General features: G+C 43.1%; 1 protein-coding gene and 1 non-coding gene across 2 annotated transcripts; both read right to left on the reverse strand.

The window, feature by feature from the left end:
* Positions 1–6,538: 6,538 nt before the first annotated feature.
* LOC126188245 (putative serine protease K12H4.7) lies at positions 6,539–97,514 on the reverse strand. The gene is made up of 9 exons (XM_049929804.1): positions 97,470–97,514; positions 90,288–90,509; positions 81,760–81,941; positions 69,798–70,033; positions 62,166–62,301; positions 41,757–42,037; positions 13,474–13,606; positions 9,714–9,883; positions 6,539–6,720 (listed from the first exon to the last, which is right to left on the reverse strand). Exons 1-9 carry the CDS (start codon positions 97,470–97,472, stop codon positions 6,614–6,616), a joined length of 1,470 nt encoding a protein of 489 aa, XP_049785761.1. The 5' UTR covers positions 97,473–97,514; the 3' UTR covers positions 6,539–6,613.
* Positions 62,623–62,697, reverse strand: Trnas-cga (transfer RNA serine (anticodon CGA)). Its single transcript has one exon. It is a non-coding gene; the product is annotated as a tRNA-Ser (tRNA).
* Positions 97,515–144,179: the final 46,665 nt, after the last annotated feature.

A 144,179-nucleotide genomic window follows, 5' to 3' on the forward strand; every position in this document is an offset into this window, starting at 1 on the left:
TCGCATCCATGTCAGGAACAAATATACGATTTCGAATTTCGTTGTGAAACGCTTTTGTGATACCTTCTGGCATATCATGTTTTATGGTGTGCTGAAAGATTACTTATTTTTATTTATTTATTTATTTATTTATTGTTCCGTGGGACCAAATTAAGGAGAAGTCTCCATGGTCATGGAACGAGTCAATACATGAAATTATAACACGATATAGAAACAGATAAAATGAAATATAAAAAAAAAACATATTCGGGTGACAAGTCGTAAGTTTAAATGAAGACAATCAACAATGTAACACTGGAATTTGCTTAATTTTTTAGCTCTTCCAGGAGCTCCTCGACAGAATAGAAGGAGAGAGCCATGAGGAAACTCTTCAGTTTAGACTTAAAAGCGTTTGGGCTACTGCTAAGATTTTTGAGTTCTTGTGATAGCTTATTGAAAATGGATGCAGCAGAATACTGCACTCCTTTCTGCACAAGAGTCAAGGAAGTGCATTCTACATGCAGATTTGATTTCTGCCTAGTATTAACTGAGTGAAAGCTGCTAACTCTTGGGAATAGGCTAATATTGCTAACAACAAACGACATTAAAGAAAATATATACTGTGAGGGCAATGTCAGAATTCCCAGATTTTTGAATAGGGGTCGACAAGAGGTTCTCGAACTTACACCACATATAGCTTGAACAGCCCGTTTTTGAGCCAAAAATACCCTTTTTGAATCAGAAGAATTACCCCAAAAAATAATACCATACGACATAAGCGTATGAAATATGCGAAGTAGACTACTTTTCGTGTTGAAGTGCCACTTATTTCAGATACTGTTCTAATGGTAAATAAAGCAGCATTTAGCTTCTGAACAAGATCCTGGACATGGGCTTTCCACAACAGCTTACTATCTATCCGAACGCCTAGGAATTTGAACTGTTCCGTCTCGCTTATAATACGCCCATTCTGTCTGATCAAAATATCGGTTCTTGTTGAATTGTGAGTTAGAAACTGTAAAAACTGAGTCTTACTGTGATTTAGCATCAAATTATTTTCCACAAGCCACGAACTTATTTCATGAACTACATTATTTGTTACTGTTTCAATATTACACACAAGATCCTTCACTATCAAGCTGGTGTCATCAGCAAACAGGAATGTTTTTGAATCACCTGTAATACTAGAAGGCATATCATTTATATAAATAAGAAACAGCAGTGGCCCCAGCACCGGCCCTTGGGGAACGCCCCACTTAACAGTGCCCCATTGGGACTGAACATCACTACCACTCTCAATATTGCGGAGAATTACCCTCTGCTTTCTGTTCTTAAATTAAGAGGCGAACCAATTGTAAGCTACTTCCCTTACTCCATAATGGCCCAACTTCTGCAGTAATATTTTGTGGTCAACACAGTCAAAAGCCTTCGTTAAATCAAAGAAAACACCTAGCGTTCGCAACCTTTTATTTAATCCGTCCAAAATCTCACAGAGAAAAGAGAATATAGCATTTTCAGTTGTTAAACCATTTCTAAAACCAAACTGAACATTTGACAGCAAATTATGTGAATTTAAATGCTCCAGTAACCTTGTATATACTACCTTCTCGATAACTTTAGCAAACACCGATGGCATAGAAATAGGTCTAAAATTGTCAACATTATCAATGTCTCCCTTTTTATAAAGTGGCTTCACTACCGAGTATTTTAATCGGTCAGGAAACCGACCACTCCTAAAGGAAAAGTTACAGATATGGCTAAGTACTGGGTTAACATACATAGAACAATACTTCAGTATTCTGCTAGATACCCCGTCATATCCATGAGAGTTCTTGGCCTTTAGTGATTTAATTATTAACTCAATCTCCCTCTTGTCAGTATCATGGAGGAGCATTTCAGGTAACAGTCTCGGAACATTTTTTTCTAAGAGCGCTATATGATTCCCTATTGGGACTAGGTTTCTATTTAGTTCATCTGCTATATTCAGAAAGTGATTATTAAATACTGTACATATATGCGACTTATCATTACTGAACAAGTGAAATAATGTTTTGTATCCTAAATGTGAATGTTCTTATCTTAGAACCCTCTACATCTACATCCATAACCTGAATTCCTGGATTCATCACTTAAAGTTGTTTCTAGAAACGTTGTAGGTACAGGGTTACACAAGTAAAGTTCCAGTTTGGAAACATAGTAGAAAAAGAAACCACAACTAAAAAAGACGTCAAATTTGAACAGATTGTTACTGACGCATGTGGAAACGTCATTGAAAAAAAAAATCCAACAGATGGCTCTGTATGCGTCAGAATATGCACATCAAGAAACGCGCAGCACTCGGTTGTTCTTCAGTTTTCGTCTGAGACGCCCTACGTGCCTGGTAAAGGTCTTTCACAGGAAGATGACTCTGAGCCAGTAGTCCTGCAGAAGTTCTGCACACTCAAGGGTATGAAAAAAATACATTGGTCCTATGACTGCTAAGGGCCCGGAGAAAATGATTACAAAATACGAAAAGACAGATTCTTCTGCAGTGCATTGTGGCAGAGGGAGGAAAGCTGTTTCTCCGACGTCTGTCGTAGACGTGACCGCAGCACTGCAGAAGGAGTCGGACGGTCGTGTCTAAACATGCACTGCATGGGGAATTACCCGTGTGTTAGACATGCCTGCGAGCACGGTGCATAAAATTCTATGAAACATCCTGCGTTGCTGTCCATACAAAATCACCATTGTTCAGGAATTGCTGCCTGTTGGCCTGCCAGCAATACAAACGTTCGTTCTGGAATTGCTTTCTGGCATGAAAGTGGACAATGAATGCCCATGGAACATTCTGTGGACAGACGACGTGAATTTGCATCTCTGCGGACAGGTCGATACACAGAATTTTAAAATGTGGGCAACGGAAACTCTGCAACCACATCAGGCGCTACTGCTTCATTCTTCAAAGGTGACTGTGTGGTGCGGGTTGATGGCATCCTTTATAGTAGGGCCGTATTTTCTCGAGGACATTCATCCTGCGGGCCTTGTTACGTGTACCGTCACTGGTAAACGCTATGAGAGTATTTTGCGCACCAACGTCATTCCAACTCTTCAACAGCGTGGATGTATCGGTGGGATCATTTTTATGCAAGATGGCCGGCCGTCCAGATCACCTGATCTTAATCCGTGTGACTTCTGGCAGTGGAGTCATCTGAAAGATGGTGTGTTCAGTGCTCCAGCTACGAACATAGCTGAACTGAAAGCACGCGTTGCGCAACGCATTCTGAACGTGTCGCCCGAGACACTACAATCTCTTGTGGAACGTGTTGTTTCTCGACTTCAGCTTGTGGCGGAAAACGGTCTACGGCTTATTAAACATATCTTGCGACAGTCGACATAAGTGTTTTCTGGGAATGGTACGCGTTAAATTGTATAAAACTACTGCTCAAGAAAACCAACGTTTCGGCCGCAGTTGCAGCGGCCTTCTTCTGGGTCTACTGGTGCGTTCTATATATTATATTTTGTTATTACTGTTCACTGCGCATGCTATCATCCTGGTTTTTTCCAGCAGTAGTTTTATACAATATTACGCGGAACCATACCTAAGAAATTTTTATGTCGACCGACTCTGGCCGCCGGCCGGTGTGGCCGAGTGGTTGTAGGCGCTACAGTCTGGAACCGCTCGACCGCTACGGTCGCAGGTTCGAATCGTGCCTCGAGCATGGATGTGTGTGATGTCCTTAGGTTAGTTAGGTTTAAGTAGTTCTAAGTTCTAGGGGACTGATGACCTCAGAAGTTAAGTCCCATAGTGCTCAGAGCCATTTGAACCATTTGACTCTGGCCGCGGAAGCCTACGCAATAATGTCTTGCACCAGGCTCACGACAATTAGTAACAGATGTAATTTTGCTTTTTTTGGTCCTTGGTAGAAGGACAACTAAAACCCGACGTCATTTTCATTTTTAGGCTGCTAAGTACAATTAAATCCCATGGCACATTGCTTTTTATGCGATTTTTGACCTCAGGGCAGAAAAAAACCGGTTTTTCCCATCCGATGTAGTACGATTTGGCCGTGGTGGATGAGCTTACCCAACTAACAGTGCCACAACTATTGATTACCGAACTGGCGCAGCAGTCATGCACATTGAATACTATGGACAGCGTAATGCGCGACTCGAACCATAGCTGCCGTATTGTGATTCATGTCATTTGTAGGAGACCCCATATACTTAACGCGCTTACAGAACCATCTATTATTTTTTCCCCCAAGACGTTTTCTCGTGCGTCAATAACATTCTCTTCAAATATGACGTCACTGAGAGTGGTGGTTCTTTTCGTACAGCGTTTTGAAACTGGAATTTTAATTATTGATACCCTGTACGTTTTTGCGCCATATTTTGTATCTGTATTCAATTGTCTGCCAGATCAGTTATTTCATCATCTTTGTGACACTGTCTCAAGCGTCAAACAAACATGTGACCATTCGAGCTGCCTTTTTTTTTAACATCTTCTGTTCTAATTGGTATGGGTCCTGTACATTTTAGCAATATTCTACGACGGGTCGCATGAATTTTTTCCATGTAGTCTCCTTCTTATGTTGATAGCACCTCCAAGGTATTCCACCAGTGATCCACAGACTGCCCACTGCTTTACTTACGGCAGAGACTATTAGATGATTGTATTTCATACCCACACAAATTGTTACACGTTGTTATTTGCACAAATTGACCGATTCCATTAATATTATAGCGATAGGATACATCGTTTCTTATTTTATGAAGTGTATAATTTTACGTTTCCGAACGTATAAGGCAAGTTGCAATCTTTGCACTACTTTGAAATATAATCAGATCTGCCTGAATATTAATGTATTTCCTTACAGACACTACTTCACTGTAGACAACTGCATCATTTGCAAAAAATCTGTGGTTACTATTAATTTTGTGTGCAATGTCATTAGTATGCGGTGTGAACAGCAAAGGTCCTAACACATTTCCCTTGGGTTTGAGCTGATAATGTGTTCTAAGATCCTACAACAAATCGATGTCAAAGTTACTGGATATCAGTTTTGTCAGTTACCTCGGCTACCCTTCGTAGAAGTGTGTGACGTGTGCTTTCGTCCCAATTACTGAGCACGGTTTTTGTTCGAGGCATACGTGATAGATTATATTTCAGACAGCCGCTGCCTCACCTGCGTGTGCAATATAGGATCTGATACGGATTTTATTGGGCTCTGGAACTTCGGTCAGTTTTCATGATTTCAGCTGTCGCTCAACACCACTGACACTAATATCTTCTTTACATTGGTATGAGGATTAAATGGGGACGTTGTGTGATTTAATAGAAAGAATGACTGATGCATTATTAATTGACCTTTTATAGGTTCATTCACTTCTACTAAATCTAAATTCAGCCAGTATATTTTCGTTTTCAAACTCATAGAATGCTGCCCTTTAGGTGGATTTCGATTTTCGGTGTTTTGTTGTTTTCTTATGGATACACTCCGCCTTAACAATTCTATTTTGGAGACTTGAATAGGTAAATGATCTGGAATCTTTTTTCAACAGAAATATGTTTTTTATGCACATAATGTGTATTTAAAGCAGGCGTTTCAATTGTCTTCTGCTTCATCATGCTACATTGGTTATTATTGAGTCTTCCACCTTCAGGGTAGTTTCCCATCCCAAAGGCAAGTTCGTTACACTGAACTCTATGTGCTCCTTCAACATTTAGACAAGGTCGTCGGCAGATTGAGGGTGATTCATTATATTGGGAGTGAATCGAACACAAGATTCATAACATTATGGTTAGTAGTCAAAGATCCAATCGTTGCACCAAAAGAGGAAGAGGAAGGTAAAGGTAGATAAATTATACAGTGACAGTACTGCAATTTATACTATGTATGTATCAATGTTCATTAACTTTTTTCGTGATGCGCTGATGTAGTTGAAAAATAGCTTAACATATTGTACTATTATTCAGAGCTGAGCACTTCTATTTGTGTTGTGGGAATTTTTAAGCTCCAATTAAATGTGTACTTTATCTGTTGAATAACTATTGTTGTGTTATATGTGTTTGCAACAATAAATTTAATTAAATATTAATGGGGCACTGTCTGGCTTTAAAATTATTAATAACTACGATTCAGTCAACACAGATGTTTACACCACAATATTGCTTCTCTCTATTGATAATATATTTACAATGCTTTCATTAATTGTTACTAATGTTCTAAAGTTTTTTGGGTTCAATGCGTGGGATGAAACACTGTACATGTAGGATGTGTGTATGAATATTTTCCTTGCAACATTTATGTTTCTTGTTGGACTGCTTGGTTTTAAGACAGTACCAGATTTGAATAAAATACAGTGCTGTTTCGATTTTTAGGTAATATTTAATATAATGTCGCTGTATAAGTCGTGTTTGGTATTCAGTGTTTAGTGTTCTATACGTACCATTTAAATTAACTTGAAAATAATCTTCATATGCAAACCACAGACGATGCGTATTCCAGTGTGTTCCAATCCCTTCAGTGCTCTGTGTGATAAAGTCCAGTACATAAGGGGGATTGGAAAGGATTTAAGATAGTTTTTATTTCTTGCTTTATTAGTAGTAATTGATTACACATTTGTTCAGCACTCTTGACCTGCTGTGTGCACCCTAGCTGATCCACTGGGCGACTAGCTCCGCGATCCTCTCTCGGGCTGCCGTCAGCTGTGGGATGTCCACAAGTGACGGGGAGTACAGGTCCGAGCAGTGAGACTGGTCTGTAAACAGGAAAAACACCAGGTCACCTCCAGGAATGAAGTAGGGACATGAAAGCTCGTGTATCATAAGATAGTGCAACATTGGGCCTCCACCGAGAATTACCAATGCATTTAGTTGTGGCCTTCTCTGTTGATGATGCTTCACCGTCTCTGCGAGTTCCAATGTATTACATGTTAAATGTGGTTTGTTTCTTTATCAAACTACATGGTTTTTCAAATCAAGAATAAACTGGAAACGTTAGTCTATCCTGTGTGAGCCTCGTCATTTTTGCAAAACTCCTGCAACCTTCATCCATTTGAACATGCTTACCGTAATCAACCTTTGGTTTCCTTCTATAGTTCTTATCCGCCACACTTCCCTCCATTACGATGTAGATTTCCTGGTTGTCTCACAGTGTGCAATGTCAGTCGATACCTCCATGTAGTTCACTTCTGCCATAAATTTCTTTTTTACCCGATTTCACTGCAGTACCTCATCATTATTTGTTGTTGTCTACTAACCTCATCTTCTGAATTCTTCTGTAGCACTACAATGCAAGAAGATATTCTCTATTCTTGTCTTGTGTCAACTTGTTTACCGTTCTCGTCTCCCTACCCTACAAGACTACACTTTCCATACAAATAATCATCAGTAACTACAAACGAAGGCAGTGTGTAAATTCTCGACGTGGCTTACAGATGGCGTTGATATCAGTGAAATTTTGTTATTATAATGTTGATACATGCTGCGCAGTAACGTAAGTCAAGTGTCAGTTTCATCTGGGGAATAACTTCGTTTACTGCCCGTGCTGTGTGTGTAAACTAATACAGTGCCATCCTAACACTCTATCTTTTGGATGTTTTATTACCTACTAAAGTTCGTACAAAGTTTTTAAATGACTATGAAGATCCAGCATCTCCATTTTTAAAATTTAATGAGCAGGTAGAGGAATTCAAACATAGCCATACTCCTCCCGAACGCTAGATGTAAACGTAGAGGATGTAGACAGCATGCAGTTGAACAATCGGCAATTGTAGGCTTGTGACATGAAGTAGTTACGCTGGGCGGGGAGGTGGGGGGATGGGGGTATAATGTTTTGTTTTCTTCCTCCATACTGCCGGTTGCGTCTAGTTAGGGTTACTTCTGATACAATGAGGAGGAAACTGCGGGCCAAATGGTCTCTTAGTCGGTGCACCTGGTATGCCTACATCAGCAGTTTTCATATGGCACACAGCTGGCTGTGTCCTGCTAACGTGGAAACAGACATTGTTCAGTAGCTCATTGTTTTGTCCAGTAGCTCGTTGTAAGGGACTTGCTCTACAGCAAATGAATGAAAGTTAGAAATCCACATATATAATGAAATTGGACTGATGTATGTGTGTGTACGTATGTTCCACATCTCCTTCTAAACCACAGGGCAGGTTTTAATCAAACTTGGTACTCATATACCGTACTGTCAGGCGACAGTCTCATTTTTGGCGAAAGTGTAGCTTAAAGTCAAATTAAAGATATCACTGTAGGTGTTCGAAATGGTCACCATTAACATCCACACACAAACGATACCGCCGAACTGAAGCACGAACTACTGACTGCAACGTGTTCAGCTGGATATTTGCACATGAATGTACGATGGATTCTCGAAGTTCATCCAATGTGCGTGCCTTTTGTCGATAAACGACGTCCTTTAGTGTTCCCCACAGGTAAAAGTCCAGAGGAGTTATGCCTGGGCAACGTGGTGGATACTCCACTGCACCTCTACGGCCTATCCAACTTCCTGGTAGATTTTCCTCGAGATACGCCCTAACACGACTTTGGTAATGGGCTGGGGCACCATCTTGTTGAAAGTAAACTCTTTCATCTCCATACAAGTCTCGGATGGCAGGTAAAATGAATGTGTGAAGCTTCTGAAGGTACACCTCACCGGTAACTGCGCCATCAAAGAAGAATGGCCCAATCGAGCCCCGGTAAGACAACCCACACCACTCCTGGCAAATTCACGGCTTTGTCTACATAGACATTCGGATTTTCGGCGTCCCAGTAGATGCAATTGTGGCGATTTACTGTACCATTGAGTTTGAACTGTGCCTCATCAGACAACACAAATCATCTCTGCAAACTCTTCATCGTTGCGCACCATGTTAGTAAACCACTCGCAGTACTCCATTCTACGACCTGGGTCGTCCTCGTTCATTGCGTGTAGCAATCGTGGGATGTAGCACTACCACTCTGCTGTCTTCAAAGTTCGCCGAACATTTGAGCGACTCACTCCAGTTTCACGGGCACACTGTCTCATAGACTTCTAAGGTGAACGACTGAAATGTAACACACGACGGGAGTTAGCTTGATTTCCTAATGTTACAGGTCGTCCAGCTCGTTGTTTGTGTACATCTTTAACACAGCCTTCGGCTTCAAATTTGTCTCGAATGCGACGAATCGTTAAACGTGTCGGTGGCTCTGTTTGATATTCATTTCGCCGTTGCCGTTGAACATCATTAATGTTTTCGTACTTAAAATACCACTTCAAAACTGACTTCCTTTCATCGAATGTAAGCCTTGCGCCAGCCATGTTTACTCGAGTAACTAGGTGCAACTAAGAACAAAACACTGACTATTTGGCGACTGTCATCTGACAAAACAAAGGCCGAGCAGTTCTAGGCGCTACAGTCTGGAGCCGCGCGACCGCTACAGTCGCAGGTTCGAATCCTACCTAGGGCATGAATGTGTGTGATGTCCTTAGGTTAGTTAGGTTTGAGTAGTTCTAAGTTCTAGGGGACTGATGACCTCATAAGTTAAGTCCCATAGTGCTCAGAGCCATTTGAACCCTTTGACAAAACAAAACAACTCAATACGACGCTTGTGTTGCGATTGCCGGAACTACAAACTATTACACTACCAAAGATGAGACAACTTCGTCAATTAGTTGGCCAGTTATGGGCTTTTAAACAGGGGATACATTTTTGTGGGCCCCTCTGTAGGTGATTACATGAATACAGTGTTGGTGCGAGATACTAACACTCAATGATGATGGCTGGAGACGATTCGTTGATGTCCTCGAGCACTCCGAGTGCATGCCACGGGTCGAGCCCGCCGTTCACGAAGGCGACGTTGGTGACGTCGGGGTTGCGACCCCCGTACAGCAAGTTGGCATTCGTCACGCCTGCCTCCACGCGCTCCGCCGTGTACCTGAAACAGAAACATCATGGAAACGCTGCGACACAGTTGCTCGAAGGGTACCTACACTGCCCCTATTCCCTTTCTAGGAGGCACAGTCTATCCCAAATCCTTGAACGGATGTCTTCTGACGTCCGCCCAGACCAAACGCAACGAACAATACCGAAAAAAAAAGACACCATGGTCAGCACATCTACCTAGTTACAGTTCCGCACTGTCGCCTGATAAACAAAGTAGGGGGCCTACGGAATATCAGACCAGCTGTGTGGCTGGATTGAAGAGTTTTTAGCCAACAGAACACAGCATGTTGTTCTCAATGGAGAGGCGTCTACAGACGTTAAAGTAACCTCTGGCGTGCCACAGGGGAGTGTTATGGGACCATTGCTTTTCACAATATATATAAATGACTTAGTAGATAGTACAAAATTGTTAAGGCTTTAGTGGACACTTGTTGACAAACTGCCTATTGGCTTCTGTCTCGGGTTCTTCGGCCGACGTTCATCTAATGATTTTTCTGACGTTTCGCCAGCACGAGTGGCTGGCATTGTCAAAGCTTCACCCTCCATTGCCGGTGGTGAACTGGAGGCGAGCTCGCGGCCGCAGACTATATGTACCTGGCGCGCCAACGTCCGAGGGCTTCTCCGCGGTCATTTCCGGTGCGGTTCTCCTCTTGCTACCTGCGACGGTCGTTCGGTGCAGTACGGGCAGCCAGGATCCGTTTACCTTAAGGCTTTCCTCTTTCTTGTTGAAACTGTTCGCGTGTTTTTGGATTTCTACAGCTTCTCTGAACAAGCGCGTGTGATAGTGCTTCTCTACAGCCAGAACTTCCGTGTCGGCGAATTTTATTACGTGGTCGGTCTCATTCAGTACGTGCTCTGCCACGGCCGATTTCTCCACCTGCCCCAACCTGCAATGTCGCTTATGCTCTTTGATCCTGGTGTTAATTGATCGTCCAGTCATACCGACATAAGCTTTTCCGCATGTGCTTGGTATACGGTATATTCCCGACATTGCAAGTGGGTCTCTTTTCTCCTTCGCCGATCTAAGACACTCTTTGATCTTCCTTGTCAGTTTAAAAATCGTCTTTACGCCCTGTTTGCGCAATATACGGCCGATTTTGTCCGTCACTCTGGGAATGTATGGCAGAAAGGCCGTACCCGACATTTCTTTTTCTGGTTCCTTACTTCGTCGAGTGTTTGGCTCTGTTACACTTCTAATGTAATTTGTGGAGTACCCATTGCTCCGCAGAACAGTTTCCAGGTGTTGCATTTCTCGTTTGAGGTGATGAGGCTCACATATTCGTCCTGCTCTCGTTACGAGCGTACTAATCATGCCTCTTTTCTGGCTCGGGTGGTGGTTTGACAGATTGTGCAGGTATCGGTCCGTGTGTGTCGGTTTCCGATACACGCTGTGTCCCAGGTTTTCGCCGTCCCTTGTGACCAGCACATCTAGAAATGGCAGTTTCTTGTCCTTTTCTACTTCCATGGTAAATGTTATGTTGGCATGGAGGCTGTTCAAGTGTCTCAGGAATTCACCGAGCTGTTCTTCACCATGGCTCCACAAAACGAAAGTATCATCAACGTACCTGTACCACACCTTAGGTTTACAAGTCGCCGAGTCCAGTGCCTGTGCTTCGATTTTGTTCCATGAAGAAGTTGGCCACCACTGGACTGAGAGGCCTACCCATGGCGACACCTTCCAGCTGTTCGTAGAAATCGCCATTCCACGTGAAATAGCTCGTGGTGAGACATGCATGGAAGAGCTTTTTGATGTCTTGCGGGAACATGGAACCGATGTGCTCCAGAGCGTCACTGAGTGGCACTTTCGTAAATAACGAAACAACATCAAAAATGACCAGGATGTCGTTTGGCGCAAGTTTCAGTTTCTTCAGCTTCTCAATGAAATGTCCTGAGTCCTTAATGTATGTGTCGGTCTTCCCCACGTGTGGCTGGAGCAGAGAGGCCAAGTGTTTCGCCAGTTTATACGTTGGTGAGCCAGGAGCGCTAACGATCGGTGTCAGTGGAACGTTGTTCTTATGGATCTTGGGTAATCCATACAGCCTAGGAGGTAGGGCTGCTGTGTTGCACAGGTTTCTCTGTATGTCCGCCGGCAGAGAAGACGCCTTGATTAATCGATTCGTATTCCGGGTGATACGCTGTGTCGGATCTGCGCTTAGTTTTCGGTACGTCGTCGGATCTAGTAGGTCTCGGATCTTTTGCTCATAGTCTTCGGTCTTCATTACGACGGTCGCATTCCCCTTACCGGCAGGCAGTACCAATATACTCTTGTCGGCGTTGAGATTCTTAATGGCTTGTACCTCTTCTTTCTTCAGGTTGCAAGCTGGTGGTTTTGCTCGGCGCAGTATCCTGGCTGTTTCAGTGCGTATTTCCTCTGCCCTTTCACAAGGAAGGGTCCGAATGGTAACAGTGCCTTTATTTACTGGGAGACTGACGGCAGCATTATGGCTAGCAGGAAGAAGACATAGACTTAAGTCGCACTGTTTATTAACGCACTGTATGCAGTTCGAGCAAAATCTTGGTCGCAACAACAAGGCTATCCACTCTGCCTCGTGACACGCACAGTGGCATCTATGGTGGAACTGTCGTTTTCCTTGAGAACAGGAAGTGGAAATGACGGATTTCCATGTGTTATCCAAACCTGTAGCAGGTATCATGGTTAATAAGGTTTCCCGCAATGTTTATTTCCATGGACTCCTTAGTAATGGAGTCTAAAAATGATGTGACCGTTTAAAAATGGTTTTCTCGTATTCCATTGAATGCCCTGCGGAGACACAGTTCTTGGCAACAGCTGACTACGTGGTTGCGCTCCTGTATGAGTTCTGCTGGTGTATTGTTCTCGGTATGCAATGACTGGTCCTTGGCTTTAGCCTGCCCTTTTAATCTGCCAACCGTTACTGCTGAACACTATATATAGACAATATGAATTTGAACTATCTGAATTTGAAGCAGTGTGTGCTCTACAGAAGCGTGTTTGAAGCAAACTCGCGTTTTCTGAGGAACGATGATGACGTGAAGGCCGAAAATAAAAATCAGTGTGACCGGTGTTACGATCAACTGAATACTCCAGAGCCATCTGACCACAACACAGGAACGGCAAACGACTATCTTTCTCTGTCAGCATGGTGATCTGGGAATTGTTACGAAGTGAGCTGAAATATGCAGTTTATCCTATCCATGAGGCTACACTTTCAAGTAATCGCCAACATACTTTCAATAAACGATTGAGTTAAGCGCTACTGATTTCACGGCTGTATCCTGAAAATCTTTTATAAAAAAAGTTGGTCACTAAAGTAGAAAAGGGGCTTAGCTTGTGGATCCGACTGTTTGTTCAAGAATGGTACAGGCAGAGGAGGAGTATACCAGAGTAAGGCAGTGATCTCCGCCTGAAATTCAGATAATTCAACGACCTAACAGAGGCGCCCTGACACGCCACATGCGTCAACCATCATATCTGTCCCTCGAGTAACGTGCTGTTTCAAAAGGAATGGAAATGCCTCGACGTTTAGGTGCTGTGATGTTACTGGGATACTGTCTACTGAGAAGGGAAACAAGCAGCCTGTAGCTCTGGTGGCGAGTACTTACTCTGAGCCGTAAAGTAAGGCACACATGTCAGTGAAGTAAGGCAGCGTCATCCTGTTGCCGAACGGCTGGTTGGCGGAGTCCGTGGTCTGGTAGTAGCCGAACTCCGTGCAGGTCTGCCACAGCCACTGACGCGCTGAAACACAGTGGAAGTCACATTCTCCATCTCCTGACACACCACTCCAGAACTGTGTGGAACACTATGCATAATCAAAGGAGTCAACGAAAACTAGACTACAATATGTGAACAACTCAAAAAGTAGTTAGGCGCACATGGTGTAGTTTTCATTGAGTGGACATTAAGGATACAAAATATTAGAAATAAAACTGCAAATCATATAATATTTTAATCAAAATATCCACGGGTATGCTACCGGTCTATAGTGTCCAACGGGCACAATATTTCGGCGATCAAACATGTCGCCATCATCAGGTGAACTGACGGACTGAGCTCCTGTGAACGTACCGGCACGGAGATCCGTACGCTATGGCTGCTCAGAGGGAACTGGGTTCGGTCGCGGCGGCGGCCGATTTAAATACCCTCCGCCCGCGGCGCGCTCCCTCCGCCGTCCGCGCCCAGCGCCACGGTCGCGCGGTGGAACAGATTGCGACGGCGTCTGAGATGACGTCGGTGTGATGGCTCTGTCCGCCGTGGTCGTCACAACTAAACGTCTGCTCGATTTACTCTTGATTAACCCGATCGCTGGTTCCCAAGCCTTGCTAAGATTATAGCCACACTCATAAACCGGGACTGTGGCTATAATCTTAGCAAGGCTTGGGAACCAGCGATCGGGTTAATCAAGAGTAAATCGAGCAGACGTTTAGTTGTGACGACCACGGCGGACAGAGCCATCACACCGACGTCATCTCAGACGCCGTCGCAATCTGTTCCACCGCGCGACCGTGGCGCTGGGCGCGGACGGCGGAGGGAGCGCGCCGCGGGCGGAGGGTATTTAAATCGGCCGCCGCCGCGACCGAACCCAGTTCCCTCAGAGCAGCCATAGCGTACGGATCTCCGTGCCGGTACGTTCACAGGAGCTCAGTCCGTCAGTTCACCTGATGATGGCGACATGTTTGATCGCCGAAATATTGTGCCCGTTGGACACTATAGACCGGCAGCATACCCGTGGATATTTTGATTATCAAATACGCCGGGAGAAACTCAAGAATCACATATAATATTTTGATTGGTCATAATTCCACAACGATGTTAACAACTAGAGTGATGAAGGATCTGCGGTATAAAATTATATGAGGTTGTCACGAAAGTAGAACAATTAGTTTACCAAACAGAGAAAAAGAAAATGACTCCTCAAACGGCAGATTTTGAGCATTATCTTGTGCTCAAAAACTCTGTTAAATGTTATAGAAGGAAAACTAACAGCCAACGCAAAACAACGTCTGAGAGCACAACTTTCTTGATGGGGTCAAGAAAACGCAAAGGAATGAGGAAAGCCATATTGGCACTAAATATAAATGTCAGAAAGAATCGAGATTTATATACATCATCTGCAACGTCTATTGACCTAGAGTCGCCATGCAAGGAAGTAGACTGAAAGATTCTGTTTCGAGAACTGAGCAAAACTGGAAGGGATTGGAAAGACTAAGGACAAATCCTCAATTTTAACAGAAACCGATGTAAAAAACAGATAGTAATGGCGTTTTTAAGAAATAAGCTATAATAAAAAGAGATGTTAGACAAGACTGCTCTCTTTCTGCATAGCTGTTACACTCTTTCATAGAAAATGTAATGGAGGCTATAGATAATACACGAAAAGAACAAAATGAACAGTAAAAAGCTTCACTGTAGAAATTTGCTAAAGGGATTATTATATTTGGAGACTCAGAAAGTAACATAATTAATAACACAGATTTTCATGAGTTGCCTAGGAAACCACAAGTTACAGATAACTGGAAATAGAAGAAAAGCACAGTTTACAGAAAAATTAAGGTAGCATTTGCTTGCTCCAGGTTAGCATTTAGTGTACAGCGTGGCTATAGAAATAACTTCAACTACATACATTTTTTCGTGAAATTATTAACTAAATTTTCCTTTTAGGTGAGTAGTAAGAGGCGATCAAAAAGTTTGCAGTCGAAGGCCGTACAGTCCAGAATAGGTATGCCAGTCAGACAAAATCGCAGTGGACATTGAGGCAGTCATGCCACCGACGCACTGATTGAAGGTACGCCTTTGGTAAAACGCCGTGTCCTGTCGTCTGAAGAAGCCCGTAACTGCCTGCTGTCAATCTTCGTCCGAGAGGACCCTTCAAGAAGTTTAGGGGGCCGAAGGTCTAATAAACGCACTGGAAGAGATGACGACTATAGGGCGGATGATCGAATGTTCCCATATGATTTGGCGTAACTACTGCATTACGACACTTTCGATATGGGAACTTGAGTTATCACGAAGCAGCAGCACCCCTTGCCACGCCATTCCACATCGGTGGTTTTCGACGAACACGTTACCCCATACACATTCTTCATTCTCCAATAGTATATCTACCGGTGTTTGTCCTTTGGCATCCAAGAAAAGAGTAACAGCGCGTTGTTGCTTTTTGGCTGCGTTTGATAATATCGCCATAGTTCACGTTTCCGCAATTACCACATGCACATTGGAAAGACACGAATGTCACATAAATCTCTTACCTACATGTCAGTGCTTCCAAACCTACATTAGAGTCGCGCTACGTTGCATGCTGGAGCAACGTCCTCAAACGGAAGCTGTTTGATCGCCCCTTATACTTCCAGGATAAATCTATTGTATCTACGAAAGATGGTTACTCCAGAATGTCAAACGTTTATGTTATGCCGTTATTCAATTTATCCCCTTGACTGCCAAAAATGCCTGTGAGGGGGGCCATTCGGTCAGTGATTTGGGCTATCTGAATGAGGTTAATTATGGACATATGTACAATTAAATTAGATGTACGTTTACCTTAAAACGCTACTAATTTTTAATTAAACTTACCAGTACTAATGACACAATAATAATTTCACATTAACAGAAACTAATCTTTGTGAAATGCTCCCATTTTCGCATAAATCACGCGCAATATCCACAATGAAACTGCCTGCGAGTGGCCTCTCGCACCGACGTACCAGGTGGTGCACTTTCGGCATTGTATCCTCTGACATTTATCTTCAGCTGCAACACTTGACCGTTTTCCCTGGCAGAATCCATTTCCATTCCATCGCCTCTTCTTCTGAATCATTTACGGGCATATCGTCGAATCTTCAATCTGAATCGGCGCCTAAAACTTTCTTTTAATTTTGGTAGCCGTTTTCTTAAATGTATCTACACTGTCTATTTCTCGTACCGATACCCTTTTTCCCGTCGTCATTAGGTTCAGAAGTTTTCTTTCTTCTCTTCTTTTTACATCAGTAACTCCTTCTTTGCCATTACTGTAGCAGTGTTTTCTGGAGATGTGTGACGAGCGATACGCACAGCTCTCGAGGTTACTGTGGAGGAGAAAGAATATCTCGCATGGAGACTTCTGGCGTAGCTGTTGAGGTTACCGCGGTTTTTGCACCATTCTGTGTGGTTGTTTCTGTTACTACTCTTACGGCTTCAGAAGGAGCAAACCGCCAATCCTCAATCGCATCTGGGTTAAGCGGGTAGATCCCCGTACAGGAAAATCCCCTTACAGCTAAACGGACTGACACTGTTGATACCCATGCTTCAGTGAAATTGCCGTTGAAATTAACTTTGCCCATTTTGCTGTTGAGATTTCCTTGCTCCCATTTTGTTGCCATTTCGAAGTATCGTGTCTTGAAGGTCTTGTAAACACATCTGTCAAAGGGCTGCAGTAGATCAGTAGTGTGTGTAAACAGAGCATTTCTAACTCATTATCCTGCCAAAACTCTAATATTGCAAGTGAAGAATGCGACAGATGTCCATCCAAGATAAGTAGTACTTTTCCGGCACACTATTCTCTTGAAAAAGTTAGAGCCATTTTCGAAGTATTTCCTTATTTACCTATTCACTTTCACTCGTGCTTGAAGTATATCCACTGGTAAAGTAGCAGTCAGCTCCGACTTGCGTCGGCGTGTCAAGCGATGGGAGACATCAATCTGCTACGTTGCAACAGGAGATAGCCGTGATGATATCACGTCTTTCAGCGCTGGTCAAAGAGAGAACCACTTTTGTTCCTTTATGTGCAGTGACCTTCGGAGGTCTGTTGATGAGTGGCAGCCCTGTTTCGTCCATATTATGTGTATGAATTGGTTTGTCATGAAGGAAGATGTTTGTAGAAGCTGATTTAGAAGTTAGAAGTACTGTTTAGCAGTTTACTTAGCGCGGCTGCTCTTACTCTCGAGAGACCCTCTCGTTTTCACAAGAAACGGGGTTTGCAGAATGAAACACAGGTCTTTCGCAGCCATGCCTTTCCAGTGAATTTGATGTTGTTCAGGACAGCTAGTTTGAAACCTGCACCATGGATATCTTTCTGTGTGAGTCCCAATCCTCTTTCTACCAAATATATTATTGTGTCGGCGAAAGAAGTTTCCAGCTCTTTAGAAGATATAGACGAACAGACAAAAAAAGACATATCACGAAGGAATTATCCGAATGGGATAGAAATCGATAGATGTGAGGTACACGTAAAGATAAATGATTACAGATCCAGAAAAAAATGGATGATTTAATCAAAAGAAAGAGCTTCACAAGTTGAGCAAGTCAGTAACGCAATAGTCCGTCTTTGTTGGTCATGGTGGCTCAACTCGATCCGTGACTTATCAGTGAAGACAATTCCATTCATGTGAATGACTTTCCAGACCGAAGACGTGTCTGGAGATGCCCTGGACAGTGGTTGGACGCCACCAACCTGACTGACGGCCCGACAACCAGGAGTGGTTATTATTATTATTATTATTATTATTATTATTATTATTAGCAAGATGCCTTTGATTATAATCCGCTGCACACGTTACGTTAACTATATTCTACGCTCCGTTTTGTTGCCCCATCATGGTAAGCCACCCTTTGCTTACATTTCAGTAAATTAATGCTCTCCTGCACAGGGGCAGAGTTTCTAATGCATGTCTCGGTGGTTACCAAATACTACTTTGGCCAGCAATGTCCCGATACTCTCCCATTTGACGGAATTTGGCAAGGTGTACCTCAGGAGAACACCCAACGACTATACCAATCAATGGCAAGCCGAATAACTGCTTGCGTATGGGCCACTAGTGGAGCAACGCGTTAATGACTTGCTCAGTTCGTGAAGTCTTTCTCTTTAAGAAATCATCGAATTTTTCTAAAATTTTAATTACGTGTTTTTCGGTACATGTACACCACATCTATCGATTTCCATCCCATTCTGATATTTCCTTCGTGGTGAGCCTTCTTTTTGTTTAAGAGTATTTGGAAGTCCAGCTCGGTCACCAGGTTACAAAACGCATATTTTTTGATAAAAGAGTACTAATTATTATAATATTATGTTTTTCCTCTTGACATCGGTTCAAATTCGTAAATGGCTCTCCAGAAGTTTTGCTGGTTTATGGTATCGAAGTCCTTTCATTGTTGCTACTTCAGCTACGTCCTTCTTCGACCCATCATCCCATTCCACTCTGGTTCCTTTCCCTTTAAAGGTCCTCTCCATCTGAAGTAGATGGCGAGATAGATAATTACAATAGTATTAGAAAATAGAAAATATTTTGTAAATGTTCTTTAACTCACAGTTAGTTTCCCTCTAGCTATTCTAAAAGCCCCGTTCCCCGTTACTCAAATAACCCAAAAGCGCATTTAAACACTTTCGTGACGAAGTTTCCCAGTACGCTATCACGAGGCAGCACCAGTCAGTCTCAACTTGCTTCACCTTTTTCAATTCTCACCAATTGCAGGAAATCCCAGCGAAAATCAAGTCAATTTTACAAACCTCACAATTATCTGATGTGAATTACTTACCTTTTACACTTTACAGCAAACTCGACTAAATTTCTGATGTCAAAAAACTAAATAGTCTTGTCCAATGGACAGACAAAATTTCCGAAAAACAGTCATTCACACAATGGCGTTTCATTGTTGTTGATGCCACGCCTGACTGTTCGTTCCACTAGTGCGAAGGAAAATTAGTCTTCACAGTACAGCGTTGGAAGCTGAAGAGTAAAGGGAGACCAAAGAGTAAAAGATGTTGAATTTAGGTGGATGAGGTAATCGGAGTGAAAAGAATGTAATTTGCAAAGAGAAAGGACGCATTGATATTTGTAGTAAAATAAGGCATGATATTGCAAAGAAAAAACTGCAGAATACACCTATATAAAACAATTTTGTGAGAAACTTTAGTTATACAGTTGGTATCAGTGCCAACAATGGCATTAAAAATGGAACTAATGGTACTCAGATAAATGATAGTCCATCATCTAACCAATGGAAACGGCCCTGGTCGTTGAAAAAATATGTCAGAAGAATTACATGATGGCAGTATCATACTACTCCCCAGTCACCAGTTCAATTTTTGCAGGTCATTAGAAGTATAGCAAATGAAAGTGAAGTTTTTTTAGCAGTGTAAAAGACATTTCGTCATGACAAGTTCGCTTGTGGTTAAGTAAATCTTACCGTACAATGCATCTGCATCTATGTTGAACAACTTCTTTCATTTCCATCTTTCTTTCACTTGTATACCAGTTCATTATTCAAGTACGAGTACTCATAAATGAAAGAAATTGTAAAATTATAGGCTGAAAGGTACTGGGCGCTAGAAAATTGTGATTAAAGGTGAATGAAAATCTTTGTTAAATATGATGCTTTTCTTTGATAGCGAATATTAAATTTTAATAGTTAAATTGCAATATCCATATAAACCAATTTCTGTGTACGGCAGCTAACATTAAATTAGAGCACTATTTTATTTTTCTGTGGACATATCAAATTTAATTACTTATTAGATCCCTGGCGGAGAGTTACTGTAAAGAAAGTAGAGGCTTTGAAAGGAAATATTGATAGAAGCGATAGGTAGAAGTAAATAAGTACTCATTTAGAACAAATACCTGTTTACACTGGTATCCAAATGTAAAGAAACAAACCGCCATTTCTCGTCCTGCCCCTAATTCACTATAAGATCATACAGACTGTCATCGGATGTCCGTATGATCGTGTTCAGCACGGAAGATGGCATACCCACCAACGGACAACCACACCAACAATGAGGTCCGGGCACCTATCAAAAGCGTTAGTGTTTGCCAGGTAGTCCCACATCCACAATAGCTGTGTACAGCGTGGTAGACGGTGCAGTATGGTAAAGAGAAGACGCCTACCAGACTCTCTGCCGTGTAGGATATTAGGAAGAATGGAAGAACAACAATCGCAAAACCGATGTGGCCCGATGGCTTAATGTGAATAGTTCTGTTGTTATCAGGTATGGCGCCAATTTGTAGAAACCGAAACTGTGTGCCGAAGACTAGGGCACGGCCGACCAAGTCTAACATCAGAAAGAGAGGACCGTTATTTGGCTATAAGGGCACGACGGCGCCACCTTAGTACTGCACGGAAACTGGCATCAGACTTCGCAGCAGTGGACGTGTTGTATCGGGCAAACGCTGTGCAGAAGGCTCCAGCAGAGTGGCCTTTATTGTCGGAGATCTGCTGTAAGTGTACCTCTAACGCGTCTTCAGAGAACGGAACGTCTAGAGTGGAGCCGTCAACAAGCCACCTGTATTGTCGTACAGTGGGCCAATGTTCTTTACATAGGTGAGTCCCCATTCGGTCTAGAGAGTGATTCTCGACGAATTCGCATGTGGAGCGAACGTAGAAAACGATTTCAGGACACAAAAATTGGGGAAAGAGACCGGTGTCGAGGAAGATCCATGATGGTTTGGGCATGGATTATGTTGAGCACCTGAACTCCTCTTTTTGAAATTGAACGAGTGCATCGGCAAGGTTTAACTGCTGTCAGGTATCGCGGCGAGATCTTTGGACCTCATGTGCGATAGTCATGAAGTGCTGTGGACCCAGACATCTATTGATGAACGATAACGCTCGATGTCACATGGCATGGGTAATTGTTTTTTTCTTGTAAACAGAGGATTCTGTACACATAGTGTGGCGCGTTCACTCTTGCGGATTCAATTCCATAGAGTATATCTGGGATGCACTAGGGAGACGGTTTGCATCACTTCAATTTCCACCAAGCAAACTCCAAGACTTGCGAGCAGCTCTGCAGAAAGGATGGGCGTTATTGCTTCAACATGAGACTGATGACATCATTCACAGCATGCCCTGACGTTTTCAGGCCTGTATTGCTCTCAGAGGTGGTCACACCCTACACTGAGGACATTGAAGTTGGAAAAAACGAAGAACATTTTTGTCTACCGTTAACCATATTACAGTTGCTTACGTTCTCTATTCTTTACATTGTTTGTAATATCTATACACTGTTTTAGTGCAAAAGAAAAGCAACCTCGCAAAATTTACGTTTGTTGCTTTAATTTTGGACCCAAGTGTAATTATGTTCGACTTTTGGGATTAGCATCATTATGCCACTTTCTTGTTCTTTCCGTGTTGTGGGAAGACATGTATTCAGAGAGCTACGGTATTACGCATTAGGGATGTTAGCGTGGAATTTTCAAAATATGGGTCTACACTAAACTTGGATGAATAATCAACTGATTCTTTTTAGTGTAATATTGTAAAGGCAATAAGCTTAAAAAGGTAAGAAGCAGATAAATAATGTGGAACTTATTGTTTTTGAACAGTATATTCGGCAGGCGTGGACACTGATGTGGCAGAGGCGATGAACAGTAGGTAGCATTGAAAGTTCACACTCACCCTCCACAGGTAGCTGACGCTTCACTGGGCATCCAAATGTTGACTGTTAGATGAACATGACCGGAAATGGCCAGAAAATATATACCTAGAACCACGGTCAACATTTTAAACGCGCATCTCCGCGTGAGCTTCAATTCAATGTGTGAGAGATAGACTACTCTGGCCATTAAATCATACAGCCTAGGTTGCAAAAGTAAAAAGGAGTCACTGACGTTACGTCTGAACCAGTCAAATGGCCAAGGGGACAGCATTGCGAGCAACCACATAGAATTTTAAGTTATGACTAGGAAAAATTCCCTGCCGGATTCAAAGACGGCGAAATCACTGAATTTTGATTATGTAAAATTAATACATGTTCCACAATAAAAGATTCATCTTTGGCTGATGAAGTCTTCTAATAAAGCATCAATTTAATTTTAAATAATTCACAATGGGGCAACTTAGTTTAAAGGTGTCGTTATTTTGTTAAGATGATTCGTCTGAACGCTACGGTCGCAAGTTCGAATCCTGCCTCGGGAATGGATGTGTGTGATGTCCTTAGGTTAGTTAGTTCTAAGTAGTTCTAAGTTCTAGGGGAATGATGACCTCAGATGTTAAGTCCCATAATGCTCAGAGCCATTTGAACCTTTTCTTTGATTCGTCTGAAGGGCTTTATAAATCTGAAATTCCAGGTGAACGCATTAAAAAAGAGCACAATGTTGTATTGGGTGATTTGCGATTAAACGAGTGTAAAATAGCTAACACCATCTCCACGTTCGAAAAAGGATACTTTGTCTTTTATATGAATAATAAACTACAAGAAAACTTTCTACAAAATGGGTTATGAATTCGTTATCTGGTAACGAAAAGCAAACGCGAAAACGATCTACTCAACACCGTTTTGAGCGGTTTAAAAACACTTGATCAACTTTTGTTTGTCAGAGCGTAGCTGTGACTGAGACGTAGGTTCACCATAGCATTCCAGAAATGAAACTCTAATCAAATCATTGAGTTGAAACCTGTGGTGCTATAGCAAAACAGGAGGAAGTTTCAACTGCCTCAAAAGTTACAACTGTCATTTTTAAGATGAAATAGAGATTGTTCTTACTGAATGCGTGAAAAATGGAAAAACAACAAGTGCTTACTATGATGAAATTTCTGTACACCAGCTCGTTCAATGACTATGTTAGATGATGGCTAGCTAGCAAATGCAAAAAGATTGTATTTCCGCTGGACAACGTACCTGCTCGAAAGTATGTTTTGACAATTGGAAAATTAGAAATTTGACTTGAAGGTTGTTGTAGCACGGATCTCATTATCTAGATTTGGTGCCCTCTAACGTGCATCTATTCTCACACATAAAGAAATTTATGGCTGGATAATGTTTTTAAATCCAATGAAAATTTTATGCTGGCTTTAGATGGGTATTTTTCAGATTTCTGGAGTCTCACTTAAAATCTACTTGCTACATTATGCGTAGATTAAGAGTAACTATTTAGGAAAATACGTGAATTTTACCTGTCACTACTCCCTTTGTCTCGCGGAAAGCTTGTATCCTGAAAGACAAACGTTTCTTCTTTCTAACTGCTGCATCAGTCATTTCCACTCATATTTTAATCACTTTTTAAGTCCGTAAGCAAACCTATGTTCTGAACTGATTTCTATAATCATCTTTTTGCTTTAATATGCTGTTAATTCCGAAGCAAATGTGGGGTTTGTTCTTAGCTAAACCTTCGATACGAGCGCAAAATGATATCTACATCGTAATGTTACCAGAATTCATAAAAAATCTTGATGAGTTATTGGAACTGTGTTTCTGTGTGACTAAATATTGCCTAAGTAAATATCTTCTGCGTACTTTGTATGTTGTGTCCGTCAATGGAGGGTTTTAGTTGCCACTTACTAAGGGAATACTTGCAGAGAAGGATCAGATTCTCTGCGATGGTGAGTTTCTACAAAACAAAAGCCAGAGATATCATTAAGAAGTACGGTGAAAGTATTACACTATCAGCATTTCAAAATACATTTGGTGGCTTATTAAGTAGTGAATAGCGGTTTGGTGAGTCTCACGTACGCAATTTCTGGTGGTCAGAGCGAGGTGTTTAATACAGCGAATTATTTCACGGAGAACGTGTCGTTGAAGTCAATACGGTGTAATAAAACTCTTCTCTGGATTTATAAGACGTGTACACGGTGAACACCCCAGGCAGCTTGTATGAAGCTGAATGTGTCTGAAGATACTGAAAATGTTCAACTCCAGTATTTGTAAGCCTACTTAAACAAAAGGAACACATTGCTGGGATCGATTTTCCACGTCCCCGTCTAGAAAATGTTCTAATGTGTGAATTCCTAAGGGACGAAACTGCTGTGCTCAGCGGTCCTTAGACTTACACACTACTTAAACTAACTTATGGTAAGAACAACACACACACACACCCATGTCTGGGGGAGGTGTCGAACCTCCGGCGGGAGGGGCCGCGCAATCCGAGACATGGTGCCACTAACTGCGAGGCCACTTAGAGGAGCGTCTGCCTAAATATAACGCAATCAATAGCTGTGCAATAACACAAATCAACATACCATGAGTCAGGAATTATTTAGCAAGTGCCAGTTTATAAAAGAGTAAAAAAAGTAGACTATACTGCATTGTACACACTTCAAGTAGAATTTCTTTAAAAAATAGGTGTAAGTGAAAATAGCGCTGTATGTCTATAAAACATATTCAGATACAGTATAAGCCCAATATACCGTAGATTCGGATATGACGCGGAATAAAGTGTGTCCCCCAAATAAAACATCATGTATGAATAATTTTTGCACTCTCAGTATATTCTGTAAACTTCAAAAAAATCTTATTACAATGTGCACGTAGACTTTCTTTAGTACAACTTCTTCTGCAACCTCCAGATTCTCTGAACAATAGCAAAAATACACTCCTGGAAATGGAAAAAAGAACACATTGACACCGGTGTGTCAGACCCACCATACTTGCTCCGGACACTGCGAGAGGGCTGTACAAGCAATGATCACACGCACGGCACAGCGGCTACACCAGGAACCGCGGTGTTGGCCGTCGAATGGCGCTAGCTGCGCAGCATTTGTGCACCGCCACCGTCAGTGTCAGCCAGTTTGTCGTGGCATACGGAGCTCCATCGCAGTCTTTAACACTGGTAGCATGCCGCGACAGCGTGGACGTGAACCGTATGTGCAGTTGACGGACTTTGAGCGAGGGCGTATAGTGGGCATGCGGGAGGCCGGGTGGACGTACCGCCGAATTGCTCAACACGTGGGGCGTGAGGTCTCCACAGTACATCGATGTTGTCGCCAGTGGTCGGCGGAAGGTGCACGTGCCCGTCGACCTGGGACCGGACCGCAGTGACGCACGGATGCACACCAAGACCGTAGGATCCTACGCAGTGCCGTAGGGGACCGCACCGCCACTTCCCAGCAAATTAGGGACACTGTTGCTCCTGGGGTATCGGCGAGGACCATTCGCAACCGTCTCCATGAAGCTGGGCTACGGTCCCGCACACCGTTAGGCCGTCTTCCGCTCACGCCCCAACATCGTGCAGCCCGCCTCCAGTGGTGTCGCGACAGGCGTGAATGGAGGGACGAATGGAGACGTGTCGTCTTCAGCGATGAGAGTCGCTTCTGCCTTGGTGCCAATGATGGTCGTATGCGTGTTTGGCGCCGTGCAGGTGAGCGCCACAATCAGGACTGCATACGACCGAGGCACACAGGGCCAACACCCGGCATCATGGTGTGGGGAGCGATCTCCTACACTGGCCGTACACCACTGGTGATCGTCGAGGGGACACTGAATAGTGCACGGTACATCCAAACCGTCATCGAACCCATCGTTCTACCATTTCTAGACCGGCAAGGGAACTTGCTGTTCCAACAGGACAATGCACGTCCGCATGTATCCCGTGCCACCCAACGTGCTCTAGAAGGTGTAAGTCAACTACCCTGGCCAGCAAGATCTCCGGATCTGTCCCCCATTGAGCATGTTTGGGACTGGATGAAGCGTCGTCTCACGCGGTCTGCACGTCCAGCACGAACGCTGGTCCAGCTGAGGCGCCAGGTGGAAATGGCATGGCAAGCCGTTCCACAGGACTACATCCAGCATCTCTACGATCGTCTCCATGGGAGAATAGCAGCCTGCATTGCTGCGAAAGGTGGATATACACTGTACTAGTGCCGACATTGTGCATGCTCTGTTGCCTGTGTCTATGTGCCTGTGGTTCTGTCAGTGTGATCATGTGATGTATCTGACCCCAGGAATGTGTCAATAAAGTTTCCCCTTCCTGGGACAATGAATTCACGGTGTTCTTATTTCAATTTCCAGGAGTGTAGATGGACGTAATCAAACACAGCATTTGGTTTACCTTATTAGTATACCAGGATTGTTGCTGGACACAATCTTCAAATTAACATTTCACGGTTAACATTGTAGGAGGACGAGGAGATTAGTATTTAACGTACTGTCGACAGCGTTGTCATTAGACACGGAGCACGAGCTTGGATTAGGGAAGGATGGAGAAGGAAAGCGGCCGTGCCCTTTCGGAGGAACCATCCCGTCATTTGCTTTAAGCGATTCAGGGCAACTACGGAAAACCTATGTCAGGATGCCCGGACGAGGGTTTCAACCGTCGTCATCCCTAACGCGGGTCCAGTGTGTTAACAACTGCGCTACCTCGCTCGCTCGGTTAACATTGCACTCAGTCAACAAAGTGACTATGCAACAGTGCTTGGCAACAATCAAAATGAGCACAACCATCACGTGGATCTTAAATTATTCATCCATTGTCTATACTTATGTGTGCTTGTTACGAGCTCACAGAAACGGAGAACGTATTCTCTGAGTGATAAAATAAAATTTTTGATCATATGAAGAATGCGCAAACTAAAGCAAGTTTCTCACGCGACTGTTGTGTATCCGAAGGAATATCAGGGGATGGGTGAAATAAGAGAATAAACGCAGAAGTTTTTTAAACATAGTTGAAAGTGATGCGGGAATGGACAGAAAACAGACTACATAACAAAAAACAGCTTGACAAAAATCTTTAACGGTGGTTTTTAATTAAGAGAAATGTAGACGTGCCACTCTCTGGGCGAGTTATTAGGGCCTAAATTGAAAAATTTCACTGTTATTTCTATGACAACAAAGATTATAAAGCTTTCGATGGATGGCTATCAGGATGGAAATGTCTGTGGATTTCGTCAAACGACTATTCAAGGAGAGGCAAGGTCCTGCGACAGTGAATCCGCTTTAAAGTTTCCTGAAATTCTACACAAAATAATGGCAGATGAAAATTAAAATGATCACGTGTATAATTGTGATGGAACGGTGGTTTATTGTCGATCGCTTCAAATCAGAACTCTCGAAAAACAAACAGGTTTGGAAGTGAATAAAGACAGACTAATCCTCCTTTTTGCCACAGATAAACTGGGCAGCCATAAGCTCAAACCTCTTTGTGTAGGTAAAAGTAAAAGCCCGAGGTGTTTCAAGCATGTAAACATGTCATCTTTACAATTAACTTACAGGCATTCAAACCAAGAATGCTTGGATGACATGTGACATTTTCATCAACTGGTTTCAAGAAGAGTTTGTCCTGTCAGCGAAAATGCACCTACGGTCACTTTAGCTGAGAGAAGAACAGTTCATCCACCTGCTGAAACACGGCAGCGTTAATTCAGCCGCTGGATCACGGCATCATACGAGCACTTAAGGCTCGTTATCACCGTGAACTGCTCACTTCAGCAGTAAATTCAGATGAGGAAATGAAAAATTTATAAATCTTTGAGAGTGTTGCGTATTCAGTAAGCCTGGTGTGGCAAAGCATCGGTCCGACCACTGTTAGGAATTGCTGGAACAAGTGTTCCACTAAAGAAAATTCAAGAGATGAACGCTGTAGTGACATACGTTTCAACAAAAGTAACATCTAGCCTGCCTGTAATGTTCTACAGTGCAATACTGATCCTGAAGACTTGAACCGTTGAGTAGTCGTCGACAACGAAGAACCGACTTCGAAAGTCATAGATGACAAGGGCGTAACTGAAGCTGTTTGAAGTGAGAGTAGTGAAGCAGTCGAAGTTGAGGCTGAAGAAGCTGAAGAAGAGAGTGTAGATGATGTTCCCAGTATACGTGAAATATTGGATAATATGAATAAGACGATTACGTGGATGCAGCGACAAATTGAATCAAACTAACTAAGTTCTTGCACCTGACGCGCTAAAGGAACTGCATGAAATGACCAGTCAAAGAAAGCTAACTGACTTCTTGAAATCAACACACTAATGACATACTGTAGCTTGCAAGCAGTATTGTAAACTGTTATATTATATTTGACAGTGTCCTTTATATAGCGTATTGAAACTCATGCTGTTGTTTGGTCGATGTTCGAGTGAAATTCGTCTAAATGGTGTACCTTGTTTGGTAAGATTCGGCAATGTTTTACTTCTAACGTTCTTTGCAATTAATTACAGTGTAGTACTGTATGTATAATATTGCGTTACCTGTTCTTCTCACTTTCCATGCGTAGTTTGTCATTACACAGTTCACTCTCGATACACCGTAGCTACGCTAAAACATGAGAGTAAAGCGTGTCCCCCGACAACTGCGTTATATCGGGCTTCTACTGTACTTATATGAAAGAAGTTGCAATTGTATTTGTTCTGTTTGATGCGGTGTTGCAGATTACACCACATATGTGTAACCCTATTTGCTGAGAGTAATCTGTATGGCCATTACCACAGAAAAGAACTTGATTCAAAAATGGTTCAAATGGCTCTGAGCAGTATGGGACTTAACAGCTGTGGTCATCAGTCCCCTAGAACTAAGAACTACTTAAACCTAACTAACCTAAGGACATCACACACATCCATGCCCGAGGCAGGATTCGAACCTGCGACCGTAGCAGTCGCGCGGTTCCGGACTGCGCGCCTAGAACCGCGAGACCACCGCGGCCGGCCAAAAGAACTTGAATCATTACTTCCTCGTCATCGATGAAGCTCACAAAATGCGCGACAATTCGTTGCTCTTTCAGTTCTGCTATTGCACGTTGCATTGGCTAAGAGCCGCAATTCGAGTTACATTGACAATGACAAAAAATGCTTGATCATGTATCGTCCATAGTAAGTGTACCCTCGATGGCGATGATTTTATTGACGTGAGCAGAGTCGGTTGCTTAATGCGTTAGACTAGAGTAAAATATATTTCCGGCGTATTCTCCGTAGACAAAGAGTTTTCAACTTCGGACCTCCTGAGTATTAAGTAACTCACTGATAACAAACACTGAAGATGACAACGCCGTACCAGAACGAAGTGTTTAAGATAAATTTCTCAATATGCAAGGTTACGAAGTCGATACACAGATGAACATATAAGCAAATAGTGTGTTTGCTAATTTTTATTTCATTGACGTTAATTTTTGCTTACAAGAATACATTTTACCTTAATAATTATCTTTGTAATTCCCTTCCTTGGTTCAGTGATTGCGTGGCGTTCTCCTACAGTAAGATATGATCAGCTCTCCAGATAGGCCGATACTTCAGACGACAAGTTCCCTGTGAGATAACGTCAGACACTTCACCTTGCAGCTACATGTCTTAAGGAACTGAGTGACAAACCCGTGTCTCGAAGAAAACTTTTAAAACTTGAGATTTCAATTGTCTGATTTTGAATTTCGTCAGTTTGAATAAAATTCGCAGCGCGATTAGTTCCTTCCCTCGGTGTTGTGCTATTACATCACATAACAGAATTCCACATAATAGTCAACGTCATTGATGATATGTTACGAAAACCGTCGCAATTACGTAACATGGATTATGTAAGTTCTAATATTGTCCTTCGGTGCTATGTACTTTGCTTATTCTCAAATATCTATGTACTGATAAAGGACACGGTTGAATGCCAGCATTTGTCGTGGTCATGTATGGACATGACCGACAGGAGAGAGGTCCATGCTCCTGTAAACGCGGCACCATGAAGAGCAGCCCAAGTGTGCTTGCCTGGTTTGCACTCGGCCCGAAGGTAAGGACTTAGAATCATGATGGTGCAGGAAACGTTAATCACTGCCAAGAACACATGTAACGTTGGCGCACGGTTCTGACTCAACAATAGGCTACAAAACGCTGGTTTAAATAACATACTTCTCAGTAGTGTCTGGCGACCTACCGAAATGTACCAGTATCACGCCGTGGGATTAGTCTTGCCGCACTCCTAGTCAGTGTTTGTGTAGTCAAGAGAAGAATGTTGATGCATAGTTCCATTGTCTCCACTATACTTCATTTCTACAGCCATTCACATTGGTTTTTAGAATCCGAGTCTGGAGACGTTCGTCAGACTTCCGGGACATTTCAGGAACACGATCCAGAACATAGCAATGGCAGATAAGTGTGAGAACTACCACATAATCAGCTTAACAATTGTAAATCCAAATTTTTGACAAGAGTAGTATACAGAAGAAAGGTAAAGAAAGCTGAGGATCTTTTAAATGAACATTTTTGGCTTAGGAAAGGTAAAGGCCCCAGAGATGCTGATCTGACATTGAGCTAGGTAATGGAAGCAAAGATTAAGAATCATGAAGACGCGTACACAGTATTTGTTGGGGTGGAAAAAGCTTTCGAGAACGTTAAATGGAGGAAGATATTTGAAATTCTTTGGAGAAGAGGTATAAGTTTACGGAGAGGCAAGTATTATTCACTGTGTACAAGAACCAAGAAACAATAAGAGCGAAAGGCTAAGAACGGAGCGCTCGGATTAGAAAGGATATGTGACAGAGACGTTGCCTTTCTCGCTTACTGTTCAATCTGTACATCGGACAAGCAATGACGAAATAAAATAAAGGTTCAAGAATGGGACTAAACTTCAAGGTGAAACCTTATCAATGTTAAGATTCGCTGATGACATTCTTCTACTTAGTGAAAGCGAGAAAGAATTGCAATACCTGTGTAAATGCGTTCTCCACTCAATTCCACAAGATATGATGTAGCAAAATAAAGTATCTGACCTAACTCCACAGTGAGCTTGTCATCTGAAACGCTGGCCTGTCTCAATAAGTAATCATATCCAGCTGTAGCAGTATACTATGCAACCATCGAAGCAACGCAGGTACTTAAAAGAACTCGGAAACTAAAACGTCCAGTGCGTACAGAATTTAGATTGAGACCGCAGAAAGGTGGAAGTAACGACGAGTAGGAGGAGATCAGTGTTTAACGTCCAGTAGACAACGTGGTCATTAGAGACGGAGCAGAAGATCGGATTAGGGAAGGAAATCAGCGGTGCCCTTTCAAAGGAAACATCCCAGCATTTGCCTGAAGCGATTTAGGGAAATTATGGAAAACCTAAATAAGGATGGCTGGACGAGGATTTCAACCGTCATCCTTCCGAATGCGAGGCCAGTGTGCTAACCACTGCGCCACCTCGCTCCGTAAACTATGGGTAGCAAAAATTAAATTAGCAATAAACTTAATACCAAAATAGAAGACCACAAAGTAGACGAAGTGGAGGAATTCTGCTACTTTGAAAATTACGCACGGTGGACGAAGGACAGAGGGCGTGAAAAGCAGTCTAGGGCGGACAAAGATGGCAATTACCCGCAAAAAGACGTCCACTAGTACCAAACACTGGCCTTAATTTGAGGAAGAAATTTCCGACGATCTACCGTTAGAGCACAGTAATGTATGGCAGTGATTCGTGGAGTATGGGAAAACCGGAAAAGAATTTAACCGAAGTGTTTGAGATATGCTTCTACAGAAAGAAGTTGAAAATTAGGTGCATGATGAGGTACGAGGAGGTTCTCCGTGGAATCGGAAAAGAAATGAACATATGGAAAACACTGACAAGAAGAAGGGAAGGGATCGTAGCACATGTTTCAAGACATCAATGAAGAACCTACGTCGTACTTGAGAGAACCGTAGAGGAAAAGCTTTAGAGGAAGTGATCGATGCAGGTGCGCGTATCGATAGTTATTACGCTCTCCTATAGGTGCTCTAAGATTTCTGTGTCTTTCCTGGTCGGCTAAGAGAGGGCATGGCCGGGGGAGGCAATTTAAGCAGCGCCGCCGGCGAGGAAAAGTAAGTTGCCGACTGCAGTGACTATGGTCAGTTTTCCTCGTGGCTGCTGGCTGGTCACAAAACCGGGAGCCGGCTAGCCCGGTGATTGTGTGTTAGGCCGCGCGGTGGACTTGGCTCTACATTATTATTTATATTCAGGCGGCACCAGTTGTATGGAATTGTCTCTCAGAAAGGCAGGCAGCCTGGGCTTTTCAATGTTGGTCGACTTCTGTACGAACGTGTGAACTTGATACCCACTGTGTGTGTGTGTGTGTGTGTGCTAACGGGGCTGATTTGTAATGTTCGGTATGCCAGACATTTGTAGTTGCCGTCATCGCAATAACAGTTGATTCACCTTGAGTATCACGGGGTAAATTGATAAAAAACAATTATACTACAGTTCGGCTAGTGTGATATTACTATTTTTTCTGGCTCAAGTTAATAAGACTTAGGTGTACTAACTGGGTATATATACTTCCCCGGATTTGTCATTTTAATTCGATGGAATTCAGCAATCTATAGCTTAAGCCTATATCTAATTGTGTGTTTCATCTGTTTTAGACTGCTCACTGTTGTCTGGCCTGTATTTACGGTTTGAGGGTTTTGCCGTTGGGGCATTTCAACCACATTTAAACTGATGTTACTGGAGTGGATATGGTAGTGAAAGGCTGTTGGCTGAGTGTGAGGTAGTTCACCGTAAACTGGAGTTGTCGGCAATATAACTGAATGTAAGGCATTTAACATTCAGTTCGCTGAAACTTTGAATTTCGCAAGACTTGATACTTAGGTCTTATCTTATGAATACATACACATAAATTTTTTTTTTGCGTCACCCCGGTTCCCAGAACTCGTGAAGATAGACGTTGACTGTGGATACTGAATCACGGACACAGTCCCTTTGACGGTTCAGAGATATCATTAAATCCGCCCAAAGATGTAAACAACCATGTATGAGCAGCGCCTATTAGACGGAGAGGTTCCGACAGCCGATCAGTTCCAGTCATTCCATCAGGAAGGAGGTACAGAGCTCGTGTTGTCTCTAGTTCAACCATGCCTAGACGGTCAATACCGAGGTTCGATCGCGTCCGCATTGTTACTTTGTGCCAGGAATGGCTCTCAACAAGGGAAGTGTCCAGGCGTCTCGCACTGAACCAAAGCGATGTTGTTCGGACATGGAGGAGATACAGAGAGACAGGAACTGTCGATGACATGACTCGCTCAGGCCACCCAAAGGCTACTACTGCAGTGGATGAGCGCTACCTACGGTTCAAATAGTTCAAATGGCTCTAAGCACTTTGGGGCTTATCATCTGAACTCATCAGTCCCCTAGACTTAGAACTACTTAAACCTAACTAACCTAAGGACATCACACACATCCATGCCCGAGGTAGGATTCGAACCTGCGACCGTAGCAGCATCACGGTGCCGGACAGAAGCGTCTAGAACCGCTCGGCCACATCCGCCGAGGAGGACCCCAGACAGCAGCGCCACCATGTTTAATAATGCTTTTCGTACAGCCACAGGACGTCGTGTTAAGACTCAAACTGCGCCCAATAAGCTGCATGATGCGTAACTTCACTCCCGACATCCATGACGAGGTCCATCTTTGCAACCACGGCACCATGCAGCGCGATACAGATGGGGCCAACAACATGCCTAATGGACTGCTCAGAATTGGCATCGCGTTCTCTTCACCGATGAATGTCGCATATGCCTTCAGAGAAACAATCGTCGGAGACGTGTTTGGAGGGAACCCAGTCAGGCTGAAGGCCTTATATACACTGTCCAGCGAGTGCAGCAAGGTGGAGGTTCCCTCATTGTTTTGGGTGGCATTATGCGGGGCAGAAGTACGCCGCTGGTGGTCGTGGAAGGCGCCGTAACGGCTGTACGATACGTCAATGCCATCCTCCAATCGATTGTGCAGCCATATAGACTGCATAATGGTGAGGCATTCGTCTTCGTGGACGACAATTCGCGCCCTCATCGTGCACATCTTGTGAATGACTTTTTTCATTAGTGTAACGACATCGCTCGACTAGAGTGGCCAGCATGTTCTCCAGCCATGAACCCAATCGAACATACCTGGGATATGTTGAAAAGGCTATTTATGGACGACGTGACCCACAAACCACTCTGAGGGATCTACGCCGAATAGCCATTGAGAAGTGGAACAATCTGAACCAACAGTGCCTTGATGAACTTGTGGATAGTATGCCACGACGAATACAGACATGCATCAATGCAAGAGGACGTGCTGCTAGGTATTAGAGGTACCGGTGTGTACAGCAATCTGGACGACCACTGCTGAAGGTCTCTCTGTATGGTGGTACAACATGCAATGTAGGGTTTTCATGAGCAATAAAAAGGGCGGAAATGATGATTATGTTGATCTCTATTCCAATTTTCTGCACAGGTTCCGTAACTCTCGGAACCAAGGTGATTCAAAACTTTTTTTGATGTGTGTATCTTTGTTGGAACTGTGAAATAACGAGTGAAGTAAAAGTCGTGCGTGGTTGCCTTTATGCCCACGAAACAATGTTTCCTTCTACGGTGTTACTACAAATGTAGACATCCACCCTGATCTCACCTGTCATACCAATCTACATTTACCTCTACTTCTACCTGACTACTCTGCAATTCACACTTATGTGCCTTCCGGAGGGTTCATAGAACCACCTCCACATAATTTTTCTACCAATCCACTCGCACAGCACGTGGAAAAAACGAATACTTAAATCTTTCCGTGCGATTATATCTGTTATTTTATGACGATGATCATTTCTACCTGTGTAGGTGGGCATCAACAAAATATTTTCGCATTCGGAGGATAAAGTTTTTGATTGAAATTTCTTTCCTCCGTTGCTCCATGTACAGATTATAAAGCTTCGGCATCACATATTCCTGTTAAGGGCATTTGCATAACTGGTGAGCGATTCTGAAATTCCTGTTCACACTGCAGTTCTCTGCTCCCGTATCTCCCTTCGTGTTGTTTTGGTACTGATAGGGGTCGGGAGAGCGACATTCAGTTCTTCAGTGACCTTTGCAGCTGTCGTCCTCTTATTTTTCGTCAAAATTCTCTTAAATAACGGCCTGACACGACACTCAACACCCACTTCCGTTCGCGTTGTTATTTAGCGGATGACGTTTTTCCGCTTTCTCTGTATGCTACATTAATCTTTGATACGTTGCCAATCGGTGAAATGAAATGATGATGAAGACAGCACAACACCCAGTCAATGAGTGGAGAAAATCCCCGATCCATCCGGGAATCGAACCCGGTCCCGTTGGACGGCAATCCGTCACGCTGACCACTCAGCTATTGGGGCGGACATAGGTTTAATAAGTTATGGTTGTAAAATACTGACGTGAATTATTTACAGAATGGAAAAACTGTTATAAGCCTACATCGGAAAGGTTATTCACGCTAAGAATAATCTTAGAAGACATGTTAAAAAAGTCAAATCTATGTTTATGGCATTTCTAGATTCGGAGGAAGTTTTTAACGATGTTGACTGGAATAGGCTCTTCGAAATTCTGAAGGTAGCAGGGATGAAATACAGGAAGCGAAAGGCTAACTTGAACAAAAACCAGAATGCAGCTATAAGTGAAAGGGAAGCAATACCTGAGAAGCGAGTGGAACAGCTATTCAGTCTGTGCATTGAGAAAATTAGGAAGTAATTAAAGTTTGTGGTTTACCGATGACGTTGTAATCCTATCAGAAACGGAGAAAGGACTAGGAGGAGCAATTTAACGGAATGGGCAACGTCTTGCAAAGAAGTTACAAGAGGAGCAACTCAAAAATGAATGGAGCGTAATAGAATGTGGTCAAATTAACTCAGGCGGTGCTGAAGGAATCAGACTATGAAACGAGACATCATAAACAGTAGATGTGTTTTATCATTTTGGGAGCAAAATAATTGATTTAGAGAGGATGTAAAATGCTGACTAGCATTAGCAAAAAACGAAAGTTTGGGAAAGAGAAATTTGTTTGCACCAAACATAAATTTAAATGCTTTGAAGTCTTTTCTGAAGGTGTTTGTTTGTAAGTAATAATGTACGGAGGTGAAACCTGCATGATTAACATTTCAGGTAAAAAGAGAATAGAACCTTTGAAATTTAGTGCTACAATAGGATGCTGAAGATTAGATTGAAAGGTATGTGCTGAGATTCGATCAGGATAGAGCCAGTGAAAAATGTCGATAGTTCCCAACCGCAAGGTTGGACGAGTAATACATCTTCGAGTAGTAAGATCTTTGACACCAAACAGAGCTAGGTGCACGCGGTAAAAGTTGTAGTAGTGGTGAGGAGATGCGCAGAGACAGAAGACGTGTTTCGAGTCGGAGCTAGATGCCTGCAGGAAGCAGCTGGATTGTGACAGCATCAAAGTAAGAATTGGCGCTACGCACATAATAAGCTATATATTGAGCGAAACTCGGCACATACCTGGGGATACTAGAAAGAATAATTAATAAAATAGGTTTTCTTTGGTTAAATAATGTCTAAAAGCTTGATAGAAATCCCATTGTTGATGCAATAAGCGTTTTGTGAAACTTTCTCGTAAATTCATGCTATAGAAGTTTTTTTTAATTTTTCACATGTGCCTTAAAAGTTTGAACAATAAATATTTTTTTAGATAAAATTAGAGTTTCATCTGACACCTTATGTCGTTCTCCGCCTCCTGTGCTTGCATTGAACCAAAAAGTACATTAAAGTTCCCATGAGTAACGCTAATAATTTCATTTATCAAAGTAAAACAATCTATATGCCATTGCACAGTTGGAAAATTATTCAGATCAGGACAGAATTTTTTATTAAGTAACAAACAGGGCCAAAATGAGTCAAGTTATCTAGAATGACAATTTTATGCCACTGCACTACGGCTCAGTTGAATATCTGTTTTTTATCGGCTAAACGGGAAGGAGTGCACGAGCTGTCCACAGACGCAGTCAGATGCAGGTTGGTGACTTTCATTTATTTTTACCACTAAACTTTCATGCAGTCAGATGTGTATTTTGAGTATTAATTTTCCAACAATATTTTCATGCAGTCAGATAAAGTTCAATTCAGTTAAATACGCAGTCAGATGCAAGTTTTATTAAAGACTAAAGCAGTCACATGCAGTTCAGTCTAGTTCAAATAGAGAATTTTTATTAACAACACTTTCAAGATGTATAGATCGAATTACTAATGAGGAAGTATTAAATCGTATTCGGAAAGAAATGAATTTATGGCACAACCAAATTGAAAGAAAGGATCGATTGGTAGGATACCTGCTGAGGCAGCAGGGAATCGTCAATTTGGTGAGTGAGGGAAGTGTGGGCGTAAAAACTGTAGAGGGAGTCTCGAATAGAGTCAGGGGGTTCAACTGGATGTTGCTTGCAGGAGATGTGTGAAGATGAAGAGCCCTGCACGGAACAGACTTGCAGTGGAGAGCTGCATCAAACTGAAGACTACAGCAACATCATGTATTACGTATGAATGTTTTTAGTATCCCCGCCGGCGGATATCGCTGTAGAGGCAGATGAACTGAACTGGCTATCGCGGCGAAGTATTGCGGACAGCTGCAGTGAATGGTGCACACGACGCATGCTATGGGCAGATCCGGTGACGTAAGCGTGGGCAGTAATGAGTCAGGCGGGGAAGTTCTAACGCTGAGTTGAACCACCGTGGACTTCGGCTTGCGCCTCGTCCAGTGTGCCTTTGCTGTGTGCTCAGTCGTCAGCCAACCACCGTGTGTTGTGTTTATGCTCGTAGACCTTGTCAGACCCCTTCACCAAAAACTATTGCTCGCGTGAAAAATTTTGTGTATGCTTGTGCAGAGAAACATATAATTAATATTTTGACTGGGGGCCAAAGAGTTCATATACCAGTATTTATGCTGACTGTATAAATAAACGAGCGAGAGGCCTTCAATTTTTTCGAGGGCTGCTAGAGATGACTGGCTGTTTGCTTTTGTCTTTTACCATCCTGATCTTGTAATACAGGCATCGTTCACTCTAACTCTGAATAATTTCTTAGGTAGTGAACTATATTGCAGTCAAAATGTGATTCGATACTTCGTCACAACACCAGTCCACATATTTATGTTAATACTCACTGTACTGCTAGTTCCGTTTTGCAACTTTTTGTGGGAGAGACGCAACCTTTCAAGCGTAACACTGAGCCGCCATTGGCATGACTTTGTTACTAACTTTCAATATCTTTTTTCTATTTACAACCTGAACCTGCATTCAGTCGAAGAAGAAAGTAGAGAATTTTAACTAATTACAATTTATGAGCACTTTTGCATTGACAATGGAATCCAGCATCTGACTAACGCCTCGTCCTACCCGTCTTCTAACTTCAGTGTGGAACACTTTGTGCGTACATTCATGACAGAAATGAAGAACATGTCTGCTTCTTCCTGTGATGATGCATTGTCGAGGGTAGTGACGACATACTGGGCAATGTTAGTCAACAGATACAGTCCAGCAGAGCATAAACATGGGCGACAGCCCCAGGACTTGGATTTTTTTCACTCTGATTCGCATGCACTGGACCACCAACGCCTGCCGTGTTTTCCCTCTGGGACTGCCGTTTTGGCCCAGTCTCTGGCTGGTAGCAAGAGCGGCTGCTCGATATCGTGGTGGCCCGCAAGAGTCAGCAGTCGTTTGTGGTGGATGCTGACCTGTCATGCAAACCAGTTGCACCTATACCCTGGTGGGTTATCACTGCCGTCGCCCTCCAGTCAACCGGTCGACAGGGCTGGTCGAAAAGTTGTTCAAGATGCAGATTCCCACTTGAAACAGTGTGCTTACCCATTGCCGCCCCTTTCCCACCATGGTCCGACCCCCCTCCAGCGTCAGGCCCCAGCGAAGCTTGCTTCCATGCCTCCCAATATGGGGCCCATGGACTCTGACTCGCCCTCCTTCTGCTCTGCCTTATCCTCCTCCTCCACTTCCTGTCTCCCATCTCTGGCTGATATATCGTCGCCTCCAGCATTTCTGGTGGACCAGACAATGCCTTTTGCTCAGTACCCTTCCTCCTCTCTGGCGGAGCCATTGGCGTTGGCCATGTCTCCTTTTGCGGTAGTTCCCCTGCCCAGGACCCTTGGTTTCTCTCTAGTCCTACACTGGAGGCTGTGGCCCAAACATGATCATCTTCATGACCTTTTCAGAGGGAAGAGATTTACGTTGTATGCTGTATTCTTGGTTTTCAGCTGCTTTAGTTTGACAGTGAGGAAGATCTGCAGCGGATAGGCACTTGGTGCAGGGTGCGGTAACTGACCCTTAACATAGACGAATGTAATGTATTGCAAATACATAGAAAGAAGGATCCTTTATTGTATGATTATATGATTGCGGAACAAACACTGGTAGCATTTACTTCTGTAAAATATCTGGGAGTATGCGTACGGAACGATTTGAAGTGGAATGATCATATAAAATTAATTGTTGGTAAGGGGGGTGCCAGGTTGAGATTCATTGGGAGAGTCCTTAGAAAATGTAGTCCATCAGTAAAGAAGGTGGCTTACAAAACAAAAAAAATGGCTCTGAGCACTATGGGACTTAACTTCTGAGGTCATCAGTCCGCTAGAACTTAAAACTAATTAAACCTAACTAACCTAAGGACATCACACACAGCCATGCCCGAGGCAGGATTCGAACCTGCGACCGTAGCGGTCGCGCGGTTCCAGACTAGCGCCTAGAACCGCTCGGCCACTCCGTACGGCAGCTTACAAAACACTCGTACGACCTATGCTTGAGTATTGCTCATCAGTGTGGGATCCGTACCAGATCGGGTTGACAGAGGAGATAGAGAAGATCCAAAGAAGAGCGGCGCGTTTCGTCACAGGGTTATTTGGTAAGCGTGATAGCGTTACGGAGATGTTTAGCAAACTCAAGTGGCAGACTCTGCAAGAGAGGCGCTCTGCATCGCGGTGTAGCTTGCTGTCCACGTTTCGAGAGGGTGCGTTTCTTGATGAGGTATCGAATATATTACTTCCCCCTACTTATACCTCCCGAGGAGATCACGAATGTAAAATTAGAGAGATTCGAGCGCGCATGGAGGCTTTCCGGCTGTCGTTCTTCCCGCGAACCACACGCGAGTGGAACAGGAAAGGGAGGTAATGACAGTGGCACGTAAAGTGCCCTCCGTCACACAACGTTGGGTGGCTTGCGGAGTATAAATGTAGATGTAGGTGTAGATGTAGAAGAAGAAAAAATTAACTGTCACTAAAGTAATTTTCTGAAACTAATGCGAGTTGGGAAGTTAACGTTTGTTTTAGTGATAATGTATCACTTGATAAAGTGGGAGTTTTGATTTATTCTATGTATTTTCATTTAAGTTAGCAATTAGTAATCAAAAGCATCATTTACATTTGTTAGTCTAATTATATTCAGTTCATAAATATACAGTTTCTGCTTTTGCTGAAGGAGTTACTTTCCTTGTTCCAAACACTAAGACGTTTGTATGTCATCGATTTTGTAGGGATAAATGTAAATTTACAACTTCCATCTGCTTTAAATAATGAACTATTTCACGATAGTGTTTGGCTGTTTAAGTGTACTCTTTCATGTAGTGCTACTTCCTACCTTGCAAGCTGCACGGGGTAGCCGCGCGGTCTAAGGCATCTTGTCACGATCCGTGAGGCTCCCCCCGTCGGAGGTTCGAGTCCTCCCTCGGGCATGGGTGTGTGTCATCCTTAGCGTAAGTTATTTTAAGTTAGATTAAGTAGTATGTAAGCTTAGGGACCGATGACCTCACCAGTTTGGTCCCATAAGACCTTACCACAAATTTCCAATTTTACTACATTGCAGCTGTCTCTGTACTGTTTTTAACATTGCAGTAGCCATGAAATCAGTTAAAGCTAGGTAGCCTTTATGGCCACCACACCATGCTCTGCCTTCAAATGGCAACCATATAATATAACTCTTCGGTCTATCTTCTGCGCTCTTTGTTGAGGCTAAATACAACGAATGTAAGTGTCGTCTGATATGGTATGGCAGCTCTGACGCACTACTTCGTCGGGAACTCAGCACACCTTTCTGCTGACTTACTCCACCGTCTAAGCTGAAGCTATCGTGAACCGCTCTTGCCACCTCATAGGTGAAACACGTTTGAAAGGCAGAATCTAGTGTTTTGGCCTTCATCTCCCTGTACTATCTTTCGTTTCGGTGTCATCATAATCAATGAGCCATTAGTAAGACGGAATACTTTGCTCTATTGACTGATTTTACGTAGCACAAACTCAGCACTCAACACGTAAGACGACGCTTTCACATTAATTTACCGCTTATATCAGGGCTGTGTTCGCACTTATTTTGACTTCGTTCATGTTTCATTAGTCAATGAGGTTTTTTTAACTTTCTACGCAGCTCTCTCTATTTTCGCAGTTGCTCTTGTATCTTGCCCTAGAAATTGATTGAAAATAAAATTTATAGAACACAAAACTCACTAAACAAAGCATTCCTTTTAGAAAGTCACAATTAAAGACAACACTTACTGATATCAGCGCTCCATTCAGTGCTCTGGTAGTACTCGATAGAAGCTTCGTAGTCGGGGTCGACGCAGGATGTTGCGTCATTGAACCCCAAGAAGTTGGTGAGGCGCTCCAGCGCAGAGTACCCGCTGGCGGTCCTCAGCGCTTCGCAATACTGCTCCACAGTGCTGCTTTCGATTGTGGTGACCGAGTTGTACTGCGCTGCCCCGGAGAACGCGCTGATGGCGAAACTGGTCAGCCCCGCCACGTCGTATTCTTGGGACACGTCCAGTGGTGAGCAGAGCCTGCACAGTCAGTGGTCAACAGTTAATTTCTCTCCGCTGTGCTGGAAAGGCGTATGATGAGGTCCTCAAAGCCTCCAAGCAGTTAAATGTGTAGTTGTGATCTCCAGTCCAAAGACTGGTTTGACGCAACTCTCCACGCTAGTCGGTCTTGTGTAAGTCTTTCCATTTTTTCGTAACTACTGCAACCTACAGCGATTTTATTAAATGACGTATTCTAAGGCTTGTCTCTGGTCATTGATAGTTGGGACGAGTAGTTTTTCCGAGGAGAGAGGAAGGGGAGACACAGTTGTCAGCTGGCAGAATGAGGGACTCGTATAATGGGCACTGGCTCAGGGAGGTGTGTGTACCTGATGAGCGGCGATTTGATGACACTTAATTGAAACATTTTTTACGTGGGCAACATGACTGTCAAGCGCTCCAGTGTTAGAATCAAAATTTAAAACAACACTGGAAGACCTAAAATCGAACACGACAGATGGATTAGATAACATTCCACGAGAATTTCTAAAATCATTGAGGGAAGTGGCAACAAAAACGACTATTCACTTTCGTCTGTGTAATCTATGAATCTGGCAATATATCATTTGTCTTTCGGTAATACTGTACGTAATCCACACAATTCCAAAGAGAGAAAAGTCAACAGTGCGAGAATTACCACACAATCAGCTTAACAGCTCACGCATCCAGCAAAAATAATACACAGAAGAATTTAAAAGAAAATTGAGGATGTATTAAATAACGATCAGTTTGGCTTTAGGAAAGCTAATGGCACCAGAGAGGCAGTTCTCACGTTGATAATGGAAAAATCAAGACAAGTTCATTGCATCTCGACATTGTAAAATGGTGCAAATGTTCAAAATTTTGATGAAAACTGGGGTAAGCTCTAGGAAGGGTCGGATGATATACAACATGTACAAGAGCCTAGAGTGAATAGTAAGACTGGGAAACCAAGACAGAAGTGCTCGGATTAAAAATGGTGTAAATGTCATCATTCGCCCCTGTTGTTCAGTCTATACATTGGAGAACCAACGATGGAAATAAAAGAATGGTTGAAGAATAGGATTAAAATTCAAAGTGAAAGGATATCAGCGACATGATTCGCTGATGACACTGCTCTCCTGAGTGAAAGTGAAGAAGAATTACATGATCTGCTGAATGGAATGAACAGTCTAATGAGTACAGAGTATAGATTGAGAGTAAACAGAAGAAAGACGAAAGTAATGAGAAATAGCAGAAATGACAACAGCGATAAACTTAAGATCAGGATTGGTGATCACGAAGTAAGTGAAGTTAAGGAATTGTGCTACTAGGTAGCAAAATAACACGTGACGGACGGTGCAAGAAAGACATCAAAAGCAGACTAGCCCTGACAAAAAGGGCATTCCTGGAAAAGAGAAGTCTCCTAGTACTAAACATATTCCTCAATGTGAGGATGAAATGTCTGAGAATGTGCGTTTGGAGCACAGCATTGTATAGTAGCCAAACGTGACCTGTGAGGAAACCGGAAAAAGAAGAGAATCGAAGCGTTTGGCATTGGGTGCTACAGAAGAATGTTGAAAATTAAGTGGACTGATGAGGTAAGGTATGTGGAGATTCTCCAGAAAATCGGCGAGGTAATCAATATACGGGAAACACTGACAAGAAGGGACAGATGATAAGGAATCTGTTAAGACATCACGGAATAGCTTACATGGTACTAGAGAGAGCTGTAGACGCTAAAAAGTATAGAGGAAGACAAAGATTGGAACACATACAGCAAATAACTGAGGAGTAGGTTTCAAGCGCTACTCTGAGATCAAGAGTTTGGCAGAGGTGAGGAATTCGTGACGGGCCGCATCCAACCAGTCAAAATACTGATGACCTCCCCCCTCCCCCTTGCCAACTCACCCCCCCCCCAAAAAAGGAAAAAACATAACGGTCAGAATTTAATTTTCGATTTTGTTACAGCACTATTACGATTTCACGATGATTAATTTGTGCGGAAGTGAAAAGTATTCGATTTCTCGGCTTTTGGGGGTGAGTCTGCAGGGCTCGCCAGTCTCGGAGAGCCCCCCAGGGGGTCCACAACTCTTTTGTGGATACGTGCGTAGCGAGCATGGGACCCCGAGCTAATGTGGCCTTCCTTCCTTTCCGGGCTGCATACCTTCCCATTCCGCATCCTTCCCCATCCCTATCTTCGCCCCTCCTCCCCTCACCTCTGGCTCTTTCCTTCTCTTTCTCCCCATCTGGGAGTATGGTTTGTGCCTACGTCCGGAGACGGACGCTCGTAAATGTACTGCATTTCTTGCCTTCCTTGCTTTTATGTCTTCTTCCTTCCTTTGTCCTTCTCTGTCTTTTTCCTTCCTTTGTCCTTCTCTTTTCCTTACCTCTTCTCTTTCTCTTTTCTCCGCTGCGGCGTTTGAGACCTCTCTTCCTTCCCTTCCCTTTCTCTTTCTTCCTCCCTGTGCGTGTCTGAAGGCCGACCCACGCCCTTCGTGCGTAGCCGGTGACGGGGTAACGCGTAATTCCCCGCCCCGGGTAGACAGGTAGGACACGTACGTACCCCCTGGTAACGGCCAGGCCCAGGGAGGGGTGATTACCCGAGCTGATACCTTCCGAAAATGCCGATTGGTCCCTCCGTCCGTTTGTCGGGAGGTGTGACCTGAGGTGTGAACAATCACCTAAGGCGGGAGTGCCCTCAGAGAGGGCCCCCACAAGGGAGGAGCGCGCCATCGGAGACGCCGGTAATCATGGGGGATTCTTCCGCAATGGTTTCCTCACCTTCCACTAAGTCTAGTCACAAACGTAAGCATACTGAGTCTCAGCCACAGACGATTCTTCCATCGTTGCCACAGTTCCTTGTTGTCTCTCGGTCTGATGAAGGTCACGACTTCTCCACGGTCAACCCTTTCATTATTCAGAAAGGAGTCGACGCAATAGCAGGTCCTGTAAAGTCTTGTTCCAGATTACGGAATGGCACCCTGTTGTTAGAAACACACAGTGCCCTCCAGTCACAAAAATTGCTGCGTACTTCTCTGCTCCACACCTTCCCTGTCCGGGTGGAACCGCACCGTACCTTGAATTCCTCGCGTGGAGTCGTTTATACACGCTCCCTCGATGGATTGTCTGACGAAGAAATTCAGCACTATCTGTCTGACCAGGGCGTCACGGCAGTTCATAGAGTAATGAAACGGGTTGACACGAACATCATTCCAACCCGCACTGTCTTCTTGACATTTGACACAGTTCAACTCCCATCGAAAATCAAAGCAGGCTATGAGATAATTTCCGTTCGCCCTTATGTCCCAAACCCTACGCGTTGCTATCGATGTCAGCGGTTCAATCACACCAGCCAGTCCTGTTCCAATCCAGCCAAATGTGTTACGTGTGGCACGGATGCCCATGAGGGTGCTTGTCCGCCTCCATCCCCTCGCTGCATCAACTGTATGGGTGACCACGCTGCTTCCTCTCGAGATTGCCCCGTTTTTAAGGATGAGAAGCTCATCCAGGAAATAAGGGTGAAGGAAAAGGTGTCGACCTTTGCTGCTCGAAAATTATTCGCCAGTCGCAAGCCCACCGTGCCTCAGACAGGAAAATACAGCACTGTCCTTGCTTCTCCTCGGCCAACAAAGGAGGCGGCCACGCAGACTTGCGACCTCACCTTTAGTACCACGGTCGTCAGATCGGCCAGCGCAAAGATCGCTCGTTCAACCTCACCACTTTCGCCTGCCCACTCTATGGCTCACCCTTCGTCGGGTTCTGCTACATCTCGAGCCCACAAGTCGGACGCCAAGTCTTCGAAAAAAGAGCATACTCGTGAAGAGTTTTTACGAACTGCAGCTTCACAACCATCGGTTCCTCCTTCCTCTAAACAACATTCTTCCAAGAAGGCTACAAAGAAACCCAGTTCCTCTCCTTCTCCGCCAAGGCGTGCCCCCTCTACAGCACCACCTGGCGGAAATCGCCCTCGGCCATCTTCTGTGTCGCCGAGGCGCACTGCTGGTGGCCGGTCAACCGGCCGATCGCTGGTGGCAGGGACTGCTCCTGACCAACTTATGGATCAGGATCTTCTGCCTTCGGCTGAATGCCATTCCATGCTGTCGGTTGCTAGCTCCGAGCAGTCTTTGAGTTGACAGCAACTTTGGTCCCATTCCTCCATTCTCTTTTCACCCCATGTCCATTATCCACTGGAATATCCGCGGCATTCGAGCCAATCGGGATGAATTGTCGGTCCTCTTACGCTCCTACTCGCCGGTCATCTTCTGTCTTCAGGAAACAAAGCTGCGTCCCCATGACCGCTTTGTTCTCCCTCATTTTCAGTCTGTCCGATATGATCTCCCCTCTGTTGAAGGCTCTCCAGCCCATGGAGGACTCATGATTCTTCTCCGTGATACTCTCCATTATCACCCAATCCCCTTAAACACTTCCTTCCAAGCTGTCGCCGTCCGTCTTTCACTTTCCGGATACACGTTCTCTCTTTGTACTGTATACATTCCATCGTCCACACCAATGGCACGAGCTGATCTCCTTCATCTTCTTGGTCAGCTTCCACCCCCCTATTTGCTGGTTGGGGACTTCAATGCCCACCACCCGCTTTGGGGATCTCCACACCCTTGTCCACGTGGCTCTGTATTGCTAGACGTCTTCCACCAAGCGGATCTAGTTTGCCTCAACACTGGGGTCCCCACATTTTTGTCTGCCTCCACGACAACCTTATCTCATTTGGACCTTGCGGTCGGTACTGTTCCGCTAGCTCGGCGCTTCGAATGGTTCGCCCTTGATGATACACACTCGAGTGACCACTTTCCATGTGTCCTCAGACTGCAGCCTCAACTGCCATCTATGCGCCCGCGACGCTGGAAGTTTGCCCAAGCCGATTGGACACTTTTTTCGTCTCTCGCGACATTCGATGACCGTCGCTTTCCCAGCGTCGACGATGAGGTCACACACATTACCAACGTTATCCTTACAGCTGCGGAACGTTCAATACCACGCACCTCCGAATTGCCCCGGCGCCCCCCAGTTCCTTGGTGGAACGAGGCATGCCGTGACGCAATACGTGAGCGGCGACGTGCTCTTCGCATTTTCCGTCACCATCCTACTTTGGCCAACTGTATCCACTATAAGCAGCTCCGTGCGCGATGCCGTCGCGTCATCCGCGATAGCAAGAAGGCAAGCTGGAAATTCTTTATTAGCTCATTTAACACCTTCACTCCCTCCTCGGAAGTTTGGAGTCGGCTTCGACGGTTCTCAGGCGCGCCTAGTTTCTCCCCGGTTTCTGGGCTCACTGTCGCGCATGATACCTTAGTGGACCCCGTCGCAATTTCTAACTCGTTGGGTCAGCACTTTGCTGAGATTTCGAGCTCTTCAAATTACCCGCCAGCGTTTCTCCCGAAGAAACGTGCAGCGGAAGTGCGACCTCTTGCTTTCTCCTCCCAAAATCACGAAAGCTACAATACTGTTTTCTCCATGCGGGAACTCCAACATGCCCTCTCATCTTCTCGCTCCTCCGCCCCAGGACCGGATGGTATCCATGTCCACATGTTGCTGCATTTATCCACCCATAGTTTGCGTTACCTCCTTCGCCTTTATAATCGAATTTGGACCGGCAGCACCTTTCCCAGACAGTGGCGGGAAGCTATTGTCGTTCCCGTTCCGAAACCTGGAAAGGACAAACATCTCCCCTCTAGCTATCGCCCCATTTCTCTCACGAGTAGTGTCTGTAAGGTTTTGGAGCGTATGGTGAATTACCGTTTAGCTTGGTGGCTGGAATCCCGCAGCCTTTTAACACCAGCCCAATGCGGATTTCGGAAGCATCGTTCTGCAGTTGACCATCTTGTCGCTCTCTCCACTTATATCATGAACAATTTTCTCCGGCACCGCCAAACGGTAGCAATATTTTTTGATCTGGAGAGAGCATACGATACCTGTTGGAGGACAGGCATCCTCCGCACACTGTTCTCTTGGGGCTTTCGAGGCCGGCTGCACCTTTTTCTTCGCGAATTTATGGCAGAGCGCACTTTTCGGGTGCGGGTGAACACTACTCTCTCCCGTACTTTCTCCCAAGAAAACGGGGTACCCCAGGGATCCGTGCTGAGTGTTGTACTGTTTGCCATCGCCATAAATCCAATTATGGATTGTCTCCCTCCTGATGTCTCGGGCTCCCTCTTTGTGGACGATTTTGCGATCTACTACAGCTCTCAACGGACCAGCCTTCTTGAACGACGTCTTCAAGGATGTCTCGATCGCCTCCACTCGTGGAGCATCGAAACTGGCTTCCGTTTTTCACCCAGTAAGACCGTTTGTGTCAATTTTTGGCGACGTACGGAGTTTCTTCCGCCCTCCTTACATCTAGGTCCTGTCAACCTTCCGTTTTCAGACGTCGCTAAATTCTTGGGTCTTATGTTTGACAGAAAACTATGCTGGTCCTCCCACGTTTCCTATCTTTCGGCTCGCTGTCTGCGATCACTTAACACCCTCCGTGTCCTGAATGGTACCTCCTGGGGAGCGGACCGAGTGGTCCTTCTCCGCCTCTATCGCGCCTTAGTGCGCTCGAAATTGGATTATGGAAGCATAGTCTACTCCTCTGCTCGGCCGTCTATTCTTCGGCGTCTCGACTCTATCCACCACCGTGGATTACGTTTAGTGTCTGGAGCTTTTTACACTAGCCCTGTGGAAAGCCTTTATGCTGAGACTGCTGAACCTCCGCTGTCCAATCGGCGAGCAGTCCTCCTGAGTCGTTATGCTAGCCGTCTGTCTTCCATGCCTGCTAATCCAGCCCACGACCTTTTTTCCGACGCCTCCTTTGATGTAGGGTATGCAGGCCGCTCCTCCTCCCTACTACCCCCGGGAGTCCGCTTCCGTCAACTGCTCCATTCTCTTTCCTTCCGCTTTCCTAAAACCTTCCCGACAACTTGGGGTACAGCACCGCCTTGGCTCCGTCCCCGGATCTGCCTGCTCCGTGACCTTTGTCAATTTCCCAAAGATGGTACCCCTACACTTGTTTATCGTCGGGCATTTGCTGCTCTATGTGCAGAAATGACGGACGCCACATTTATTTACACCGACGGCTCGAAAACATCGTTAGGTGTAGGGAGTGCCTATATTGTTGGCGACACCCCAAATCGCTTTCGGCTTCCCGACCAGTGTTCGGTTTATACTGCGGAGCTTTACGCTGTTCTCCAGGCTGTCCACTACATCCGCCGCCATCAGCGGATACAGTACGTTATCTGCTCAGATTCTCTCAGCTCTCTCCTCAGTCTCCAAGCTCTTTACCCTGTGCACCCTTTGGTCCACCGGATTCAGGACTGTCTGCGCTTGCTTCACCTGAGGGGCGTCTCGGTGGCGTTCCTCTGGCTCCCGGGACACGCTGGTATCTGTGGGAATGAGGCGGCCGATATAGCGGCCAAGGCCGCAGTCTCTCTTCCTCGACCAGCTATTCAGTCGCTTCCTTTCACCGATCTTCGGAACGATTTATGTCGCCATGTTGCTCAATTATGGCATGCCCATTGGTCGGCACTTCCCTGTAATAAATTGCGGGAAGTGAAAGCCCTTCCTTGCGCTTGGACCTCTTCCTCCCGAACGCGTCGTCGGGAGGAGGTAATTTTAGCTAGACTCCGAATAGGGCATTGTCGTTTTAGCCATCGACATCTTTTAAGCGGCGATCCTCCCCCACTCTGTCCCCACTGCTCTCAGCTGTGGACGGCAAGACACCTTTTAATTGAATGCCCCTATTTTAATCCGTTACGCTCCCGTCTACAGCTATCGCCTGATCTATCGTCGATTTTAGCAGATGACACGCGCTCCGCCGACCGCGTTCTACAGTTTATTAGTGACAGTGAAATGATGTCAGTCATTTGAAGCTTTTTTTGGGGACAATCACCCCCTTTCTGTAGTGGATTTTTAAGCGGTCTTCTATTTTTAGTTTCTCCAATTTTCTGACTTTGTTCCCATTGCTGCTGGTTTTAAATTTCGGTTTTTTACTGTCTTAAGTCACGGGCTGGGCGCTAATGACCATAGAAGTTTTGCGCCCTAAAACCACAAAAAAAAAAAAAAAAAAAAAAAAAGTCTCGGAGAGTCGGCAGAAGGGTTTTCACGGTGTGTCGAAAGGGAAACGTGCGCCTCCTGGTTGGTAGCCACTTTTCGCACAAATGCTTGTTGTGGACAGTTCCTGGAGCTTTCTCGCTAGCCAGAAGCACTGTGTCATTCCTCTACACCTCTTTCACCTGAATGCGCTTTAGGGTGGAATTTATCTTTCTTTTTGCACATCGAAGATGAACCACATACTGAAACTTCCCTGTCGTGAGAAAGTTTTTTGCTACTCTTCAAAATTACGTACTGTTCAATCCATAGTTACACCCTCGCCACCAGACATAGTGTAGATGGTGCTGCGCAAAGAAAAAAGACGGTTCTAAACCAGTACCAACCCCATGAAGGTTAATGTTTTCTACAAGGTCTGATTGGGAAGTTTCGACTGCTTCCCCTAGCTTTTTCGTAGAAAAAGGAGCATACTGGCTTATCATATTTGCAACAGCATTCAACCTTCCCTCCAAGTGGGGCTTGAGAGTTTTGGGGTTGTTCAGGAGAGACCTCAGAGAGATTTCACTTCTAGGCTATCATCTGGCGCTTACTGGTACCCTGTCATTGCACTTAAAGAATATAAGGTTCACTCAGGCAGTAGTGTAATCTGTCTTCTGAGCAGCAGACACTTAACCCGCTTGCTTATGCATCTTGAACGCTCAGTTATCTATGTTAAATATTTGTCTTATTTATCTAGCTGTAGCGAGTTTCTCAGATGCGGAAACTTCATTCATTTTTTCTCCCTGCGTTCTTTTGATTAAATGTGAGTCCCACAGTGTCTGGAGTTATTTTATTTTAGTAGCCTACAGTTTTCCTAACACTGCTCTGAATTATTTATTGCCCGCACCTCGTGGTCTTGCGGTAGCGTTCTCGCTTCCCACGCCCGGGTTCCCGGGTTCGATTCCCGGCGGGGTCAGGGATTTTCCCTGCCTCGTGATGGCTGGGTGTTGTGTGCTGTCCTTAGGTTAGTTAGGTTTAAGTAGTTCTAAGTTCTAGGGGACTGATGACCATAGATGTTAAGTCCCATAGTGCTCAGAGCCATTTGAACCAATTATTTATTATCAGTTGTTCACTTGATTGGAGTATTTAAGATTTGTATTCTCTATCCGAATTACATTTTGAGATCTCTAATGTCCTACAGCTTCCCTATCTTTAGGCGAGTCTTAAATAATAAATGTAACAACCTTAATTTGCAGGATAATTACTTCATTGACGAGTTTCCGTTGTCTGCAGTAGCCAAGAACTATTTTTAAAACTATAGGAAATGCAGAGGTCGTAACGAGTGTCAAATGCTCACATGTTTTACTGTAGTAGTAGTTGGTGCACAAGTTGTGTTCTTGTTGTGGTCTTCAGTCCTGAGACTGGTTTGATGCAGCTCTCCATGCTACTCTATCCTGTGCAAGCTTCTTCGTCTCAGAGTACCTACTGCAAACCTACATCCTTCTGAATCTGCTTGGTGTATTCATCTCTTTGTCTCCCTCTACGATTTTTACCCTCCACGCTGCCCTCCAGTACTAAATAGGTGATCCCTTGATGCCTTAGAACATGTCCTACCAACCGATCCCTTCTTCTAGTCAAGTTGTGCCACAAACTTCTCTTCTCCCCAATCCTATTCAACACCTCCTCATTAGTTATGTGATCTACCCATCTAATCTTCAGCATTCTTCTGTAGCACCACATTTCGAAAGCTTCTATTCTCTTCTTGTCCAAACTATTTATCGTCCATGTTTCACTTCCATACATGGCTACACTCCATACAAATACTTTCAGAAATGACTTCCTGACACTTAAATCTATACTCGATGTTAACAAATTTCTCTTCTTCAGAAATGCTTTCCTTGCCATTGCCAGTCTACATTTTATATCCTCTCTACTTCGACCATCATCAGTTATTTTGCTCCCCAAATAGCAAATCTCCTTTACTACTTTAAGTGTCTCATTCCCTAATCTAATTCCCTCAACATCACCCGACTTAATTCGACTACATTCCATTATCCTCGTTTTGCTTTTGTTGATGTTAATCTTATATCTTCCCTTCAAGACACCATCCATTCCGTTCAACTGCTCTTCCAAGTCCTTTGCTGTCCCTGACAGAATTACAATGTCATCGGCGAACCTCAAAGTTTTTATTTCTTCTCCATGGATTTTAATACCTACTCCGAATTTTTCTTTTGTTTTCTTCACTGCTTGCTCAATATAAAGATTGATAACATCGGGGAGAGGCTACAACCCTGTCTCACTCCCTTCCCAACCACTGCTTCCCTTTCATGCCCCTCAACTCTTATAACTGCCATTTGGTTTCTATACAAATTGTAAATAGCCTTTCGCTCCCTATACTTTACCCCTGCCACCTTCAGAATTTGAAAGAGAGTATTCCAGTCAACATTGTCAAAAGCTTTCTCTAAGTCGACAAATGCTAGAAACGTAGGTTTGCCTTTCCTTGCTCTAGCTTCTAAGATAAGCCGTAGGGTCAGTATTGCCTTACGTGTTAAATTTTCTAACCTACCTGCCTGATTAAGGGATCTGACATTCAAGGCTCCGATCCGTATAACGCCAGTTTTCTTTCTCCTGATAACGACGTCCTCTTGAGTAGTCCCCGCCCGGAGATCCGAATTGGGGACAATTTTACCTCCGGAATATTTTACCCAAGAGGACGCCATCATCATTTAAACAGTAAAGCTACATGCCCTCGGGAAAAATTACGGCTGTAGTTTCCCCTTGCTTTCAACCGTTCGCAGTAACAGCACTGCAAGGCTGTTTTGGTTAGTGTTACAAGGCCAGATCAGTCAGTCATCCAGTTATTGAGCCTTATTTCGACCTCTTACATGTCTCTTAAATGTGTCATTATTCAGATGCATGAATAGAGCGACAATGTGTCCCTCTGAAACTTTCCAGCTCGGCAACACCCGCAGTGCCACCCACGCACGGTTTTTAAGCCCTTTACAAACTTACCTGTCAGATTCAGCTTCGCAGCTACCCTTGAGCCTGAAGGTAGGGAAACGGTATCAAAGGTGTGTCGAAAGGGTTGGCTAAGCCCCAGCGTTAGAGCACCTGCAAGCTTGAATGTGTGTGAAAGCTTCTGGCAGGTACATTTGTAACATGCTCAACAATGGTTCGTGGATGGCAACGAGGGTGTTGCCGAACTGGGGTGGGTCTTAAAGGGGTCCTTCGACGTTCCATTCATGCACATTTTAATGTTGCACACCCGAGCGATTACTCCACAAGAGGGCGCGGAACAGGGAGGTTGGAAAAGCAGAAACGCCCTTCGCTTCTTTGGATCACGTGCATATCTCGACGAATGGTTTTGAATATTCCTTAGTGGTTCCACTATGTATACCTGGGAAAGAATTCCGGTCACGCTACATTCCAAAGGCGTGAGATCACTTTCAACGGGGTAGCAGTCCCACAATCTTCTTAGAGTAGGTTTGACACGCCCAAGAGGGCGGCAGCAGTGTCGGCCACCCTCAAGAGCGTCGTCCTGTCGCTCACTGCACTGTGAACTGTCGTTTTCGACCACGAAATTTGTATTAATCAAAGCCGCAGTGCAAGGAGTGGTGTCATTGATGCCTTTTTTGCCACTCCTTGAGGCCTTTTCGTATTGATTCTGAGCGGAGGTGTGTCTGAAAAGTGACGTCACAGGACGTCAGGATTTTGCACAATTACAGAGGTAGGTTTTAAGCACAGTTGAGCCGAATTTCAAAATTATGCATCGAAATGGAAGACAGTTATGGGGTTTCGAAAAAGTGATCCTTTTATTTTGTTGTGCAGTGTAGTATGATTCGGGACATGTACAAAGACATTGTTTGCTTCATTAAAATGGAGAGTGCGACGTAGAATTCGCTGTGAGAAAAGCATCTGACACTTGTGTTGACTCTCTCAACAAGCAGCGTCTGACATGTGCTTTGTTTATGACCGTGGCATAACATAAGCTCTCCTGGAGTTGTACTTGTTTAAAGGGAAATGGTAAATTGTCATAACAGAAAAACTCGCTCTCCCATTCCACTTTGCGCCAGAATTTCCGCTTGTATGATGTTACGTCGGAAGACGAAACTTTAGCCATTGTGAATGAAGGGTTCTAAGGAGCGACATAATTAATGTCTCTCTCGATCAGAGTTCCGCCATGCATTTACTTGAGGAAGGATTTTCCAAAGAGCGAGTTAAAGCCTGAGGTTCTCAAGCAGCAGCGAGTATCGCCTCACAGCCTTCATTGTATTCTTGAGACAGCATAGCCTCTCTGGTGTATCCAGAAAGACTCAGTCGATTTTTAGGAAGTTCTTTTGTCAAACGAAGCGAAATTAAAATATAAGGAATAGGCACCCAAATCATAAAGCAAACTTAATATACACTTTTTTTCTAGCAAGCAATAAAAATAAATAAAGCCTATCGAAAGAAGAAAAGTGCAATCGTTAAGTTCCTAATATATAAGGCGAAATCAGTAAGTACATATATCTTAGCCAAGTAAATTCGCTGTTCGATTGTATTCGTAAAAATAAGAGTGCTTCGCTTAATTATGTCCATGACGCAAAGTTCCGAAAATACACCTGTCACTGAGTTGACATAAACTACCATCTATGGTTTCTTTCGTGTACTACGAAACAAACGGAGCCATCCATTCATTCTTTGGTGTACCGCGTTGTGATGATTAAACATCAGAACTACAAAGCCGAGCATGCGATTTTAGATAAACGTTTCAAATACAATATTTTTTTCCGTGTTCCGGTTCCGATGAAATAAAGCTTATATGCTGCCACAAACTACGCTCATGTTACTTGGGACAACTGATAAAATTCGTCAGGTAGTTTTCGAGAACAGCGTGTTCAAACAGACATAAGATAAAACCTAAAAATCTATTTTCGTTTTCCGTGATTTACCATGAGGGGTGAGGTACACGTACACACGTGGTTTCCGTTTTCAATTACGGAGTGGAATAGAGTGTGTCCCGACATGTCAGGCCAATAGATGTTCAATGTGGTGGCCATCATTTGCTGCACACAATTGCAATCTCTGGCGTAATGAATGTCGTACACGCTGCAGTACATCTGGTGTAATGTCGCCGCAGGCTGTCACAATACGTTGTTTCATATCCTCTGGGGTTGTAGGCACATCACGGTACACATTCTCCTTTAACATACCCCACAGAAAGAAGTCCAGAGGTGTAAGATCAGGAGAACGGGCTGGCCAATTTATGCGTCCTCCACGTCCTATGGTAATGTACATGTGCGTCAGTGAAAAAGACCAATAAAAAGGTGTTAGCATGTGGACGTAATGTGCTGTTCCAGTCTCTTCTGTACCTAAGGTCCATCACCGTTCCCTTTGGATCCCTACGTACGAGTAATTCGGTGCTCTCCGATACACACGATCGAACTGCGGAGGAGTGGTACTCAAGCGTCAACTTTAGGTTACAATATCTCCGGATGTAATTAACATTTTACAATGCAACAAACGGCACTGATTACGTATTTGTTTATATGTTCAGATGTGCTAACAAAACTAACGTGGTTCCATTTAAAAAAACGTAGGTTTGTGTTAAAAAACATACTTCCGTGCATTTTTGTATGGTTTGTATTAAACAATTACACTAGCCCCTCTCCTCACGTTCGGTCTGTGGAATCGGTTCGTCAGTATTTGATGTGGTTTACGAAATACATCCAGCGGTAACGTTAGGTGACTCACCCTGTATATAGCCACGGATCTGTCGTAGATATGGGACTCATATCTTCAACTACGCTTCTATGAGATGGTGGTTCAATAGTACAATATGTTAAAATTTAATGTGTTTCGCGAGTGACGCAAGTGATGTATGTTGTGTTGTGTTGCCAACTGTGATTGCAGGTGATGTTCTTACCCGTTCTGACGGCTCTGGCAGGTTAGTCATATTGCCCGCCCTGACGAACTGACAGGTAGTACATCAGTTTCAGCAAAACTGGGACAGTTAAGAAAAGCCTTGCAAGGTAGAACGAGGGATTTTAGACTGGGGTGTCAGCGGTATCTGCTTCTACAATTGTGCACAAGCACAAACTGAAACCTCACAAAGTAACAGTAGTGTGTCGACTGACGAATTCAGATACTGCTACTGGGCGTCATTACAGCACATGGCTACCGCAGTCTGTATGTGGGGAAGATCACGCCGAAATGCCCGGTTTTCTGATGAAGGATGGCTACGTTTATCAGGGTGCGTGAATTAGTCGAAAAGTCGTCGTTAGAGTTCTAAAAATCCTCATGAGTTACGCCACGGAAGTATTGGGTGTAATTCGTACAACACGGTCTACTGGACCGATCTTTCCCAATATTCTGCATTCTTTTTTACCTTTGCGCTGTTTCGACATGTTATCGAAAACGCGATATAACCTCTTTGCCTGTATCTAAGCAACGGTCCGCTTCTCGTCTCGCCAGGGGCATACGCGAGTTCTGACCTACTGACCTAACGGCGCCCCACATCCCATCAGTCGTTTACCATTCATAGCTGGAGGATGGCCATCCAAAGGCATTGAGGGGGGGGGGGGGGTGGACGCTATAAGCAGTTCGTGGAATTCAGTATTATTTCGAGCTAGAGGATGGCTCTACGCTTTCTATTTATGCGCCCGAGAAGCACATAATCCGCTACTTATCGCTACGGAATTCACGGGTAAAGTTGAATTCTGGATCGAAGGCATTGACACTCGTTGCACGTCATTGCTGACCAAAATTGTGTGGAGACTGTACCAACATTCAGATACGTCCGCTGGGTTTTCTTAAAAAACTTTTCCGATGGCTACTCTACACTTCTAAAGGTTTCTGTCTGTTCATGGCACAGTAATTTTTGTTTTATGGGTTTGAGCACTGATTTTAATTTACCAGCGTTTTTGCTGCATTTGTGTGATTTAATTTTGGACTCAGGATTAATTTAACTGCTTGTTGTTTTAGTAGAAGACTTATCTGCGGCGTTGTTTACATTTTATTTACACATTCTTTCATTCAACAAATTTGAATCATCTCCAATTTACCTAAAGAGTTAAAGTAATATGACCATAAATTAGCTAAGTAAATACATATATCAAAAATTTTTGCATCACCCCCGGTTTTCAGAACTACGAAGATAGACGTTAACTGTGGATATTGTATGACAGGCACAGTCCCTTTGACTGTCCAGAGACGACACTACACCCGCCCGAAGATGTAAAGAACCATGCACGAGCAGCGCCTATTAGACAGAGGGTGTCCGACAGCCGATCAGTTCGTCATTCCACCAGGAAGGATGTATGGATCAAATGGCTCTGAGCACTATGGGACTTAACATCTGAGGTCATCAGTCCCCCATAACTTAGAACTACTTAAACTTAATTTACCTAAGGACATCACACACATCCATGCCCGAGGCAGGAATCGAACCTGCGACTGTAGCGGTCGCATGGATCCAGACTGAAGCTCAACCATGCCTAGACAGTCAATACTGAGGTTCGATCGCGTCCGCATTGTTACTTTCTCAACAAGGGAAGTGTCCAGGCGTCTCGGAGTGAACCAAAGCGATGTTTTTCGGACATGGAGGAGATACAGAGAGACAGGAACAGCCAATGACATGTCTCGCTCAGACCGCCCACGGGCTACTACTGCAGTGGATGACCGCTACCTACTTATTATGGCTCGGAGGTAGCCTGACAGCAACGCCACCATGTTGAATAATGCTTTTCGTGCAGTCACAGGACGTCGTGTTATGACTCAACCCGTTCGCAATAAGCTGCATGATGCGCAACTTCACTCGTGACGTCCATGGCGAGGTCCATTTTTCAAACCACGACACTATGCAGCGCGGTACAGATGGGCCCAACAACATGCCGAATGGACCGCTCAGGATTGGCATCACGTTGTCTTCACAGATGAGTGTCGCATATGCCTTCAACCAGAAAATGATCTGGGACGTGTTTGGAGGCAATCCGGTCAGACCAAACGCCTTAGATACAATGCCCAGCGAGTGCAGCAAGGTGGAGGTTCCCTTATGTTTTGGGGTGGCAGTATGTGGGGCCGACGTACGCCGCTGGTGGTCATGGAAGGCGCCGTAACAGCTGTACGATACGTGAATGTCATCGTTCAGCCGATAGTGAACCATATCGGCAGCATATTGGCGAGGCATTCGTCTTCATAGACGACAATAAGCGTCCCCATAGTGCACATCTTATGAATGACTTCTTTCAGGATAACGACATCGCTCGACTAAAGTGGCCAGCATGTCCTCCAGACATAAACACAATCGAATATACCTGGGATGGATTGAAAAGGGTTGTTTATGGACGACGTGACCCACCAACCACTCTGAGGGAACTACGCCGAATCGCCGTTGAGGAATGGGACAATCTGGTCCAACAGAGCCTTGATGAACTTGTGGATAGCATGCCACGACGAAAACAGGCATGTAACAATGCAAGAGGACGTGCTACTGGGTATTAGAGGTATCGGTGTGTACAGCAATCTGGACCACCACCTCTGAAGGCCTCGCTGGATGGTGTGTACAATGTGCAATGTGTGGTTAGCATGAGCAATAAAAAGGACGGAAATGATTTTTATGTTGATCTCCATTCCAATTTTCCGTACAGGTTCCGGATCTCTCGGAACCGAGGTGATGCAAAACACTTTTTGACGTGTGTACTTTACGATTGCCCATTCTTCTTTCCATCTGTTGGGCTTGCAAGTGTGTTGATTGCTGATATATTTTTCGTTTCGGAACACGTGTTAACTAGATACATGTGTTGTAATAAGGCCTGGAATTCATACTGAGCCATTTAAATTGTTTTGATAGAAGGTCCACGCTATCTGGTGCTTCCAAAAATCAACTGAAAATTTCTCTATTTTCAATAACAAAATTTTTTGCTTGCTTCCTTACATTTAAATGTAGTTCCGTTAAATCAATACGCCACCTGACACAGTACATGGAACCATCAAAGGCGTCATCAGCAGTCAGGGTCTATCTATATGTTGTTGGATTTTCAACAATGCGGACGTAGAGCTCCCCTGTCCGTGAGAAACACTGTCTTTTACCGTCTTCGTACTTAAACTGTGATCTTGTACACCTTTTCTCGCAAGTTTTTAGAAAGAGACTGTTCAACCTGACTAATTATCCTTATTGAAAGTATATTGAGCCGAGCTGAGAGCATACAGCGACGTGGAAAGTATTTAACCAAAACAAAGTGAAATGTTACTTTCAATCGACAGGTGGACCATATTTTTATGGAGAATTGTTGTGTATCCTGTAACCAGAATAATAACCGTCGCTGCAGAAACAGGGGATAGGCAAAATAATGATTACAGTGGTAGTAATGGGATGGTTGTGTTTGAAGGTCAGTAGTGCAGGTAAGGCATGTGTTGCGCTGGACTGTGCGTGTTCAGTATGGACTAGGCATCAGTACAGGTTGTTTACGAGTAGTGCACACTTCGTATTTGCATTCAGAGGACGAGGTCGACATACAATAAAAGACCTAACAAACTACCAAAGAGCACATATTATGGGGGCCCGATTAGCTGGAGCATCAGTAACCAAGAGAGCCAATTTATTGAATGTCTCAAGAGCAACTGTTTCAACAATTGTGACAGCCTACACAAAACGTGGAAAGACATCATCGTCTTAAAGTAATAATTGGTGCAAATCAAATCTAAATAACAGAAATCGTCGTACGCTAACATCAATTGTGTCAAAACAACACAAAAATACTGCGGATAAAGTTACTGCAGAGCTCAATAGCCCTCTTCGAGACCCCGTAACTATTAATACTGTCCGCCGAGAACTCCATACAGCGAATATTCACGGGCGAGCTGCTATGCCGAAACCATTAGTGACGTCAACCAAGGCAAAGAAGCGTAATACATAATGTCCGAAGCGTAAATCCTGGACGCCTGTTCAGTGGAAAAACGTCATATGGTCTGACGAGTCAACGTTTTCGTTATTTCCAACATCGGGCTGGGTTTAACGTCTGGAGAACACCAAAAGAAGCCTACTAATCTGATTTCTGAATCCAACGGTTAAGCATGCAGGTTGGACAGCCATGCCATGGTATTCCGCTGGTCCTATCATTACACTCAAAGGCCGTGTTACAGCCAACGATTATGTGATTATAGGTGATCAGGCGCACCCCATAATTCAAATGTTGTTCCCCAACAATGATGCCATATTTCAGGACGATAATGCACTCATTCACACAGGCAGGACAGTACAATTGTTGTATGAGGAGCATGCAACTGAACTGCAGCGTTTTGCCTGGTCAGGACAGTCGCTTGTGGGCGGTATTGGAGTGCAGACGCCGGAGCAGATTTCCGCCTCCCTCGTCACTACAGGACTTAGAAGAAGTTCTGATCGAAGAGTGTCATAACATTCCACTGGAGACTATAAAATCATTATATTCCAGTATTCCAAGAATAATCGCAGCTGTATTACGGGCAAATGGGGGTCGAACCCCTTATTAATAACCTATTCCCAAGTAAGCACAGGTGTTCACATTATTTTGCGTATCCCGTCTACTTATTCGCTTGTTAAGAAACATTATGATGATTCCCGTCGTCTAAGTACTATTTGTCGACACTATTATTTTCTCACGTCGTATTATGTTCCTACCAGACCAGTACATGGCGTTGCCCGCGTATGTATTCATTCCAGTCTTCTACTAGTCCCTCTCCCTTCTCTCTGTCGATCTCCAGCACCCAGTCACTCTGTCCACCTCCTGCACTCCCTATTCCCAGTCCATTTCCTCCTGCCCTTCTATCCATCTGCTCCTCTTCCTCTATCCATCAGGTCCTCCTCCTGTGCACGTCTGCTCCTTTACCCTAATCCCATCTCCTCCTCTTTCCTTTCTCTGTCCATTACCTCCTCCCTCTTTCTCTGTTCATCTCTTCCTCCCCTATGTCTCTACCTGACTCTTCCTCCCTCTTTCTCTGTCCATCTCCTCCTCTTTCCTTTCTCTGTCCATCCGCTCTCCCCTCTGTCTGTTCATTTCACCCTCCTCCATCTCTGTCCATCTCGTCGTCCTCCTTTCTCTCTCCAAGGCATCACACTCACGCCAATAGCAGGATGGTGGTTCCTACCCCTACAGTATTGTAACTACTGTGTGTCCCAAATTTGATTTATATCGTTCCATGGGTTTGAGAAGATCTTTTTATCTGTGACTTTGCTCGTATTCGCACACGTCAAATACATTTCACACATATTTAACATGTTTCACGCTTATTCGTACAGGTATTTCACCTGTATGTCTACCTAATTTTGCCCTGCAGTTCAATTTTCAGTAAGCTCGATATTTATGATGTCGTATCTCCTCTACAATGATATAGGTTTACAGCTACGTCCAGTGGTATATGTACCTGGCTGTCTGTGAACTGTGTTGAAAATAGTTAGCAGCAACGAAGTAATACATTTAAGTGTCTTGCATGATGCTGTAGGCGTTCACGCATTGCGTTTTTATGACGTCGTAGCCCCTGAACAAAGTGTCGTATGATGATGTAATCTTTACGGTACATTGAATGGTATGTGTTAATACTATCTGAAAAATGCTACGAATAGAGTTAATGCAAAGAAGTAATAAATTAAAACGTCTTACTTCATGTGACAGTTTTATCGGATGAACTTCGAAAATGTAGTAAGGGACAAATTTTATGCCTTTCATAATTTTTTTGGGGTCGTCAGCGAGAAAATGTTTCATAAAGGTCTGAAATTATGTGTAAAGGTTGTTGCAAGTTTCTCAATGCTCTAATTCTTAAATACGAAATGACTGAAGTTTGATATTCTCGCATCGTGGGTTACAATAGTTTTACAGTCTCCCATGCACCCCCCCCCCCCCTCCGCAAAAAAAGCAGAAAAATGCGTCTCATATGAGATATTTGAAGTAGCGTCTGTTGTGTTACGATGTATCTAATAACATCCAACAAAGAGAATTTTTCCCACGTATTGTAATACTTCCTGATATTGCAAGGTGTGAGAATATCCACGTTTGGAACTTCAATACTGACGACAGTGGCGAGACATGGTACCGTAAGTTTCCCTGGTGTTAGTCACAAACAGCAAGCAATCAAATGCTACTACTACCTGGAATGGGCAGTAAAGCGGCCAACTCACCCGAACAGCTCGCTGATGGCGGACACGCCGCCATCGCTCTGCAGCAGCTGCTCGAACTCCTGTGTGGCTTCAGCCACTGCAGAGACGCACTCCGAGTCGAACGTCTGCATGCTCTCGGTCACGACCTCCAGGTACTCTGCAACACAAGTCGCGCCGCGTCAGTCGTTTGAATGTTTTCGTTCCATTGCTTTCCACACTGGCTTTTCTCTCTAACAAGCAATAAATTCCAATTACTTTGTGAAAGAAACTAACGCTTCATTTATTTTCATCATCGTTGCATAGCACTCAGTGCTTGAAATATTACTCAGCAACATCAAACACGATTGTTCTGTTTGTGTGCTTTTTTTCAGAAAAGAGCAAAATTGGTGTTGGAAAAGAAAAACAGTTGTCCAGAATGAGATTTTCACTCTGCAGCGGAGTGTGCGCTGATATGAAACTTCCTGGCAGATTAAAACTGTGTTCCCGACCGAGACTCGAACTCGGGACCTTTGCCTTTCGCGGGCAAGTGCTCTACCAACTGAGCTACCGAAGCACGACTCACGTCCGGTACTCACAGCTTTACTTCTGCCAGTACCTCGTCTCCTACCTTCCAAACTTTACAGAAGCTCTCCTGCGAACCTTGCAGAACTAGCACTCCTGAAAGAAAGGATATTGCGGAGACATGGTTTAGCCACAGCCTGGGGGATGTTTCCAGAATGAGATTTTCACTCAGCAGCGGAGTGTGCGCTGATATGAAACTTCCTGGCAGATTAAAACTGTGTGCCCGACCGAGACTCGAACTCGGGACCTTTGCCTTTCGCGGGCAAGTGCTCTACCAACTGAGCTACCGAAGCACGACTCACGTCCGGTACTCACAGCTTTACTTCTGCCAGTACCTCGTCTCCTACCTTCCAAACTTTACAGAAGCTCTCCTGCGAACCTTGCAGAACTAGCACTCCTGAAAGAAAGGATATTGCGGAGACATGGTTTAGCCACAGCCTGGGGGATGTTTCCAGAATGAGATTTTCACTCTGCAGCGGAGTGTGCGCTGATATGAAACTTCCTGGCAGATTAAAACTGTGTGCCCGACCGAGACTCGAACTCGGGACCTTTGCCTTTCGCGGGCAAGTGCTCTACCAACTGAGCTACCGAAGCACGACTCACGTCCGGTACTCACAGCTTTACTTCTGCCAGTACCTCGTCTCCTACCTTCCAAACTTTACAGAAGCTCTCCTGCGAACCTTGCAGAACTAGCACTCCTGAAAGAAAGGATGTTGCGGAGACATGGCTTAGCCACAGCCTGGGGGATGTTTCCAGAATGATATTTTCACTCTGCAGCGGAGTGTGCGCTGATATGAAACTTCCTGGCAGATTAAAACTGTGTGCCCAACCGAGACTCGAACTCGGGACCTTTGCCTTTCGCGGGCAAGTGCTCTACCAACTGAGCTACCGAAGCACGACTCACGTCCGGTACTCACAGCTTTACTTCTGCCAGTACCTCGTCTCCTACCTTCCAAACTTTACAGAAGCTCTCCTGCGAACCTTGCAGAACTGTCTCCGCAATATCCTTTCTTTCAGGAGTGCTAGTTCTGCAAGGTTCGCAGGAGAGCTTCTGTAAAGTTTGGAAGGTAGGAGACGCGGTACTGGCAGAAGTAAAGCTGTGAGTACCGGACGTGAGTCGTGCTTCGGTAGCTCAGTTGGTAGAGCACTTGCCCGCGAAAGGCAAAGGTCCCGAGTTCGAGTCTCGGTCGGGCACACAGTTTTAATCTGCCAGGAAGTTTCATATCAGCGCACACTCCGCTGCAGAGTGAAAATATCATTCTGGAAACATCCCCCAGGCTGTGGCTAAGCCATGTCTCCGCAACATCCTTTCTTTCAGGAGTACTAGTTCTGCAAGGTTCGCAAGAGAGCTTCTGTAAAGTTTGGATGGTAGGAGACGAGGTACTGGCAGAAGTAAAGCTGTGAGTACCGGAAGTGAGTCGTGCTTCGGTAGCTCAGTTGGTAGAGCACTTGCCCGCGAAAGGCAAAGGTCCCGAGTTCGAGTCTCGGTCGGGCACACAGTTTTAATCTGTTTCAGAAACAGTTGTGCTTGACATCGAGTTTTTTGAAGTGATCTGTCCTTGTTATTCTGGAATTAACATCAGATTTAATTCTTATAACACACTTATGTCTACTGTTTTTCTTAGACAATGATTCAGGAAGTAGTTGGTAAACGAAATATGAAGAACGAACTAATTTTCCATTTTTAAATCACAATTAAGTTGTAAGTAGGCTGTTTAGGTTTTTATATTGGTAACGCCAAGTAGCGCTCTGTATGAAAATCACTGGCTGTGCTGTGTGCAGTCTGTGTCTGGTTTGCACTGTTGAAAAATTCTCTATTGTAGTGGGCAGTTAGATGTGAACAGCGCGTAGCGTTGCGCAGTTGGAGGTGAGCCGCCAGCAGTGGTGGCTGTAGGAAGAGAGATGGCGGAGTTTTTAGAGCGGATGATCTGGACGTGTGTCCATTGTTAAGGTAAATACATTGTTTGTTCTTTATCAAAATCTTTCATTTGCTAATTATGCCTATCAGTAGTTAGTGACTTCAGTAGTTAGAATCTTTTATTTAGCTGGCAGTATTGGCGCTCGCTGTATTGCAGTAGTTCGAGTAATGAAGATTAGGGCCATTCTTTTGTAGGGATTATTAAAAGTCAGATTGCGTTGCGCTAAAAATATTGTGTGTCAGTTCCAGCACAGTAATTCATTAATTTCTCAAAGGGGACGTTTCAAAGTATGCAGCACATGTAGCCTAACTAAGGTGTTTCATTAATTAATTCTAAGATGCAGATTTTCCAGTTCTATATTAATCTCAAAAACTTTCCGCTTCCTATGTATCATTGTTTGAATAGATTATTTTATAGCTTGTAAACTCATGTGAGGAATACTCAGCTGTAGGTACTGAATCTTATCAAAATTTGAGAATGGTTCATTTCTCTTAAACGAACTGTTAATTTGTCAAATATTTTGATAGTACTCTTCAGTATTTTTATCATATGCAGAAGGGTGAAAACTAAAATCTGCTGACAATGCAGGCAGGAATTCATTTGTTTTCATCAGAAACACCAGAGTACGTAAAATAGAATCCTGTGGTACACCTTGTCCGATAATTTGAAATTCTGAGTGCCTATTGCTATGTGAGCAACATGGAACTAATGCCCACAGAAGAAAAAAACCATGAACCTGATGTGTCTCTTATTCCACGATATTTTAATGAATGCATGAGGACATCATGATAGGTCGCAATACATTCCCAATGTTAATAATTACTGATTTATTCACTATAGTATGTCAAGTGTCCTGATAAATATAATCTGCTCTGTTGACACTCCTTTTTGAAACCAAAATCTATTGCTGCTAAGTACGTTTTTGTGTATTCAATGTCTATAAAGTCTGTTGTATATTACCTTCTCAATTTGTTTTTTGAATATACTGCCAATTATAAGACAGTATGGTAAGTCCTTAATAATGTTATGTTTCCTTTTTTAATGAAGTGGTTTGATAACAGTATCTTTAAGCCTGGCAACAGAATGATGAATAAGTCTATTGAGCTTCTGCGCCAGTCCTTGCCGAAGGAAATCGCCAAGAAGCTTTGGCCACGAGCTGCAGAATCAATGCTCTATGACTTGCCAAAGGTTCACAAGCGGGATGTTCCTCTACGTCCTACTGTAAGCAACGTAGGCACACTAAAGTACCGGCAGGCCAAACGTCTTATGGAAGTATTAAGCCCCTACATCGGTAAATGTCAGAACCATATTAGGTACTTTGTGTATGTCATTCATCAGGTTTCAGAATTACGCCTCCATGAACAGGACCTTGTGGTGAGCTTTAGTGTGGTATCTCTCTTCACTAGAGCGGTGCCCGCTGATTCCCTCAAGTTTACTAGAGAGAAATTCAACTCGGCAATGACTAATCTCTTCGAATTTGTGCTCACAACAACATTCTTTCTCGTCAATGGCGACAATTATGAACAACGAATGGTGTCGGTATGGGGTGTCCTCTGTCAGTAGTTTAGACAAACTTGTTTATCGAGGACTTCGAAAATACGAGCTCCAGAAACAGCTGCACTGAAGCCTACGTTCTTTTTCAGATATGTTGATGACACTTTTGTGGTGTGGCCACTTGGAAGTGAAAGACTTCAGGAGTTCTCCAACATCTGAACTTTCTGCAGCCCAGTATCAGAACATGGAGGTGGAAGAGAATGGAGAACTCCCCTTTTTGGACCTTTCAGTCAAGCGCAGGACGAACGGTACATTAGGACACTGGCTGTACAGGAAGCCCGTCTCCGGAAACGCGTGCCCTATTAGGTACGGTGAAGGATGACTTGGGGCTCCGTAAACCAGGCGTTTACCGTATTCCATATAAATGTGATAAGAGTTATATCGGGGAGACTGCACTGACAATTGAAGAAAGATGCAAGGAACATACAAGATACATCAAACTTAAGCAACCAGCAAAATCTGCAGTTGCAGAACACTGCATGGCTACAGGGGACTCCATAGAGTATAATGAAACGGAAGTGCTAAGATAGACCTCGTCGTTTTGGGATTGTTTTCTGAAGGAGGCTATTGAAGTACGAGTGGCTGACGGGCTGATCAGCAGAGACACTGGATCCACTCTTAGCACAGCTGGAACGCAGCACTCAGTCACTTAAAATCTCAGCGTCGGCCGGGAGCAACTTCCGCGCCCGACACAGGCCTTCGGAGTACCGACGCAGCAGGGTTCGCGCCCAGCTTCCTGCGGCCACGTTCAAATGTGTGTGAAATCTTATGGGACTTAACTGCTAAGGTCATCAGTCCCTAAGCTTACACACTACTTAACCTAAATTATCCTAAGGACAAACACACACACCCATGCCCGAAGGAGGGCTCGAACATCCGCTGGGACCAGCCGCACAGTCCATGACTGCAGCGCCTTAGACAGCTCAGCTAATCCCGCGCGGCTCCTCCCCCCCCCCTCCTCCCACCAGTCCACCCGATGCGGCGTGCCGCCAGCTGTGGAGGAAGGGACGAGGGACAATAAGAGTATCAAACAGGGCGAAATGCAGCAAAGACGCTCATTCTACAGGTATCACCTGACGATGACGGCAAGGTAAGCTGTCGAAATATCGCGTTACGACAACGACTGCACCCGACAACAATACAAACAGTTTTTGATCGTGTATAATACTTCACTGCCTGGAGCTCAGAACAAGAGGGTTCACTGACGCTGCACTTAGATGTCGTGAGACTTCTCCTGAAATCCAGACATGTGCGATTTAACTGGAGCGTTTGCTTTGCTCCTAAAGGATGATCCTGTTCACTGTTAGAGAGCAGGGAACCAATGCCGAACACTGAACGCCCGAGGCACTTGAGCCAAGGCTTACAGTATTGCAAACAAGTGGGAATATTGTTGGGTTGCAGCCTTCTCGACAACTCAGGATGCAAATAACTACTTGAAAGGATTCTTAGAAGTTTTCAAACAACATGCGACATGAAAGCCGCAAGGGAACCCGCAGTTCAGAGTGTGAAGTGCTGAGCCGGCCGAAGTGGCCGAGCGGTTCTAGGCGCTACAGTCTGGAACCGCGCCACTGCTACGGTCGCAGGTTCGAATCCTGCCTCGGGCATGGATGTGTGTGATGTCCTTAGGTTAGTTAGGTTTAAGTAGTTCTAAGTTCTAGGGGACTGATGACCTCAGAAGTTAAGTCCCACAGTGCTCAGAGCCATCTGAACCATTTTTTGTGAAGTGCTGCAACACCAAACAGTGTAAGAACAATGCGAGAGTTCTAATGCTGCTCTTCTGCTGCTGCCCAGGGACTTTTCGACTCGCAAGTCCGACAATTTTAGGACCCAGCAGAAAAACTGGTAGATGTTGACAGCCGGTGTCAGTCATTCGGTGGGTGAGACCCCGAACTGAGCTCACTAATGAGAAAGACGATGCAATTGGAAATTCAGAGCTATGGAGGACAGAATGGAGAAAAATCAACTAAGCTGCCGAGCAGCGGCATCCTAGGGATCGATCAGTAAGACGAGGGACTAGAGATGCCTGAGAAGAAGTTGTTTGCAAGTGTTTCAAATTTGCTTTCTGGAGGCATATCAGTTCACTGTCAACTCCGTTTTTAGAATCGTATCCTTGCATTCATCCTGATGTCTATCCTCACTTTATGGCATCTTTGCTTTTCATTCCATGTCGGAAGGACTTTCTTGTGCTCCGATGCTTTAATCTTGAAGCATCCGACTGCGTATTTCATATCTGACCCCACGTTCCCAATACTACGTTGACGCTGCCCCTGCAAGTTAATCAGTACAGACAATAGACATCGTGCATCCCGCACGGCCTCTGCCTGAAGGTATCAGGCCGGCTGCAAAAAATATAGGAAGGAATTACATTGCAGAGTGCGTCTTCTCAGAGGGATATAAGACGCCTAGAAGCCACACAGCACCAGAGAATATCGACATGTTGCGCCAACATAGAGCCTGCCGCCCGTGCTTGCACATGGCACTGACTCCCTCCTGTGGCGGGATACGTGATTTTTCTCTGCCTCCTCCCCCCCACCCCCCCCTCACCCATACTTGCCCAATTATTCACTCGTGTCTTTGAACAGTCGAAATGACCTTGAGCTTACATTTATATTGTTGATCTGTGAATATTAATACTTATAATAATAATAGCAGTAATAATAAATTTAAATGTTCCCGTGTATTTATCATTTCGCCACTTTTTTATTTGGTCACTTTCTTGCCTGACAGTCTTTTCGGTACAAGTTTTGCATTCATTATAAGCTAACTTTCCGATGAGCTAGAGACTAGAAATTTTAAACAAAGCTCAGAATTGGATGAAAATGCATTATTAACTCTGTCTTGTCTTGTGTATGGTGGCGGGTATTTTACTTACCGCAGTCATTTCCGAATGAACGAGGCACTTGAAACTTTCAGCGTAGCTCAGAACCTTAGGACAATGCAATGATAAGTCACTGTCTTGTCTGATGTGTGGCGAATTGTACTTTATCTACCACTATCATTTCCTCCTTTTGAAGTTCCTGTCGTGAATATTTTGCGGGAAGAGTGATTGCTGGTGAGCTCAACCTTCACAGTCTTTTCGCGACACGTACATAGGAGGAAGCAATCAGTTGGTTGAGCCATATAAAAAGAAACTGAATTAAACCTGAAATCTAAATGTCTCTGTAATATTTGAAATCGATGAAAAATTTCACACACAGGAGACTAAAAATCAGAAAATAATTATTTAAAGAAAAGTGATTTTTTAATGTACCTAGTTTTTAAATCAGACTAAAAAGTGTAGAGCACTTTCTCCTAACCACCTGCAAATTTCTAAACACATACCGATAGACCTGGAAAGTTAAGACAAAGGTCACAAGTTCGAGTCCTTGAGTACCACAAACTTTTAATTTGCCAAGAAGTTTCGTATCAGCACACACTCAGCTGTGTAGTGCAAATTCATTCTGGAATAAATGTATTTTGTTGTATTTGTCTTTCTTCTCGAGAAAAACGGTAGAAAAATTTGAAAACGGGTTATCACTGGACTTTTATTGATTAATATGGAAATCCTGGTTGTGGTCTGAAATACAAAATGAAGAATCATAACCACGCAGGCAGCTATTGCTAGCGTCCAGAAGGCTACCTTGGAAGTTGGCCTGTGCGAGGACGGGTCCGCTGGAGGCGACGGCTCCGTCGATGATGTCCGGGTAGCGGAGGCGCGCCCAGGCGGCCAGGTTGCCGGCGTACGAGCCGCCGAAGACCACCCACTTGGCAGCGCCCAGCTGAGGGTTCTCCTGGCGCTGCTGCCGGATGAAGGTGGCCAGGTCTTCCAGTGCCTGCGTCGAGTTCAGGTAGCGCAGGTTCGCCGCGCTCGTGTCGCTGCAGAAGCAGTGATAAACGAATGGAATGATTTAGTCCAGTTTCCGTATCTGGGAACGACATACAGACAGTGCTTTCACAATAAATGTTTCTAGTGTTTCGATAAATTACAGGGTTATTGATAAGTACCTCTGTAGTTTCAGAAGACACACAGAAAAATGACACATATCAGCAAAAATAGCATTCATTATTGCTGCTGTGGCGTAGTCGCCTAACGCACCAGTAGGGGACAGTGGTGTCAGAATACACTATGTGATCAAAAGTATACGGACACCCCCCCAAAAAAAAAAAACGTTTTTCATATTAGGTGCATTGTGCTGCCACCTACTCCCAGGTACGGCATATCAGCAACCTCAGTAGTCATTAGACATCGTGAGAGCAGAATGGGGAACTCACGGGCTTTGAACTTGGTCAGGTGACTGGGTGTCACTTGTCATACGTCTGTACATGAGATTTCCACACTCCTAAACGTTACTAGGTCCACTGTTTCCTATGTGATAGTGAAGTGGAAAAGTGAAGGGACACGTGCAGCACAAAATCATACAGGCCGATCTCGTCTGTTGACTGACAGAGAGCGCCCATAATTGAAGAGAGTCGTAATGTGTAATAGGCAGAAGCCACAACATCACACAGGAATTCCAAACTGCATCAGGATCCACTGCAAGTACTATGACAGTTAGGCGGGAGATGAGAAAACTTTCATGGTCGAGTGGCTGCTCATGAGCCACACATCACGCTGGTAAACGCCCAACGACGCCTCGCTTGGTGTAAGGAACGTAAACATTGGATGATTGAACAGTGGAAAAAACGTTGTATTGAGTGACGAGTCACGGTACACAATGTGGCGGTCTGATGGTAGGTTGTGAGTATGGCGGCGAATGCCCCGTGAACGTCATCTGCCAGCGTCTGTAGTGCCAACACTAAAATTCGGAGGCGGTGGTGTCGTGTTTTTCATGGAGGGAGCTTGCACACTTTGTTGTTTTGCTTGGTACTATCACAGCACAGGCCTACATTGATGTTTTAAGCACCTTCTTGCTTCCCACTGTTGAAGAGCAATTGGGGGATGGCGATTGCGTCTTTAAACACGATCGAGCACCTGTTCATAATGCACGGCCTGTGGCGGGGTGGTTACACGACGTTAACGTCCCTGTGATTGACGGCCTGCACAGAGTCCTGACCAGAAGCCTACAGAATGCCTTTGGGATGTTTTGGAACGCCGACTTCGTCCCAGACCTCACCGACCGACATCGATACCTCTCCTCAGTGCAGAACTACCTGAAGAATGGGCTGACATTCCCCAAGAAACCTTGCAGCACATGATTGAACGTATGCCTGTGAGATGGAAGCTGACATCAAGGCTAAGGGTGGGCCAACACCATATTGAATTCCAGCATTACCGATGAAGGGCGCCACGAACTTGTGAGTCATTTTCAGCCAGGTGTCCGGATACTTTTGATTACATAGTATAAATGATTTGTCAGAAATGATAGGCAGTAATAATAATAACAATAATAATAATAATAACGGCGTGAGACGAGGGCTCCCGTCGGGTGGACCTAATCTGCGGTTATTTACTGATGATGCTGTGGTGTACAGAAAGATGTCGAAGTTGAGTGACTGTAGGAAGATACAAAAGAGTTAGACAAAATTTCTAGTTGGTGTGATGAATGGAATGACAGCTAGCTCTAAATGTGGAAAAATATAAGTTAATGCGGATGACTAGGAAGAACAAACCTGTAATCTTCGGCTACAGTATTACTATTGTCCTGCTTTAAACAGGAAAGTCGTTTAAATATCTGAGCGCAACGTTGCAAATCGATCTTAAATGGAACGAGCATGTGAGAACTTCGGTAGAATGTTTTCTGCGTCCTTCCCCGTCCCGACACGTTTTGTGTACCCAGCAGTCCAGTACTGTCATATGCCGTCTGTGAGTGGTTACTGAACGTTTACTTCGAACGCTGGCGATGTTCACGTTAATGTGCCTGAACCGTGTAAATACCTTTTGTTTTCTTTGTTTGTATATATCGCGCAAATAAATGTTGACGTTCTGAAATGTTTACATCAAACTTTTGTTATTCTTTCAGATCACAGCAGTGTGGGCCGGCCGGTGTGGCCTAGCGGTTCTAGGCGCTTCAGTCCGGAACCGCGCGACCGCTACGGTCGCAGGTTCGAATCCTGCCTCGGGAACGGATGTGTGTGATGTCCTTAGGTTAGTTAGGTTTAAGTGGTTCAAAGTTCTAGGGGACTGATGACCTCAGCAGTTAAGTCCCATAGTGCTCAAAGCCATTTGAACCATTTTGAACAGCAGTGTGCCGAATTTACCGTATGACTTTTATCAAGAATACACATTAATGAACTTTGCTTACCCATTTTATGAATATTGCTACTGTTGCTATTTTCGTAACTCTGAAACTATATTCGGACGCTCTGTAAGATGGACAACTCCTTGCAAGCGCATTTCCACAGCGCAGTACTGGGTTGAGCGTGGTACTGTTTTGATCTTCTATCTTGGTGGACATGAGCTAATTATGAAAAACTGCAGCTTTGTACATTTCTGCATGATTACCAATCATGTGTTACAACGCTGGCAACATTAAACTTGGCACAGTCAAGTCACAGCTGCACGCTCTCTATGCTACTCTTGCTGCACGAGACCACATCTCAACCAGGACAAATACGCAATCTTTCAGGCTCTAGCTAAAACGTTTGATAGATGGACGTCTTAAAAGTAGATTTTGTTAAAACATGCATTTAAGGAAATATCGATTTCATCATCTTACATAATATTTGTCACCTGCGGACGTTTTAAAACTACACTGTTTGTAAGTAGTTTGGTTTAGCTGGATCATAAGCTACACCTAAACAACAAGAAATAAATAAAATATTTTTAACTTATGTTCGAGAAATTATGATCCATTACACTGTGAATGATCATAGTAAAATATCTGAGAAATCTCCTACGTACTTTATAACTTCAAAGATGGATATATTCTGCCAGTATAGGAGTGTGTGATTGTTGGACTTAAGGCTGTTTAGATAAGGGTTTTTCGGTTCAGCTGGAAGGATGGGGGTTGAATTACTTACGGTGTATAGATTTTATATTATAAATCAATATAAAATGACAGTTAAGTTTCAGTATGACTATAGCAAATACTGTGTCACTTACTAACAAAGGAATTTTTTCGGTTTTTGTGTTGTCTGAATTGCACATAGGTTAACTGTATGCTGTGTGAAAGGAAGATAACGGTTTAACGTCCAATCTACGACGAGGTCAGTACAGATGGAGCTGAAGCACGACTTTAGAAAATCGACGGAAAACCTAAAACAAGTTGGTGTGAATTAGAACAGTCATCATCCCGAATGTACAATGGGAGTCCAGTACCTTATCTACATCTCTACCTCAGTGGGGAACGAATGTGTGACTTTAGTAAAAAAAATTACAGTTTCCGGTGTAACGTGGGCTCACCCACTATTTGACGTTCGGTTCACGTTCGCTTAAAAATATTATTTTGGCTACTGTGAGTACGAAAAACAATGATTATCTTATTATATATGGTGTACGAAGGGGAATGGTCAATATTCACGGATATGACAGGAACGATCATTTGAAGCAAAAAAAATCACATTTTCCTATTCCGAATGATTTTCGAGATAGAAGACAATTAATGTACGTTGGTATTTATTTTCTGTGTTATTCAACCCGTGGTCAGGCTTATCATTTACACATATACAACAGTTGGCGAATATTACAACATGCGTTTTACGAACAATTAATTTAAAAAAATATGTATTTTAACAGATTATTCACAAAGTATTATCGTACACGTCACATTACAGTCGTGCAGGTCATGTTAAATGTTCGAATATCCCAAAGTCAAGTTCAGTGCATTTGTAGACTCTTTGGAAATCATGTTGTGTTGCTTGCCTGAGTGCCTCTGGACGCTCCCTAATGACGATAGCAGCGTCCACAATGCGACCAATCAGTTCGTCTCATGTATTCAACTTTCGATTGTACTCCTCATGCTTCATCCAACCCCATAAACAAAAATCTAATGGCGCAATGTCTAGCGATCTTGCTGGCCAGTTAACTATGCTAACACGACCAATCAGCGATTGAGTTAAATGCGGATGAGATGTTACCTCACACGACTGGTCCGCCACGCATCCACGTGGCCAAATGAACGTCCTCAAGGTGTTCAACAAACATATTTTCCAAAAAATAAAGTAATTCTATCCCGTCATCCGATCTTCTAAAATGACTGCAGTTATCAACATGTTACCGATCATGCCGCTCCAAACATTGGTTGAAAAATGAAACTGGAAAATGGTTTCCACTGTACCGTGTGGGTTTTCCTGCGACCGTCGATGTGTGCTGCTGATTCCATTCCGTGTAAACGTGGCTATGCGAGTTAATACTATTAACGGAAGAAAATGACGATTTTAATTTAATCAGTGACAGAATTCCAGTTGTCGCCAATGTGAAGATTGAGAACACGCTGTATGTGAAACGGGTACCAGTTTTCCGCATGCAATGTTCGCCACACACGTGTTAACCGGACAATGATATGTGCAGAATGTCACCTTGTGCTGACTAGTAGTACTACCTCAAAAATGCTTTGCTCTTATTGCACAGGTTGTTGAACTGTATGTTCGAAAGAAAAATGGTAACTTGAAAGAATAACTGTTTCACACAGTGTGCTGGAAACTTCGGTAAACACTCTATGGTCAGCAGTTCGACGTGTCGGGAAGCTCCAACGGTATTCTTCGACAACAGCAGGACCACTAGCATCGCAAAAGCCGTAAACATGCACAGATGTGCATGTATTTTATTAGTACAGCTGTGTAGCGTTTTAGCCAGCACGTGTCCAAGAACTGCTAACCAATACTTGGTTGTAATAAACTCTTATTCCCTCGCACTAATTCACATACGACACACCAAGGACAACGGCGCGTTCATCGGGCTACTTTAATGGCAGGAAGACATCCAGAACAAAGGGGCTGAAAGCAACGAGGTCGCTTGGGCTAGAATAAAACGTCAAAGGAGTTCGGCGAGTGACAGACGTAAATGCGCTCCTGTAGCCCAAAAACAGAGTACATTGAATCTTACTCCACAAGCCACCTAATGGTGTGTGGCGGAGGGTACTTTTATACCACCAACTGAGCCCTCCAATCCTGTTCCATTCACGAATAGCGCGGGGGAAGAATGACTGTCGGCAAACCTTTGTGTGACTCCAGTTTCTCGAATTTTCTCTTCGTGGTCATTAAGCGTGACATACGTGGGGGGGGGGGGGGGGGGGAGAGAGTATGATGTTGTGCGGCTCTTGGAAAGTACTCTCTCGAAATTACAATAATGAATCTCCTTGTGATGCACAACGCCTCTCTTGTAACGTGTGGTAATGGTGTTCGTCGAGAATATCCGTAACTCTCTCGCGCCAGCTAAATGATCCCATCGCGAAACGTGCCGATTTTCCTCGGATCTCTCTATCTTTTCTGTCAGTCCAACCTGGGAGGGATCCCAGATAGATGTACAATACTCAAGGATCAGTCGAAGTCACTTCCTTCGTGATGAGTTACATTTCCTTAAGATTCTTCCTATGAATCTGAGTCTGACATCTGTTTTGCCACTATTTGTTTTATGTGCTCATTGCACTTGAAGTCGGTCTGGACAGTTAGTCGTAGGTATTTTACGGTAGATACTCTTTCCAGCGGTTTGTCATCAATAGTGTAGCACAGTAGCGGATTTTCTCTTCCCTTTTCAGTCTACTGACTGGTTTGATGCGGCCCGCCACGAATTCCTTTCCTGTGCTAACCTCTTCATCTCAGAGTAGCACTTGCAACCTACGTCCTCAATTATTTGCTTGACGTATTCCAATCTCTGTCTTCCTCTACAGTTTTTGCCCTCTACAGCTCCCTCTAGTACCATGGAAGCCATTCCCTCATGTCTTAGCAGATGTCCTATCATCCTGTCCCTTCTCCTTATCAGTGTTTTCCACTTATTCCTTTCCTCTCCGATTCTGCGTAGAACCTCCTCATTCATTACCTTATCAGTCCACCTAATTTTCAACATTCGTCTATAGCACCACATCTCAAATGCTTCGATTCTCTTCTGTTCCGGTTTTCCCACAGTCCATGTTTCACTACCATACAATGCTGTACTCCAGACGTACATCCTCAGAAATTTCTTCCTCAAATTAAGGCCGGTATTTGATATTAGTCGACTTCTCTTGGCCAGAAATGCCTTTTTTGCCATAGCGAGTCTGCTTTTGATGTCCTCCTTGCTCCGTCCGTCATTGGTTATTTTACTACCTAGGTAGCAGAATTCCTTAGCTTCATTGACTTCGTGACCATCAATCCTTGATGTTAAGTTTCTCGCTGTTCTCATTTCTACTACTTCTCATTACCTTCGTCTTCCTATGTATGTGGAATATAATACATCTATCTACATTCAGGGTCAACTGCCAGAGCCTGCATCGTTCATCAATTCTCTGGAGGTCAGTCTGCAAATCGTTACTATCTTCTGGCATTGCTGCTTTGTTATATACAATCGTATCATTTGTGAACAGCTGTAAAGAGCATCCGGTGCTTTCTACTAGATCATTTATATATATTGTAAAAAGTAACGGTCCTATCATACTTCCTTGGGATACTCCGGAAATTACCTTTACATCTGTCAAATTTGCTCCGTTAAGGGCGACGTGTTGAGTTCTACCTGCAAGGACGTCTTGAATCCAGTTGGAAATCTCCTCCGATACTCAATAACCTTGCGTTTTTTTTTCACTAAATAGCGTTGCGAGATGGTGTCAGATGCCTTTCCGATGTCAAGGAACACGGGATCGACCTGAGCGCCGTTGTCTACGGCACTGTGAAGCTCATGGAGGACCAGAGCGGGCTGAGTTTCGCAGGTTCTTTGTTTCCGGATCCATGTTCATTTTTATAGAGGAGATTTTCATTCTCCAGCAACGTCATTATTCCTGAGCCTAGAACGTTTTCAATAATTCTATAACAGATTGACGTCAACGATATATGTCTATAATTGTGTGCATCTGTCCTATAGCCCTTCTTAAAAACGGGAATGACCTGCGCTTTCTTGCAGTCGCTAGGTACCCTTCATTGCGCAAGCGATGTACGATAAATAATGCCAGAAGGGAAGCAAGCTCTTTCGCATAATTTTTGTAGAATCTTATAGGTATCTCATCTGGTCCTGACGCCTTTTCACTATTGAGCGAGTGTAGGTTTTTTTCTATTCCATGATCGCTTATCTCAATATCTACCATTTCGACGTTCGTACGACGAATGAAAGGCAGGACCGTGTTAAGATCTTCCACCGTGAAATAATTTCGGAAGACCAAATTCAGTATTTGGGCCTTCTCTCTGTTATCTTCCGTTTCGGTGCCAGTATGGTCACTGAGTGAACGAATAGTTGATTTTAACGCACTTCCTGATTTTACATACGTTCAAAACCTCTTAAGGAGGCCAAGATGCTGAGATCATGGATTTACTTCAAACTTTGTACACCGTTAATTGACCATTAACAAACTTCATGTGAAAGTAGTGAGGTGTACTACTCTGGCAATTCGGGAAAAACCTCAAGAGAAGTTTTACGTGTCTGTTGCGTAACGGATGTGCGTAGATGGTCGCTGTCACAGTTAATGGAGGTCAAATTTGCCGGAACGGTAACTCAGCGTGTTCGGTCAGAAGGTTAGCTGCTCTCTGATGTAATAAAAAAATGAGAGAGCGGGACAACGATGAAACTGAACGGATGCCATGGAACGTCCGCCCCCGAACAAATGCAACGAACAAAATGAAATCAACAACAACAAAAACAAAGTGGTTAGCGTTCGAGCGCCGTAAGACGAACGTGTTTGAGGCGACAGTTCGACTCGCTCTCAAACTTAATTTTTAATCTGTATTTTTTCATCACTGGTCATATTATTTAATACATATGGGATTTGAGAGATAATAAGATTTAAAAAACCACGTGTATTTACATATCGACAAGTAAGTGAGGAAAGACAGAGTTTTCCTGAAAATGTTTGCCGGTCGTGATTTGCGAAATCGCTTATACGTGCAATCTGGTAAGGTATCCGGAACTACTTTGCACCTCGACGCTTCGAGTTGCAGACACAGAGGCAGGCCTCATTTGGCTCGAACGTTAACCACTTGACCACCATGAACTCTAACGTCCATCAACCACGCTCTAGATGCATGAGTTACATAATAGATGCGTAAAACTTCTTTTGCGATTTTCTCGGAATTGCCCGAATAGTGCACCTTACATTATTTGCTCATTATGTTGTTTTAATCGCCTACTGAAGATGTACAAAGATTGAAGTAGATCCGTGATCCCAACGCCATGGCCTCCCCTTGTCAGATCGGTTGACAGAGTTTTACTTTCAAAGTCACTGAACGCTTTTCTCATTGCTTTTCTTACGCTCATTTTCGCCATTTTCTGCCATTGTTTGTCAGTTAGGTTTTTATTTCTCTTAAATATGAAATGAAAGGCTCTTTGTTTATGTAGCAGTTTTTTTTAACACGGCTATTAAACCATGGTGGGTCTTTCCTATCCCTTAAGACCGTACCCGGAACATACTCGTCTAGGGAATAGTGCACTATGCCTTCGAATGTTTTCCGTTTGTTCTCCACATCTTCATCCTCATCACCGAATATTTGACGCTGACTGCTCAGATACTCTGAAATTTGAATCCTGTCACTCTTGCTAAGCAAAAATATCTGCCTACCTACGTTAACATTCTCTGTAAGACCCTCAAAGTAATTTTCGGACAAGACATTCAAAACAATGGCAAGCGAATCCCTGTCTATGAGGCCCCTCTATTACAACGGCATGAACAGGAAAATTATTAATGATATTCTATAATTTCTGTCTGAAGAGCTCTCCTACTGGGGCTCCTGACCCAGGCGGTCTATAAAAGCACCCGATTGCCATTTTTGACCGTGCTCTATCTCGAAAACCATTCGGAATAGGGCACATTCAGTACGAAGTCTTTTACTTCAAATAAGCATTTCTGTCATATCCATGAATAGTGACCATTCCTCCTCTGGGACATCCTGAAAACGTTTTGGTTCAAATGGCTCTGAGCACTATGGGACTTAACTGCTGAGGTGATCAGTCCCCTAGAACTTAGAACTACTTAAAGCTAACTAACCTAAGGACGTCACACACATCCATGCCCGAGCAGGATTTGAACCTGCCACCGCAGCGGCCGCGCGGTTCCAGACTGTAGCGCCTAGAACCGCATGGCCACTCCGGCCGGCGAAACGTTTTGCTTGCAGTTTTACTAACGTATAAAACGTTAAAGTAGCTGTGTTTTGTTCACCCTCTACAGCTCCCTATAGTGCTATGGAAGTTATTTCCTGACGTCCTGTTGTCCTGTGGCTTTATTAAAAGGAAAAATGTGTGCTTTTAAAGACATTCAGCAGCGCTTGATGAGAAAAATACATTGGTACAAAGGATTTTACTGTGCACGATGAACTTTTCGCGTGAAGTAGAAGTGAAACACCTGAATCAGAGGCATGCATACGTAATGTGGCTGGAACTGCTATGTGCCGTGTTTACACAATAGCCGGCGTTTCGCTTTGCTGCCAGCCTGTGGTCTTACTTTTGACACAGTTCTGGACCTACCTCGTGAAAATTTGACAGCAAATATTGATGTCTGGTGCATCTCCCTATGGAGAGCTAATACAGTAGTTAATAATATTTTATTTTACACCAACTTCAGCATGTCCGTCTCCGGAGCTGAGGCGGGGGGGGGGGGGGGGAGGGAGGCAGAGAAGAGTCAACAACCTACTGACACTGATTTCGTCTCGTTACAGAGGTATTCATATCATAAGGGCCATCAACAAGTTCCCGTTTCAGAGTGTTTCCGATGCGAGTATATAAGTAGCAACATTTAGGAAATGCATTAGTATGGCATTTGCGTCTTTCCGGCGTGCGTACGGTAGACGTGGAATCGGGAGGAATCGTGAACTATGGCGACGGTATTACCAAAGGCGTCCTAGCAGGACCAACATGCTGTAATTCATTTCTTGGCCGCCGATGAAGATAAACACCGGTAGACGTCCATCGGAGCATGAAGAATGTGTATGTGGCCACATGTCGGTCGAAAACCACTGATGTGTAACGGTGCGCGACAAGGAGTGTTGGCTGTGGGAGGTAGCCGCGCGGTCTCGGGTGCCTTGCCACGGTTCGCTCCGGCTCCCCACGTCGGAAGTCAAGAGTCCTCCCTTGAGCATGGGTTTGTGTGTTGTCCTTAGCGTAAGTTAGTTATAAGTTAGATTAAGCAGTGTAAAAAGCCTAGGAACCGATGACCTCAGCAGTTTGGTCCATAGGAACTTACCACAAATTAAAATCAAAGGGGTGTTGCTGCTTCGTCATAAAGCAAGTCCAAATATCGTAAATTCGTAACACAGAAGTTGTGCGAACTCAAGAGGGAGACACCCTATGATCCGTACCTTACACCCTGAAGCGATTTAGATATTGGTGAGACGGTATTTTAATAAAGGGCGGCAAATGCCGGGAAAGTACTCCAAAAAGTGAATGATAAATTTTGAACATGTGACGTTGCCAGATGACGCACCTCGCTGCACGTGCAGCAACTGGGCTAGTCCATTCTGCAATTTCAGGTAAAGGGAAGTGCTACACATGGCTCTGCTATGCCACTCAGTTTTCGAACACCTTTTGTATAATGTGATCTGTTGTAACCGTAAGAAGTTACAAAATTATTATCCTCACTGTAACCAAGCAAAAGATCTGCTCCAATTTTTGGTGTTTCTTTCACCTTTTGTCTGTTCTTTTCTTTTTTTTTTAGATTTTATTTAGTGTAGAACACGTAGGTCATTTTACTGTTAGCGATGCATTTCGTAAGCTTATACCTTATTTACTTGTGACGCAATGTGGTAGGTTTTTCTTGTACTGTACCTTACAGTTAACGAGTGGAGATCGCGAGAGCGGTAAATAAAGTAATATATCTTACATCAGTGTAAACTGTCTAACGCAATGCAAGAAAATAATGCAATGCTTGGCAGATGCAAGACTGAAACCCCTAAGCCCCACGCGCTACAGTTGCGCATGTAGGACTGGAGCCACACTGACGTGAATACTTGACTTTCGGTATGATGCTCAGGTGCAACAGAACCGACAGGTTCACCGTTGCACTTACGGCGAGATACGTCATCTGGTGACGTCAGACGTTCAACATCTTTTATCCGCTTTCGGGTTATTTTTCCGACATTTAGCAGTACCATGTGTTCTTATAGTAAATTACTTGTCTCGGCGTCATCTACGTCGCTTTGGCGAGTATTGAAACTTTTTGAAGAATCACCCTGTAATCCGGACCTCTCCACATGCGATTTTCACGTTTTCGGTCCCTTAAAAAAAGGCTTCTAAGGGTTGACGATATCTTTCGGACTACAATGGGCTACAGGGGACTACAATGGGCTACAGGAAGCTACGTACTTCTTCATCCAAGCGGACACGATGTTTTACCACATGGTAACTTGAACCTGGTGCGTCGGTGGGATGTTTGCCTAAGCGCTCACGGCGATTTTGCCTGGTGGGAATACCGATTCTGAACTATACGGCTTTCGAATGGAAACTTTTTGGTATCCCTTTATATTCTGTGCAGCACTTCCAGTTCTGGCGACTAGGCTAGGTGTTGTTCTGACCTCAAGTTGCGAACTGTTGCACAATGTGAATGTAGTGTACTCACGGCGTGGGCCTGCTGTAGCCGTAGAAGCGGTGTTCCAGTTCGTACATGTAGGCACCGTGCTGCACAGCCAGGTCGAACATGTAGCCTCCAGCCAGCCACGTGTCGCTGGCTACAGACTCCCCGCTGATGAAGAGGAAGACGGGGCCTCCAGGTCTGTAGTACTCGCCGCTGCGGTAGTAGAGCTGCGGAAACCCCACAAGTGATCACACGGCAGAAAGGCTTTTCAGTGTAGGAACACGCTTCGTTCTTTCTATTATAGCCTAATAATAACAAAACTTATTTGATTGGGAGGCCGGTGGAGGAGACATCGTTGTAATGAGGGAATAACAATCCTCGCCGTTACAATACTAGGCGAGAAAACTAATTTCATTACTCACTGTTAACTAATAATGAGCTAAAAAGTCTTAAGTCAATTCCCAGTACCACAAAACTTAGCACTGGTAGCAAAGAAAATTCTGAATCTTATCTGAGACTATATATTCCGAACAAATCCTTATATTCTACCGATGAATATTTATTTAAACGCAAGCAGCATGTGTGCCACTATACTTCGTCGTTAAACTTGTGCTTCACTTCTAACACGAGACGTAAAAACGACCAATTTCAATTAATTTTTAATTATGTCTCTATGCTATTTAGTATCATCAAAACGACCGTCTTGCAACCCAACCCCCTTCCCGCCCCCCCCCCCCCTCACCCACACTCACACACACTCACACATACAAAAATCATGTATCTACAGGGTGATCAAAAAGTTAGTATAATGTGTAAAACAAGTCCTTTCACATCAGTTCCATTGATATTGATATTGATATTTTGAAGATACGCTTCCCGCGAGAGGTAGAAACGCCAAGCAAACCAGTGGCGTTCCTACCTTTCGCGGGAAACTCATCTTCAAAAATAGGGAGAAGTTTGAAGAGATTTCATATTAAAAGCGTATTCTCTCCGCTAGCTAAGACTAGAGCGCTTCTGGGCTCAGTGAAGGCTGATTTGAGTTTGAGGAAGCCCGGTGTCTACAAAATTCCCTGCCTTTGCGGGGAAGCCTATATTGGATAAACGATTCGTACGGTACATGATCTATGCCTGGATCACCATCTCCACACGCGTTTATTTCAGCCGGAAAAATCTGCGGATTTAAAATGCCATATCACAAGAGACAACTGGTTCCCCAGCCTCGCGTTATTGGGACTGTGTAGTGAAAGAAGATATTGAAAACCAGCTGTCTGACAATATCATAAACAGAGATCATGGGTATCCTTTAAGTAAGAGTTGGAGCCCTGTTTCGTTTCACATTAAAAAACAACGGTCTTTGTTTCGGTCATCAAAATGTGTCAACACTGTTTGATACCCATTTCTCGTTTCGCGAGTTTTCAGCACCGGTGCGCAGTCATGCTTTGCGCTAGAGGCCAGTTACGCCCGCGCACGCATGATGGAGCTACAGGTGGCGTATAAAGGAGCCGCCGCTGCGGTCTGATTTCAGTTCTGGCGAATTAGTGCGAAGGCTAACTCACCTGATGATGGCGGCCAAGTGGGCCGCCGAACTATTGTGTCAAGGTGACGTTATGTTCCGGCTGGAGACCCGACATGAATATCGCTCTATCCTGTCCTTTGGTGCCACCACTGTGTGCTCATTATGATGAACACTGTTGAGCATTGGCGACCGTGACATTGATCTGTGCCGTGCGCTACATTGGGCATGGGCCATAGAGAGTCCGTCAGTGCGTTGATTATGTAAGCTGTTGCAACTCGCCGCCAGGCGTCGCACTCAAGCTTTGGCCCGGTTTCAGGGTCACACAGATAACGAGGCGTGCGGCTCCTTCCTGCTTATATCTCGAGAAAAGACCACGAACGTAGAACTAGAGAGAATCGAGCCCACACAGAGCCTCACCAACAATTCTTCTCGCGACGAGCCTTTCGTCACAGGAAAAGGAAAGGGGTGAAGTGAGAGTGGTACACGAATTATCCTCCGCCACACACCGTAAAGTAGCTTTCGGAGTATATATGTAGACACAGTAGATGTAAGTATGGTACATTGACACAAGGATATTAGCGAAGCAGTTTAAGACAGTTACTAAATTTTATAAAACACTGATAAAAATGTGCGTTTCGGCGTTGCAGCATAAATATTAAATGGAGCGATTTACTGAAGTATAATAGTATCTCAGTCAAGTGATATTGTGCCATTTAAGTGGAAAACTAGGATCTAGATACTTGCTCATACGTTTTATAGTGCGGGGTCGTAACACGAAGAAGAAAATTATATTTCAAGTCGGGTCATCCTGCTTTAGATTTTTCTTCATAGTCCTTAAGCATCGGTCCTTTCGAAAAGGAGCGAGATAAAGTTCTCATTTCAACCAACTTGTGAAATATCTCTTGACATCACAATCGATGAACTGTTAGTTTTATCCTTCGACCTAGGTGATGCACCGGTTTTATTTAAAGGACCTCCCCACAGATACACAGACATTGAAACTATTAGGTTGGTGCATAACTTCATGGCGTTTTTCCATAAGTTTAACAAACAGGACAGATACACGTAAAAAGGCTTTAGTTATCAATAACACATCCCCCTTCACTATTTACAACAGTTGGAAACGCTGGGGTAACTTTTCGATTCTGCGACTGAGGAAATCACGTGGTTTTAGGTGAAGAACTCGTCCAGCCATGTTGGACCGCATTTTCATCCAGAAAGGAAGTTCCTTGAAGGCTGTTCGATAGAGAGTCGAAAAGATGAAAATCTGAGGGTGCAAGATCAGGTGAATAAGGTGGGTGCTGAATGACTTCCCAACCCAGCGCTTGTCAAGCTAAATGAGGGCGGTCATTACCGTGAAATAGCATCATTTCACGCAGTCTTCCTGGTCGTTGTTCTTGGACAGCGTCTGCAAGACGTTTCAGTTGCTGAAAATAATGTCAACAGTGATGATTAAATCCTGGGGAAGATATTCGTAATACACACCACATCATGGCTGTCCCTCCAGATGAGTAACGTTACCTTTTGCGGATAGGTGCAGGTCTTTATACGGGGAATTACTCCTTTGCTTCCATAAAGGCACCATTTCTCGTCACCAGTAACAAAACAGGTTAGTAGTGGTCGGTGTCATTCACTAGCCAATTGATGACGAGCAAACAGAGACGCACATATGGCCGCCCACTGATTTTTGTGATTTTGGCTTAGAGCATCCGATGCCCGTATAGCCGATTTTTGAACCTTCTCCATTGCATGCAAAAGTCAGACGACAGTGGAACTACCACAGTTCATCAAATTTGCCAGTTCTCGAGTACACTGACGTGGATCATTGTGGATTGATGCTTTTAAACGATTTTCATCAAACACAGAAGATCCTCCTGAACTTGGAGAGTTACTAATGTCAGAGCGATCCTCCTTAAAACGAGAGAACCGTTTTTATGCCGTGCTCTGTCCAATGGCATTACTCCCATACATGGCGCAAATGATTCTGGTTGCCTCCGCTGCTGTCACCTCTTTACTGACCTCAAACAAAAGAATGTGTTAGAAATGTTCCGATTTCTCGACTTGGCACGCCATTTTCTAGCGTCCATACGACAACATGTAAATTCAAAAATCCACAGTGAACTAGGAATAAAAAATGACAGTCGGTAAATAAACCCGTAGCAACCTAAATACAAAAACGCTACGAACTTGTGCACAAACCTAATATTTAAAAATTGCAGAATTTGTAAAAGTCGTTAGTAGGAATCTTCTTTTATATTTTATGTCTCATTTCAGTCCATGTGATCATCTTCAGATATATCTGGCTGCCTAAACTAGTATAACATAACGAATTTATCGCCAAAATAAGCTTTCGTTGGTTAGCTTATCGAATGTAAACCCCGGCCTTACGGGTGACGTTGAAACCTGGTTCCGAAATTTAATGTTGTAATTGTGGGTATTTATGGGAATGATAGATATGGGGTGTATGATACCTGGTGCTGCCTGTTTATATTCTCGAACAACTCCGCGGGATTTCTGTCTTTAATGTCCCCATGCGCTGGATGGTTCGCCTTCAGCAATGTCACTGACACTTACGCCAAGACACTCTGCGGAGACATGTTTTACAAATACACTTATCTTTCCTAGAATTCGCTTAAAACCTTTGACCTTAGATCGTCTTCCCAACTATAGTTACGTCCCATTCTACACAGTGTGAATGACATCAACAATACTGAAACACTGTGATAGGCGACTGAAATTTACCACTAATCTCGGAGTCGGATATTGTGGGATTTGTTATGAGCCTTATCTTGCATTTATTAGCATTCAAAGACAGCTGTCACTCAGTGATGTAACTGAGTGTATACTGCCTTACAATAATCCACCGACGTCACTTTGCGCAGACAACAGCATCATCGCGAAATTGAGTTCCTTCCATATCTATTGGACATATTCTGTCCCGTCACTGCGCTCAGACAGAAATTAGTTGAGACTTTCTGGTGTCTTTACCTTTCCTAAAGGCTAATCGATCGACACCTAACAGATCCCTTATTTTGTTCAAATGGTTCAAATGGCTCTGAGCACTATGGGACTTAACAGCTGCGGTCATCAGTCCCCTAGAACTTAGAACTACTTAAACCTAACTAACCTAAGGACATCACACACATCCATTCCCGAGGCAGGATTCGAACATGCGACCGTAGCAGTCGCGCGGTTCCGGACTGAGCGCCTAGAACCGCGAGACCACCGCGGCCGGCCCTTATTTTGTTCTCCATTATTCTGTTTATTACACATGCCAGAAAATTGGATGTATTACTTGTTAAGCTGACTCTGCAATAATTTCACATTTATTTTCCGTACCTAGCTTTAGGTTTATGTGCATCTTACTTTAACAAAATCTAGAGGGTGTATCTCTAGTCTCACAGACCATATAAACTAGCATGAGTAGTCCATCGGTTGACAATTACACTGATTAGCTATTCTGAAGCTGCCTCTGTTGGCTCTGTAGGGTCATTCAGTACCTGCTGGCCTCCGTGTTAGCCTCTGCCAATGGCGCCTTTCAGAATCGGTATGGCTGAGCGTGAGGTCAGCCCACTGCTGTCATGGTTTGCGGCCAGCTTCCCAGATCTTGGAGTCGCTACTTACCATTTATGTAGCTCTTCAGGTGGCACCACGAGGCTGGGCACTCCCCATTCTGGACCCCTCACCAAGGAAACATCCCTGACAGCTCTGCGAATCGAACGTGCGACCTCCCTATGGCAGTCAGACACACTGATCAGTTGTCTATGGAGACGAAAATTCCCTACTCTCCCTCCTCCCTCTCCCCAATGATTTTCGAATTTCCACGAAACGTTATCTATGCTTTCGACCTTATTTAATCGCTAGTCATCCAAAGCTCTGTCAAACTCTGACGCTACGACTGGACCCGTTATGAGTTCCAAGTAAGCTCTCATTTCTTCTTGTACCACGTCATCAGTCCCTCCTCCTTCCCCCTGTCCGCTTTCTCCTCTAATTTAACAGCGGAATTCCTCATCTGTTTTTGCCATTGCATATATTTTCACAGAAAGTTCTTCTAACTTTTCTAGATGTCATCTTTGTCATTCCGACGACCATTTCTTTTTCGAGTTCTTCTCATATCGCAAGTACATACTTAGCTGTGGTTTCTTTGCCCTTCCTGTTTATTTAATCCTTAACTTATACTTCTTGTCGTTTCCTGAACCTTGAAGTAATTCTACTGTTACCCAAAATTTCTTCACAGTTGTCTTGCAACTATGTTTGCCAAACTTCCATGATGGACGTTTTCAGAGATGTTCGTTCCTCTTCAACTTAACTGCCTACTGTGGTGTTCATTATCACAATACCTACAGGTCTACACGAACTTACCAGCACTTTTTCAGTTCACACCTTCTTGGGTTTTGGTGATGAAGAATGTTGCCTCTCCTCTGGAGCCTGCTTCCATTCACATGCGTAAAAATACACCCAACATTCATCTCCCTTTGCAATACAGTTATGCAATGCTTCCCCTTCAGACTTTTTCTATCGCAAAACCTCCCTACACGCATCCATCCGTCTGTCTTTCTGATGGGAAATGTTTTGAAAGCCGTCTGGAATACATTCTTTTGAACATCTGTACGTCATGAATAGTATGGCGGGCTGATCTGACACAAATGTTCATTGTTGCTGCAAAATCATTCACCGCAATAAGCCTGTTTTCCCGTATAAACTCATCAACTTTTACAGTGTTATTCTCCTTGGCCGTACCGACAGAGCGTCTAGGAGTGGCGAGTCGTGAACACTTGTTTTGTTTAAACTTATCTGCCCACTCGTTCACTTATGTTCGACTCAGACAACTTTCACCATATTCCACAACCATCCGACGATGAACTTTGATTGGTTTCAACCCTTCAGCTGACAGAAATCTAATGACACTCCTCTGCTCCACGTTGGTGCAAAATTGCAAGGATGCTGCCGTTTTGTTTCACTGATTCCAGCATCCTATTCACGTGACAAATGTGCCAACCCCATCTGATAATAGTTCTACTACACCACCAAAAACAACAAAGAAGCACAAACTTTGTCTAAGTTTTGTATTTATTCTACTACTTTTCCAGTTATTTATTGAATGGACCTTGTATAATCATCGCTGACTAGTTGGTATTTATGAAAGTTTTTAACACCACACACACACAAACACACACACACACTCAGACACAAATATATATATATATATATATATATATATATATATATATATATATATATTATTTCGAGGAGATAAAAAGGAACTTTTATGTAACAAAAATGGCACATGTCCATCATTTTCCAAATATGAGCCCATGAGGATTTTAACGCTAGTGGTCATCAGAAAGGTCCTTAAACTGCTGAGTGATGAAAATTGTTCAGAGATGTTGCTGGAAATGTCGTCCGATTAGATTAACGCATAACTGACATCTGCTTGCTAATGCTTGTGTAACACATTCAGAACAACTAGGTCTTTTACGAATAATGGCTGCAACTTCAACCAAAATGGCAGTCTGCTCTTCTGGAGTGTCTGTTGTTATCTCATACATCAAACGCTTTGTCTCCCACAGCAAGAAGAAATCCATACGAGTCTAGCACCGTCTGTAAAACAATATTCATCACAGGGCAGTTCGAACATCGTCTCTGAGCATCACCAGCGTAACAACCTTCCTCTGGCGTAAATGAAAGCTTGTTACTTTTTATTACCTCCACTCTAAAATTCCGTATAAGTAGTTTTTTTATACTTCCGCTTCAAAAAGTAAATTTGCTAACTTACTTGCTTCGATATCTCTGTTGTTACGAGAGTTACGAGCATTGAATACTACAAACACTGATGCAAGTATTTTTTAATGTAACATTATATTTTTAATAGCATTCAGAAGCTCCCGAACAGAGAAGTACAACGCATGTTAATGTTGCGTTGAAAGTTTCGCAGAAATACCTGATAAATGCACTAAAATCGAAGCATAGGGAGCTGGATTCAGCTCTTGCGGAGTGAACACCTGCACTGGAGTTCTCATGTCAGGCTCTGTCTTCGTATTAAGTCCTTCAGTTGTTTTCTTGTTTCCACGGAAGCTGCTCACTTACACACATACGGTAAGTAGGCTGTTTATGTTTTCTTATTGGTAACGTTACGTAGCGCTCTGTATGAAAATCACTGGCTGTGCTGTGTGCAGTCTGTGGCTAGTTTGCATTGTTGTCTGCCATTGTAGTGTTGGGCAGCGGCAGCTGGATGTGAACAGCGCGTAGCGTTGCGCAGTTGGAGGTGAGCCGCCAGCAGTGGTGGATGTGGGGAGAGAGATGGCGGAGTTTTGAAATTTGTAATACTGGATATTATGAATTGTTATGTATGTTATGATTTTTCAACACTATTAAGGTAAATACATTGTTTGTTCTCTATCAAAATCTTTCATTTTGCTAACTATGCCTATCAGTAGTTAGTGCCTTCCGTAGTTTGAATCTTTTATTTAGCTGGCAGTAGTGGCGCTCGCTGTATTGCAGTAGTTCGAGTAATGAAGATTTTTGTGAGGTAAGTGATTTGTGAAAGGTATAGGTTAATGTTAGTCAGGGCCATTCTTTTGTAGGGATTTCTGAAAGTCAGATTGCGTTGCGCTAAAAATATTGTGTGTCAGTTTAAGCACAGTCATGGATAATTGTTCTAAGGGGACGTTTCAATACACGCATATTTCAAAGAGTTTCTCTGTGTTTCTTTTGATACGCTGTAATTTATCATATAGTTGCCTGTAGAAAAATATTAGCTGATCGCGTATCTTTGTTGTATAAAATAGGGCCTCGAGGAAATATTGTTTTATTTTACTGCTATAGGCCTATCTTCTACTGCATACAACGATAACACAGCAAGAGGAGACTGTGACAGCCTTCCCTTTCAACTTTAGAAAATTTCTTAGATTCTTCACTGAAAAGTTTGACCATTGACATTAACTGGTATTGTGCCATTGTACTCGTCCTTTAAAAAGCTTTCGAATTCCATTACGGCGCCAAACAGTCATACATTGAACTACGTTTCCGTGATGTCCACCTTATCCGATTTACGTACCTGTCTCCAGGTTGCAGTGTTGGTCGAATCGAAGTGGTCCAAGACTTGCTCGAACCACAGCTGTTCGATGCCAGCCCTGGAGGTGACTTGTGGGGGACGGAGCTTCCTCAGCATCCAGTCAAACGTGGGGCGGCGCCGTTGGCGGTTGTCCGTGGGGGCGGCGGCGCACAACGCCAGCAGTGTCGCCAGGGCGACCACAAGCAGCAGCACTCTGCCCATCATCTGCAGCAAACGAGGAATCTCAGTAAAGCTAACGATAGTGGCTCCTGGTAATGTTAGATGTTGGGACTAGGTAACTTCGTTGGATTGGGAAATGTTATACGAAAAGTATTGGGTTGTACAAGGGAACGAAATAATAGATGGATTGTGAGTATTTGGATGTAGTAGGGATGGGGGCTGCAATAATTGCAGATGGGCAGCTAAAGAAGAGGTGGGACGTGGAGGTCTGGCTGATAGAAAGCATGTATCTCGAAGAAAGTTACGTGGTCTGGGACGGCAAAGGAAAGTTAGGATGTGTAAGGCTAAAAGGTGTTTGGAAATGCGGAGAAGATAGTTTGTAGTGATAATATTGCTGCAGGGTTTTTGAGGGAGGGCTATACATTAGGATATTAGGAATCGAGTTTACAGGAAAGAAAATACAGGCGAAGGAATTCGAGCTATCTGAGAAGAAGTGGGAACTTTATAAGTCGGTAGAGGATGTGGGTGGGGAAGACAGTGGAATATAAAAAGTGAATATATGTGCTTTTATTACTTTGGGAAGGCAATAAAACTAGAGGGACCGTCGTCTGTACTATATTTGCATAGTGAGGATAAGTCAGAAGAAAAACATGTCTACACGGTGGTTGTGAAGTTCAGTCACCATGTTCGATCTGTCGTGAGCTTTTCTTTTCCATTGTTACCAGGGGCAAATTACAGGTTAATTGTATTTTAGAAGTTGGGCTAAATAGTTGTGGCTTGTAAGGTAGAGGCTTCGAGAACAGTAATTTTCTTATATTTATTGCCTGGCCTTTTGTACAATTCATGAACAGACAGCATGTTATACGTAAGAGTGGGATAAATGGGCGGTAGGTTGGCTGGGAATAAAGGTGTTTAGATGGTTGCAATTAATTATTAACGCGCAGAAGTCGAATTTGAGCAGAAGACCAGGACTACCATACACTGTTGTAGGTTTTAGCGATGTTTATGGAGTCGTAAAGTGAGGTATAACATTTGTTGTGTTGCTGGGATAGGTGGTGAACTAGGTGAAGGAGTTGATCACCTGAAGAGAAGTTGGGCTGAAGGATCTGATCACCTGCAGAGAAGTTGGGACGGATCTGGGAACAGGTAGGTGTGAAAATATATCGAATAAACGCAAAAAATGCAACTTTCATAAACATAATAATATAATTTAATTATGTATTTGTCTGGACCAGAAATATTTTATAAATTTCCTGTCGCATTTCGGCCACAACTCGTCCTCAGAAGACGTTGTACCGAAGACAATGAGACATTTTGTATCGATATATTTCATGTGCTTTGAAGATAGCCAGTGGATCTGTAGTAAATCATAACTTTGTTCAATGACTTTTTCCTCGTAATTTCTACTTCGGTGTTGCTGACCCCCGATGCAGAGTGCGATCGAGTCAAATTCAAGAAATAAAATTATTTGGTAGAAGACGTCAAACGATTGTTTAAGAGTAATTCAGAATTAAATTTAATTTTTAAGTTGTGTCATAAACAAAGACTGAGTGAAGTCAAATCTACTAGCAGACAATTCGATTTGTTGTACGACGATCAGTCTGGCTTTAGGAACTGTAAAGGCACCAGAGAGGCAGTTCTGACAGTGAGGTTCGTAAAGGAATCAAGACTGAAGAAAAATCAGGACTCGTTCATAGGATTTACCAGCCTCCAAAAGCGTTCCACAATGTAAAATGGTGCAAAGTGTTAGAAATTCTGAGAAAAATGGGGGTAAGCTCTAGTGAAAGATGGTAATATACAACATGTACAAGATCCAAGAAGGATCTATGAGACTGGAAGACCAAGAACGGAGTGATCGGATTAAAAAGGGTATAAGACAGGGACGTAGTCATCCACCAATACCGTTCACTGTATACAGCGAAGAAGCAATAACGGAAATAATAGAAAGGTTCAAGAGTGGGATTAAAATCCAAGTTGAAATTATATCTGTGACAAGATACGCTGGTGACATTATCTTCAGTGAAAGCGAAGAAGAATTATAATATTTGTTTAATTGAATGAACAGTCTACTGAGTACAGAATGTGGACTGAGAATGAATTGAAGACAGAGGAAAGTAATGAAAAGTAAAAGAAATGAAGACAGCGAGGAACTTGGCATCGAAATTAGGGGTCACGAAGTAGACGTAGTCTAGGAATTCTCTTAAGTATACAGTAAAATATCCTGTAATGGATGAACTAAAGAGGACATAAAAAGCGGACTAGCACTTGCAAAAAATGGTATTTATGGCCAAGAGAAGTCTACTAGAAGTCTACTCTGAGATGAAAAGGTAGGCACAGTAGAGGAATTCGTAGGAGGCCGCATCTGCGGATTTCGGGCGTATACCATCACTGTCGAGGATGATTTGTGATGGCTCTGCAGATGGGAGGAAGGAAGATTGGAGTTCAACGTCGTCAGTGAGGTCATTAGATACGGAATACAAGTTCGGAATCCGAAAGGGAAGGGAAGGAAATCGGCCGTGTCCTTTTTCAAGGGAGTATCCCGGTGTTTGTTCGGAGCGATTTAGGGAAATCACGGAAACCAAGATCAAAGGAGCCGAACAAGGATCTGAAACGTCATTCTCCTGAAAGCAAGTTCACCGCGGTAACACTGCGCTACCTCGCTTAGTGGGCTGTGCACTATCAGGTCAGCATATTGCAACTACTCTGCAGCCATGCAACCTACGATAACACATGAGTGAACCGCGCCCACCCCATGAACACTTCCTACACGGGGCAGCAATCAACCGAATGGAACGACCTGCGGTATCTGACGTGAACCCAACTGGAGATGCTTGAGAGTAATTGAAACTACTTTGTTGTCGTCGCAGTACATTTTCAACACCCTGGATGATCTCAAAAGAGCCGCTGTTGATCCAAACATGTCTGTGTGCGGGGCAACAGGTTATGGAGTGTAACTTAGCAGCGTACTTTGATTTTTCAGATTGGCACTTCCAAACAATGTTTTTTTTTGTTTAATGTTCCATTATTTTACGTTATTGTTATTTCACAATAACGTTTTCTTAGTTCTGTAAATCTTATTCTTTCATTCCCGCTGCCTTAATCTGACCCCAGACACGTTCTTTGACATACAGACGATACAGAACGTTTATAAGCCATTTAGTAAGAGATAGTATCGCATTGCCTTTGGTATAATCAGATATCATTTTTCCGACTACATGTGAGTTTGCTGTGCCTCAGATGCAGCTCTGTTGTTTATGAGTATTTCATACAGGTGATCTATAGACCGCGGACTTTGGGTTTGTTATTATTTTGAGTTCCTAGTTGCAAATAAACTCGTACTTACGCGTTTCGTTACTAATTAAACTCAAAACCGGTAATTTCATAGCACCTAAAACAGCCTGTTTTGACGTTAACAGCTATTTTGCCTATTTCAGCTTAAAATCTTAAAAGGTACGTATTTCTTTAATGTAACATAAAATTCTTGTATTTTCAAACGACTAGAATTGCTTACAAGAATCGAAAATTTCAGAACTAAAGTACATATTTGAAAAAAAAAAAAAGAAATTGTAGCTCATAGTATCCTGGCCAGCTACCTGTTCGTACAAAGAAAGTTATTCATAGGCCTTGAACTGACATCATACGAAGAAAAAATTACCACATAAGCAAGGGGAGAGTTGCAATTGTAGTAAAAACCATCACGTCTCTTCTTTGTTATGCAACGACTCTCATTGTAGGCAAACGAGGCCATTGTCGAATTTTTGGTATATATCCACGAAACTAAACTAGTACGTATTGGACGGATAAATATATAAATTGTATCATGTTCATTGTTCGAAGCCTGTTCCAGCGTCATTGGGTGAATAGAAAATACCGAAAACAGCTAGTTCTAAGTCTAGTCTTATAAGACTGTGGCTGCCAGAATTTCCGCACTATACGAAAAATGGAAAAATTATATTCTACCAACCATGTAACAAAGCAAAGAATTTAGTTACGTTTTTGTGTATTTTAGTTTTTCCTGTTATTTAGAAATTGTGACTCTTGCCCGCATCTCGTGGTCGTGCGGTAGCGTTCTCGCTTCCCACGCCCGGGTTCCCGGGTTCGATTCCCGGCGGGGTCAGGGATTTACTCTGCCTCATGATGGCTGGGTGTTGTGTGCTGGCCTTAGGTTAGTTAGGTTTAAGTAGTTCTAAGTTCTAGGGGACTTATGACCACAGCAGTTGAGTCCCATAGTGCTCAGAGCCATTTTTTTGTGACTCTCTTCTCACATCTTTTGACACCAGAGCATTTGTAAAGCGGATTATTTTGTTAATATTGTTTAGTATTATACTAATTGTAAGAGATACCAGGACTAAGTTCACTTTTTTGTTATTTTAAGCTGCTGAGTTCAGTTTTGATATAAAGGAAAACTAAGGACTGTGAAAATGTCACAACTATACGACACAGCATAAATGTTTTCAAAATGATGCATCAAGTTTTAATTTTTTTAAAGTTTCGAGTTGTGACAAAAATCTGGTGAATGACAGGATAGTTGGAAAAGTAAAACTGCTAAAATATATTCCATATATAGTTTATTTTTTAATCTGCTAATATTGTGTACCAATGTCGCTTAACAATGTCGAATACTTTTTATACGCCCTTCTATATAACATCTTATTTCTTTCTTGTATTAGGTTTCGAGTGATAAAAAGTCTCACTTAATCCAGCTTGCAGATGGCATATTACGTAAGACAAATGTAGAACGAAAATCAAAATTGAAGCAAATGCTTTTGACTGGGACGTCTGATGAACCCACGAAACAGAACCAATTCTGCCATTATGTGTCGTGCTCTTGTGGCAGCGAACACCAGGTTTCGATAACTAGAAAATCCTATTTTCAAAGATTTTCTTGAAGAATGGCCTTCTGTCTGTTCCTGCAGAGCCAAAGTTGTGTGGAAGTTATAATTATGTGCATTCAACTTACACTAACGCATTGCACAGAATCCGAGAATATACTGGGAAGTCTTGCACATGGATTTCTGTTGATGAATCTACTAATAGTCTTGGTCAGTATTTTGCAAATCTGATTGCTGATGAGTTCAACCAAGATGCGTCATCAGTGGCATATTGGATTTGTTCCAAACAACTCCCAAAAACTAACCATCAAACAACTGCACACTTTGCAACAATACAATTGAATGAACTTGGTATGCCAAAATGGTGTGGATGAAAATAAGGTGATTCTGGCCTTCACAGATGCCGCTGCATGTATGGTTGCAGCGTTTAAACTGCTTCATGTTTTCTGTCTTTTGATGCTTCTTGTAATGTGCATCGCACATGGTACCCAGTCGTATAGCAGAGTAAGGCTACAGTTCCCTAAGGTAAATGAACTAATTCCATTGTAAACAAAGAATTTTTTGGGGCACCATCAAGAATACAGGCGTTCAAATGACGCACGCGCCATCTGAACCTGCTGTTACCCGCTGGGGCACGTGGTTAGCGGCAGCGGAAGACTACAGTAAGCATCTTTCAGCAGTCTAGGAGATAAATGGAAATCTATCACCTTTGTAAATTCAGCAAAAGAGTTACTCAAAGATCGCTCAGTCCAACAGAATTTGGCTTATATTAGAACCAACAACACATTTATGGTAAGAATTATTTGCGAATAAGAAAGCTCAGGGAGATCTATCTATGAACATTTCTTTACTGGAGCAAGTTAAAATGAAAATTAATGAAGCACCAAGTGAAGTGGGAGAGAAAGTACAGGCAAAAATACAAAAGGTTTTACAGAGGAACACCAGGGTGTATGACCTGTGCGCAGCAGCATACGCAGTTAACAGAAAATCCAATTCCTCTGATTGCAGCATTCCTGTCCAACACGTATCGAAACTGAAGTACACCCCCGTCACAACCGTTGATGCAGTACGTTCTTTTTCAGAATAAGAATTATTACTGACCGACACGCGCCCTAGCTGTTCTCTAGAAAACCTAGAAGAGGTTTTAGTTACTTACTGTGAAAACAACTAGGGTCTGAATCTATGAAACCACTGATTTATCCGGCATTTATTAAATTACATATTACATGTATTTCAACGTATGGCTATACATGTTTTTACTATATTTTTATCTTGTAAAAACCAAAAAGTTAAGGATCAGATTGAACAATAAAGTAATATAATGTTTGCTGTGTTGTGCAACTACGTATAGTTTGATAATCCTTGAACAATATGTCCATATGTCAACCAGTATGTATTCTACATTATGTTTAGCTTTTATGCATAATACTATTTAGGGATTATCTTACGTTTTATACAGCCTAAATGAGCTACTGAAGAGTCTACTTCAGGCACCTAAAATGCACTTTTTACGATCTTAAAATCCGTGGTCTAGAGTACACGATTTCTTCGGAATATCCTATTTCCTTTGGGACACTTAGTCGTGGTAGAACTTCGTCTATAAATTCCACGTCATTAGGTTTACAATTAGGTTTAAATTCCTGCAGTAATTACAGACGATACTGCTATAACTGAATTCGTTTTCAAAATAGCTACGTTCCACCGCACGGGAGTTTCGTTGCTCCTGCGAGGTACTACAGATTTCGTGCGGGAATAGCTCATCAGTAGTTAAATGTCCAGTACTATTACATACTTCCTAACCAGCAGAACTGGGTACACCATTATTAATAAGGACACAAACGGGTCAGAATCGATAGTAGCGTGAACCGTGCCGGAAGAAAGTGTGACAGAGCAGTTAATGTCCATGGTACACTGAGCTGATGTAGCAGGCTACGTTTTCATATCAGTGAACCAGTTCGCAGGTGGCGCAGTCGCATACACTGTGGTCAAGTCATTAGAAGTAAAACCTTCAAGATAAATAAAGATCTTTATTCTTATTTTTCAGCAAGGAAGTGTTAAACAGAGGCGTCAGAAACTGATGCTTCTCTCATAAATACGATAACTACAATCATTCATTGTAACTAAATTAGATATTGAAAAGTAAAATCGTAAATGTTAATAAAATTCTACTTACCATTCGGTTTTCAACTAGACGCACCTTACGATTCTGTTCGTCAGAAGGTATATATAATCAGAAAGCTTATCAGAATGTCTTGGAGTACAATCAGATACCATTCATATCGAGTCATTCAGCTGAAGGACAGTCATTATCTCGATAGCTGCGCAATTATCCGGTCATCAAGCAAGCTTAACAAAGGTAAGAGATCGAGAGATACATCGTTTCTTTTCTCCCACCAGAACCTAGTGCCGGAAAATTTGGTATAGTGCTTCTGACATACATTACGTAGTCCAAATAGGTCATTGTAATACCCTCATAAAAGTGTATATTTTCCACTTCTTAATAAGGCGTTACTAAAAGCGTAGTTTGCCTTATTATTTTGTGCATGAAAGAGGAGAACAGAAATTGGCATTCATAATATAGAGATCCCCCCACATGGCTGAAAACAACCCTCAGTTTCTCCCAAACAATAATGTCATGATTTTATTTCGAAACCACATGACAAATTAGAACTGTATACCGGACCGGGACTCAAATCTGGGACCTTTCTCTTTCGTGGACAAGTGCACTATCGGCTGAGCTATCCAAACACCAAACTTCTCACTGTATTACAGCCATCATCCCTAGTCACCCATGTCACTCAGGCATTTCGTCCGCCGATTGATTCCTTATGCCATCGCTTCGGCTTTTCCTTGTCTCTAGAAACCCAGAAACGTCTTTGTAGGTCCATATACCGACCATTTACCTGGCAAGAGAACAAACGCATCCTCATTCTATTTTCATTATAGCTCAAATATCGTCTCGTCGTTTTCGTTCTCCCCTATTCATTCCCATTCTTCATCTATCAGTCACTCGCTGTGCAGTTGTTTTCGAACGTATCTTGCATCAAAAGTCCATATATCACTGCCATAACTCTTAACATGTAATACGGACTGATTGTATACTTGCCTTTCAGACACATTAGTGGTTTATTTTTAAACTTTGTTTAACTTTCCAGAAGCATATCAGACAATTTTTATGATTTCATCTACTTATTTTCTTTGCATATAGTCGTTGTCTTCGACAGTGCTTAGCACAAAAACTCAGCAAATTTTCTGGGCTACAATTCGTCTACTCTATTCTTTGCAGTATTTTGATTAAATTTTATTTCAGTCAAGTGTAACCCGATTTTCACTCGTGATTTTTAACTTACTCTTCTAAGTTCTTTTAATCGTTCCTGACGTTCATCTGCAATGAAGGCAATAAGTATAATACCACGAAGCCCCGATTATTTAAAGAATCAAATTCTCATATTTAAAAAAGCTTCAAATTTGTAATTAGTTTACAAATGAGTTAATATATCAAATATTTGACTTTAAGCATGTACGTGACAAAAATTTTCCAAAAGGTTTCAAATTATTTTTAAAGTTTGCTGGAAGCCACTAAGTGCTCTCATTATGAAACAGCGAATGAGTAATAGTCTGGGTAATTGGCGCTCCGTTGTACCGAAAGCCAGTTTTCACGCATCTCAGTGTTTATGACGTCATATCTCCTGAGTTATGTTTCGTACACTGTGTTATGTGTCGACAGAAGTGCCGACACAGTGTTATTTTGAAGGGCCGAAGAGGCACGCTATAAGCTCACCCAGAATATCGTGAAGTCTGAAACAGGATGCTCAATGAATGCTAATAAAAGTACGTTGCTTTGGGAATACTTAACTTTAATCCATCCTTTTGGTATACATCGTTTATGGTGAATAAAAGTAAGACTCTCTCCAGATATGGTTAACTGCGCCTTGCTAGGTCGTAGCTATGGACTTAGCTGAAGGCTATTCTAACTGTCTCTCGGCAAATGAGAGGAAGGCTTCGTACGTCTAGTCGCTAGCAATGTCGTCCGTACAACTGGGGCGAGTGCTAGTACGCCTTTCTAGACCTGCCATGTGGTGGCGCTAGGTCTGCAAGTACTGACAGTGGCGACACGCGGGTCCGACATGTACTAATGGACCGCGGCCGATTTAAGCTACCACCTAGCAAGTGTGGTGTCTGGCGGTGACACCACACAATGATACACACTGAAGTGAAAAAAGTCGTGGGATACCTCCTAATATCGTGTCGGACCTCTTTTCGTTCGACATAGCATGGACTCAATGACGTGGCATGGACTCAATCATTCGTTGGAAGTCCCTGCAGATATACTGAGACATCCTGCCTCCACAGCCGTCCATGATTGCGAAGGTGTTACCAGTGCAGAATTGACCTCTCGATTATGTTCGATAAATGTTCGATAGAATTCCTGTCCGGCGATCTGTGAGGCCAAACTATTTGCTCTAATTGCCCATAACGTTCTTCAGACCAGTCGCGAACAAATGTGGCCCTGTGACATGGCGCATTGTCACCCACAAAAATTCCATCGTTGTTTGAGAACATTAAGTCTATTAATGACTGAAAATGGTCTCCAACTAGACAAATAACCATTTGCACTCAATGATCCGTTCAGATGGGCCAGGGGACTCAGCCCATTCCGTGTAAAGAAAGTCCACATCAGCTTGCAGGGCCTTGTTGATAACTTAGATCCATGGCTTCATGTGTCTGTGCCACACTTCACCCCTACCATCAATAATCTAAACTCTCCTGACTAAGTCGTCCAGGGTCCAACTGATATTGTTACGAACCTAGGAGAGGCGCTGCAAGTGACGTCGTACTGTTAGCTAAGGCACTCGCGTCTGTCGGCTTCTGCCATAGCCCACTAACGCCAAATTTCGCCGCGCTATCCTAACGGATACGTTTTTCGTATGTGCCTTGTTGATCTCTGCGCTTATTTCACGTAGTGTTGCTTGTCTGTTAGCTCTCACAACTCCACGTAAACGCCGCCGCTCTCGGTCATTAAATGAAGGCCATCGGCCACCGCGTTGTCTATGGTGAAAGGTAATACCTGAAATTTGGTATTCTCGGCGCACTAAGGACACTGTGGATCACGGAACATTGAGTTCCCCAACGATTTCCGAAATGGAATGTCCCATCCGTCTAGTTATGATTCCGCGTTCAGAGTCTGTTAGTTCCCGTCGCGCAGGCATAATCAGTCGGAAACTACAATGTAAGCTTTCACGGCCGGTATTGTCTTCACTTAAAACTTCCGGGCTGATAGGCCGTGGTCGAAATATAAAACTGTCTCCTGACGTTTCGTCTCCGAGTGCGGGAGACATCCTCGGAGGTAAAGCGGCGCCGCTTTACCTCCGAGGATGTCTCCCGCAGTCGGAGACGAAACGTCAGGAGACAGTTTTATATTTCGACCACGGCCTATCAGCCCGGAAGTTTTATGTGAAGACACGTCGGAAACTGTTTCATGTAAATCATATAAGAACAAATGACAGCTGCGCTAATGCACTGACCTTTTATATCTTGTATAAGTGATAGTATACTTACACACTTTACGTGATCAGGCCCAATGGACCGCGCGCCGCTTTGAGAGATTGCCTCCAATTCAGCCTGTCTTCGGCTCCTTTCTGCCATCCTTCCAGCAGGCCGACACTCTGAAGGTCTTTGGATACGCAGTCACTCCATCGACTTCCAGGTCTTCCTACGGGCCTTCTTCCGGTTGACTTGGTGCTGAGTACAGTTTTCGGCCATCGGTTGTTCTGCATTCGAGCAACATGCCCTGCCCACTGGAGTCGTTGTGTCTTCATTATAGCCACGATGTCCGGCTCTTTGTAAATATCTTACAACTCTGTATTGTGACGAATCCTCCTTTTTCACTCTTACTATCGTAAATTGGTCCAAAAATCTTCCGAAATGCTTTCCTTTCAAAATTCATCAGTCTGTTCAGATCTTGCTTGGTTGTACTCCAGGTGGAACATCCATATAGTACTACTGGTTGTTGGAGAGTTTTATAGATGTTCATTTTGAAATGCCTTGACAAGCTTCTGGTTTTGAGGAGAGCATTAAGGCCGTGGTAACAGCGATTAACTCCCTGTAGTCTTGCCTGTCTTTCCATTTTACAGGATGGTTCATATCTGAATACGCGCCCAGACGTTTGAACTCCCTGACCTGACGATAAGAACCTTCAGTTGTCTGTAGGGGTGCAAGTGGTTCTTCCCTCCTCTTCGCGATTTGATATTCATTTGTCAGCATCTGTCCTTTGGTATTTTTTGTGCACTTCTCCGTGAGTTTGTAGGTTTTCCTGAGGCACTTGACCTTTTTGTGCATGTTCTTCATCCTCCTTCCCTGGAAGTCTTCTTCTGATTCTGTAATAACTCCTCTAGAACTTCCACTTTTCTCTCCGCAATACCGCTTGTGTTTCTCTTCGGACTCTGTCAAATTCTGCCCTAATAATCTGATCATATGCTGACTGTAACCACTTGTCACGGGCTTCTTTTCTCCTGCTGACCGCCTCTTCACAGACCTCATTGAACCGTTTCTTCTTCCTCGCCACTCTTTTTCCAAGGACTGCTCCTGCAGCCTTTGTAACCACATTTCTAATTTCTTACCACTGCTAATTTGCATCTGAGTCCTCTGTTTCCGGCAGTACTGTGAAACTGTTCCTGATCTCAACTTGAAGTTCATTTTTGGTGTCTTCCTCTGCTACATTTTTTTATTTCTAAACGCGCCACTTTCTTTAGTTTACTTATTTGGTTAGGTTTCAGAGTGACTCTGAGTTGACTTTTAACCAAGATATTATGTCATCTATATATATGCATATCGCTATCCGATAAGTTTTCTCACCTCGTTATAGTTTTGCAGGCACATTCACTGGTATACGTGGGTACTGTCTTCAAAATGTGTTGCGAATAGTGTTAGTAGTAAATAAGTAATAAATGAAAACATCATGCCTCCATGCGGCAGTTTTTTTGCATGTACAGCAAATGTGTAGTAATCAGTAAACTGTTTCCTTGAATCATTTTGTGGGGACTATAAGTGCGAACAAGTTTTATAAAGGTTTGAAATTATGAATAAAAATTGTTCCAAATCGAGTGCTCTCATTCCCAAATAATGAATGAATATAGTCCGCGTATGTCTTGATGTGACTTATGCTGCCTCAAGGCATTTATAATTCTAATACTTGTCTTACTGTATTAAACCTTTAATGTAAGATTATAACTCTTTAGTAATAGATGATGAGTGCATTTAAAATTTTGAAATTCGCTCAATAACTACGTGAAATATTGTAAATTAAATTTTTGTTGCCTCAGGAAGCTTGCAGCTGCAAGTGTCCAACATCACCCATGAACCATGAACCCATTTACCCGTTTATGCTCCGGTTAAAATGACTTTGCAATTAAAATTTTACCGAGTCGAGTGGTAGGGACCAGCCACCATCCAATAGCAGTTCTTTATCGACCGCTATGTGCTTGATGTGTTGCTTGTCTTGTAGGTGTATGCAGCGTCTTGTGTAGCCTTGAGGACTGGTGGCGGCCAGCGCGCTTTCCACATCCCCCTCTCCCCCTCCCCCGCCACTGCAGTCTGTAAATCGCAAAATAACTTTAATTGGAGTACAGTAATAGAGATTAAATCTTCAAAATGAAAGTGCTCCATTTATGATACTTGAGGTGAATTCCTTCCTCTTTTTTCCAGTTGGGATCTCAAAAATTCCTCCTGGGCTCCTGTTAATAGTTTTAATCATACGGAATTTCCTTTTATGATGTCTTTCAATTCTACATTTCCTATGTTTATCTTGCCACTTCTTGAAGCTTTGATGAACTGCAAGCCACTTTCGTTTTAATGAAGAGCAGATATCCTACAGGCTATATGCGTTTCGAATGGAAATAATAAAAACGCTGGCGATGAACCAATAGGTGAACCTTAGTTGCAACAGCAGGTCGTCACTCAACTGATGGTACGGAACACAAGGGTCAAAGTTGTAGCCGTATTAAACTATGGAAACAAGTTACAGATCCAAAACACTTTCGATCATTTTCACACGAACTAATTGTATTCATGCCTTGTAAAGTCTTGATTAGATACTCTGTAAGGTGTCAGGCAAATCCAACACCTTCCATGAAAACCCTGACATGATAAGCAAATCCAGTAGTATGTCACATAGCTCCGAATAAATCGTGACATTAAATTAACCAAAGTAATAAGAGTAACGAGTGAGCAAATGGAATACCACAGACTAACACAAGAATGCCTAAATGCATGTCATACCTTCCCACCGTGAGACAGACGCAGTTCCGAGGGGAGAAACGAGAACAGAAGCCGAGAGCTGAACCGTGTTAAGTTAGACGGCCCTACGATAAGGGACGGACACCCACGCCGCCAGCTAACCGCTAGGACCACCCCAGGCGCAAGTTTTAGCGTGAGACTTTTTAGCGTCTCTGTTACGTCAGGACCATCCCCCAGCCCATGTTAAAAAATAGAGCCCTCCAGAAGAAGAGTATAGATCTTACGATAACGCTAAAAGGACCACACCAGCTGCAAGTTTTAGCGTGAGACTTCTTCGCGTCTCTGTTACGTTGTAAACTTTAAAAACATTGCCCCACCACGAAAAGTATAACGTTTCTCATTGGATAGACAGAATTTTTGTAGGCGGAGCTTAAGGTTGAGACCCTGATTGGTCAGATGAAAACACAGCCAGATAGTTTTTTAAAACCAACTTCGGTAAATTGTAGTAAGGGAGAAGTTAGGAGAGAGTTTCTTCCGAGACAGCGAGGTGAGTGGAGCTGTGCTGTCCGCCGCCCCCTGACGAACACCGACAAGGTAATGAACGCACGCGATGCCGCATAACAGTGCATAAAGCTTCACTCAGAACTGCAGAAGTCTCATCTGTTACACCCCCTTTTTGCGTACTACTAGTGTCGATAGTAAAAATCTGAAACGTGATGATTTTTCTGTTATATAGTTATTGAGAAGCCACATCAGCCACTGCAATTTACGACAAGTTAGATAAGTAATTAAAGGTAATTGAGGGTCACTGTAGACCATTTTGATAGTTTTTTCCTACGTGAAACTTAATTTAAACCTAGATAATAGATGTGATATGGCATAGGTCATCCTTCGATCCATTGTAGAACTTGGAAACCCATTCAGGGAATAATTCGTTCACATTTTTGTTGAATGCAGTTGGTTTTTACCATCCTGTATTAAAACATTTCCTTTTATCAATAGTGCAACTTATAAACAATGTTTTGTGAGTAGAATAAAATTTCCAATGGTAAACTTAACTGCTTTTTCGACGTTATTTTACCAGCTAACTAAAAATAGGAAATCCTTGAACCCCTTCCACTAAATTTAGTTAGTATTAAGATTCTTTTACAAGGAGTGCAGGGGATCTGACGCTGAAATTATTAAGTATTTGGTTATATCATCGCTAGTGTCACTGAACACTTCTGAATTCTACATGTCATGTGTGGTCTGGCGCCTCTTTACCAGCAACAGGTTCCAGGTTCAAACTAGTCAATTCCCTAAAAAATACGCTCAGAGCGTCGTTGCGCGAAAGTGGTAGGGAGACACGATATAGAACAGACACCACGCAGAATGCTAGAACTCTTAAGAGAGTAATGGGGATTTTGCTAAGGTACAGGGGTTGAACAAAAATATAGAAACACTGCGAGAGATACGAACTTGAGAATAAATGCAGATGCTGGCCTAGCCTGAGGATTGCGCTGTTGTGTTTGATCACGAACGACATGTGTGCAATGTTCTCAGTACGTTGTAAGCATCAGACGTCTTCAGAAAGTTGTTCTGTGTAGTTGTGAGTACATCATTTCGGAGCTAAGTGAATTTGAACGGGGTCAAACAGTTGGTGTTCCTATGGTGGTTGGTTGGTGGAGGCACAGCATCAAAGATTTACACCGCATACAGAAAAAGCGAAAAAAGTCATCCACTACATCACACAGCGGACTGAAGCGTGCTATAAGTGATCTAGGACGGTCACTGAGAAAACTATTGCAAACAATAAGGAGACGGCAGTTACTTTTTCATCTTCGTTACTTTGAAACATAACTCTTTGAATGAACAAATGCTTATAACTTTTAAGGTATGAATTTTAGAGCACATGTTTACGGGCCATTTTTTCTTGTTTTGGTCCATACTGCCACTTCCCAAAATATGGAAAGCAAAGAGCTTAAAATAGAAGAGATTTGTTTCACAGTATCGAAGATGAAAAATTGCTCGTAGCTCTTAAGGTAAGCATTTTCGACCCTATGTTTACTGAGACTTTTTTGCTTCTAGTATCGTGTACTTTCAACTGTATACGTTTACGCCATTAATTATGATACACCCTGTATAATGACTATGTAATTTGCATATCCCAGATATACCGCATCTTCAGATTCATTTATCGGTTACGGTCTTTGTATATTCCAATAGTGGCCACTACTGCTCTTCGATGACGCATATTCATGCCGCCTGCGCTGGTTGTAAGCAACAGCCTCAGCTGCGCTTGTCATGTAAAGGCTAGCTAACTTAATTTGTTAAAAAATTGGTTCAAGTGGCTCTGAGCACTATGGGACTCAACTTCTGAGGTTAACAGTCCCCTAGAACTTAGAACTACTTAGACCTAACTAAGCTAAGGACATCACACACATCCATGCCCGAGGCAGGATTCGAACCTGCGACCGTAGCGGTCCCGCGGTTCCAGACTGTAGCGCCTAGAACCGCACGACCACCCCGGCTGGCATTTGTTGAAAGTTTATGCTCTGATATGTTGGTACTTGTATCTCTTGTGGTAATGGTATGTAATTACTATGTTCCCACTTATGCACTGCGTTATACACATATCTTGTATCTGTTCCGATTCTACTTCTTTTTGTATTTTAGCATTGATGAGGACTACGTTACAGTCGAAATCTAGACGTGCAATAAATTACGGATTTCTTGCTACTGACTGCTGTCCTTCTTTAAATCTGATGATTCACCAGTGCCACCTAGTAGGACATTGAATAAACGGATATACTTCGTAAATAGTTGTACGTCAGTGCCACATATTTAAAATTGTTCACACACTGGAACTGCAATGCCACGACATCAAGCTCACGACGACACCTGCGGCAATACGGGAATCTGTCATTACCTACGACAGATATACCAACAGATCGACACGACCACGAGCTCTGGGCGACTTATGCAAAATCGCTATTAATGAGTGGGACTGTTTGGACCAGGGATGGCTTGATCTTAACGACGGATTCAAGCCTGCATCCGAGCTAGGTGATGTTCTACGACGTACTGACGTTTCTCAAGAGTCATGTGAGAAACCCCCTACGGGAAACAGACGACTTTGTCGTTACTGTAATGTTTGTTTTTTTATTTGATGGTCTGAACACATTTCAAATGAACGTAAGCGCATGTGTCAGATCGAATTTTCTCTTTCCTTTGTCATGAGTTTCGGAATGAAGAAGTGACGCAAAACTTTTGTTGATGTGTGTAGCTAAAAGCGAAAACTGACACAGGTGAAAGCATACGATAATGGAAGCAAACGAACCGTTCCCGAGATTATTGTGTATGAGTGGTTGTGATCTGCCAGTGACTACATTCATTGTAAACAATAATAAATTTTAGTTTTTCCGCGTAAGAAGCAGTGCGCGATGTTATGTTGTGTACATAACTGATCATTCCCGACAAGTGTAACTATGATCAGTCCATACGTACAGGATGTACAGAATGGATATCGTGCGTAATGGTAGCAGTCACATCATTCGTTCGATCAGCGTAAGATGGTGTACGCCTTACAGTAACGAAGATTATACAGACATGCATTTCGTTTAGGTACCCTGATCGACGACACCATGAAATTAGTATTTCAAGGATCCATCAGCCTCTCTGACAACAGGGTAGCTTCGCAACTGACGGGGCAGCTGGAAGACCTGTACGTATTACTCCCTTAGTTGAGAATATGGTTTTGGGAAAAGTATAAGGCTCTCCGGGAACTTCGATAAGGAGGACAACTGCGCAATTGCCTGTAGTCAGCTACAAGTTTGTATACAGAATTTTTTGTCAATGGATGTCACAATAGGCTACAGTCAAACTTTGGCTTATAAGATAAATTTATTCACGAACGAAGCAAAGCTCAGACTAAATGATGTTTCTAACTGTCATAATACACCGGTTTGGAGTGACGGGAACACACATACCGTTACTGAGCCACCACATCAGCAACGTGTCTCTTTAAATGTTTGGTTAGGGGTGCGAAATAATCGTCTCATTAGGTCACACATTTTCAAAGGAAACTTGGTGGACGGGAATAGCTTAAGTTTCTGTGACAGGAACTTTAAGTGCTGCTGTAAGATGCTCCCTCTGCACAACCTTAGAGTATGTGAAAGATGGGACATGATGAAGCACCTCTCTTTTTGCTGGTGATGTGTGAAGACAAGTAAGGCGCCAATAAGGCCCGAAAGGGATAGGTCAAGAAGGACATGTATCTGTGCCACCAAGATCACCTGACCTCAACCTCTGGACTATGGATTATATAAAAAGTAAATTGTACATTAATATACGCCTGAAGAACTGGAGCAGCGAATTGTACAGACTTCTTAATCTTTAAGAGATGATCCGAAGTTGCTTACGGTAATCGTGACCTACTGTAGAGGTGAGTGCAGAATTGCATCCAGTTGCGAAGACATCACGTGCAACATCTCCTTTATTGGGTACGAGTGTATGGTAAGCTGCACCATGTAACCTACCGACCTAGCATTATATTTCCTATTCACGTAGACCATGGGCAAAGTTTGAGCCCAGTTAGATAGAGAAATTAATAGGTAAATTATTTCAAATATATTTGTTCGAACCATGAACGCATTTCATACTGACGTTAGTGGCGGTTCGTAAACGCACATTCGCCACTATCTCACTTAGCTGTCTCAAACGTAGCACAAGGTGGTACACTCAATTCAGTAGTGGAAGGTACTTAACACACATACCTTGAAATAAAACTTTATCAGAATCTTTACACACTTTTATTTTATCAAATAACTCTGTTAAATACGCCCAGCTTAACAATTTGAAAAACAACAACAAAGGCCACCAATTTCTTTAAAAGATGTACATTTTAAACATTAAATTAGAAACAATCACTCTGTGGAATATAACGTTTCACAACAGCTTCAAAAATAACAGCAAGGTTCGGCCTTCCAACATGTTCCATTCTCAGACAGATTGATTACGACACACAGAGGATCACAGACTCCTCACTGACCTAAAACACACACAAGAACAGTTGTAGCGCATGTCTTAAAATGATAGAAGCATCTAAATCGTTTACACTCTAAGAAGGGGGGGGGGACACATTGTTGGTTATGCGATCTGGAAACCAAGTAACAAAAATTTTATCATTACTTGAACAAACATCAGGCAGTAAAGATTAAAACAACTTTCCTACAATATGGTTTCAAAGGCACCTTGCACGAAATGAATCTCTCTCTGAGGAAAAACTTAACGGCACTCAGCCAAAACAAAATAATGAAAGACGGTGGAACTGTCCGACCACACAGTGCACCATTCACAATATAGACTGAAACAAAATACTTTCAAACACTGACAGACTATTAAACAAGGGCCTGTGTTCTCACTTCTTTAGATAGGGAGTTGTGGTGGTGAGGACAGAGGCCAGGTAAGAGGTGGTGACGAGACAGGGGTGGCTGTGTGGGACAAGCAGAGAGGGGCAACTGATATTGACAGCTATATATTGCAGAGGGAAAGAGGCTTGGGGCGACTGACTTATAAAACTTAGGAGGGACGGAGATCCATGCAAATCTGCTTAGCGAAGGAACTGATGGATCAGGGATTTGTACGTGTGAAAGTAGGTGGAGAGATGTAGTCCCCATGTCGGGCTGGTTAGTGGTTTTAGTAATTTTACTGTCGTTCCCAAGACAGGCGGTGTCAGTATCTTTTAATATCGACAGTGGACCAGCTCATTCGTAGACACTTCGTTTGCAGACACATCTTTACTGGAACAGTCTGTCTTCTACACTATTTGACAGAAAGTGCGAAGTACCCAGAGGACATGGTCAGATGTCAATGTACCTTCGTACACATACACAACCCTGGCGGGTATGTAAGCGACTAGAATTGCAATTTCTCTGTGACAGCTGGAACGACCACCGGAGTGGACTGAATTGGTACTATTTGTGGTTAATGTTATTATCACCTCTGGTAGGGTATAACTATAAGGAGCGCGAAAAGCGTCAGATGTTGAGAAGGACACGGAGAAGCCGTGTACTCACGCAGACAGCGTTATGAACACATGAAGGACTTTAAAAGGGGCACCATTGTGTCTTCATTTGGCCGGCTGGTCGAATCGTGCAATATCCATACTGTGGAGTTTGGACTGATGGGCATCTTCAGAATTTTTTCTAAGAGAAAGCAAGATTCAAGACTTATGACTGAGTCGGGGAGTCTGAAAATGTGCCCTACGTCGAGAACTAAATGTGACAAAAAAACAAAAGAAAACAAAAAAAACTTACTGTATTGCAAAAACACTAATAGTTACCTACACAGTATTTTTAAGGTAGATTACATTGATAACCAAACGGGAAGCTTATTTCGTTAGTACATATTCCACGAAAATGAAAGAAGATATATAATGATTTCAAAAATGGTTTTGTTAGATAATGTTCAGAGTCAGGATTTGTATGTCCAAGGTTTGACGCAGTAAGCGTTTTGTAAATTTTTTTGTAAGAGTGATTCGTGCTACAAAAATGTTGGAAACGGTAGGTTTTGTGTATGACTTGTTAAAAATTTAACAATATATATACTGAGATCAACATTGTGTTTAAATCTAACAGCGTGAATCATAATCCTCATCCTTTGCTTGTATTGAATATGAAAATGAGTAGTAAAGTAAAGTTATCCACCAATGAAAATGAGGCCTCTATGCAATATAGATGTGCAGTTCATAGTTTGAAATCGATTTTAGTATAACTAAAGTTATCAGAGCAAAGTTATTTCAAATAACAAATTTTATGCCATTGCACAATTGGCATTATTCAAGGCAAGATATAATTTCATTAAGTAAACATCAGGGCCAAAAGTTAATTTTTCAGTACCATCGTAATGCCATTGCACAAACGGCATTATCCTCTTAAACTTGATTGCTGAGTCAAATACATGTTTCATTACTGGCAAAATGGAGGAGTGCAAGAAACAAGTTCGCACATGCAGTCAGATGCAGGTTTGTTGAATAATTAATTTGGAACAATCTTATGATTGAGACTTTCACTAACTAAAAAGGAGACAATTTTGGTTAGATACTTTCACTTGGCGACATCCTCTGTGGTGACGTTCTTGGATATATTTTCCGTAACTGTGGACTTGGTTTTAGAGCATTCCTTTCGCCACCACTGTTTCAGCTGTGCGCTGCATTGCTAGTTGGGCAATATTGTGTTTGCTGCTACACCACTGTTTCAGCTGTGCGCTCTCTGCGTTGCTAGTTGCGCAATATTGTGTTTGCTGCTACGCTTGTGAATATTTAGTTTTAGCTCTGCTTCTGCTTTTACTGATTTTATGTATCTAAATATTTTACCGTTTGTGTACAAAATATCGTCTTACGATTTCCGACCATTTTGAAATTTTGTCCGCCATATTGTCTCGTTCAAGATGTCCAAAACAAATCGACAGAGTGATAAAGTATAATTACGCAGTTCCTCAAAATCGAGTAAGCAACAACAACCGGACAATGACCTGGTTTTGTCAGCTAACCCTCCTACTTCACAGAGTGATCAGGAATTTGACAATAATGCTGCGGCAGGTAATGGCGCCACAGAGTCACAAAATTCCGCACCGGTTCCTCTTCTGCCTTCGGATTCTCAGAACGTAGTAAGCCAATTAGAAACAGTTTCCCATGACTCGTTCACGTTAATTCAATCTTCACAAAGCCATGTGGTTGATTCCGACAACCAATTTCTCTTGCAATATTCTTCCACAGACAGAGAAGTTGCTTCATCTGAGAATTCTTAAACAGTTTTTAGCAACCCTTCCCAGCAATATGAGTTGCAACACCCAAATCCCGAGGTGACATCTCCAGCTCTAGTTGAAGATAAATTAGATTATTTTCTTCAACAACTGAGCGAACGTGACGCAAAACGTGATGAACAATTATCTGAATACCGTGGAGACAATCCAGAACGTGACAAAAGATTAGCAGGACGATTAGACGCTTTGTGTGCTGACAACGCAAAACTTGATGAATACCTTACCGGTAACATTCAGAAATTAACCCAAACTATCGACACATTAAAGAAGTAACTGACAATAAATTACAGGGTATCATTGAAACGCATAAGCGCGATGTTACTGCCCTTAGGGACAGAATCAATGCGGTACTTCCTTCTGAGTCTATTGAAAAGTTGCAACAAACGTCTGCTGCTCATTCTGAGCACAAGTTGTTGTTGTTGTTGTTGTGGTCTTCAGTCCTGAGACTGGTTTGATGCAGCTCTCCAAGCTACCCTATCCTGTGCAAGTTTCTTCAGCTCCCAGTACCTACTGCAACCTACATCCTTCTGAATCTGCTTAGTGTATTCATCTCTTGGTCTCCCTCTACGATTTTTACCCTCCACGCTGCCCTCCAATGCTAAATTTGTGATCCCTTGATGCCTCAGAACATGTCCTACCAACCGGTCCCTTCTTCTCGTCAAGTTGTGCCACAAATTCCTCTTCTTCCCAATTGTATTCAATACCTCCTCATTAGTTATGTGATCTACCCATCTAATCTTCAGCATTCTTCTGTAGCACCACATTTCGAAAGCTTCTATTCTCTTCTTGTCCAAACTATTTATCGTCCATGTTTCACTTCCATACGTGGCTACACTCCATACAAATACTTTCAGAAACGACTTCCTGACACTTAAATCTATACTCGATGTTAACAAATTTCTCTTCTTCAGAAACGCTTTCCTTGCCATTGCCAGTCTACATTTTATATCTTCTCTACTTCGACCATCATCAGTTATCTTGCTCCCCAAATAGCAGAACTCCTTTACTATTTTAAGTATCTCATTTCCTAATCTAGTTCCCTCAGCATCACCCGACTTAATTCGACTGCATTCCATTATCCTCGTTTTGCTTTTGTTGATGTTCATCTTATGTCATCCTTTCAAGACACTGTCCATTCCGTTCAACTGCTCTTCCAAGTCCTCTGAGCACATACAGGTCTTAGAATCATGTACCGAATCCCTGACATATGACGTCACTCAACTTAAAACAAAGGTCAGTGAACAGGGTGAGCAATTCCACTCAAAATTAGTAAACATAACGGAAAGAGTAGCCGCTTTGGAAACTCAAGCAGAAAACGAGTTAGATCAGACCACCTCAGTTCCCTTTTCAGAGACAACTGGCTAAATTTAAGAGTAAACAAATCACTATTAATGAACAACAAGAGCGAGAACTCAACTCAATTTACAGTAATCTTTCCGATATTCAGCAACAATTACAGGACGACAGTGCGCCTCGTAATTTTGTCCCAGAACAGGAGGAAAATCCGTTTGCATACCAGCAATAACAGCCCCCATTCTTATCTTCACAGGCTCCATTTACACAAGATTACCCTGTACCAAGTAGTACCTTCCCAGGCAGTTTTCCTTTGCTCCATGATGCTCCTTCTTTTCCACTCAAAGACAATGTAGATTACAAACACTTCCTGTCAGTCAAGAAATTTAAAATGTTCCGGAATAATCCGAATGATTTACATCCTCTTGATTGGATTCAGCAATTTACATTCGCTTTCCCTCCAAATTGGCCAGTAGCACATCAATTAGAACTTGTCTGCAGTTTCTTGGAGGGTTAACCTGCAATGCGAATGAGATACATTGCATGGCAATGTTTGTCTTTCAAGTCATTCCAACAACAATTTCTTGATGCTTACTGAAATCCCACTTCACAGCGTGCTGTGAAAGATCGGTTGCCAAATATCCCACCTTTTTCTAATTCACAATTTGGCACTTTGACACAATATTTTGACCACATGATTCAACAGAATCGACATTTAACTGAACCTTACAGCCCTTCCGGTCTCATTCAGCTTCGCATTTCAAAATTACCTAGATCGTTGAGAGTTTCGTTGGTGACAGGAATTGCACATAAAACTTGAACACTTTTCGTGATGTTTTACAGCTTCTTGAACTGGATGAAATACACAATTCACGATCTAGTCAACACTCTTTCCAGGAAACACAAAAGAATAGGGACAACCGTTTCCGTAATAACGGCAAGCAGTTTTTTCCGAATAATAGACCTCAATATGGAAATGCTAGACGCTTTCTTCTACAACCCCAGTATCAGCAGAATGTTGTGAACGCCTACCCATCCAGGAATCAAAATTACCACCCATTTCCATCAATGTCGTTCCGCAATGGTCAATATGGCAATACCTCACAAAATAATCGGCGGTACGGTAACAACCAGATAAACTGGGGGAATCAGCGGAATAATTCCAACACTCCTTTCTACAAAGAAACCAAATGTAGCACCAGAACCGCTATCAACCATACGGAACCAATGATTACTACCAACGACGACAAACATTTGATCGCCCACCCACTCATCAGTACAGTCAACAGAATTTTTCAAATCGTAATGATAATTATCCATGTTATAACCAGAGACAAACCAATGACAGCCAACAGAATTACGGCGACGACAGATGAGTACCATTTCATCAACCTGATTCCCGATTCCACCCCAGACATGATTTCAATAATTCATCAGGTGGAACAGTGCATTTAGTAGAAGTTCGTTCACCAAATCCACGAAACAATGGAGATCATCAGCGTGAGACAGAACACCAACAATAGCAACTAACTGCTCTGCCTACCGCGTGCTCGCTGCAGCGAGAGCGGTCCCATGATTCTTCTGAAAATTTTACATCACACGTTAGCCGTTATGACGATACAAGAGAGGACTTTTTGCTGGAAAAAAAACAGCTACAACCAATTGTTCATACGATACGATACCAGACATTGGTAACATTATTCAGGATAAAATCAAGGTAGTTGATTCCGCTTCAGTTCGAGAAAAGGAAGGTTTACATGCCATTTTAACTGAGTTTTCCCATGTTCTTGACACGGCTCCAGGCACAATTAAAGATTTTTTATATGAATTTGAAGTAAAACCCCATACCCCTTTTGTTGTTCCACCTTATCCGATACCGCTAGTTCACCGTGACAGTCAAACAGGAAATCCAATCAATGGTAGCTCACAATATTACTGGAACTGCTACCAGACCATACAATTCCCCAATATATGTTGTGCCTAAACGGGTTGCATCAATTCGTTTTGTTTTGGATTCAAGATAGATCAATACGATTATCATACCAGATACGGATAGGCCACTAACTTTGGATGAAATATTACAACAGTTTCACGGCGTATCTATTTTTTCCTCCTTAGATCTTAGGTCCAGTTTTCACCAAATAGAATTACACCCCAACTACCGCAAATACAGTTTTTCTCTGTTTTGGTCAGTGCTACCAATTTTGCAGACTCCCTTTTGGGTTAACAATCTCATCTGCAGCCTTTATCCGTGGACTAAATACTGTGTTGCCACCACATTTGAAAGACAGGATTACCACTTACGAGGACGATATTCTTATGGCCGTTTGTTCCTGGCAACAGCATAATGAAATATTCTCTCTTCACTCGTTCTCTAGCTTCGGTGTTACAGTAGATCTAGAAAAATCTCATTTTGGACAAGCTCAAATCAAATTTGAGGCCATCTTATTTCATCATCCGGAATTCAACCGGACCCTGATAAGCTAAAAGCAATCCATGACATCCAGGTTCCTCGCACTAAAAAGCAACTTCGCAGTTTTCTTGGAATGATAAACTTTTTTCGCAGGTTTATTAACAGCAAAGCTTTAGATACGCCAACTTCATGTAAATTAACAGGAAAAAATTGTCTGGATTTGGGATAATACTGCTCAAAAGGAATTTGAGACATTAAAACAGTCTCTTACAGATGCTCGCCTGCTATCTCACCCCGAACTTACTATTGATTTTTGCATCTCAACAGTCTCCTCAAACACAGCCCTTGGAGTTCATCTCTTTCAAGAGTTCATTGAAGGTGAAACTAAGGTACAAAAAGCCCGCCCGGTTGGCCGTGCGGTCTAACGCACTGCTTTCCGGACGGGAAGGAGCGCCTGGTCCCCGACACGAATCCACCCGGCGGATTTGTGTCGAGGTCCGGTGAACCGGCCAGTCTATGGATGGGTTTTAGGCGGTTTTCCATCTGCCTCAGCGAATGCGGGCTGGTTCCCCCATTCCGCCTCAGTTACACTACGTCGGCAATTGCTGCGCAAACAAGTTCTCCACGTACCGAACCGCACAATAACCCTGGGTTCGGTGTGGGGCGGTGGAGGGGTGAAGTGGACTGCGGCAGTCGTCGTGGGGTTGTGGACCACTGCGGCTGCAGCGGGGACGGAGCCTCTCTGTCGTTCCTAGGTCCCTGGATAACATACAATACAATACAATACAATACAATACAAGGTACAAAAAAACATCCATTTGCTAGTCGAGTATTATCTTCTTCAGAAAGAAACTATTCCATCACTGAATTAGAAGCTCTGGCTGTTGTATGGGCATTTTCCAAGTTTAGACCTTTTCTGTTTGGTAGACACACCACAGTGTTCACAGATCATAGAGCATTAGCATTTTTGATGTCAGCTAAACTATCTCATGGTCGTTTAGCGAGATGGGCTCTATTGTTACAAGAATTCTCATTTTCCATTGTGTACGTATCAGTGCGGTCTGGCGCGACCAATAACCACCTCTACCAATAAATTTAGTGATAAGAATATCGATAAAGGCATCGATTTAATTAAGGACAACTCTTAAGCGGAGCGCTCCAAGCGCCTCTATTAAAATGCCCTATACATCCGCACGCCAAGGCGGCTGCGGAGCCACTGGCGCCCAGACCGGAAGCGCCGCTGGACCCCTGCAGCGGCCTTATCAGAGCGATTACGCAACCGGACGTTAATTTTCAAGCAACACGGGTCTAGTAATACTAGGACCCGTGTTGCGCCAGGCCCAGTTTGAATCGCGCGCCACAGGCTGCCAAGCGCTCCCAGAGACTAAGTCCGAATCAAGGTCACGCGCAAACTCGCATCCGGTCTGTTGCTGACGCTTTGACACGCACTTTAGACACCGACAATACTGATCCAGCAAACACATTTTGCCATAACAATTTCAGTTTGCTATACATGCGCCAGGTCGCATTTGAAAACTTTGTTTCCGATGCCTTGCACAACATTGCTTCAGAACAGGATAAGGATTCCATCTGGAAAGACGTGAAACAACAATGGCGCGATGTTAATAACACCACTCTGCGACAGTATTACTTAATACATAACAATGTTCTGTTCCGCCGTATCTAACCTGATACGACAATTTGGCTGGTTTGTATCCCAGAAGACCTAATTAACAAACTCATTTGGTATGTTCACCTTAGCTACGTGCATTATGGACTGCGCAAATGTTTTCAGTTGCTCAAACAAACATCTTACTTTTTCAACATGGAAAAAAGTATTCGCCAAGTCCTCTCAAAATGCAGACTTTGTCAAGAATCAAAACCACCCATTGTATCCTTTGCTGCTCAGACATTCCCCACCATCCCTTTATGTCTTCGGCAGCTAGCAGCCGCTGATATATTTGGCCCAATACCCACTACAAACATAGGTTACACCTATGTTTTTGTCTGCGTGGAATTAACTTCAAAATTCGTCACTTTCACCCCATTACGTAAAGCTACGGCCTGCACTGTTTCACGTTCTTTTCCTAAACATTTTCTGATATAAGTGGGTCATGTAGCATCAGTAATCTCCGACAATGGGCCGCAGTTCCGTTCGCACACTTGGCGACGTACTGTTCAGACTCACAAAATTTCCCCCATTTTCATTTCCAGGTACCAAGCTTCATCGAATCCCCCAGCAAGCTTAATGAAGGAATTGGTGAAATTATTTAAGATCTTTTGTCATGCAAAACACAATGATAGGGACAAATAACTTCACATGTGTCAGGATGTAACAAATTCATTACCAAATACTTCCAAACAGTTGTCTCCACATCTTGTTTTAAAGAATCGACATCCACCAGCTAGCAGCCGCCTGACAAGATTAAAGAATCATACGTTCCCGAAATCTCGCTGCCTACGGCATCACAAGATTATTCAAATTGCAATACACAATATTAAGCGAGCTGCTGACCAGTGGCTGCGCCAGATGAAATCACCAAAGAGGAATATTTCTTTTCAAGTAGGAGACAAAGTTCTGGTCCGCTCCCACAGGCTATCCCATAAAGCCCGCAATCTATGTCAAAAATTCTTTGTTATATAATGGTCCACATCGAGTAGTCCATATAGCAGATCCTAATGACCTTGAAATCCAAACATTACGTACAAAAAAAAAATCACGTGGTGTACATCATATCACAAACTGCAAACATTTCATTGAATAGACAGTACCGTTTTCGTAGGGAACATTTAGGGTTTCACTACTTCGGTTTATTAGAGTAAATCCCAGCTACGTATGTCCAGCTATTTTATTTATGTTATTTCTCCCTGTGCCGGTCATGGTTTGCGAACGTGTAGCGCCTGTGCGGCGGTAACCTGGAACCCTACTAAGGGCCTGTGTGGCACAAATTCCTGTTACAGCTGGCGGTAGGCCACAATGGATACAACACGCACTGCTGGCGGAACAGATCTTTTTCACGTCGTTAGGCCTGGATCGCGCGCATTTCTTTTCCAGCGCGCAAACATTCAGAATATTTCCACGTGTAAAAGCTCCAAATAACACCACCTGTGTTCTGTTCTGGCATTGGATGAAGACATGAGTTTGGAGACATCTTTTCCTGGAGACAGCTTAGTAATGTTAGCTGCTTTCTTTCTAGAGCGTTATAGGTTTCTTACTTATTGTAGTAATCTGGGGTTATTTCAATACATTGCTGATGAACTACATAATTGTTTTCTGTGAAACTCTTTTCATACTGGCGTTTGAAGTTGACATCACAGTTGAGAATTTCGGTCATCAAATTGATGTTGATACTTTCTACATGATATCTTTGCCCCTATTTTTTGTTGGATGATCACCTCTGTTATTTTGCGATGACTACCATGAACTATATTTATACTACATAATGACACTAACTGCAACAAGATTTTGTGGTAACTAAGGCCACTTTGTATGTTGATGTTAAGCTAGTGGTACCAATTTTCCTGAAGTTTACTTAGGGTTTTCGTGCTAAAGGACGTAATATGAGTATTGACAATGAATGTAAGAAGATGAGACTAATGATTTTGATGGTTTTAAGATATTTGAAGAAAGGGTGTGTTCACACGAGTTTTTAAGATATTTGAAACTTACGAGCAGAATGAAATATTGTTAGATTTAAGTTCCTTTTTTTTGAAACTTTGGAATGTTGGATACTGCAAGTGATGATTAGCAAATACTGTGTGCTAAAGTTTCGACCATAGCAACATGAACTGTGAGCGATGTTGTTCTACATTTTCCCAAAATGTCGATGGTGATTTTCTGACGAGTTTCATAATTAACTTCAATACAATTTAACAATTAATGATCTCTGCAGCTATTAAGAACAAGTATCAATGATTTTACGATGTACCAAGTAACTTTCATTTCTGACCCTTTCCTTTTTATAATAAGCAAATACTCTTCTCTGAGAACTTAACATTTTGTCTCCATTATATACTGTTTATTAATTTTCAACTATTTTTCAGATGACTTTGGATTACTAGAGTCCAATTGGCATTGTTTTCAGACTCATGTTGAGGATCCACTCAGGACTTACTTCATGACATACTACAAGCATTCTTTGATCATTTTTGCTCTTATACCTACAGCACCACAAGTATCATAATTCTTACGATATCTCTGTGCTACCTTCTATGTTGCCTTTTTCTCTATTCACGTGTTTTTCAAGCAACTATGTAAACATCTGTTGCTATTTCATTGTTTATGAATTGTGCTATGCTTTGCTTTATGTGTCTCTACACTTTTATTTTCTGGTAGTGTTACCTATTTCAGGACTAAGATAATGTTATGTTATATGCTTTCAGTTAAAATTTTTGTTTTGTGTTGCCATGCTGTTTTTGCTTTATTATCTGAAGTTGACATGTTACATTTTGTTACAGTTATTTTCAGACTTTCTCTGAATGCTTATTATTTTTTGTTTATGATAGACTGATTATGGATCTTTTAAACAATGTTTTTGCCTTTGTACTTTGTGACTCTAATTATGTTGCCACTTATATATATATATATATATATATATATATATATATATACAGGGTGAGTCACCTAACGTTACCGCTGGATATATTTCGTAAACCACATCAAATACTGACGAACCGATTCCACAGACCGAACGTGAGGAGAGGGGCTAGTGTAATTGTTTAATACAAACCATACAAAAATGCACGGAAGTATGTTTTTTAACACAAACCTACGTTTTTTTAAATGGAACACCGTTAGTTTTGTTAGCACATCTGAACATACACTCCTGGAAATGGAAAAAAGAACACATTGACACCGGTGTGTCAGACCCACCATACTTGCTCCGGACACTGCGAGGGGGCTGTACAAGCAATGATCACACGCACGGCACAGCGGACACACCAGGAACCGCGGTGTTGGCCGTCGAATGGCGCTAGCTGCGCAGCATTTGTGCACCGCCGCCGTCAGTGTCAGCCAGTTTGCCGTGGCATACGGAGCTCCATCGCAGTCTTTAACACTGGTAGCATGCCGCGACAGCGTGGACGTGAACCGTATGTGCAGTTGACGGACTTTGAGCGAGGGCGTATAGTGGGCATGCGGGAGGCCGGGTGGACGTACCGCCGAATTGCTCAACACGTGGGGCGTGAGGTCTCCACAGTACATCGATGTTGTCGCCAGTGGTCGGCGGAAGGTGCACGTGCCCGTCGACCTGGGACCGGACCGCAGCGACGCACGGATGCACGCTAAGACCGTAGGATCCTACGCAGTGCCGTAGGGGACCGCACCGCCACTTCCCAGCAAATTAGGGACACTGTTGCTCCTGGGGTATCGGCGAGGACCATTCGCAACCGTCTCCATGAAGCTGGGCTACGGTCCCGCACACCGTTAGGCCGTCTTCCGCTCACGCCCCAACATCGTGCAGCGCGCCTCCAGTGGTGTCGCGACAGGCGTGAATGGAGGGACGAATGGAGACGTGTCGTCTTCAGCGATGAGAGTCGCTTCTGCCTTGGTGCCAATGATGGTCGTATGCGTGTTTGGCGCCGTGCAGGTGAGCGCCACAATCAGGACTGCATACGACCGAGGCACACAGGGCCAACACCCGGCATCATGGTGTGGGGAGCGATCTCCTACACTGGCCGTACACCACTGGTGATCGTCGAGGGGACACTGAATAGTGCACGGTACATCCAAACCGTCATCGAACCCATCGTTCTACCATTCCTAGACCGGCAAGGGAACTTGCTGTTCCAACAGGACAATGCACGTCCGCATGTATCCCGTGCCACCCAACGTGCTCTAGAAGGTGTAAGTCAACTACCCTGGCCAGCAAGATCTCCGGATCTGTCCCCCAATTGAGCATGTTTGGGACTGGATGAAGCGTCGTCTCACGCGGTCTGCACGTCCAGCACGAACGCTGGCCCAACTGAGGCGCCAGGTGGAAATGGCATGGCAAGCCGTTCCACAGGACTACATTCAGCATCTCTATGATCGTCTCCATGGGAGAATAGCAGCCTGCATTGCTGCGAAAGGTGGATATACACTGTACTAGTGCCGACATTGTGCATGCTCTGTTGCCTGTGTCTATGTGCCTGTGTTTCTGTCAGTGTGATCATGTGATGTATCTGACCCCAGGAATGTGTCAATAAAGTTTCCCCTTCCTGGCACAATGAATTCACGGTGTTCATATTTCAATTTCCAGGAGTGTATAAACAAATACGTAATCAGTGCCGTGTGTTGCATTGTAAAATGTTAATTACATCCGGAGATATTGTAACCTAAAGTTGACGCTTGGGTACCACTCCTCCGCTGTTCGATCGTGTGTATCGGAGAGCACTGCAACATACATCGCGTTTCTACAGAATGATCTGCCAACGTTGCTCGAAAATGTCCCACTGGAAACGCGTCTTCGTATGTGGTTTCAGCATGATGGTGCACCTGCACATTCCGCAATTAACACTAGGCTGACCCTTGATAGAATGTTCGACGGGGGTTTCATAGGACGTGGAGGACGCATAAATTGGCCAACCCGTTCTCCTGATCTTACACCTCTGGACTTCTTTCTGTGGGGTACCAAATTGAACGTCTATTGGCCTGACTCCGTAATTGAAAACGGAAACCACGTGTGTACGTATACCTCACCCCTCATGGTAATGTACATGTGCGTCAGTGAAAAAGACTAATAAAAAGGTGTTAGCATGTGGACGTATTGTGCTGTTCCAGTCTCTTCTGTACCTAAGGTCCATCACCGTTCCCTTTGGATCCCTACGTAATTCGGTGCTCTCCGATGCACACGATCGAACAGCGGAGGAGTGGTACCCAAGCGTCAACTTTAGGTTACAATATCTCCGGATGTAATTAACATTTTACAATGCAACAAACGGCACTGATTACGTATTTGTTTATATGTTCAGATGTGCTAACAAAACTAACGGTGTTCCATTTAAAAAAACCTAGGTTTGTGTTAAAAAACATACTTCCGTGCATTTTTGTATGGTTTGTATTAAACAATTACACTAGCCCCTCTCCTCACGTTCGGTCTGTGGAATCGGTTCGTCAGTATTTGATGTGGTTTACGAAATATATCCAGCGGTAACGTTAGGTGACTCACCCTGTATAAATATATATATATAGTAAGTGGCAACATAACAACATATAATATATATATATATATATATATATATATATTTATTTATTTTATACACACTTTTTGTTTTCCGAGACAAGACAGTACCTCTCCTTGGCTGAGCTCAGCGTTTTGTCCATTCCTAATGCCTGTTCCTTAAGTGTGATAGTATTTTCATTCTACGTTGATATAACATTATTATGTTTTTGTTTCCATGACAATTATCTTTTTGGTGTACAATAACAACCATTATTTTCAGCTACAGTAATCAGTACCCTTTTTATTGTCTCTGTCTATCGTTTATTTAATTAACTTTGTTTCCTCTTTCTTTTCACAAATAATTTCCATTATTGACATTATTACAACACTTGATAACAGATTATCCTTGTGGTCTACACAAAAAGTAACGAGATACAGGGTTGGTTATTCTTTAACTGACACAGCATATGGCGGTGGTGCCCTGTATCCTTGAGCTCTGTAGAACTCATTCTTCCTTTCTGAGTTCTCAGTCTACTCTTCTTTCTGTTCTAAATATTTTGCCTATTTTTCTAAGATATCTGTGTAACTGTCCTCATAGGTTCACAACTTTTTTTAATAATTGTACTGAAAAGAAATAAGATTTATACTGTGAAATTAAAATACTTATTCAGACTTTATCAAAACTCTAATTTAAGAAGGTTGTACAAAATTTCTTAAGCCATTACCTGTCAATACTTAACACAAAGTTGACGCTAAAATGACTATTGCGATTGTGCAGGTTATTGTAATCATTAATATTATATATGACTGTGAATCACTTATAAATAGTCTTATTGACGATTTCAATACAGCATTGTTGCTGACTATGTGAAGTTCTATTCACCTTAAAGACCTACAAACATTTATTTTGTAACAAATGTCCGCTGCATAGTGTTATTATTATGGTATACTACCTTTAGTAGGAATTTTTTTGTACATAGATTCCATAAAACTAATTACTGTTATTGCTATGGAGTATGTGACATTATTGTTACCTTCAAGATATATAAAATTTTTTGCAGAAAATGTCCACTGCATACAGTTATTGTATATTACTTTTAATATTAATTTCCTGCAAAATAATAATGTACGTTTCTGTCACTATGACAAATGTCATTTTGTAAATGTTTTTAATTTAGCATCAGACTAAGCTGTCGCCTGCTAGGACATACGTTCTGCATCTGCGAGAATCTCATGATTGTGTTTAAGAGTCGGAGTGGACTACCACATGACATAATGAGTAGCCTGAGTCTACGTAAATGTAAATGAAACTTAGACTGAACTGTCAGCTGACATAATAACTGGTCTGAGTCTACGAGAATAGTACGAAGGTCAGTGTGAGCTACCTTCTCATGTAAAAGCTGTCCTATAACAAACTGAATATCGCAACTTTAAGTGTATGTCAGTGTGAGCTACCACCTGACATAACATGTGTTCTGTGACTGAACGTCAGTGTGTGTTGTCACCTGACTTGACATATATTTTACAATCGATACTACCACGGCTCAGTGCGTCCCATCACCTGATGCCCTTTCTTCTTCAGTCTTATTGTACTATTGATCACTATTAAAGTCAATGTGTCCTATCATCTGATGTGATAGGTATTGTACAATGGACATTATTTGTGGCTCAGAGTGTTTCATCACCTGAAACCCCTGTTTGTGACATAATATAGTCTTTCATTATGGTAACCAAAACAGGGTGAGTTATCCCCTGACTTAACAGGTATTCTACGAATTCAATAAGGTGGCTCAGTGTGTCCCACCATCTTATGCCCACTCTTCTACAACCTTATTTTACTACTGATCACTTTTAAAAGTCAGGGTGTCCTATCACCTGATGTGACGTCTATTGTACGATCGACATTATTTGTGGCCCAGTGTGTTTCATCACCTGAGGCCCCATATTTTACTATCGTTTACAATTAGAATCCGTGTAAACTGTCACCTGACGTGACATGGATTGTACAATCGACACTAGTTGTAGCTCAGTGTGTTTCTTCACCTGAGGCCCCACGTTTTACTGCAGTTTACAATTAGACTCAATGTAAGCCGTGACCTAACGTGACATGTCTTCTTAATTTACTATTGTCAATGAAACTCGGCGTGTACTGTAGGTCTACTACAAGATAATGATTGTAACTGAAAGTCAATATATGCTGCCACCTAATGACACATGTTTTATATTTAATCCTACTATTATTTAAAGTATCTTATTGCATTATTTCACTGGCATTAAGAGTTCTTTTGAGACATTTATCCACATTTACTGTTAACTTCTAGCGGATATTTAACTATTTTATGTGTTTTACCTCACACTCTACATTTCTGTTTGATAAAGTTTGATGTTATTTGAGGTATTTTACCTCACATTTCTATGCTTCTATTTTGTAACTTTTAATACTATTTAATACACTTCTCTTTAGATATATAAGTATATTCTGCATTTTACCCCACATTCTGCATTTCTGTATTATAACTTTTGGTGTTATTTGAGACAGTTCACCTTCAAACTCTAAATACCTTATGGATGTTACCTCACATTGTTTTCTTCTGATTTGTAAATTTTGATGGTATTTGATACACTTTCCTTAATAATCTAAATGTCTGATGTCTTTGCCCTAAATTTATGTGTTTCTGTTTTGTACATTTTGATGTTCACTGATTCACAATCTAGCGATATCATGCATTTGACAATCTAGCGATATTATGCATTTTACTTCACATACTATGTTTCTATTGATAAATTTTATAGCTGTGTAATACGCTTTTAATTGGAATACTATGCATGTTTTGTATTGTATCTTACATTACAGATCCCCCCACAAAATTCTGGTCCAGCGGACCAGGGCGTTATGAAAGGTATGTGCTAAGTTCTGATCAGGGTAGATCCAGAAAATAAAGTCGGTAGTTGCCAACCGCAAGGTGGAATGAGTATAAGATCTTAGAGTAGGAGGATCTTTGATGGTTAAGAGAGCCGGGCGCGTGCAGTAACAAACTCGAGAGTCGCAGCTAGATGCCTGGAGGAAGCAAAAGTGTGGTGACAGATTTAAGGTAGGATGCCCGCTCGCTGCGCAGTTACACTGAGCAAACTTTGGCATGAAAATGAGAGAAGATATATAATGATTTCAAAAATGGTTTATGTTAGATAATGTTCAGAATTAGGATTTGTATGTCCAAGGTTTGATGCAGTAAGCATTTTGTAAAATTTTTTGTAAGAGTGATTCACGCTACAAAACTGTTGGAAATGGTAGGTTTTGTCTACGACTTATTAAAATTTTAACAATATATATATTAAGATCAACATTGTGTTTAAATCTAACAGCCTGAATCATAATCCACATCCTTTGTTTGTACTGAATATGAAAATGAATACTAAAGTAAAGTTACCCACCAATGAAAGAACGTAAGGAAAATAAGGCCTCTATGCAATATATAAGTGCAGTTCATGGTTTGAAATCGATTTTGGTATAACTAAAATTATCAGAACAAAGTTATTTCAAAAACAAATTTTATGCCATTGCACAACTGGCATTATTTAAGGCAAGATGTAATTTCATTAAGTAAACATCAGGGCCAAAAGTTAATTTTTCAGTACCATCGTAATGCCATTGCAGAGACGGCATTATTCTCTTAAACTTGATTGCTGAGTCAAATACATGTTTCATTACTGGCAAAATGGAGGAATGCAAGAAACAAGCTCGCAGACGCAGTCAGATGCAGGTTTGTTGAATAATTAATTTGGAACAATCTTATCATTGAAACTTTCACTAATTAAAAAGGAAACAATTTTGGTTAGATACTTTCAGCATTAATTTCATGATTTTTATTTTCTGTGTCGTCTGGAATTACTGAAGCGAACAAAATTTGGTTTTAAAACTATGTTTCTTGAGGCGGTTAAGTGCAGCCTAAGGCCAACATCTGGCCAGATGAATGTGTAGCACTTCCTGAAAGCGTTGTGAAATTGGCTGGCATAATCAGTTTCAGCAGCCTAGGACACCAGCAAGGTAAGCCTTGTCCTTGCAGTTTCTTACATTAATGTGCAGCATGCGAATTGGAATGCAGAATTCGTAGCTGTGTGTCGTGCTGTGTTACACTTACAGACTTTGAGAAGGTCCCAGGCGTGGAGAGAATATTATTTCGTATGGGATTAAGTAGAGATGCAAACGCCTACAATAAGTCATGGCTGAGTTATTCACAGTAGCTCGGTCGTATAAAACTGAATGCAGAATCGTCAAGTCATCATGTGTTTTCTTTTCCCACAGACAAATATGAAAACTACTGCTGTGATTCCGTTGTGCATCACGGGGGTGGGGCGTCCTTAAGGGAATTGGAAACTGATGACGCGAATGTACACTGCTGCCGTGTTTTTGTTTTGGCAATCGGCGACGAAATCCGTATTTGACCAACACCATAATACACATCGCTAAGAGCTGCACGTGGAAGCGTCAGAAATAATTGAATACATTATTTCGGCTCGGTTCTGTAAGGGTTCGTATCCATCTTGACTGCAAAACAGTGCTGAAATCGCAGCCACACCACGGAATCGGCGTAATTTCCCGTGCGCAGAGTGATAACTAGGAAAACCCAAGATATGTTGTGGTTGATAAAGCTACAATACGTCTCGTCGCGTTCTGCAATGTTAACGCTAGATGTTTAGCTGACATTGTCAACTGTATTGGAGGCGATCTCAGAACTTAAACACGGTTGTTCTTCTTATTACAGAAGGTTATTCACCTCACACAATGATTACTAGTTTGAGTGAAATTAAATCACAATTTTCAGATGACTTGTGCAGAAAAATGTTTACAGTATCGATACGTTTCATCGACTGTTGACATTAATTGGACTGTAATGTGTACAGAGTGTTCGGAAATTCCCATTGCAAACTTCTAGGACTTGTAGAAGGGATTGAGTACACAATATTTTGAAGAGGAACCCATATCCGGGAACGTACTGTTTTAGTTCTATGACGGTTTCAATTCAGATGTGCGACGCGTCCGCGTCTGCTGATGGAAAGAATAATGTCTCAGAGTTTCTTGTCCTGGTATACAGGAAGGTAGACAGGATGATGTGTACTACGTCAGACGGTCACTTATGTTAATTAATGTCGTATGCAGAGTTTAATTTTGGAGACTCCTTTACAGACAAAGTAAGACTTGCTGGCACGAGATCTGGCCGCTGGATCAGAAATTGAAGACACACCAGTTGGTATGGGCAGTATGTACCAGAAAATGCTTCGTAGGTAGGTCTATAACAACGATGTTCGTCGTCACATCGAGCCGCTGTTGTACGGCATCGTTGCTGCTCTGTATGTACTGTATGCTGCGTTCCTTTTTGTTTTGAAATAATGTCAACATGTCATGTTTAAGTCATGTTTAAGTGTTAACACAAACAGATGTGCTTAAGGGATAAATAGCTGTTTCGTTATATTTCCGTTCGAATTGTTACCCAATAATTGTACTGCATCACGCCTAATTAAATTCCTCAAGCAGAAATGGATGAGTTAAACATCTGACTTGCAACAGTCGTAGAACGGGAATGACACGTTTCCGGACATGGGTTCCTTTTCAGAATATTATGAACTGATACCTCTACAAAAGTCCAAGTTCCTAAAGGGAGTTTCTGAACACCCTGTGTAAACGTACAATTATAGATAATTCTAACGTCGAACCAAAAGAAAATGCGTACAGATTTAAAGTAAGTATGGCTCATAGACACTACGTTCTACAGTACCTACCAAGTCATACAATAAGAGAATACCTGTCCACTGTGCACTGCCGAAGATGGTACTGTGGAATGTAGTCCCTATAAGGTATGTTTACTTTTAATTTGTGTGTTTTTATGCTGGCTTGAAGTTAGAATTTCCCATACTTCTATGTCCCACCTATCTTGTCCACCCAAAATATCTCTGGAACAATAACAGCTATTGGAAAACGACTTTCACCGGTATCAATGTAGGGCTGGGGCCCATGAATGTACATATTTGGAAACATTCTAAAACGAAAGCATATGTGTTTTTTAACACAAACTTACGTTTTTTTAAATGGACCTCCTATATTTTTTCTTCAGCAATCCATAGCATGACAAAGCACATATACAATGGCGTTGATTGCATCGCAATATTCCCATTACATCCCGAGATATTAAGACGCGAAGTTGACGCTTGAAACACCCGACATGCGCTGCTAGCGCACGTCCTGAGGCTCAGGCGTGAACCCCATGCTGCCCGTAATCGCGATGTGATTGACATGCGTAATCACACTTCCATACTTATCAATAGGTCCGAAACGAATAATACGGTCTGCTGCCATCCTGCATTAACGACGTACATTTCAGCAGGTATTTATTCCATAGGCTAGGGGTGATGCGGTTCTGTAACATATCTGTGTACCGCAACGTTAGTCACAAAGTTAACTTCGCTTATCGTTAATCCGTTACTAAAAGGGTAATGCCGTTCAACGTTAAAACTTTACTTTACTGTAGATCTAGCTCAAGTGACAGTTAATCATTCACTCGTAATAGTAAAATTCATGTTGATGGTTATAGTGAAACGAGCAAGTGGACTAAAAGTTTTACCATTGTTTAGGTAAAAATGTTTTGATTTGGGAAGTTCAGGTAGGACATAGAAGATGAATGTAAACATGTTTAACCAATTAGTTTTATTATCACATAATTATCAATGTTATGTTTATCTAATGCGTTAAATGACAAACTGTTGCAAACAAAGGTTTCTTAAAATCACTGGGTAAAATGGCCCTTTGTAGAAACTTCCACTGTGATACCAGCACTACATACTAAACATAGCGTTCACATCTCATGCTCAAAGTGATGCCCATTGGCTTGCATACATAGAGTCACTCTGCGGATGAAGGATGCCCTACTTCGTGCTACTGTTTCCTCTTTGATGGCTGTACAAGCATCAATAATGCGTTGCTTCATGTCCTCTGGTGTTGTTGGTTCATGTTGGTAAACAGCATCCTTCACTGCTCCCCAAAGGAAATAATCCAGCGGTGTAAGGTCCGGAGATCGGGCAGGCCGCCTAACTGAGCCACCTCGTCCAATTCACCTACCAGGGAACTTACGGTTCAGAAGTCGTCGTGCTCGTAAGGCGTTATGTGCAGGGCATCCGTCATGCTGATACCACATGACCATTCTCCGGTTCAGAGGTACGGTGTCCAAGAGAACAGGAAGATTGTGTCGTATAAAACTGGAGTATTGTCTGCCATTTTGGATGCCATTTATAAAGAAAGGTCCGATAATGGTATCTCCAATAATCCCACACCAAACATTAACTTTCCACGGACGTTGATGCTCTACCTGACGGAGCCATTTTGGATTGTCTGCGGACCAATAATGCATATTCCTCATATTGACAATTCCTTTGTTGGAGAATGATGTCTCGTCGGTAACGAGAACATCTGCAAAAAATTTGGATAAGTCAGAAGTTTTTGCTGAGCCCACCGACAAAATGTTACCCTATTGCGGAAGTCATTTCCATGAAGATCCTGGTGTAAATGAACATGGTAAGGATGAAATTTATGACGTTTAAGAATACGCTGAGCACTTGATTTCGACACACCAACTTCACGTTCAATTTTACGTGTGCTGATTTGAGGATTCACAGCTATGGTAGCGAGCACAGCAACTTCAGCACGTTCATCTGTGCGTGTTCTAGGACGATGTCGCGGACTTGGGTTTAAGCTTCCCGTTTCACGTAGACGAGTTGAGAGACGACCAAACATCCGGCGCGAAGGCGATGGCTTGTCAGGCAATCGTCTTCTGTACAGTCGTTCTGCCTGAACAGAATTTCGTCCACCTACAGCAGGGTACAGTACAGGTATGTAGAGTAGGGTAGAAAACAGACATATTAACTTAATAATCATAATGTTCGCTAACAGTACTATCAACAAACAAGCAATCTCATAACGTATTTCCCGTCAACGTACATTCTCCATAGATGAGCAGCATTTCTACTATAACTTCATGTGTGTACATTATACTGTACAGTATAAGTTCCACAACACAACGTTTATTCACAATGTGTACTACCTCTGTGCCGTCACTAGATTACTCTGATGCACGACTACACTGGCAAGCGGTGTACTGCACGCCAAAGCAACAACAAATGGGATGCTCGGAGGGTGGTGGAGTACAGGAGTTTGCATGGGTCGCAAATCATAAACAAGGCGAAGTGGTAACTGTGGCAGTAGTGGGAACTACGTTGGACACTTGACTAGGAAGAGCCAGGCTCTGCGCGACAGGCACAATGGGTCATATAACGCATTAGATAAACCTTATTTTGGGTGTGCAGGATAAATAAGACAACCTGACGGGTGTACACCGATCGGTACTGGTTCATATTGTGTACGTAGATACGTAAAACGTGCAAGAGGGAAACCATTATGTGCTTATGAGAATTGATGGTAGCAGACCGTATTATTCGTTTCGGATCTCTTGATAAGTATGGGAGTGTGATTACGCATGTCAATCACATCGCGATTACGAGCAGCATGGGGTTCAAGCCTGAGCCTCAGGACGTGCGCTAGCAGTGCATGTCGGGTGTTTCAAGCGTCAACTTCGCGTCTTAATATCTCGAGATATAATGGGAATATTGCGATGCAATCAACGCCATTGTGTATGTGCTTTATCATGCTATGGATTGCTGAAGAAAAAAATATAGGAGATCCATTTAAAAAAACATAAGTTTGTGTTAAAAAACACATATGCTTTCGTTTTAGAATGTTTCCAAATATGTACATTCATGGGCCCCAGCCCTACATTGATACCGGTGAAAGTTGTTTTCCAATAGCTGTTATTGTTCCAGAGATATTTTGGGTGGACAAGATAGCTGGGACACCCTATATATACACTCCTGGAAATTGAAATAAGAACACCGTGAATTCATTGTCCCAGGATGGGGAAACTTTATTGACACATTCCTGGGGTCAGATACATCACATGATCACACTGACAGAACCACAGGCACATAGACACAGGCAACAGAGCATGCACAATGTCGGCACTAGTACAGTGTATATCCACCTTTCGCAGCAATGCAGGCTGCTATTCTCCCATGGAGACGATCGTAGAGATGCTGGATGTAGTCCTGTGGAACGGCTTGCCATGCCATTTCCACCTGGCGCCTCAGTTGGACCAGCGTTCGTGCTGGACGTGCAGACCGCGTGAGATGACGCTTCATCCAGTCCCAAACATGCTCAATGGGGGACAGATCCGGAGATCTTGCTGGCCAGGGTAGTTGACTTACACCTTCTAGAGCACGTTGGGTGGCACGGGATACATGCGGACGTGCATTGTCCTGTTGGAACAGCAAGTTCCCTTGCCGGTCTAGGAATGGTAGAACGATGGGTTCGATGACGGTTTGGATGTACCGTGCACTATTCAGTGTCCCCTCAACGATCACCAGTGGTGTACGGCCAGTGTAGGAGATCGCTCCCCACACCATGATGCCGGGTGTTGGCCCTGTGTGCCTCGGTCGTATGCAGTCCTGATTGTGGCGCTCACCTGCACGGCGCCAAACACGCATACGACCATCATTGGCACCAAGGCAGAAGCGACTCTCATCGCTGAAGACGACACGTCTCCATTCGTCCCTCCATTCACGCCTGTCGCGACACCACTGGAAGCGGGCTGCACGATGTTGGGGCGTGAGCGGAAGACGGCCTAACGGTGTGCGGGACCGTAGCCCAGCTTCATGGAGACGGTTGCGAATGGTCCTCGCCGCTACCCCAGGAGCAACAGTGTCCCTAATTTGCTGGGAAGTGGCGGTGCGGTCCCCTACGGCACTGCGTAGGATCCTACGGTTTTGGCGTGCATCCGTGCGTCGCTGCAGTCCGGTCCCAGGTCGACGGGCACGTGCACCTTCCGCCGACCACTGGCGACAACATCGATGTACTGTGGAGACCTCACGCCCCACGTGTTGAGCAATTCGGCGGTACGTCCACCCGGCCTCCCGCATGCCCACTATACGCCCTCGCTCAAAGTCCGTCAACTGCACATACGGTTCACGTCCACGCTGTCGCGGCATGCTACCAGTGTTAAAGACTGCGATGGAGCTCCGTATGCCACGGCAAACTGGCTGACACTGACGGCGGCGGTGCACAAATGCTGCACAGCTAGCGCCATTCGACGGCCAACACCGTCCGCTGTGCCGCGCGTGTGATCATTGCTTGTACAGCCCTCTCGCAGTGTCCAGAGCAAGTATGGTGGGTCTGACACACCGGTGTCAATGTGTTCTTTTTTCCATTTCCAGGAGTGTATATAATAGTTATGTCCCATTAATGTTAACAGTCACGAAATCGATTGGCACCGCATAAAATATTTATATACAAACCTAAAGATGGCGATTTAATTTCGTTGATACTACTACCATTGTATATTTTTATGCGATCTGGGCGAAAAAACTTGTGTAATAAGAAAAACAACCGTGGTTGACTCTAGAGAGTAATAGAGTCGAAGACAATTATTTTTAGAAATTCGAGATCATTATTTATCGAATAACAGCCTGTACCCAGATCCAAGAAGGGAGAAAGTGCCCCAGCCCCCTCCATGAAGCGGACTCCTATGAGTGTGATGTGACAGGCGCACACGTAGTCAAGTTTGTGCTCGACTACCCCAAGCACAAGCGAGGATCACCATGCTCCAATCACATCATAAGCCAATCACATCTGTGCCTGCCATTTGAGAGCAAGTAATGGACTTGATACAACATTCTGCATCATCCCGCACCATTTGTCGGAAAGTAGCAACGATCGGACCAGGGAATTACCGTCCCATGTGTTGACTCTCGTTGACACAGGACACAAACGTCTGCATGACTAGGACGTGTGGACTGTCAATGAATGATATCATTGTATTGTGTTCACTCATGAATCGTGTCCCCTGAGGACAAATAGGAGTGCGTGACTGTCTGATAACTCAGATCTACGTTTTTACATTTGTGAGCACACTATTGTATGGCTTACGTATCGATAATCGCCTGTCTGACGAGGGAGAGCGCGCGAATCGTCGTGGCTGACAATTAATCACTGTGGGCGCGGGCACCGTGTATTGTTGATCCTTGGCTGCAGCACGCTTTTCTCGAATCATTGCAATGTAATTAAAAATGTTTGCCACGCAGGTTGTACATTTCGTATTAGTGTTCACAGCTCAATACTAAAGTTCATCTAAACAATGGTGACTTTAGATCTCGTGTGTTGTGTTGGGTGGTCAATAGTCAACATCGTCGGTGCAGCTACGGGAAGATAACGTGGACTGGATTGACTCTGTTGGGTCCTGCCCACTCATCTCGTACAGGGTGCCTAAGGGACCGGAATGCTATACAGCAATTCAAGCAAATAACATTAGTAGTTTTATTTCTATAAATCTGACTAACAATACTTAACTCTGGAGTTACATCGGTGTTGCAAGTGACATGCAAACAGTAATTGTCCTCGCTACAGACGAACTCCAGACATGCAGTGGATATGGATCACTAAGCACTCCTATAAGTCGCGCTAATGCTGTCCACTAATGTCTGTATACTGAGCAGATCTGAGTGGCTGAAGCTGGTAGGGGCAGCGCTTATATACACTTCTTGCAGGGGGCGCTCCTGTAATGGTGCGGTCCTAATCACCGTACCATTGGCCGACGTCGTTTCACCGCCTTCTCTGGTTTTCCGTTCTTCGTCTTCGTTCCTGTGCTTGTGGTTACGCCAGAACAGAACCTTATTACAAGCTGCAAGTGAATGAAGCATTTATGGTTGGACTGTCTGAATATCATGAGAGTAGGTACTTTCTCATTCCGGATATCGGTCGCTGACCTTTTCAAACGTGTGTTTCGAAATTCGACCACATGCACGCTTGTGTAATGAACCGAGGAATTGTTTAGTACTGACGGGAGGAAGTGTGGCCTTCATCTACATATAAAGCGTATTTTGAACAGTGAATTCCATGTGTGCTCTGTGTTGCATTTATCTGAATTGGATAGTTGTTGTTGTTGTTGTTGTGGTCTTCAGTCATGAGACTTGTTTAATGCAGCTCTCCATGTTACTCTATCCTGTGCACGCTTCTTCATCTCCCAGTACTTACTGCAACCTACATCCTTCTGAATCTGCTTAGTGTATTCATCTCTTGGTCTCCCTCTACGATTTTTACCCTCCACGCTGCCCTCCAATGCTAAATTTGTGATCCCTTGAGCCTCAGAACATGTCCTACCAACCGGTCACTTCTTCTTGTCAAGTTGAGCCACAAAGTCCTCTTCTCCCCAATTCTGTTCAATAACTCCTCATAACTCCTCATTAGCATCTATTCTCTTCTTGTCCAAACTATTTATCGTCCATGTTTCACTTCCATTCATGGCTACACTCCATACAAATACTTCCAGAAACGACTTCCTGACACTTAAATCTATATTCGATGTTAACAAATTTCTCTTTCCTTGCCATTACCAGTCTACATTTTGTATCCTCTCTACTTCGACCATCATCAGTTATTTTGCTCCCCAAATAGCAGAACTCCTTTACTACTTTAAGTGTCTCATTTCCTAATCTAAGTCCCTCACCATCACCCGACTTAATTCGACTACATTCCATTATCCTCGTTTTGCTTTTGTTGATGTTCGTCTTATATCCTCCTTTCAAGACACTGTACATTCCGCTGAACTACTCTTCCAAGTCCTTTGCTGTCTCTGATAGAATTACAATGTCATCGGCGAACTTCAAAGTTTTTATTTCTTCTCCATGGATTTTACTACCTACTCCGAATTTTTCTTCTGTTTGCTTCACTGCTTGCTCAATATAAAGATTGAATAACATCGGGCAGAGGATACAACCCCTCTCACTCCCTTCCCAACCACTGCTTCCCTTTCATGCCCCTCGACTCTTATAACTGCCATCTGGTTTCTGTACTTATTGTAAATAGCCTTTCGCTCCCTGTATTTTACCCCTGCCACCTTTAGAATTTGAAAGAGAGTATTCCAGTTAACATTGTCAAAAGATTTCTCTAAGTCTACAAATGCTAGAAACGTAGGTTTGCCTTTCCTTAATCTTTCTTCTAAGGTAAGTCGTAGGGTCAGTATTGCCTCACGTGTTCCAACATTTCTACGGAATCCAAACTGATCTTCCCCGAGGTCGGTTTCTATCAGTTTTCCATTCGTCTGTAAAGAATTCGCGTTAGTATTTTGCAGCTGTGACTTATTAAACTGATAATTCGGTAATTTTCACATCTGTCAACACCTGCTTTCTTTGGGATTGGAATTATTATATTCTTCTTGAAGTCTGAGGGTATTTTGCCTGTCTCATACCTCTTGCTCACCAGATGGTAGTTTTGTCAGGACTGGCTCTCCCAAGGCTGTCAGTAGTTCTAATGGAATGTTGTCTACTCCAGGGCCTTGTTTCGACTCAGGTCTTTCAGTGCTCTGTCAGACTCTTCACGCAGTATCGTATCTACCATTTCATCTTCATCTACATCCTCTCCCATTTCCATAATATTTTCAAGTACATCGCCCTTGTATAGACCCTCTATATACTCCTTCCACCTTTCTGCTTTGCCTTCTTTGCTTAGAACTGGGTTTCCATCAATGGTCTTGATATTCATGAAAGTGGTTCTCCTTTCTCCAAAGGTCTCTCTAATTTTCCTATAGGCAGTATCTATCTTACCCCTAGTGAGATAAGCCTCTACATCCTTACATTTGTCCTCTAGCCATCCCTGCTTAGCCATTTTGCACTTCCTGTCTATCTCATTTCTGAGACGTTTGTATTCCTTTTTGCCTGCTTCATTTACTGCGTTTTTGTGTTTCCTCCTTTCATCAATTAAATTCAATATTTCTTCTGTTACCCAAGGGTTTCTACTAGCCCTCGTCTTTTTACCTACTTGATACTCTGCTGCCTTCACTACTTCATCCCTCAAAGCTACCCATTCTTCTTCTACTGTATTTGTTTCCACCATTCAATTGCCAATTGTTCCCTTATGCTCTCCCTGAAACCCTGTACAGCCTCTGGTTCTTTCAGTTTATCCAGGTCCCATCTCCTTAAAATCCCACCTTTTTGCAGTTTCTTCAGTTTTAATCTACAGTTCATAACCAATAGATTGTGGTCAGAGTCCACATCTGCTCCTGGAAATGTCTTACAATTTAAAACCTGGTTCCTAAATCTTTGTCTTACCATTATATAAACTATCTGATACCTTCTAGTATCTCGAGGATTCTTCCATGTATACAACCTTCTTTCATGATTCTTGAACCAAGTTATTGATTATGATTAAGTTATGCTCTGTGCAAAATTCTACCAGACTGCTTCCTCTTTCATTTCTTACCCCCAATCCATATTCACCTACTATGTTTCCTTCTCTCCCTTTTCCTACTCTCGAATTCCATTCACCCATGACTATAAAATTTTCATCTCCCTTCACTACTTGAATAATTTCTTTTATCTCCTCATACATTTCATCAATTTCTTCATCATCTGCAGAGCTAGTTGGCATATAAGCTTGTACTACTGTAGTAGGCATGAGTTTCGTGTCTATCTTGGTCACAATAATGCGTTCACTATGCTGTTTGTAGTAGCTTACCCGCACTCCTATTTTTTATTCATTATTAAACCTACTCCTGCATTATCCCTATTTGATTTTGTATTTATAACCCTGTAATCACCTGACCAGAAGTCTTGTTCCTCATGTCACCGAACTTCACTAATTCCCCCTATATCTAACTTTAACCTATGGATTTCCCTTTTTAAATTTTCTAATCTACCTGCCCGATTAAGGGATCTGACATTCCACGCTCCGATCCGTAGAACGCCAGTTTTCTTTCTCCTGATAACGACGTCCTGCTGAGTAGTCCCCGCCCGGAGATCCGAATGGGGGACTATTTTACCTGGGGAATATTTTACCGAAGAGGACGCCATCATCATTTAAACAGTAAAGCTGCATGCCCTCGGGGAAAATCACGGCTGTAGTTTCCCCTTTCTTTCAGCCTTTCGCAGTACCAGCACAGCAAGGCCGTTTTGGTTAGTGTTACAAGGCCAGATCAGTCAATATCCAGACTGCTGCCCCTGCAACTACTGAAAAGGCTGCTGCCCCTCTTCAGGAACCACAAGTTTGTCTGGCCTCTCAACAGATACGCCTCAGTTGTGGTTGCACCTACGGTACGGCCATCTGTATCGCTGAGGCATGCAAGCCTCCCCACCAACGGCAAAGTCCATGGTTCATAAGGGGAGGAATTGGATAGTAATACTTCAAAAATAACCATAGTAGATCACAACAGATAATGCGATTGTAATGCAAATACTAACTTCGGTTATTATAGAATAATATTAAACGCGAACAGTGCAGCCTAACCCTCTGTGTGTTTTTAACAGAATGTACTGAATTCCACGAGACTAAGTTGGCTTTGTTTGTGTAAGTGGCTCCGCACCCTGATCGATAATAATTATTATAGAACACATTGAAGCAGGCAGTGCAAGGAAAGAGCAACCGCCGCGCGAAAACCAGGTGTACGGGATTTAGACACGCGGTCGTTAAATACCCTCCCCCTGTTTCTGTGTTTAGGGGGTACTTGTCAAGAGTGTATATATTTTCCCTGGGAGCGTTACACACTGTGTAGTCAAAATACACTCATATTAAAAAAAAAAAACGGAACACCTTGAACGCCTAGAAGTAGGAGGTCCGCATTCACAGGACTTGCATATTAGTGCGTCCTGCAGAAATAAGTAGCTTTCGAGCTATGCCGTCCGAGGGTTCCAGGTCAACATCGATATTGCGGCGCAACACTGCCTACCTGTATGAAATGCCTGCGGCTCTCGTTGGTGCTATAAACCGAAGTTATTGGATTCGTGACTTGAACAGACGTGCAGGATGCCTCGCAAACGTATGTGCGAGCTGTGCCGTCAAACAAATGAGTTTGAAAGAGGGAGCATTATAGACATGAGAAAATGTGCTGCATTCATCCGGGAAATTACTGCTCTTGTGGGATGAAGTATTTCGGCAGTGCAATGGGTGTGTGGAGAATTATTCATGGAAGGCCGGAGAAGAACACGACGAGAAGCGTCATGTCGCACCACCCAGACCACCCTCAGAGAAGATTGACACCTCATCCGAATGGCATTGTTGGACAGATCTGCGTTCTCATCGGCTGAGGCGCAGAATTGGAACAGTGAAACACATCGTACACAATTAGAAGTGACAGTACGTCGCCTTTTATTACGCTATGGGTTATATGCGCATCGTCCACTTCTCCGCCTACCTTTGACGGATGTGCACAAACTTTAGACGGCAGTAGTGTATGGAGCGATGTCATTGTAGACAGTAATGGCAACGGATAAGTGTTTTCAGACGAATTCAGGTTCTGTTTGTTTGAAAATGATGGCCGCAGACATGGGGAACGGCATTACAGTGACTGCATCCGCCCAAGACTTGCGGCACCATCTCAAGGCCGTATGCTTGTGTGGGGTGCTATTGGATACAGAGACAAATCACAGCTGGTGCGTGTCCAGTGCATTATGACCAGTGTGAGCTACATGAATGACATCCTGCAACCCGCAACCATACCATTTCTGCACAACACAACAGACGCCATTTTTCAGCAAAACAATGCACGAACGCAAGTTGCTGCACAAACACCTGCCTTCTTGCTGTCACTGGATGTCATCCCTTGGCCCTGGCCCGGAAGATCATCAGGCTTAACACCAGTCGAAAATGTGTGGGATATAGTGAAACGGCGATTGCAGTGCAGTGACCCAATGCCAACCACCACAGATGAACTTTGGAACCAGGTGACTGCAGAATGGATGACTGTACCACAGAACGCCATTTGCGCCTAGTACGCGGCGATGTCATTACTCATAGAAAAAGTTATCAGAGTCCACGGTGGATCCTTTGTCTACTAGACAACAGGATACATTCTGAACCGAGGTGATTAGCATCACTTCTGCAGATCATACTAATGTACGTGTACGTATCCTGTAAATATGAACGTCCTATCTCTAGTCGTTCAAGGTGTTCTGCTTTTTCTGAACACGAGTTCACATCCGCACATATTCAACCTGTTAACCCTACCTACCCTTAACTGTTATACAGTCGTTCATGCACTGCATGCCCGTTTCTGTGACCTGATTAAGCTTTCTAGTAACACTATACAACTCTGTTAGAGGTTTGTAGACCATTAAGTAAATAACAAGTCAATCTGGTAAAATCGTAATATATGTTTGAGGCCCTGTTATCTCCAGTTTGTTTGCTGTACATTAGTTACAAGAAATGCGCAAACCACAAGTGACAATCATGAGAATTCATGGAGAAACGCTATTTCTGATTGACAAGACACTTTCACCATTATCTAAATAGCAATTACCGTATAAAATTACAACAACGCAGCTACTACCCCACAGAATTCGAAACGAAACACTGTTTAGTTCTGGATCTGCTTGACAATAAGTCGTCCCATATTTCCAACATGTAAAACAATCTACCCCCACAGTCGCAACCAGAAGGTCATCAGTAATGATATAATTACAACACAGAGAATGTACACAGCTAGATAACAAGCATCGTCCGCTTACCGACATTCTGCTTAATGACGCGACTTAAGCTTTATTTGTTACCGCTACCAACTTCTAAGTCTATAGATATTGTCACCATCAAAATACAACTTCAGAACACCAATTAAAAGAGCTGCCTACCCATATCGGATATTCACGTTTTCAAACTGTGTCAACATAAAATCAACAATTACAAAGCTTACTGCACTGCATAGCAGAGCTGTAACTGCTAACACCCAACACTTTCTCCACCACACAGTGTTCTGTCTCTTATGTTTATAATTTTTCGGCCTATGTGAGTTCATAAAAGCCTCTTCACTAATATTTACATTTTTGATAATATTTTGTCCTACCCTTTGTTCTCCAGTGCATACTCTTTCGGAACATTACTTGAAATAATTTAACCCTCAGGCTAACTCCTTAAAAAGTTCGTTTTAGAAGGACTGTATTTCTTTCACTGATTTCGGGACTCGGGACGAGTTCGCCTGCTTGTTGATAAGGGGGTCAGACCTAGCAAACTGCCTCTAACTTCCAGTTCTCTCCCGTCGTAACCTTGCTCCAAGCCTACAGAAACTTCCCGGCGCCGCGCTCCAAACCCCCTACCATGGCAACTTCCAAGTTACCGGGCACTCAGTTGCCCACTTTGCTACAATTGTGGCATTCAGCTGTTGCATGCTACATTGAATTCCAATTCCAAAACTTAATTAACATTTAGATATCCCGTGTTCCAAAGGTTGGATATTGATACGGTTTGCGCCAATCAGCCTGCAATAAGAGGAAAGACACATACGCGTTATTTGCAATTATTCTTTATTGTTTTAACCAACTATCGTGATTATGGGACTTAAGAAATCGGAAATGAGCGTGGTTATTGAGATAGTAGATGACTGCCACGTCTTTAGCAGTCATTCATTAAATGTAAATACACTGTTGATTTTGGGCTTCAGGTCACTGATGTCTTTGACATTAGTGTGATAAACAAGATACTTGTACCAAATTAACTCTCAACAGAGGTACTTTTCAAGAATTCTCTCTTTAAACTACCCATGTGGTGATTCAGCACCATCCTGGAGAAATATTATCAGTTGATAGCCAACTAAGTGAAAAATAAGATACATCTCCTGGATGTTAAAGTAATTTTCATCATTACTTGCGACTTCTGCAACAAAAAATGTCCACTTATGTCATCCATTAAAATTCCAAATGTTATTTTAGTTTATTTATTTTTGAGTATTTCACGATAATGAAAAGTGGTTTCTTGAGAAAATGTCCTTTTCGTTAGGAGACGTGACGATTTCTGCAAACGTAGAAGAACCTCACAATAAACTGCATATTCTAACTCTAGTTAGTCATTTCCATTTCCCAGACATGACTTCCATGGTTACTATCGAAATAAAGTGGAATTCTTCTCTATTTGCTCATTATTTTTTTGTACGTACAGAATTCATTACTATAGTGACTTGTGGAAAAATATGGGAAACATATCGTTTATGCGACTGTGTTGAAGGTCTTGGAAGACTCTTAGTACAGTTGTGAAAGACTAAATATCTCCCACACTACTTGTAAAAATGCGAATACGGTAGAGAGGTCTCAAAAATAAAAAAATAATAAAAAGACAACAGGTATAGCGCAGCGACGTTATTGGTTTGAAAGATAAACGTTTTTATTCGTCACTACTTATGCTGCAAGTGGAACATAAATTTAAGAAAAATCTATTTTTTACTTTAGTTAAAACACTAGCAGTGTTTAATTAAAATTTGGCCATGGACTGGAGTTAGCATCATTGGGTTTAATTGCTTGCAGCAATTAGAGTCGATACGGTTAGAACATAGTACACTCTCAGACTACGCATCTACCGTTACACGAAGTTTTCCCAACTATTGCGGCATCTTATGAACAGACTTCAGGGGAACTTGGGAAAAGTCTGAGAAGTCTTCGTCACTTTTTATAGACCGAGTAGTATGAATGATTTGATGTGGTGGACAACCTAAACTGAGTAATATATTCGTAAAGCAAGAAACCACTTCAGTTGCAATGAGAGTTTATTTGTTTAACTGGTTTCAGAGCATCATAGCTCCATCATCAAGTGCTATAAACTGCAAAGTACTCCTCTACTCGTTATTATAACATTTATTTATTTTCATACTAATATTAGAGTGTTGTTCATGCCTTACCTGACACCCAGTGATCCTTAACGCTGTGCCACATTCCTCTATCGTCTGTTTATTGTTAAATGTTGATAACTTTGTTAGTAAGAATTTTAGTGAGCTCGTATCAATATCATGAATCAGACGCTGTCTTCAGATTTTCATAGTAAGTCTCTAAACAGTTTTAGTATTTTCACTGAATATATTAGGTGTCAGTTTTAATATATAAGGGTCGTTCAAAAAGAAACGAGCCTTAGTCTGGAATGCGCAAGCCGATGACAGAAGGGTAATAACGTGGCGTGTGTAACGAGGTGTGGTTCCGACCAGTGCGTGGAAATTTACAGCCCGTCGCTAGAGGGTACGCCTGCATGTCACGTGACTATACAGAGCTAGCAGCAGCATGCATCAATCGTCCAACGCTGCCAGTCGAATTACAAACAGTGACATGGAGACATCAAAAGAACAGCAAAGAGGTGTTGTTCCTTTCCTGACAGCGGAAGGAGTAGGAGGAACGGACATCCATCGACGAATGTCACAAGTGTACAACGAACACTGCATGTCTCTTGCAAGGATCAAGGCGTGGCACAAGCGCTTCAGGGAAGGACGGGTGTCGTTAGCCGATGGTGCACGGTCTGGAGCACCGCACTGCGTTACCGATGACATCGTCCAGCTGGTGGACGCACTCATTACCCAGGACCGCCGAGTGACAGTGAAAGCCATAGCCACCGTCGTCGGATTGAGCCTCTAAAGTGTTCACACTGTCATGAAGGAACGACTGCACATGCGCAAAGTGTGTGCCCAATGGGTGCCCCACGGTCTTCAACCACACCAGGAAGCATGTCGACTGGCCCACTGTCTTGCTCATCTGCAGAGCTATGCTCGGGAAGGGAATGCGTTCCTGGCACGAGTGGTGGCTGGAGATGAGTCACGGTGTCATCACTTCGAACCAGAATAAAAACGACCAAGTCTCCAGTGGAAGCATACAGGGTCACACCACCAAAAGAAGCCGAGCCCATCCACACGAGTGCAGGAAAAGTTATGCTGAAGTTCTTCTTTGACCAAGATGGCCCCCTTCTGATTCACTTCCTGTAGCACGAGGCAAGAGTGAATGCCCAGCGTTACTCGCAAACCTTGACCACCTTTCGCCAAGCGATCAAATCAAAACGACCAGGCAATCTCACTCGTGGGGTCATTCTGCTCCACGACAATGCAAAGCCTCATACAGCCAACACATTCGCGGAACTCCTGCGTAAATTCAAATGAGAGGTTCTGGCCACCCTCCATACAGTCCGGACCTTTCTCCGTGTCATTACTCCATTTTTGGTCCCCTTAGAAAGGCTCTGAGCGGCAAGTGATTCGCCTCGGACGACGACGTCTAGCTACTCGTGCGGAACTGGTTAACATCGCAGCCCTGAGAATTTTATGAGACAGCTATTCACCGCCTTGTGTCACTTTGGGACAAGGGTCTCAACAGCCAGGGTCAATACTTCTAACATACAGGTACTCTTTCTGTAATTCTGCCTCAGGCTCGTTTCTTTTTGAACGCCCTTACAGTTCCTGGGCCATATTGCCTTGTTTCCTCAAGCACGCAGAGGAAAACTAAGCCCCTAGCATGTGGTATCTCTACCTCGCTGAAACACTGTAATTTATGTGTCATCACTGTAGTTTTTGTGTCATCAGTATTTTAATTCATAAAATAAACGATATGAGGAAAATCGGCAGAGGTTCCTTGGGCCATTAATTTCAAATTCCAGCAAGAGCAATGCCGGTACATAGGAACACTGAATATGCCCACTGGTCCCTGCAGGGTCACCAATGCGCTGTCCTCTCGCGCAAAAGCAGTAGGAACCGTTTGCATTGCCAATCCTAGTCAAGTTGGCCGCATGGATGTTTTTCTTTTGGAGGTGGCACACTGCTTTGCTGTGATCAAGCTTACAAAATTGCTGAGAGAGATGCTCTCTCAGCCCCATTTCGTTGAGGCCCTCAGGCCTCTTCACTTTGTGACCAGCTGTAGTACGGTAGTTGCCGCCATTTCGAGACAATTGTGTTTGCTTCCGTTACCTTAGAAGCAAACCCGTGAACCTTCAGTCTGTTTTAGTCAAGAAGTTTCGTTGTAGAATGCTCGTGGCAACTTCGTCCGTGATTAAGATGCAGATACACGATTTGCACCTTCGTCAGCCAGCCTTACGGTTCCACCGACGTTATAGTTAGTGTTATTACGTGACTCATCATGAAAGACTACTTCGGTTTGTGATTCCTCTCTGTTTTTCCGGTTGTCACTC

This window comes from Schistocerca cancellata, chromosome 5 (assembly GCF_023864275.1).
Source record: "Schistocerca cancellata isolate TAMUIC-IGC-003103 chromosome 5, iqSchCanc2.1, whole genome shotgun sequence".
Classification (NCBI taxonomy): Eukaryota; Metazoa; Arthropoda; class Insecta; order Orthoptera; family Acrididae; genus Schistocerca; species Schistocerca cancellata.

Excerpts from the sequence above, each read along its gene's own strand:
- LOC126188245 (XM_049929804.1), bottom strand. Across the intron at positions 81,942-90,287 it reads ACACTGCAACCTGGAGACAG|CTCTACTACCGCAGCGGCGA; the intron begins GTACGTAAATCG and ends GGGTTTCCGCAG. Across the intron at positions 9,884-13,473 it reads GCCTTACTTTACGGCTCAGA|GTACACGGCGGAGCGCGTGG; the intron begins GTAAGTACTCGC and ends TTTCTGTTTCAG.